The following is a 120,677-nucleotide window of genomic DNA, read 5'->3' on the forward strand; positions in this document are numbered from 1 at the left end:
GACAAATATGAAAATTCTCAAAACGTCCTTTTTGTTTCTAGACCTTTCATCCTTCGTTACAACTCGAATCGAGCGTGCCGCATGTCTATGAACTCGCTTTCGACTCTACTCAACAGTATAACAAATCCCAAAATCCATTCCCGATAAAAAAGTCAACTTTTAAACCATTAAAATATTCTAGGGGTATAATGGTCTTTTATTGAAATCAATTAATAATTAAATATTAATTAAGGACCCGGTTGTTACACCATGGGCTAGCCATGGTCGTGAGTGGCTCTCGTAGCCGTCCTCGGGAGTTACACATGGTAGATAAGGTAAGGAAAAACCACGTTTGTAGAGCTGTTTGTTGATGATGGTGTATCACCAGATGAAGCCGCAATCGACGGGCCGTGTCGGTGTCGGATGATAGGGTTCACGGCAAGGTATCCATAGATAGGTGTCATCCATTGGTGCCACCCTACGATGTGGTCTCGTCGGTCGCTAATTGTAGGTTTGACGAGGTATTCTATAGGGATGGACCATTTGATCCCGCCGTCGAGGGCCGAGCCTAGTTTGGCGAAGGTGTCGGCTCGGTTGTTCTAGCTCCATGGAATTTGGGAGATGGCGAAGTGCGTGAAGAGTGAGGCCAGGTCGTTGTGCTTTCTTACGTCGCTCATGTGCTTGCCCTGACTTGGTAGGTATCATTGATTTGGTTGACGATAAGCAATGAGTCGCTATGAGTGTGATGTCCTGGGCACTGAGGTGTTGGGCGAGGCGGAGTCCGGCGAATAGGGCCTTGTATTCTGCTTCATTATTCGTAGTTTTCAATTGGAAGCGGAGGGCGATTCCACCTCTCGTCCCGTCGGCAGAGAGCACGATCTGGCCCACTCCCATGTATGTTGGAGGCGTCGTCGATGTGTAGTGTCCAACCCGGGCCCCGTGACGCCCATTATTGTCCGACGGTTGTGTCGGTATGGGCGGGTGACCTGTCCATGGATAAGATACTTGGTGTAAGTTCTGAGATGGAATCGGCTACGCTTGTTCTTTGATGGCCGGTCGGGGTCTATAGTCGATATGGAATTCGTTGAGCTCTATGGACCATTTTATGAGTCGACCCGATACCTTGAGGCGATGCGAAGGACCCGTCGAGTAGCTAGTTGGTGAGGATCGAGATAGATAGGCTCGGAAGTAAGGCCGTAGGCGCCGGGCCGTTACTACCAAGGCTAACACGAAGTTTCTCGATGAAGGGTAATGTGTTTTGGCTTCTGTAAGTGCTTGGCTTACGTACTATACGCTCGCTGGACACCGCCCACCTCTTTGGTGAGGATCGAACGATGGCACAAGTGGAGACGGAGAGGTATAGGCATAGGGTCTCGCCATCCTGGGCTTAGACAAGATGGGGCATTCCCATGTGTGTTTTTAGTTTTCAAATGCCTCATCGCATTCTTCGTCCAGTTGATATGGCGATGCACTCCTCGACGGTTTTGAAGAAAGGCGGCAATGGTCGATAGATTATGAGATGAAACGGTTATGGCGGCCACTCGCTCGGTGAGGCTTTGCATTTCCTTTTTATTCGCTTGGCGGGACAATTTTGACCAGGGCTCGATCTTTCGTGGTTTGCTTCGATCCTTCGTTGGTGACCATGAAGGAGGAACTTGCCGGATTTGACGAACACACATTTGGTCGGATTCGCTCATCTTGTATCGGCGGAGGATTGTGAATACTTTGATCGTGCAATTAACGTGCTGACTGGTTGTGCGGCTTTTGACAAGCATATCATCCACATATACCTCAATGGATAGGCCTAGGAGCGATCGAACATTCGGTTTATCACCACGATATGTGGCGCTCGCGTTTTGAGTTCGAAGGGCATGACCCAGCGAGAGCCCTCGGTTAGTAATGAAGGCGGTGTCCTTGACGTCGGCGGGATCCATCAGATTTGGTTGTATCCGAGTAGGCGTCTAGGAAGTCGAGGAGTGCAAACTGACGGTGGCGTCGATGAGTTGGTCGATCCGGGAGTAGGAAACTGTCGTTGGGGCAAGCTTTATTGAGGTTCGTGAAGTCGACGCACATTCTCCATTTCTCGGGGGTTTCTTCACCATGACCACGTTGGACACCTATCTCGGGTAGTCTACCTCGCAGATGAAGCCGACTTGTTTTAGCCGATGCACCTCTTCTTTCATGGCCGAGTACCGAGTGTTGTCATAGGGTCGGTGTTTCGCGGATTGGGGGCCCGGATGATGCCTGCGCGTGGGTGATAACTTGGGGCCGATCCGCACGCCGGCGCGCGGCAATCCGAATTGTCCCGTAAGAAGCCAAGGAGCCCGGCACGGTCGGTGGTGCCTAGGTTGGTTCCTATCCGACGGGTTTGTCGTGGTGGCTGCAGATATGACCATGGTCTCCAGATCCTCGCGCTTGGAGTCGGGTATTCCTCTCGTGGATCGCCCACGGCTCGGGTGGCTGGCCCTCGCCGAGAGGGTGTGGACAATGTGGCCGACGCTGGTCGGTCGGTAAATATCGTCGCCGCCCGGAACTTAGGGAGGCGTAGAGTCCGCGTACAGCACAACGCCACTCGCAGGTTTGCGGGAGAGGGCTCCCAAAGATCGCTAGGTCGGGGCTCGGATGGTCGACTATCAAGAAGTGTGCCACCGTTCCGACATGTGCTAGAAAAAGTCTTACGAGGCCGGGAGGTTGAGGTAGCCGAGGACGCGGACTGTGTTCCGCCGAAAGCATGCACTTGCGATGGTAAGTAAAGAGTACTCGGATCCCACCAAGCCCTAGTAGCGCCGAGGAGAATGTAATGCTAATGGGGCTTTGCTTTTAGTAAGACATTGGGGCGTCCTATCGTGCTATGCCGCTGTGATTGTCATGGGTCTATCGCTGTGGTGTGGTTAGTAATCGATGAGCTGGACGTGCTCGGGAATGCCACGATCCGTGCTTGTGACGAAGGTCTCCTCTTGAGTGCTTTTGCTTCTTAGGGCGGAGACATAATAGCCTGGCCCCGAGGCTTGGTCACCTTGGATAGCCCCGACCCCATGAGGGGTTCTAAATTTTGCGTGAGAGTACGGTAGGCTGATAGTGAGGCCGAGCTCGGTAAGTGCCGGTCGTCCCAAGATCACGTTATACGTGGTCGGATAATCGACAACTACGAGTTGGCTATAGTGGTCGCTTGTCGGGGCACTCCCCATGGTTAAGGAGAGATGGATGTTACCAGGGGTTGTACTCGGGCCTCCAAGGCATAAAGAGGTGGTGTCATTTTGTCTAGCGGGCTCGATCTATCCCAAGTTGGTGAACATTAGCGCGAAGATGATGTTCGAGGAGCTACCTGTCAATGAAGACCGGTTTATGTCTCGGCCATTTGATCCCCACCGTAATGACCAAAGGGTCGCTATGTGGTTGAGACGCGGTTGTCGTCCCGAGGTGAAGATGATAGGTTCCAGCTTGTTCTCCCTAGCGCGTTTGAAGGGTTGGGCCGTGCTACCCATGGAGAAGGCATGGCTGGTCTCTTGGCCGAGTGACCGGACGTCTTGCTTTCGACCGATTGGTGTCTCCTCCAGGATGGGCCTCCGATGGTGGATATCAGCCTGGGCTGATGCCCGAACGCTTCTCCGAGGGTCGATTGTTTCCGACCTCGCCGTACTCTTGGAACTTTCCTCACCGACCAAAGGCCTTGATTTCCTCCTTGCTTGATAGCGATCCTTTGTCGAATGGTCGTATGATCGGTGGTACTTGCACTACGGGCCTCGCCTCGTTCCTTGGTATTCATATCGCCCTGCCGTGGAGTTGGCGACTCTTTCCGGTGATGGCCAAGATGGCTTCTTTGTTAATTTTCGTGGCATATAGCCCAATAACACTCGGGGCATGGTTTCGTCGATCGGTGGCCTGTTTTGTTGGTTTTCCTTCCTTTGGGATTCCCGCCGCTTCTGGGGTGTCGAAGGGCTCCGTAGGTGGCGCTTGCAGTGGTCTTTGGTATAGGCCGAGTTGAGTTGCTCGGCCGATTGTAACATGCTGCTTCTCGGATGAGGTCTTTGTATGTCTCTGGTGGGTTGTGAGTGAGGTTGAAGAAGAAATCACCTCCCTGGAGGCCTCCCATGAACACGTTGTGGGTCGTGGCCTCATCGCATCCTTCGCACCAAGTATACTCGTTGAATCGGTGAGTAATCCTGAAGAGATTCGTCCGTTTTCTACCTAACAGCCGAGAGATCGTTGGCCTTGTACATTCGGCTCGATATGATCATATATCTATCTAAGAAGGCCCGGCGTAACTCGGAGGACGAGTCGATGGACTCGAGGCTCATCCGCTTGAACCAGCTTTAACGTCGCGCCTTCGGGTTGTCGGAAGAGTCGGCACTCGTGGCCTCATTCGCCTCTACCTCCATGGCGAGCGAAAATTGTCGAGGTGGTCGTAGGGGTCGGTAAGTCCCTCGTAGAAGGCGATCTGGGTGCTTTCTTGTCGCTACCACCACCGAGTCGAGGAGCTCATTTGTGTAGGGAAGGGGATCTCGTCCTTCAGAGAAAGAGGGGACAAGTGGATGGTGGGTTTTCTCGACCTTACCGAAGTCGGTCCCAGACGCTCCCCATTTCCCCCTTGATCATGGCCCTCATGGCTTCTCTTAGGTTGGGCTCGGCTTTGGCGATGATCGTGAGTCGGTTCCGCCTCGGGCTCACCTCCCTTCGTGGGGTAGGTCCTCCATGGGCGTGGTCCCTTGGCCAACCCCTCGGGGTGTGGTCGAGGCCGACGCTGTCGACCCAAGGCGTGCATGTGGACGCCGTTTCTGGCTGAACAGCGATGTTCCACCCGCCTTGTGCGGCAGGAGTCCCTAGTGGCTTTTTCTCGGGCTCACCGCAGTTCGCCTGGAGGCCAATCTGCTGCTCCTCGAGGCTTTCGTTTTGGTTTTGAAGGACCTTGTTTTGGTCCTGAATGGCATCGGTCTCATTCAGAGTAGTTCTATCTTGGCTTCGAGGGCGCTCAACGGTGATTTTTCTGCCTTTCGCCGTTTCATGCTTTTCTCGGTTTGGGGTTCCGGGTGGAGGTTCCCCTCATTTTCCAGCTCAACATGTTGGTAGTGAAGTTGCTAACGCGTAACCTTGAGTGTGTCTTCCCACAGACGGTGCCAAATATTGAATCCAAGGATGAGTTTAAATGGATAACACGATATGAATTTAATTGTGCGTCTAAGTATTCTTTGGGAGCCTGTCCCTTATTACAAGAGTCCTCTCTCTATTTATAGGGCGGGGGATTTGATAGTGGAAAGTATTACAAGTCGACCACCTTGGCTCCGAGCCGAGCCAGATATCGTCCCATCCTGTCTGTCAAGGCGGTTTAAGCGGCCCCTATATCTCTCGGTTCGTGATGGCTGTGCACTGTCCCTGACACGAAGAGGGAGGGGGTACCGCTAGCAAGGTGGCTTTCTAGTCCAGTATGGAGGTGGTCATGTCTTGATGGGATGGGGTCTTATCGTGGGCGGCATAGGTGGTCCCGTATATGGTGGCTTTTGGTATGGCAGTCTTTGGGAGCCCGGATCGAGCTCAAAGGTGATTTTTACCATTGCTTTAATTGGGCAGCTTGGCTCGGTAATTACCGAGCGTCAACAAATACTATCCAATAGAAATTAATCAATATAGTTTAACGTACCAAACAAGCCCTACATGAATACTTACAGGTTATGTTGTATAATGTAATTGGTCTCTCTGTGCCTTGTTTGCGATCACATTCCATCAACGTGGCTTTGGTTTAAGTTTGCTTTAAGTGATAACTATGGAATTTATGGATTTAATTGATCTCGTTTGCTGACTTACTTTGTGAAGTTTAATTGGGTGGACCCGAAATGAACAATCAATTCAAAATTTACTGCCTTAGAATTCATTGTTCTTATTTTATTTGCATGAATTTCTTGTTTTCTCAGTTACCCTTTGTTAACTCTGCTTGATTTTTATTATGTTTATATTACGTAATGCTACATGATTGTGTTTATGTCGTGGCCCCAAGTAAAAGTTTATCAATTTTGTTTCACGTACTTATGTATATGTAGACATCAATATCTACATTTACAAAGTATGCATTTTGTTTTTGTTTTTTTGCATTTCACAATATCTAGATCGTCCAAATAATTCAATGCTTATAGATTGACTACATAAGCGAAGATAAATTTTTAATGTTTATTCCAAATTGTTTATTTTTATTGCTTATAGCAATTTCACTAGGTAGGGGGTAGATTGGTGATTGTCATGGTCCATATGCCCTCACATCCACCACTTGGATTGTTTTAAGGGAAAGATGCTCATGCTTTTGGAGCAGAATAAGTATACTTATTGTTGTATATTTATTATTTATTATTTGTTTTTTTAAATTAATGAGAGGTTGGGAATTCCAATTTGAGAACGTCTTTTAACATTAAAAAGAAAAGTATCATTAAAAAAATAGATAGTTGGTTTCTATTCCAACATGATTATATGAATTGTTAGTGTTTGGTTGCTTCTGAAAGCAAATTTCCACCATAACTTAATTCTCCCACATCGGAAGAGTACATAAATAAAAGGGTCACGTGTGTGTATAAAATGCATCCAAAACACAATGGGAAGGCTATCTTTGCGCTTGGGGCAATGACGCAGCTAATGAGGTTCTAACCGAGGCGCGTCTATTGCTGGTTGAAAACTATTTCCAAACCCCCTCTTAGGCCTTGGCTCAGCCTTGTGCCTTCGAGAATTTCTGCAAGGGCTCCCTTCGGGGTAAAGCCCTACAAATTCCAGTTTTAAGTGTTTGTAGCCCTAATTTACCCTCTAATTCCACTTGTGTGCCTCTTATTACTTTTAACAATTGTGATATTGAACTTAGAAATCAAATGCAATATGGTAATTGTATTAACATGGTAGGAGGAATTTTGAACTTCGAATTTTGTCAATAACAAGAATAATAAAAAGAAAAATATCAGTAAATAAAGAGCTAATTGGTTACTCTATCACGTTGCGAGAACTATCTAGATAATATGATTTCACTAGATCAATTTTAGCCATATTTAAGGCCGAAAGGCCTACAAATTTAGCATTCATGGGGACCATGTAGCAAGGTTCATTTGTATAAAGGCCTACAAATTTAGCATTAAGGGGGACCATGTAGCAAGGTTCTAAGTTATACAAATGGTTGTTAAAATATCCAAATCAATATTTATGTTTTTATATTTTATGAATATCCTAGTTAATATTACACGTGCCACTAACCATTACTAGTTCTAAAAGGAACCTAGTTAAAATTACATTCTCCAGAAACGAAAATTTGTCAAACTTTCAGCTTCAAAATTCCAAGTACTTGAAATGAACCATATTTTGCACTGGTGTTTTCACTAGACTAAAATATTCATTGCTGTCCCTTCGGTCCTTGTCCCAAAAATAAAAAATTCATTGCTATCCCACATCGGTGAAGTCCAAGTTACTCTTTCTACATCAAAGGGTTTTGTTGAACCAAACAAAATATCAAGGGGGTTTCACTACTAAAGCATTTACGATGAGCTTTCTAAATTATATTTTTAGACAAATTTTAGAGCGGATTTGGAAAAATATAACTCCAGGAGCTCCTAAATTTAATGAAAGAGAAAAGAATCCTAGTGGCTCCCTATAATTTAATATTGCTTTATCTTATGAGTATTTTAAACATTTAATTAATGTTAACTATTACATATATATATATATATATTATAGAGGTGGACTATTTAAAAAGAGTTATAGCTTTCATAACTATCTAAACTCGAGAATATGATTGGATTTAAATTTTTATAGAAAGCTCTTAAAATAGCTTTTATTTATTCTCAGCTAAATTTTTACTTAAAAATAAAGAGCATAATTGCAATATCTCCCAAAGCACACAATCATTTCAATAATTTCCTTTTTTCTTTTTTAAATTTTTAATTTTTCGGTTACAACAATCATTTTGAGTTTTCACAGCTCATTTCCAATGACGTCAAGCTGTCCCTGCCAAAAGTCGCCACTTAAAGCCGCGCCTTCTACGCAAAATTGTCGCCCACTTCCCACGTGTCTCTTCCAAGTGCCCAGCGTCCTATCTGTCAATCCAAGTCAGCACCTAAATCGCGCCCCTGATTGGTCAGTCCGTACGCACCAAAGCCCGAGGTGTTTTCACGCGCTTAGTCTCTCCTCGTCTTACTTGTCCAGTTCTCACAGCTCACGTGTTCAACGTGTGTCTAGTCGCCGCGTGAGGCCAGCTGGCTGACCTTATCCAATTTCTTATAAAGCGCTGATAAATTCACCAGCGGAGTACACCATACCGTCACCGGCGTCTTGTTTTATTGGCTCAGCTCAACGCTCTCACGTGCCAGTCTCCACTGTCATTGGCTCTTGGCGTGGGGTGCCTGGTGCTCCTATAATTTCTCTTGGATTTGTTCCACGTTTACATGGAAGGCAAGTTAATCTTTTCATTAAGTTTTTGCCTAATTAATCTCTAACACACCATTCCCTGAATAATGATAGCCCTAATTTGCCCAATTCGGGAAAGAAATTGTAGATGTCAAACAAGGATATATGTAAATACATTGAAACCCTAGACTTCCAACATCAAACTGCACCAAAATAAAGCGTTATTTCTTATTGCTTTTTAACACACAGGTCAGTTTCAATCTTCTTCTATAATCATGATCTCTTTATCATTTCTCAAGATTAGGGTTTTTGAAGAATTGGGTTATTGTTTTTGTGCCCTTGCAGTATCTGTGTATGGTTTATATTTCATATTTTTCGTGGTTGAGTGTCAATAGATAGCATTTTGGTTTTGATTTTGGGGGGGTGCTCTGTTTTTTGTGTTCATGAGAATTTTGTACAATGTGGCTCTGGTTGCCACAGATCTGAATGTGGTATCTAAGTGTACCTGTTTTTGGTTGCTCTGTTACATTTTGTGGAAAAGCTGGGTTCTTGAGAACTTTCTGTGGTATAAGTTAACCCACTTAGAGGGAAAAAGAATCTTGGGCTTTTTGCATCTGTAAGATTAGAATATGTGTTGGATATGTCAGTAGTTTCTGTTGTTTTCAGAATGAGAATCTTTGTTCTTTCGGTTTCTTTAGTTCTGTGTTTGATTTTCACTGCATTGAACCATGTATGGCTCTGGCCGATTCTTCTTGTTATATTATGTTTTTTTATGGAACGTTTTACCTTTCGTTTTTCTATGTGTTATGTACTTTTGGAATTTATAGTATGTAGGATTGGATTAGGATTTTTGTTTTTTTGTTACTGATGTGAAATTGATGGGCTATATGCAGATTGTGTGATTTTGCTATTTTGAGTGGAAAAGAGTCTTGTGAGATTATCCATTTATAAAGGTTGTGAAAGAATGTCGAAGTCATACGTAAATCTTTTAGATTTGGCATCAGGAAACTTCCCTACAATGGAGGGGAAAAGGAGACGGTTTCCGAGGGTGAATACAGCTCCGGGCAATTTGTCAGATCTTGATGATGATCAGGCACGTAGTGTGTCATCTGATCAGCCATCATCAATTGCTTCAGATCGGATGATTATTGTAGCAAACCAACTTCCCGTGAAAGCTAAGAGGAGAGAGGATAATAAAGGTTGGAGTTTCAGTTGGAATGAGGATGCTTTGCTATTGCACCTTAAGGATGGGCTACCAGAAGACATGGAGGTTCTTTATGTAGGATCATTGAAGGTCTCTGTTGATCCTAAAGAGCAGGATGATGTGTCCCAGGTCTTATTGGATAAATTTAGATGTGTTCCTACTTTTCTACCCCCTGATATTCTGTCAAAATTCTATGATGGTTTCTGCAAGAGGCATTTGTGGCCACTGTTTCATTACATGTTGCCATTTTCAGCCGATCAAGGAGGCCGATTTGATCGATCTTTGTGGGAAGCTTATATTTCAGCTAATAAGTTGTTTTTTCAAAAGGTAGTTGAGCTTATAAACCCCGATGAAGATTATGTCTGGATTCATGATTACCATTTGATGGTGCTGCCAACCTTTTTAAGGAGGCGTTTTAATCGGGTTAGGATGGGATTTTTCCTTCACAGCCCTTTTCCCTCATCTGAGATCTATAGCACTCTTACTGTAAGAGAAGAAATACTTAAGGCTTTACTCAACTCCGATGTTATTGGATTCCATACCTTTGACTATGCTCGTCATTTCCTCACTTGTTGCAGTCGGATGTTGGGCTTGGCATATCAGTCAAAGAGAGGTTACTTAGGATTGGAATTTTATGGAAGGACCATTAGGATCAAGATTATGCCAGTTGGGATTCATATGGATTGGATAGAGTCGGTGATGAAAGTGGCGGATGAGGAGAGTAAAATGAGGGAGCTTAAACAAAAATTTCAAGGGAAAACAATGTTGCTTGGTGTAGATGATACTGACATTTTTAAAGGTATTAATTTGAAACTTCTAGCAATGGAACAAATGCTGAAGCAGCATCCCACTTGGCAGGGAAAGGCTGTGCTGGTCCAGATTCTAAACCCTGCTAGAGGTAAAGGGATAGATTTTGAGGAAATACTTGCAGAAATACAAGAAAGCTGCCGGAGGATCAATGAACAATTTGGGAGACCAGGCTATGGCTATGAGCCAATAATTCTTATTGACAGGGCAGTTTCCATTAATGAGAGGATTTGCTATTACAACATTGCTGAGTGTGTTGTTGTGACAGCTGTTAGAGATGGAATGAACCTTACTCCGTATGAATATGTTGTCTGTAGACAGGGAATAACTGGTTCTAAATCTTGTTCAAATTTCGATGGCCCAAAGAAGAGCATGTTAGTGGTGTCAGAATTTATTGGATGTTCTCCATCACTTAGTGGGGCAATCCGTATCAACCCATGGAATGTTGAAACAACTGGGGAGGCAATGAATGTCGCCATTTCAATGCTTGACTCAGAGAAAGAATTAAGACACGAGAAGCATTATCGGTATGTAAGTACACATGATGTGGCTTATTGGTCCCGCAGTTTCTTGCAAGACATGCAGAGAGCTTGTGCAGACCATTTTAAGAGAAGATGCTGGGGAATTGGTTTTGGCTTTGGATTCAGAGTTGTGGCCCTTGATCCTAATTTCAGAAAGCTGTCACTTGATGCTATTACATCGGCTTATAGGGGAGCACAAACTAGGGCCATTCTGTTGGACTACGATGGTACTGTAATGCCCCAGAACTCAACTGACAAGGCCCCTAGTCAGAAGGTAATCTCAATTATGAACACACTTTGTATGGACCCAAAAAATACAGTTTTCATTGTCACTGGCAGAGGGAGGGAGAGCTTAAGCAAGTGGTTTTCTCCCTGTCAAAGGCTTGGAATTGCGGCAGAACATGGGTACTTCTTGAGGTGTGCCTCTCTCTCTCTCTCTCTCTCTCTCTCTCTCAGGTCACTTGTATTTCAAATGTCAGAATTTATGGTACAATTTTCTTGAAAGTTTAGCTTGTGCTTTTGCCAAAGGATGGGAAAATATGAAAGCAAAGATGTGGGAGCTATAGTAAACTTATTGTTTGCAGTTGATTGATCTTAATTTTATTTTCAAGAAGTGATGAATAAGTTTTGCTAGGAGAGTGCTTAAAAAAGAACTTTTACTTCCACGAAATTTTAACACCAATTTATGAAACTTCTCAGATGGTCGCAAAATCAGGAGTGGGAAATCTGTCGTCAGGGTTTTGAGTTTGGCTGGATGAAAATCGTTGAACCAGTGATGCAATTGTATACGGAGTCTACTGATGGTTCTTCTATTGAAACTAAGGAAAGTGCTTTGGTTTGGCAATATCGTGATGCAGACCCAGGTTTTGGGTCCTCCCAGGCAAAGGAGATGTTAGACCATCTAGAGAGTGTCTTAGCAAATGAACCTGTTGCTGTCAAGAGGGGTCAGTTCATTGTAGAAGTAAAGCCTCAGGTATATATCCATGAATCACAACTTCTGCAATTCCAATAAACTTCTTCTACGCTTCCCCTCTTTTTTTTTCTTGTGTGGTAGTTCAGAGATTCTCAATTCTTTTTGACATAATACATTTTTCCCCTATATGGTCCTCGTTACTTCCTCGTTTTTCTTTTCTTGTTTCAATTCAAATATACATTTGGGACATGTATTGGTTGTTACTCTGACCATTAACTGCCAGGTAAGGGTCTCATTATTGATAGAAAACTTTGTTTTGATCTGCTACCCTGCTGTTGTTTCCATTGCTGGCACGGGCCATCATTAGTGTGTCTCAGAATTTTTTCTTTATGGACTTTGTTTTTTCACTTCTATTTGTTTGTTTATGATTCTAGGAAGTTAGTAAAGGGCACGTAGCAGAGAAGATTTTCTCATCAATGGCTGAGAATGGAAAACATGCAGACTTTGTGCTCTGTATTGGTGATGACAGATCTGATGAGGACATGTTTGAGATATTTGATAATGCTATGCTGAGAAGTATTCTCTCTCCCAATCCTTCAGTTTTCGCTTGCACGGTTGGACAAAAGCCTAGCAAGGCTACTTATTATTTGGACGATACAACGGAAGTGATAAACATGCTTGAATGTCTTTCTGAAGCCTTTGATTCTTTGCCACCCGTTGAAGAAGGATATGAAAGCTCTCCATGAAAAACTGAGTCAAATTTTGTTGTTTTTTCAATAACAGAGTTAGTATTTTTGAGACAGAAGTATAGATTAGGCAGGAGGCATCTTTACCATATTTAGGGTATGGATAGTGTATAAAGTTGGTAGTTTTTCCTATATTGCTTCCCCCCTTTTGTTTGTATATAGTTTCTCAGCAGACGGATAACAGCAAATGATTGTTTGATCATTAAGTTGGAATGAAAATGGAAGCAAGAGGTAGCAATCTTGGGGGATTCTACTATTCAGAGTCTCATCATGGTAATCATCTTCATAAAACTATAACATTAAGCTTTGCAATCTTGAAGAAGAATCCAATCCTTACTTTTTTATTTGTGCACTCTGGCAACTGGAAAGTTTAGATTTTTTACGTGTTATACTACAGAGTATGCTTAGACTTGGCAGGAACTTAGAACATGCATCAAATTGTTGAAATGGTGACTGGTGCGCCAGCTTGGTAGTTTCCACCGCATGTCCAGGGTTGAGCCCTCGGATTTTACGGCAGGCGTACTTAGAAAACCACCTACAGATGCTTCACGCCCAATCATATGATGGCGGTGGGTTGAACATTAACAATGGAATTTTTTACAGAGGTTAACTTGTAAGTTTCAGTAGCGGCTATAATCTGCACCTGAAGATAATGCCACCCCAAAGCTCCTAGCATAATTTCCCCAATTTAATAACTATACGTCAAAATGAATTAAATTTGGAGGGTATAACAGAACAAAGTTAGTTATTCTAAACGAAAACGTTTTAGTAAATATAAGTATGGTCACAACGACTCAGTAAACAAATAATATCCTTCCACAAAAAATATCCCTGTTCTCAAACAATAGAATAAAGGAGCAAATAAGCTTTTTTTAGAGAACAGTTTCTCTTATCCGGATGCTCGGATTGTATTAAAGTCTGGTTCTCTAGAATGAAACCATTTATATATTCTAGGGAATTAAAGGTTACGAACAAATATATAAATAAAAACACCAAATCCAAAAAAATTTGATCTTCTAATTCTATTATGGGTAACAGAATTCTGTTATGGTATCAGAGCCAGGTTATCCATATGAGCAACACATACGTGGTGGCAACATGCAAATAACATGAGTCTGATACCACGATAGAATTGAAGGATCCAAGCCACAATTAGTTGACCATAGGCTAAAAAGTTATATCTTTTAAACTCTTATGCAAACCATCAATTTTTCCAATGTGGGACAAAAACATCACAACTACAAATCCTCAAGAGGCCCACACAGGTATAAGACGGTGGATGATATGGAAATTAAAACAATAATAAAAAACCATCAGAACCTAATTTGTTTAGAAGTTTGAGGTTTCGATCTTTTGGGCATTAGCTAATGGTTTGATCAGAGGTTCTAGTCATTTTCAAGAAAAAAATTCATGAGCTATTGCTGCCATGTTTAGAGCAACACATTGTTGTTTTACAAAGTGTATTTTCAGATTGCAGTCAAATTCCAATTGCTGGGCAGGCTCATCAACCTTCTAAATTCAACTAAAGCTCGGTCCATATAATAACTGAAATGGAAGAGAAAAAAAATTTCCTCTTAACTTCTTGCACGTCAAGATTATTGCCTTCCTCTTCCTCCAATTGGTATTTTTTCAACCCCACAAAATATATAATATATAATTTCAAAAGTAATATAAAAAACATTATGAAGTTTCATATCCCACATCGGCTGTTGGAGTGAAGTGCGTTGGTGAAGTGGTGTATAAAAGCAGAAACCAAACTAGAGAAAAATCATACCTTTCTCGGCCTTTTGGCTAAGATCAAGTGTAGTATCTGTTCTTATCAGTTTAATATCTGATACGTGGGCCAATGGCCCACACGATATTAAATTAATTTCTTTAGAGGGAGGACCAACTACGGTAGCTTGCTACTGGGGCTCTCGGGCGTCGCCCAAGTGTTGCACTACTGCATGGGCCTGGCGCACCCTACCAAATCTAATTCCAACCTTTTATGATCTTTAAACTCAAGTTAGTGTTGTATTAGCATTTCCAGTTGGATAAGATTTTCAGTTTTCATATGTCAATATTTATTATAAAATTTATATTTCATATTTCGGATAAAATTTTTGGTTGCTAGGTGTCCATATTTATTATAAAATTAATATCTCAAATTTCATATAGATTTTCAGTTGCCACGTGTCGATATTTATTATAAAATTCAAATTTCATATTTCATATAAGATTGTTATCTTCTAAAATTGTGCCACGTGTCATATCTATCATCTAAATCACTCTATAAAACCACAATCTCAACTCAGACCTCTCACTATCCTTTCATTTCTCATATTTTAGAAAACACATTTTACTCTCAATGTCTTTACACGAGAAGGTTGTTGGAGAGGCAAGAATGAGAAAATGAAGAAAGAATGCTCAAATGAGCTGAAGAAGAAAGGGAGTGGGAAAAAGATGATAATCAAGTTGCCATGGCAGTGGGTATGGTCCATCAATCAAGCCAACACCACTGTGGTTCACAACCCGACCATGGCTCGAACGTGGACAGACGTAGGCACTCTCAGGGTAAGAATCTCTTGGAAGATTCCTTTATCCCAAATTCATTGTACTCTAGTTTTGATTTTCGAGGGCAATATAGAATACAACCTCATTTGTTCAATAAAATCATGCATGATGTTTGCAATTACGACGCATACTTCATTCATAAATACAATGCTACTGGGGATTTGGGTCTTCTTTCAGACAAAAACTTACAGCTTCTTTAAGGATGCTGGCGTTTGGCACATCTACACACAAAGTGGATGAGATTGCTAGGATGGGGAAATCCACTATCATGGAGAGCTTGGTTAGATTCTGTGATGCAATCGAAACTCTCTACATGAGGGATTACCTCCGTAAATCTATGCTTAGGGACCTCCAAAAGCTTTTATAAAAAGCCAAGGCTCGAGGTTTCCCAAGCATGATTGGAAGCATCGACTGCATGCATTGGCAGTGGAAGAATTTCTCAACTGCCTGGTAAAGAGATTATGGGAATAGGAAGGGCCAAAAAAGTATCATTCTAGAAGCTATTGCATCATTCGATACTTGAGTTTGGCATTCCTTTTTCGGAGTTGAGGAATTTCAAAATTACCTTAACGTGCTCGGTCAATTCCCGGTGTTCAAAGATATGTTGAGAGGTCAAGCTTTTCAGATCACGTATGAAATCAACAATACCGTCTACTAGGATGGGTACTACCTAGCAGACGGAATTTATTAAGGTGGACGACATTCGTCAAAACAATTCTACATCCCCAATTGGAAAAGGAAAAATACTTTGCTGCCTATCAAGAGGGTTATAGGAAAGATATGAAAAAGTATGTTTGTATTCTCCAAGCTCGGTGGGCAATCATTAGGGGGATGCTCATATGTTTGATGAAGAGGTGTTTTAGAGTATTATGATGACGTGCATCATTCTCCATAACATGATTGTGGATGATGAGTATGATTATGATGAACTAGAGATGTTCGAACTTCATCCCATGAACACGGCATTAAGAAGAATTTATGAACGGCTTGTGGGACCAAATAGACAACCACTGGAGCATGAACCGTTGATTAGGGAAAGTCGTTACAACAACCATATGATTGATCGTTATACAAAAATGCAATTCTCTTATGTTCACGAAAAATGTCAAGTTGACTTGATTGGCGTTGAAAGACAATCATGGTCAATGAAGTCAAGTTTAATGCTTAGTTTTGAATAATGCTTTAGTTTGTGTTTCGTTTTGAATTATGCTTTGTTTGTATTTTGTTTTGAATCATGCTTTGTTTGTATTTTGTAATGAATTATGCTTTCTTTGTGTTTTGTAATGAATTATGTTTTTTATATTTATTTATGTGTGCAATGTTTTAAATAAATAGCTATATTATTGAATGCTTTCTTTATTCAATAAAAGACGAGCAATACAACTAATTAAGAAATACAAATAATTAAATAAAAGACAAGCAATACAACTAATTAATAAATGGCAACTCTGTTAATACAACCTAATGGTTTTTATCATTTAACTAATCCATGTTGCCAGGTCCATCATCACGGAAAATCCTTCTTCTCATAACATCCCCTCGTTCTAGCATCCAAAACGACTTTGTGTGCATACTCCATTTCTCTTGCAAATGCTTCATCTCTTATCTTGTCAGCCGCATCTCTTTTCATGTCTCTCTCAATTCGCAGTGTGTTGTTGATAGCAATTTGCTCCAAAATTTTTGCACAATCATTGGTCGAATTGCTCCATCTCTTAGCCTTTGCTGCCTATCTCCCAATAGGCCTCAGCTCCCTTTGGGTTGGTGAGTTTTGATTCATCGGGGACTCCAACATCGAATCCGATGTCAATGAATTGTGGAACGGCGTCTCATTCAACACAACGGTCGGACTTGTGGGAATAATTTTAAATCTCGAACAATTTTTCACAACCTCCCAACATTGGTGACCGTTGAAAGATTTTTTGCCTTCGCAAATAGCACCGAACCACATTTGTGCTTGCATAATCTATAATTAAAAAAAAATGAAAATGCAAATAATTTACCTCGTTGCCAAGATTTTCACCGCATCGAATGTTGTCCCTCGCTTTTGCCAACGCATATCTCTATTTCCCTAACTATTTATTCAAAAAATTTCACTTACTAGCCAAGGTCATTTCCGTATGAGCCGAACCTGATCTTTCAAAAAATTCGACCTGAATTTTTCTCCACATATGAGAGAACTTCATCTCATTGCCCATAGTTGAGCAATGATCAAATTGGACCCAACACTCACAGAACAAAACATCTTCCATGGTTGTCCATGACCTTCCGGCTTTGATGGAAGATGCCATTTGTAATTTTACACAAATGAAATTAATAGAAAATTTGGTGTAGAAAGTGAATAATATTGGAAGGAGAAGAATTTGTGTGAAGATTTGGTATTGAAAATGAAGAATATTAGTAGGTATTTATAGAAAAAAAAAATCAGAATTTTTTGGTATTTTTTTTATAAAAACAAATTCGATTTTTTTTTAGGGAGTTTTACTAAAACACCCAAAATGGGAGCTGAAATTATAAAAAAACCCAACACCCAAAACACTTTATAAACACACCCAAAATCCATCATTACACACACTCAAAACCCATTTATAAACACACTCAAAAAATATACAATTGTTGACTTTGGGATTGATTTTGGATGTGTTTATATGTTTAAATAGTGTTTGTGTTTTTTTTTATAAATACATGTCTAGAATTGGGTTTATTTATAAATTTGTATTTTTTTTTCAATTGTTTTTCCACAAAAAATTGGCAACCGTTGGATTGGAGTAAAAAGACTAGATCGTACCCGTCAGGAAGTGCCATGTGGCTTCTATCAGTTGGGGAAAAGCAAGGTTGGCATCAACGCACAATTTTGAATTTATTTTACCGATGGTAAAATAAATTCAAAATCTTGCGTTCACAGCAGCCTGACGTCACCAGTCCTCATGTAATAGAGCGAGCTAGATTTGCCTTTGAACGTGCCTGGATTGGTGGCCCCCACCGATTGCTTGGTTTGCATTTGCGTGCTGGAAGTGCTTCGAGGGCCTAGGCCCTGTCCTGCCTGGACCAGCCTATTATGGTGGAAGTGCTCTAATTGCTTCACTGCCTAAGAAATTTGGAAGCCATGTTTTCCAAGGGAGAATGAATACAAGGATGAAAAGCATGAAAGAGACCATCTGTATTCGTTTTACATACAAAAGCAACTTGAGTTTCTTTCAAGAGGATTTGACCTTGCACCTCTAAGTCTAAGCGGAAAGAGTATTCGAATTTAAGTGCAACTATGGTCAGAGCTTCATTGGAAAATAAAGTATTTAATATATTAAAGATAATGATGTATTTAATACCGTCTCAATTCATCCTAACCGGCCTACATTATGAAAACATTTGTCAACTGATTACATTACTTTGTGACCTTTTTACGGTAAAAATTATAACCAACTTTAAAAGAGTTCACAATATTTTTCCTAGTTTAGTTCAACTGAAACTACATATATTCTCTCATCCTTTGCAAGAGAGAACAGCAATAAGCTTCATTGATTCGGTGAAACTATACTTTTCCAACTGCTTCCTCTATATATCACATGACAAACAGAAAATTAAAACTCACAACTGTTAAGAAAAGAAGAAAAGCACGTCTGTTTTCCTGGCCAACAACATAAATGATTCAAAATCAAATAAATAAGGCTGCAAGGCAAGCTATCTAAAGGCCTTAAGGACATCAAGTCAGTGGCACAAAGTTGCATCTGCAGTGTCTGGTATGGATCCGTTACAGAAGCAGAAACATAACGAACAATAGCGTTCACCCTTCATCTTCTTCCTCAACCCATCCTCCAGTCGAGTTCAGATACATCACAATGTTAGTAAAAGTACATTCTTAGGAGTTGAAGGTAGTATGGTCATCCGTCTATCACAAAGTTTATAGTTTTCACAAAGTTTATAGCACACTCAAAAACTTTAAATGCTAGAACTTGTCTTTATAAGACTATGAATTAGATTACTGAATCTAAACAAAACAAAGCCACAAATAGGAGAATACGAAACTCAGTGATGGTTTACAACAGTGGAAGAATGAAAACAATTGAAATTTAAGCACAATCATTTTGCGGAACTATAAGAAATTAATTATGTAAAAAAAAGAAGATGAAGCAAGGAGTAGATGTCAACGTAAAACAAAATTTTACACAATAAATGTTATTTTCTTAGCAACTATGGTAAATAAAATTCTGCAAAAATTTGAAAGCTGTACAAAAGTAATTACATATGCAGGACACGCCCAAGCACACGACTGCTGCATTTCAATAGAAGTGAACAATCCACAAAACCCAAATTTCAACATATTTCATCAGAGATATGTAGAAAGCAACATAGTCTAGAGGATATGGAGTTTCTTTAGAGATATCTGAAAACTGCATCAAAGGGGAACAAATTCAAACACAAAAAAGTAGCATACAAATCTGAGTTAATTCTACTTTAACATCCAGAGAAAAGTAACAAAAAAAAAATAACTTAGACAGAAGCCAATTAAGAAGTACGTATTGAAACTGAAAATACGGTAACAGAATAGAGCTAGAGCATATTTCCAAACCCATTAGCTTAGGTATTCAAATATACATAACTGCTTTATGTGCGTAAGGAATAGAAGAAAACCATACAGATCCGAACAAAGAAACAACTATTAGGCATATCACCTTGATTAATAAACGAAGATCATAGAAAGTTTAGAAACCAACGATGACAGCTAAAGAACCAATTTGTGATATCTTACTTAGAGTTAGGGTATTCATAACTTTCATTCAAGTCTTTAAGCTCTCCGATTAAGTTCGTACTTTCTACTATCTTGCCCTCCTTACAGAAACGTTGGATTACAGTGTTGTATGTTATCAAATCACGAACAAAACCCTTCGGGTGCATTCTTGGACCAATTTATATGCCACATCGGTTCATCCATGTAAACACAGCCCTGTCGGTCATCATTGCGTTGTAACTGACTGGTTTCTTTATGACCTTTATGTATTGTATGTGTAATCATTTGGATGATATCCCTTCTCAATCATCTCAAACCACAGCTTCATAGCTTCCCCAATCCAACTCATTGTACAACCTATATCCTTAAGATCATTAAAAACCCGTAAACCCTCGAACCTCTTTCCTTTCTTACACAGCCAATTGATTATACCTCATGATACGTATAATTATCTGGGACACAGTTCTTTGCAATCAGGGTGGGAGGAGTTTGGATACTCTAGTATACTGCTTCTCTTTACAAAACCCAGAAATCAATTTATTGAATGCAGCACTTTCAGGGACCAAACCATCTATCAAAACCTGTCGAAGAAGTTCGTAACCCTCCAAAACCCTGTTATCAGCACAAAAAGCTTGAATGAGATATCCAACAGTCTCAACTCAACATCAGCTACAACACCACACTCTATCATTTCTTGATACAATTTCCAAATAATATCAGTCCTCCCAACCTTAAGGCAACCCGACAAAGCCGCCTTCCAAGTCATTATAGCCAGGCACGCTCCAGCCTCTTTCAACCTATAAATCACATGAATGGCATCCTGAATATATCTACCCACACAAAGACACCGAATATAACTTTCTAAATGAGGCAAGCTCAGGGCTAAAACTGGTATGTTCAAGAAAAGATTTTGCAGGATTGCAGACCTTAGTCAACACGAAGGCACTGACAAGTGCTTTACATGAAATGGGGTCAGGTGAAAACCCATTATGAGAGCTCAACCAGAAGAAACATCTCAGCGATAAAAACACATTCTTTTAGAGCTTCAGAAGCTCAGTGAAAAACTGAGGATCAGAGAAATTGAAGAAGGGTACTCAGAGGGCAGAGTCTGCTCCCATGGGTTTTGTTCAAATGATCTCACAAATGCATTGGGCAACTTCAGTAAAGTCACATTCTTTGGTTTCTGTTGTATGGTATCATTTTTTTTTTCAGAGGTATTCAAATATACATAGCCGCCTTATGTGCCCAGGGAAAAGAAGAAAACTATACAGATCTGAACAAAGAAACATCTATTAGGCTTACCAACTTGATTAATAAACGAAGATCATGGAAAGTTTAGAAACCAGCGACGACAGCTAAAGAATTTAGAAAGAGCAAGAAAGCATTTGACAATGGCTGGTGAGAGGGGAGTGGAGTAGAGTGGAGTCCAGTTTGATAACCGCATCAGGAATAAACTGCATTCGGCTTACCATCTATTCAGCTTAAATTGGTTAAAAAAAAATAAAAAAAAGCCTTTAATCCCTATCAGCATAGTTAATATTAACTCAACAAACATGCAACATTGCATATCAGAGACAGACCATACCATCATGTACTAAATAATCCAACACCAAAAGCCTCACTTTCAAACAGATATTTGCAATCAGAATCCAATGCATGCATACATAATTGCATACATACATACATATATATATATATATATATGTATTAATAAAACTATGCATTTAAATAAAAAATTTCAGTGCATACCACATGCTTCCACAGTATTTAAGCGTATCGGGATCACCGTGGAGCCTCTTCAGAAAATGGCTACACCCTGTGCCATTGTTTCTCTCTCTGATCCGAAAACAAAGCCCTAATGTCCATGCCCTCCCTCGCCAGAGCTATGAAGAAAGACACGGATGGGGCATTGGCCTCGACGCTCTTGCCATCTGGGTAGAAATATGTAGCCTGTGTATAGCCACCGGCCACAAATGAATAGGGCCCAATGTACTTGACGATTCCCATACCCTTGACGAGTGAGTACCCACTGATCTTAAACTCGTGGCACCCACTTGTGATATCTTACTCAGACTTAGGGTTTTTGTAACTTTCATTCAAGTCTTTGGAAAAAAAAAAAAAAAAAAGGGCCTCTTACTCATTAACAAATTTCATAACACAATAAATAATCATACAAAGCACACTGCAAAATGATTACTAGCTGTAAAATAATTGAAAGGAAGCGAAAAATCATTTATGCATTTCTAATTATTAGTAACTTACACAAGTTACAAGGAACATCTCAAAAACAGTTGAAACATCACTTTCCTCCTAAGATCTCCCCTAGGCATGTTTCAACAAAATGGTTATCCTCCCAGCAAAGCTTATTGACCAGGGAATGACATATGCCTTTTTCCAGGGCATAACCTGTCCTAAACATAAATTCTAAAACAAGTAAAGAATCATCCAACCTATCTCTTTGTGTGAGACATTCAACCAGTCTTCCCAATGTTTCCTGCTTTGGTTTAAGTTTACTATTTAACATTTCTATGAACCATTCCATTCCCTCTGCAGCATCTCCTTGATCACACAACCCAATGATGATATAATCATGAGTACCGACAATTGGTTCCAAACCTATATTCTTCATATCATTCCACAAACCTTTTGCTTCTTGTACTGCTCCAACCTGACAAAGCTTTTGAATAAGTGGGGTGTATGAGTAAGTTGATGGCTGTAAACCTTGAGCCAGGAGCTCTCGGAATAAGTTCATACTTTCTACTATCTTGCCCTCCTTACAGAAACCTTGGATTACAGTATTGTATGTTATCAAATCACGAACAATACCCTTCTGGTGCATTTCTTGGAACAATCTATATGCCTCGTCGGTTCTTCCATGTAAACACAGCCCTGTCATCATTGCATTGTAACTGACTGTGGTTTCTTTATGACCTTTATTACGCATCTCCTTGTACAAGATCCTGGCCTTTTCAAAATTATCAATCTTACAATACCCATGAATCATCGTATTGTATGTGTACTCATTTGGATGATATCCCTTCTCAATCATCTCAAACCACAGCTTCCTAGCTTCCCCAAGCCAACCCATTGTACAAAGACCATGAATCATGGTCGTATACATGACAATATCTGGAGCATAGCCTCTATCCTTAAGATCATTAAAAACACGTAAACCCTCAAGCCCCTTTCCTTTCTTACACAGCCAATTGATTACCTCCTGATATGTATAATTATCTGGGACACGGTTCTTTGCAATCATGGTATGGAGGAGTTCAGATACTCTAGTATATTGCTTCTCCTTACAAAACCCAGATATCAATTTATTGAAAACAGCATTTTCAGGGACTAGTCCGTTTACCAAAACCTGTCGAAGAAGTTCATAACCTTCTGAAACCCTGTTATCAGCACAAAAAGCTTGAATGAGATACCCAACAGTCTCAACATCAACATCTGCTACAACACCACATTCTATCATTTCTTGATACAATTTCCAAACAAAAGCAGTCCTCCCAACCTTAAGGCAACCCGACAAAGCCGCATTCCAAGTCATTATAGCAGGGCACACTCCAGCCTCTTTCAACCTATAAAACACATCAATCGCGTCCTGAATACATCCACCCTCACAAAGACACTGAATATAACTTTCTAATGAGGCAGGCTCAGGGCTAAAACTGGTATGTTCAAGAAAAGATTTTGCAGCATTGCAGGCCTTAGCCTCCACGAGGGCACTGAAAAGCGCTTTACACGAAATGGGGTCGGGTGAAAACCCATTATGAGAGCTCAACCAGAAGAAAAATCGAAGCGATAAAAGCACATTCTTTTGGAGCTTCAAAAGCTCGGTGAAAAACTGGGGATCAGAGAAATTGAAAGAAGGGTACTCAGAGGGCAGAGTCTGCTCCCATCTGGGTTTTGTTCTAATAATCTTACAAATATGTTGGGCAACTTCTGTAAAGTCACATTCTTTGGTTTCTGTTGTATGGTATCTGATTTGGGTATTTGGGTTTTGGCGGGCACGAGGGTTTTGGCGGAGGAAGATTAAGATTGAAGATGGAGCTCTGGCCATGAACCTTTTGCTCTTTCTAGCTATGAATTGAATACTCTGAGTCGATGTTGAAAATGATGCTCAAAATCACTGAACAAATGTTGGGGAAAAAAAGGTTCGAGTGGGAACTTTTACATACAATTAGATGGGCTTTGCTTTGAAGCAGAGCTGTGCAGGCTGTGGAGGGAATCCACGGCGTCAATAAGCGAACCAACCGGTTGGAGCAGGGTTTTCCCGAATCTATCGTCTCTGTCTACTACCCAGGACAGCGGCAGGCAGACGGCAGTACACGCCAACCCCTTTTGGCAAAAACAACACGTAGTGTATCAAGAGATTGAGCGTTGGAGGATGACAGGACCCAATTATTATCATTTTCAATGGTTCAAGTTTCAATTTTCGGATTAAGGAAAAAAGTTCATGGCAATTTTGACAAGAGAAATGCTAGTAACTTTCTCTCTAACCTTTCATTTCGACTTTCATCTGCTTTGACATGTGTTTCTTACATTAAAACAACGTCATTAATATATTATATAAGCTAACTTTTGTTTTCCAAGTTTACCCTTATTAAATGTATTCAATTTATCTAAAAAAAATTCACAACTTTCTTACCATCTTATTAATTTTTTTTTTAACTTCAATTTTTTTTATTTAAGAAAATGTATGCATTTAAAAAAAAGAGAAAATATCCCTTTTTTTAACGTCAAGTTTAGACTTTTTTTTATTAATAAAAAAAGGACATTTCCTCTTTTTTTTAAAAGTAAATATTTTCTTTAAAAAAAAATAATTGACGTTAAAAAAAATTTAATAAGATAGTAAGAAAGTTTTAAAATTTTTTTGGATAAATTGAATACATTTAATAAAGGTAAACTTGGAAAGCAAAAGTTAGCTTATATAATATATTAATGACATTGTTTTAAGTGTAAGGAGAATAACACATGTCAAGCAAAAAAGGAGAAGGTCCAAAAGAGACGGTTAGAGAGAATGTTGCTAGCATTCTTAGGGTCGATTGGCATTCTGTGTTGTAAAATAATCGCTATCGAAATCAGCTATGAGACAAAACAGTTTGGCGTTTGGTAAACTTATTCCCGCATAATCATTAAACTCAATACTGCTTGAAATCGATTCCAGCATAATCAGAAAATAAAAGCACCTCATTAGTTGTTTTTCCTTATAACTTTCTCTTACAACAATTTTTAACAATAAGTGATTCTCATTGTTTACCAAACGGGATGGGCTTCCCAAAATTTTTTAAAAAATCACTTATCATTCCAAATAAGCAATGTCAATCGGGCACTTAGCATTAATGATATAGATACATCTTACACCATTTAATTTCTATAAACAAACCCAAAAAATGACAACTGGTCTTATTGAATTAATTTTGATTATTAAATTACTTTAATGCATTATTGAGTGTTTTGGTTTTTTATTTATTTATGAGATTTTGGGGTTGTACTTGTTTTAAGAAATCGATGGCAGTTTTGTAATTTATAAGAAGTTAAAAGCCTCGTTGTTATATTGTAAATGGGCTTTGAGTGTATTTCTAAAGTCCATTTCATATATGATTTTTTTAATTAAAAATAATAATTTAGGGCCCTATATTGGGTATAATAGTGAATCTCCTTATTTTTAGTTAAATTCAAATGAGGGGTACTTCCTTATTTACATTGTAAACTTAAGTAAATGGAGTAATATAAAAATAAATTAAAGTAAAAAGACAAGACATTTACTTAAATGTTTGGGATGAAAAAAAGATAATGGAAGACCCTACTCGGGCCGAACTAATCGGGCCATGGGTGGGCCTTCTCGGGCTGGCTAGGCCATAGGTGGGCCTACTCAGGGAGGACAATGGGCCGCAAAGGTTTCAAATCCTAAACCCAAGCCCTAGCTAATCTTAGAACAAGCTGAACCGAGGGGGACTAACCATCAGGCTGGGCTTTAGCCCATCAGGCCTCAGACTACCATTTTCAGCCCACGAGCCAAATAATGATCCTTAAAGCACTTCCATCCATTGCTTGTGCCATAGCAAAAAGGGACCTAGGTTGAAAAAGACCCTCACACCAACAAAACTAGCCATGGCAACTTATGGGCTCCATCAAAATCAGGCAAGACCAGCCCCTATGTGCTATTGAAGGAGCTGACGTTAGCAAATAAATTATTCTCGAGCACGCGTCTCATCCAGCAAAGAAATCTCCAACAGTCATGTGCGCCATGTGGCGGCTCCTACGGCATCCAATTCAATTTTTTTTTCTCCATCCAATGGCTACCAATTTTTATGTAATAAAAATTGAAAAAAAAAAATTTGAAAGAACTTTGAAATAAAATACATTGTTTACCTAGGAATGTTCTTATCAAATTGTTTTTTTTTATGAATACTGTTGGGGTCTTTTTCGTCGGAGGGCTCATCCGAGCTTATTGATTCTTGGACCGCCATAGAGTGATGAATCAAGCCTTCAATGCCCCTTTTTCTGAGTTAGCAAGAACTAGGCCCAAAGTACCCCGAGGGAGAAGCAAGTCCTAGGGGAGTACTTTGTTCTTCTTCCAAAGCAACTGCGTATTTTGTGTTAATGTTTCCGGCAGCTCGACGAAGAGTTGAAGATGACTTGCTGATGTTGATATGAGATTATATGAGCTTGGCATGAGAGCTTGGAGTGTGGGAGCTAAAGACCCACAAGTTTAGCAAATGAGAATGCATGTGCTCGGCTTGGTGTTTGATATATTTCAGTTTGGTGTTGATAATTTGTTGTGTGTGGCTATAGCTATGGGAATTTAAGAGTTTCAAGAGAAGGATGATGTAAGGAAAAGCTTGAGGTTTGAAGGCTATGGTGTTTAAAGCACAGAAGGAAAGAAAAGCTTGGAGTTATGCTTGGTGAGGCTTTATGGAGAAGATGATGGATTTCAAGGGTGAGAAAGTAGAAGACATGGTTGTGATGGCTGAGGAATGACTGTGAAGGCTACTGGAATACTAGCAACAACTAAGGAAAGGTGAGTTCTCATGGTTGCTGAGAAACTTGCAACAACTAAAAGGGGTTGATGGCTACTGGGATGCTTGCATGAGTAAGAAGTGTTGGCCGAAGAAAAATTGGTTCCTTTTGCTTAAGCCATGAATGCCAATTTATAGAGGGTGAGAGTTTTCCTTTATTTCTGATAGGTAAATGGAGGTGTTAGAACCATCATATTTCCAGTGGTTAAAAGGGAGCACTGGGGCATACTATTTTCCAGCATGTAAATCTAGGTACCACAAACTGATTATTTCCTATGGGTAAAGGAAGCACAAAACTGCTTGTTTCCAGTGGGTAATAGGAAGTACTGGAAAAAGCTTGTTTCCAATGGATAAAGCTAGGTATTTGGAAAATGACTATTTCCTATAGGTAAAAGGAAGTGCTTGAAAAATATCTCATTTGCTCACCCACATTGGAGAACTCTAAGTAATGGGCTTGGACTTTGGTGCTCCCAAGTAGCTAGCCCAAAGTCTCTATTATCCAAGAGCTTCCGTGGGCCTTGTGGACCTCCATAACCGTCCACACTACAATCCGTCATGCAAGTCCCGTAAACCACATGACTTGGGTTCATGTGAGCTTGATCGGTGATTGGCATGAGAAAAATATATTATTAGTTTGGCATGGCATGTACGTTATTTCTATATTTATTTAATGAATTAAATCCCAAAATACAGCTTGAATTAACGCATGACTGACAATATATGTTATATTGGGCTTTAAATGTCTTTGGGCTTCCCGTAACTTTTTTGGGCCTCAACAAATACCTATCCTCATATCATAAGTATAAATAAAATTAATCTCATGTGAATAGTGATTGTCTTTGGGTTGCCGTGACAATGGGTGGGAAAGTAAATACAAAATTGTTAAGGTAGACACTACTCATGTGAACTGTACTTACTTACTTTTGCCCTTTGCCATGACAAATGGGTGGAACTGCTCTGTGGGCATAGACAAACTTTTGAGGTAAATTATACTCTCTTTTTTTGTTGGAAGAGGTAAACTATACTTTGATAACTGAAACAATGTTTAAAAAGTTGCCAATAGCCTTTAAAAAAACAAAGAAGAGAGTTTCATTTGTTGTAAAACTAGTGGATGCAATGCTTGACCCATAAAGAAATAATGGTGCATAGGTCGAAAGGCAAAAACCAAAGTGAACACAATTGTTGATGTTCAAAACTGAAGTAAACTTAAAAGGGGAATGAATTCTTCAAGTGCTGCTTCAGTGTTCCTTTGGCAACTTAGAGCGTATCTACAAGACAAGAAGATCTGTAAGGACCTTGGCACCAATATGGTACTGACCGAAGTATCTCTTATGCTTAAGTCAATGAAGTCTGAAGTGTCAATTTTGCAGAGTAACACCATGGTTAAAAGATTGATTACCTGGTGCTTTGGGAGCAGTGAAAGCAATTTCAACCTTCATAGATAGGTTGTCTGCATTTGATAAGTTTTATTGAAAGAGTAAGCATGAAAAAGAAGAAATAAATAACCTACTCTCGTATTTTGTTATTTCACATCACCACCTTTATGATTTTCTAATTTTGTTTGCCAACAAGGATAAAACTTGGCTCTCATCGCTTGCAAAATAGCCTGGACAACCCAAGATCAGAAACTTTTTGGCATTTTTTATTTATCAGAATGTATTATTTTCTGCCAACAATCTTCGTGGAGATAAGCCAATACTTGGGCTATATATGTCTAAGTTTAATCTTCTTTCGAGTTTCCCAATCCAATTCTATACCATTTGTCTGCTCTGATCTCTTGAAAATACAACTGCTCTTAATTCATATAGTGTAGGCTCCCAACTCTTCCAAAACCTCGAGTTCCAAGTTTTTCCCTTGAAATTCTCTGTGGCAACTTGCAATTTCATCATGTGATCAAAACCTCCTGATTATTGCCATTCCAAGAACTTGCTCAACAAAATTATTGCCTTCCTCTTCCTCCAATTTGGTCCTTCTCAACATCACAAAGTATATAATATATAATTTCAAAAGTAATATAAAAAACATTATGAAGTTTCATATCCCACATCGGCTGCTGGAGAGAAGTGCGTTGGTGAAGTGGTGTATAAAAGCAGAAACCAAACTAGAGAAAAAGCATACCTTTCTCGGCCTTTTGGCTAAGATCAAGTGTAGTATCTGTTCTTATCAGTTTAATATCTGATACGTGGGCCAATGGCCCACACGATATTAAATTAATTTCTTTAGGGGGAGGACCCACTACGGTAGCTTGCTACCGGGGCTCTCGAGCGTCGCCCAAGTGTTGCACTACTGCATGGGCCTGGCGCACCCCACCAAATCTAGTACAAAGTTGGCATAAAATGAAATCTGTTGTGAGGTACTCCTGAGCTCTTATCTGCAACATTTGAAGTAAATAGGCTTGACCTTGAGCGATACCCATTTCTTACCTCTTGTGACTATCTCAATAAGAACAATTCCAAAGCTTTAACAGTTGACTATTAGCAGGGGCAAGGCACCCTGGAGTTCCTACCAATTGATTCCCATCTCTTACAATTAGCTTCTACAGCCCAAAATCTGGAACTTTGGCATTGAAATTTCATCCAAGAGAATATCATGCGGATAAGCCCCTTTGGCTATGTCTTCTTTCAAGTTTCCAAATCTAATTCTAGACCATTTGCTGCTCCAATATCTTGAAAATCCAATTTTCTAAAGACCCCTCAAGTGATATATTCATATAGTGGATGAAATTTATGCACAAAATCTAATCAACCTTACGAGGTTAAAATGGTGAAGTCTCCCAATTGTATCAATTTCAACTAGGAACGCCCTCATCCCCTGGCCCCTGTTATCCAACCGTTTTACTGCAATCATTGTGCTATCTGCCATAACTCCTTTGATCACAGAACCAAAGCCTCCACTTCCAAGTTCTTCCTTGAAATCCTCTGTTGCAACTTGCAAGTTCTTCCTTACCGTTATGCTGCATACAAAAGATAAGAAAAAAGAATGGCACCGGCTATGGCAAGAATTGTAACAGTATCCATAAAATACCCAATGACAAAGAACGTTACAGCCTAACCATATATTATCTATTTTCATCATCCTGAAAATCCCACAGCATACTACTTGGAAACCAAGTTTAAATGAAACGAGTGTCACGTTACTGTTAATGTTGACAGAAGTTTCTCATTTATTTGTATAAAATAGAGTTCTCCCCAATTCGGGAATGATGTGGTTACAGGCATAAAAAATGAAAGTAATCTCAAAACATTTCTAAATCAGATGAAGAACACCTACCAGTATGACCTCCCTTACCAGTAATCTCCACAAGAACACTTCCCATTTTTAAAGTGATGAAATCTACTAGCATCACGTACAATAATTTCTCGGTTTTTTATTAGAGATATGTACTTAATAGCAACATGACAATCAATGCAAACACGCAAATTCTTCATCACCCTTACCGGTACACCCTCAGGTGTGTTCATTAACGCAAAAGCAATTGCCAACTTCTCACTATGGTGAGCCAAGTTGTATTCTTTCTCCTCGTTATCCATGTCATGCAAAACAGAGCCAGTATCAGGCACATAACCATGCAACTTCAACTCGGATGTTAGTTCTTGAAGATACATATCAAGCTCCTTAGATTGTGGATGTGATTTATCACCAATACAGAACTGGTGAACTTGATTTTTAATTTCCAGCCAGCTTATGCCTGGCTCCTTCTTGACCTTTCTATCTCTCATGGCTTTTCTCACTTCAGAAACATCCTGCCACCTTCTAGCTGAAGCATGAATGTTTGAAAGTAGCACGTAAGAAGCCGAGTCCTGTGGATCTTGCCTAATAACTTCTTCAGAAATCCTTTTTGCTATATTTGCGTTCCTGTGGATTTTACATGCAGATAACAAAGTTTTCCATATGATAGCATCTGCTTTAACAGGCATTGATCTTATCATTGACTCAGCTTCCTCCAAACGGCCAGACCGGCCAAGCAGGTCAACCACACATGTATAGTGTTCTAGTCTAGGCTTCAACCCATACTTTTCTACCATTGAGTTGAAGAATTCAATCCCTTTCTCCTTCAATCCACAATGACTGCAGGCATAAAGCAAACTTAAGAAAGTAACATCATTTGCCTCTAATTCTTCCTGCTCCATCTCCTCAAACAGCTGAATGGCTTCCTCTACTCGTCCATGAAACCCATAAGCAGAAATCATAGAACTCCGTAGTACAACATCTCCACCTACACTTTCCTTGAAAGCTTTTAGAGAATCTTCAAGACACCCACATCTTGAATACATGCTAATTAAGGAACTAATGACTGCATCAACTGTGCTAGCCCCAGCTTTAATTGCTTCAGCATGAATCTGCTGACCCTGTCCGAGTGTTGCCAATTCCGAACATGAACTAATAACACTCACAAATGTGACCTTATCAGGTCGAAAACCTGCGATTTTCATTATATTATACTGATCCAACACTGCCTCAGAGTGCCCATTTTGAGCTTTTCCCGCAATAAGAGTATTCCAAGCAACCACATTTCGAATTGGCAGTGATTTAATTACTCTTTCCCCTTCTTCCAAGCTACCAGACTTCATATACATATGAGCCAAAGAGCTCCCAACAACCAAATTGAACTCAAACCTGCATTTCATCACATAAGCGTGAACCTGTCGCCCAGCATGTAATGCTCTCAAACCTGCACATCCCCTAAGAACACTACCCAAAGTGAACTCATCAGGCAAAAACCCCAACTCGTGCATTTCCGAAAACAAACCCAACCCCTCCTCATTAAATTGAAACTGGGACAAACCCGTGACCATGGCATTCCACGTAGCCACATTTCTCTCAGGCATTTTGTTGAACACCTTCTGGGCACTTTCCAAATCACCATTCTGCACATACCCATTGATCAAAATGTTGCAAGACATAATATTTCTCCTTGGCAGATGACCAAACAGAGTTAACGCTGCTCCCAAGTCTCCAACTTTGGAGTAAAAGTTGAGGAGGTGATTGGATACGAACTTGTCCGCGGAACATCCAGATGTGATAATCAAAGAATGGAGCTGCTTTCCTAATGAAAGTGACTTTCTGGGTATGCATGCTTGGAGGAGGTGTGAGAAGAGAGATGGATTTGACCATATCTCAGATTTAAAGCTCTCAAAGGCTTCTTTGATTTGTCCTTTGGAGCAGAGGCTGCTCAACTGTTCTGCGGCGGAGTCTCCAAGCTTAGATACAACTCTGGAGGTGTTTGTGGACAGAAAGCGTGGCGTGGGAATGCGTATAGTGTTGAATACGGAATTGCAAGACTTGTCCCCATACATCTGGCTGGCGAGTTGTATTCAAAACATGCAAGGACTGGAACTTTATCAAGGTGGTGCTGTGGCGGGAAGTTCCTTTTTCTTTTTTACTCGATCTTGAGATTTTACAGGGTTTTGTGTACAATAAAATTTATGAATGGAGCTCCCTTTTTTATTTTATTAAAAAGACAGAAGTACTAAAGAATTTATGCAATATGTCAATCCTTTTGGATTTTATTTTGCAAATGAAGTATAATATATAGATACTAACTTTTTTCATAGTAAAAAGAGAGTGTTGTTAAACGAACCTCAAAATTAACTTACTACGCGTTACTATCAAACTATTTATTGTATTACTAATTTACCTTAATATAAAGTGACAAAAAATGATATATTAAATTGCAAAATAAATGTAATTGTAATAAATACACCCTACTCACCATATTCAACCGTGAGTAGGAAAGTAACCCCAAAAGGCATTTGTTTTTGTTGTGACAAGTCCAATGAATCTCTTATCCATGCTTATGGGAGTGCAAACTAAGCAAGAAAGTATGGAGGCTTTCTATGTTGGGATTTGCTGTTGAGTAGTGGCATATGTTAAGCTTCATTGATTTCTTTGAGAAAGCTAAAACAGTTTTGACTTCTATTGAGTTGGACCAATTTGCTTACATTTGTTGGATGTTGTGGAAAGCTAGAAATGATAATCTTCATGGTCAAGGTGTGCATAATCCGATCCATCTTCTTGAGAGGAGTTTTGAGCTATGAAGAATCTCTTAAATCTCAAGAAGAACCACGTGCTTGTAGGGCTAATCAGAATGAGATTTGGAGTTGTCCCACTTGAAGGTTTCTATAAGCTCAATGTTGATGGAGCTACTGACAATGCAACATGCTTGCATAGTATAGGTACAGTTGTTCGTAATGATTCTGGAGTTTTTATGGGTGCCCTAGCCATACAAAGCCCTCGCAGGGTTTCCATTCTAGCTACAGAATTTCAAGTGATATGTAGAGGAGTTTTATTTGCTGCAGGTGGTGGTTTTTTCCCTTTCATAATAGAAACTGACTTTTTTGAAGATGTTATGATGATTAATTCAAAGGAGACTATTTGGGCTACTATCGGCAACATTATAGATGATGTGAGAGACTTGCTCATGCAGTTCCCCTTCTTTATAGAAAAGTTGATAGAGGTCCAAAAATCCAACCAATAATTGGATGTAGTCCTCGAATTATTGTTTATTGATACAAGTCCCTTGACTAGTTTGCCACTTAGATTACATTCCATCTTTGACATGTTGATTCAAATTTTTGTATTAAACTGATTTGTATTTAAATTTTTTTGTTCCTATTATATCCCTATTGTCTAAAATGAGTAAGATGAGAATTTATATGCCATTATTTTTATTTTTGTTCACCCTATGGTAGAGTAATAGTATATACTCTTGTAGATAAATTATTATATGGTGTAGGTATATTGTCATATTGCCTATTGCATAGGTATATATATATATATATATATATATATATATTTGTTTTTTCATATTTTAGACAATGAATAATAGTATTTTATGTACATTTTTTTGTAGGTAACATACAAGTTTATTTGTCTATTTTTGTATCTGACTTATAGGTAGTCTTCTAATTTATGTTCCTAACTTATAAGTAGTATTCTAATTTATGTTCATGACTTATAGGTAACACGATTTATCACTAAGTTTTTTTCGTTGCTAATAAGAACATTATTTACCTGTATATTAGGTACATAACTTAATGTGGGTGCTTGCCTAATTGATTAGTATAATATGTGGGCCTTTACTTCAATTGATTAATTTGTATTTTACCCATATATTAGGTAAATATTATCAATGAAAGAATTCCAAATTTAAATTCTGAAATTTAATTACAAGTAAATAATTCATTAAATTTAGATTTTCAATGTTTTCCTTATGTACCTTAAAGGGTAAAATCGACATAATAAAAAGAGTAATAAAAGTCAAAGAACCCACATCTAAAACCAAAAATGCATGGACTAAACTCAATGACAGCTAATCGTTTTGGACCTACATCTAAGAACCTCTTTTCTTTAAAGGAAGTCCAATTTCGACCTAGCGAGTGTAACAAAGTGGCTCATGTTATTTCCCGTTTTGCTTTACATGAACAAGGTCCTTATTATTGGTTAGAAGAAGGCCTTGTGTGGCTTCTTGATGACCTTATTGTAACCAATGTTTCCGTTTAATGAAATTTACTTTTCTTTTTCTGTTTTTATAAAAAAAGGCCTAATCAAACGTACCAATTCTTTTGCTACTACTACCCTTTATTTTCAATACTAATTTACTATGAACTGCGAATTTGTTCTTCTATGATCGGGCCTTTTGTTTTGATTTTTTATTTCTTGGGTAATGATCATTTTCAGTCTGTTAGAGCTTCAAGCTATAAAGATTTAAGTTAGTTGCTGCTTAATCTGAATATGGTTGGTCCAAATTTTGAAGTTGAAGGAACGAATTTAATTTATCTTTGTTGGATCTTTGTGTTTTGCACTTTTTTATTGAATTGGGTATTTCTTTTTTTCTTTTTCTTTTTTCGTAAATACTGAATTGGGTATTTCTTGATCGTTAACGAAGGTTTAAAGACTGAATCTTTATATTTTCGTTATAAAAATTTTATTTTTAGGAAGTATCTTGCTCAAGAGTGAGAGTCAGTTTAGAATTGGAAAATGTATGCGTCTCTGATAATTTACTGAAAGAGACCATTTTGACTAGAGGATCTTTTTCACAAAATCTAATGTATTTCGTAATTACTTGCATTTTTCACTTTTCTTTTTTTATAATATTTCTCCATCATTGTCAAGGATTCACGCATCAATGGGGTAAAAGTCCATGGCCAAAACATAATGTCACTGGAGGATTAACATTGGTAGAAGGAAAGAGAAGTACCAATATACCCAGAGCCAGAGCTATCTGTTCAAGCATAGCTTCAACATCGAATCGAAACGAATGATAGTTTGGTAAATTGCAGGAGGGCTAGTACATTCATCCAGATCCTAAATTACCAATTTACCACCTATAATTCTCAAGAGAGAAACCATTCAATGCAACTTATGATGTAGTGCAAAACTAGAACTTACTGATTTGACCTAAATGGACAGTGAAACCATGGCTACTAATCAGCTCATTATAGCTTGAGCATCGTGTGCGCAGAGAGCGAACAAAAACCTACCAGTTTAAGTCTGCAGTCACAAGGATTTTCAAACAGACCAAAGGCCCAAGTATATTTGGTCATTCCAACTTACAGTACTTTACATATGATCAAAAAATTACAGCTTTATACATTTAATCAATTACAGACGTTTAGCTAAGTGTCGATGACAGTATGAGTTCACTACCTAAACAGCGACTGGTGATGGAACTGAAGCAGGGACCCGGTTTTCAACTGGGATTTCAACGAATTCAGCAAGAAGTGCCCGGAATTCATCCCCAGTCATTGTTTCCTTCTCAAGGAGGACCTCCACGATCTTGTCAATTGCTTCACGGTTGTTTCTTATGTGGGTCAATGCTATCTCATATGCTTCATCGGATAATCTCTTGATAGCAGAATCAATGTCTTCAGCAAGTTTTTCTGACATTGAGTTCCTTGCCATCATTCTCATTATGACGTCACCACTCTGGGATGCGTCCATCAACGACCACGGTCCAATGTCAGACATTCCAAAGGTTGTGACCATCTGCAACAACGCCAATTAAGTCTCAGTACAGTTGATTTAATATGGTAAAGAGCTAACGAGAGGGTGCTCTTAAAGCAGTTAACTTTGGAGCCACACTAGGAATTCAACAAATAGGACTGGAAACCACTATTTAAACTGGCAATTTCAAATGTCTGCCTTAACCGGTCTATGGGGAAGCTAACATGAGTAACAATATAATAAAGCTCTTATGCTTCTAAAGTACGAAAGAACTAAGAGTTTCAAGCCACATTTCATAAGACCAAGGATCACTGAAATTCGACAGTTATTTATAACCAGATAATGAATATCTTCAGTTACCTGTTTGGCCAAACCAGTGATCTGCTGCAAATCACCAGCTGCACCTGTTGTCACCTCAGGCTCACCAAAGATCACTTCCTCTGCAGCTCGACCACCAAGCCCACCAACAATTCTTGCAAATAGTTGCTGCTTGGAGATCAAGGTAGGATCATCCGCAGGAATAAACCAGGTAAGACCCCGTGCCTGACCTCGAGGGACCAGGGTCACTTTTTGGACAGCATCATGCCCTGGAGTCAATGTCCTGCATTGAAGAAAAAATGAAAACATTGTGTGGGTTACTTAAGTTCCATTTTTCTACAATTTTCCTTACAAGGTATTTGAGCTTCATAAGCACAAGTAATAACAAGCTAAGTAAGATATCTTTGGATATATCAAATGATATATGGGTGCAAGGGAGTAGAAATGAGAGTGAGAGAAAAGCATACAGCAAAAAGGTGAGCATTGGTGCAAACCTATAACATTCAAAGCTATACCATCAGAAGTTAAAACGCATTTTTATAAAATTTAGATGATGAACTTGGATCATGAATGAAGTAATGAATGCTCTTGTAGAAAACCTAAACAAGTTTCTATGGTCTTAAGATATTGGATGGGTTCCTTTGCCGCTGATGATATTAATATACTACAAATTCAAACATTCAAACCTAATTTTATATCTATAAAATAACATAACTTAAAACAAATAAGTAAGATTCATATCGCAGAATATTCATGGGTGTAATGCAAAGAGGAAACCAGTGTAAAGAATGAACCTTGGCCTGATGAAAACTATCATAAAGAGAATTTGTAGACAACAAGAACCAGAGACTAAATTATCACTTACCCACAGATGGCGTGACCAACTTCGTGATATGCCACCAGACTTTTACTCTTTCCATCTGTCATTACTGTTCCTTCCATTCCAGCCACTATTCTATCAATTGAATCATCAATCTCTTTCGGTGAAATTGCCGTCTTCCCGCGCCGACCAGCCAATATAGCTGCTTCATTTAGAAGGTTTGCAAGATCTGCTCCACTAAAACCAGGTGTCCTCATGGCTACAACATCTAGGGAAACATTTCCATCGAACTTCTTATTGCTAGCATGAACCTTTAAGATCTCTGTTCTGCCCCGTATGTCGGGGACATCAACAGACACCTGCCTGTCAAATCGGCCAGGCCTCAATAAGGCAGAGTCAAGAATGTCTGCCCTGTTAGTCGCTGCAACCACAATGATACCAGTGTTGCCCTCAAAACCATCCATTTCTGTCAAAAGCTGATTAAGGGTTTGTTCTCTTTCATCATTTCCCCCACCAATTCCAGTTCCTCTTTGCCGTCCAACAGCATCAATTTCATCAACAAATACAATGCAAGGTGCATTCTCTTTGGCCTTCTTAAAAAGATCACGAACTCGGGAAGCACCAACACCAACAAACATTTCAACAAACTCAGAACCTGAGATGGAGAAAAATGGAACACCAGCTTCACCAGCAATTGCCTTTGCTAACAGAGTCTTTCCAGTTCCTGGAGGACCAACAAGAAGAACCCCTTTAGGAATTCGAGCCCCAACAGCAGTGAACCTCTCGGGCTTCTTCAAGAATTCCACAACCTCCACAAAATCCTGCTTGGCTTCATCTACCCCAGCAACATCATCAAATGTCACTCCAGTGTTCGGTTCCATTTGGAACTTGGCTTTAGATTGACCAAATTGTAGAGGAAATCCAGGCCCACCAGGACCACCCATGCCTCCAGATGAACGCCTTGAGAGCAGGAACAAACCCCCAATTAAGATTAGTGGGAAAGCCAGATTTCCAATCAGGTTAAATAAAAGAGAGCCTGAATCTTCTTGGGCATTATGTGCTGCAAAGTCAATGTTCTTTTCCCTGAACTTCTGGAGGAGCTCTTGGCTTAGTCCAGGAAGTTGAACGCGAACTCGCTGCAATCGGTTCCCTAACTCAGGAGAAACAGCCTCAACAATAGCTATGGTTCCATTCTCAAATAAATCAACTTTTGTCACCCTGCCCTTGTCCAGATACTCCAAGAATCTAGAATAAGACATCCTTGAAGAAGAGACCCCTTGATCATCGGCTGCCATAGCATTCCCTGCCCCAAGTAAAGCAGGAGCTCCTACTCCCACATTTCCAAGCAACAACTTCAGAAAGCCTCTTCTTCCCTCATGCTGCTTTTGGTCCAGCGATGCCCTTGTGATAGATGTTTTGGTCACCTTACCCAATGATGGCAGAGCTGAAGGGTGCAAGAGATGTCTACCAGAAAAGTCCTTGCTCAAAGTTTGTTTAGTACTATGGGTAGATAACCCATTCCCCACGAGGCATGCTGACGATGCTGCCATCTGTGAGTACAACAAGAAAGTTGCTTGTAAGTTAATGAATTAATGAAAAATCCAAAAACATATGCATAAGTATTGCAATGTCAAGAATGACTGTCAGATTATGGAAATTAAATCAAGTAGTTCAACAGCCATGCAAGACAAAAAATATCACAGTAAGGGGCAGATGAAATCAGCTTTATTTCAAGACATAGCATTATAATAATGACCTTAAGACAAAAGGTGACATGAATAAACATTACTGGAGTAGAAATTAGAGCAATTCAACATTTTATAGAACAACATGAATGAATTCCAAGATCTTCACCCATATCACAATATTTAAGAAATTTCTCATAAATGGAAAGAGGGAATAGCCACAAGATAAACTTTTAAAACGGATAACCAAATAGCAACACATTCCAGTTCAACTAACCCCTTAATGTAGTTTTTACCTAACACATGATTTTTTTTAGTTACTTTTTTTTTTCCTTCAGAAGAAAATGAATTTAATCAAAAGCAAACACAATAGCATAAATTTTATGTGGACGAGGAGAAAATGAAAGAAGCCGTCACGAGACAAATTGAAGGACTGGTAACAAAGATGGTCTTTCTGATTCAATAAACCCACAAAAACATGCAAAATAAAGCTGAATTATAAATAATATTTAGCTACCTCAAGAAAGAAGCATCCCATCCCATTGACAGCAACAAAAAATTTAAAAAGTTCACATTCAGGCCAAGCCCACCAAACCCCTCTCCAGATTTTTTGTTTCCAAAGTACCAATATCAAGACATAGGCATAGAAACACACAAACCCATATGGGTACAAGGCAAGTTATGGACTAAAATGCACTGAAACTGAACAATTGAAAACAAACCCATCACAGATACAAGCTAATTCAAGCTAAGTAACAGTCGAAGAAGTTTGTACCTTGCAAAAGGGAGGATTTTTTAGAGGGAAAGAATGTAGATTTAAGAAGGGCGAGCGAGATAAATAGTTCTGGACCCTTAGGTGCAGAGACAGAGAGAGCTGAGAGGGGAGGAACGGATGAAGAAGCAAAATGGTATTTAGATGGAGTGGATGTGGTTTCAGAACAGCGTACGTGGCTTGATGCTAGTGGCTAGTTCCTGTCTTTTTCACCTGTTCGGATTTTTATCGGACGTTTTTGAAGAAATTCATTTTCGGTCAGAGGACTTGGAAATCGTTTAAGATTTTTGTTTTTAATTTTTAATTTTTCTGTTCTTATGCTGGGGATCTTAAAAGGGCACGTCACATATTTAAGCCAGGAATTGGGAAAAAAAGAGTACACGTCACACACTTTGCACCATGTGGACGCAATCAAAACTTTTAAAAAACATTGTTTTTTTCTCTTTTCAATCAGCTAAAACAGTCGGTAAACATTTCGTCAGGGCACTGGCACCTAATTTTCATCTTGTCGAAGAGAATTTTGAGTTGAAATCTCATAAACGATTATTTTATAATTACAGAATTCTTAGGAATATAATATATTTGAAGGAATTTTGATTATTTTACAACTTTAAAGTTCGAGTTAACTAAGACGATCTTTATGCACGTGACACAAAGAACCTTAAATTTTGTTTGAATTACAAAATTATTTGTTGTAATAGAGGCATAGATTATAATTTGATTTTTCTCATCATATTAAACAGGAGTCAATGCAAGTGTACTGTCACTGAATATTTAGTTTTGCTTGTGAAGATGAAGATAGTTGAAAGGCATGTACCAATACCGACCTCTAATGAGATATAATTCTATGATATTTTTTCTCAATTTGGTTTCTTTTGGGGATCAATAGGGTTACGTGTACGTTTTTGCTACCACAACATGAAAGTGAAACGTTGAAAATACAGGTATACATTCATCAACAGGGTAATCTGATGTAAATATAGAGGGCAGGGCCCCACATATCAGGAACTATCTCCATTCGGGGAGTACTTTCAAAAGGGTTAAAAGCGCTTTGTGGCAAACGAAAATACTTTTGACTGGGCTTGACAGAAAAATTTAAAAATAATTATGAGCAATAAAAGCGTTTTCTGAAGAAGCGGATGGTAGGAGATAGTTCATTATATGTGGAGTATTAGCAAGCATTTTAGCATTCTAATTAAAGGCACAAACATTTCGGCATTTTTTAAGTACAAGCTTCATTTGATATCTAACTTTGAGTGATAGTCTCAACAAAAGCATTGGCCTCAACATAAGATATTTTGATTGTTTTTGTTGTTAAGGATGCAGAGCAGCGTCCCTTGCTTTACTCACATATTGCAAACCTACAGACGGGGCAGTGGCCGTTGCTCTTCACCCATGGCACAATGCATTCCTCATGAAACATGTGTTTACAAGGTGTGAGCATAACCTCTTGTCTGGGCTCGAAGTCTTCCAAGCAAACGGCGCACCTCTTGCTATTTTCATCCTTCTCCATTTCATTCGCATTCACAACCGTGTCTCTGTAATACAAGTTGACCGTCTGTGATAATCTCCTAAAAGGTTTGTATATTTCTTTTTTGAGCTTCTGCAATGCCCGCTTTTGCTCAGTGTTGCTCAATCTTGAGCCCAGTTCCAGCCTAGACGGGGCGGCTGCGTTCCATTGGTTGCCGGTGATCTGTCTCCAGGGGTTTGCCTGTCCTGCCATTTCGTCGCCAAGGACCAGAATATGAATTCGGGAACCTGGCGGTGCTGCTGATCTGCAATTTCATATATATATATAGATGGTGATCCCAAATTAATAAGAGATGGATAGAAAATAAATAACAATGCGCAAGTCATGGATGCTACGGTTGAGATGAGATGCACTTCACTTTTCGCCCATTTTAAGTCTCATTCACCTATGTTTAATCCAATGACTGATATATAATTTGTCAAGTTACGTCCGTATTAGTAACAGAAAGTAAGTATATAGTATGGTTAAAGGATTAGAGCTTTACTAATTCTTGCATACTTACAGCATCAAATAAGCAAACATTTGGCAGAAAAGGAGGTCACCTCAGAAGACTTGGGAATGAAGTTATTCCAAAAATTAGTAACTTTAGTTTACTGTAGTTGATTAAAATTTTCCGTATGGAACTAGAAACTTTGCAGCTTTTCTATGCACATAAGTTGAAAATTATTGATTTTAAACCTCATACATGTGTATACTAATCATCTAATTGATTGTATTACCCGGCTAAGCCAAGAGGTTGTGCTCGTGCTCGTGCTTGCGTTCCCTCAAATGGTCGCCTTGAATCCGATGCACCTGTTCTGGTAGCCTGTTGATGCAACCAAAACAATTCATGTCACAATCTCATGATCTTTGAATAGCACGATAAAGAAACAGAGGATGAGACTATACTTACTTGGGTGGCTTGAAAATTATCATACAGGGGACTAATAGATTGTCCGAAAGGCCATTCACCAATATCGTCATTGATTCCAAAGAAGTAGTCATACGGATCATGATAGGTAAGAAGAGGAGGAGAATAGGCTGTAGTGTTATTGTTGGTGCTTCTGCTCATGGTGTAAGGTTAGATGCAATGTTGATGGTTTTGGGATTTTATGAGCTTTTATTCCTTCCTCTGCTTGAAGGTCTTTCAGGCACTAGGGAATACTTATATCTTCTCAATGTTTTCATCTTTTGCTTTTATGCTCCTCACTTTCGTATTGTAATGTCAAGTGGCGAAGTATGCGATGGTTTCTTCATTCTATAGATGCCCTTTTTTCTGGTGGCTTACGTGAAAAAGCTACAACAGATTCGACGGAAAGTAAGGTAGGAATCGATTCTTACCCCATCTCGCATGGGATCTTTTTCCTGTTTCTGTGATTATGTGATTGAGGTGACAATGTATTCTACGGTAGAGATTTCCCAGCATCAGCACGCATGCGTTTTCACACACGCTTAAGCAATCGTTAATGCATACAGTCGCTCATGCGCATATGGACGATTTTGTTTGATTGGTGAAGTTCTTGATTTCTTTAGAAAACATTAATCCTTTCTCCGGTGAAGGGTGACGATCGTCTCTGTTCAGAAATGACAGAATTTTCTATACGTTGATATTGCAGTTCTGAAATTCTCTAATGACAAGTGAACTCTGCATTTGCCTGCTCTTAAAAGTTTATTCCTCTGAGCTTTCAGTTGTCACCTTTTGGCCCCATTAAATTTGTCAATGCATCAATGCATGTAAAAAAGCAATTTAAAATTTAATTTAGTCTAATGATATCTAAATTTCCACGCTAGCGGAAGAATCATTCGTCTTTAAATTTGAAGCATATGAATTTCAATAAAAAAAGGTGCTTCTGGTCCTCATTGTCTTCTCGAATGTACCAGATGCTGGACCTGCAAATTAACCTGGAACAAGCGAGAAATAACATAAACCGGAAAAAAATTAAGAAGCTCAAAACCACGTAAGAGATTGGATATGCAAAAGATACCTCGTGCTCACAAGTCTGCTTGCTGATATAAAATAACGTAAAATACGCAGATTTTACTTGCTCATAGTTGAAGACAAACAGAAGTTCCAGAATATCGAGCCCACAGACATGAAAGCTACACGGGCTTGAAGAGGTATCACCCTGTATAGAGAGGCATTGAGGTTAAACTATCACACAAAAGTACTACTTAATTTTGACATTAAAAATTGAAATCTATGCTAATGTATGATGCTCTTGGAAAAGATTTGCCACATTTAGGGGGTCATACAGAAACTAACGTTTACAAACAGTTTTCAATGCTGTGTCTAACAAAATGTATAAACAGAAGCTCTGGATTACCCATACCAATGAGGGGAAAAAGGAGAAAAAAAGAGGATAAGAGAAAAAGGTGTACCAAAAATTCAATAAACTGACAGGTATCCAGAACCTAAATCCTGCACAAATAATAATAATCAAAATGAAAAGTTATCAGTTATTGAAATCTGGAGTATCAAGTGATCACAAATATCAATCAGAAGAGGTTTTTACCATAAAGTAAAGTAGGAAAAGCATCTCTCTGGTACTTGTCCGGGAGCTGTGAGAGTTTCCTTTGCCATAAATTGTTCCATGCAAAAACAACAGCAATCACAGTTGGACCAAGCACAATTTGGTTTAATAAAACCTGTAAGAAATGAAAGCTATGAGGTACATTTTAAAGGCTTGCGTTGCTTTTTAATTTTTTTTTTTTGGGGTTTCCAAGTTCCATAAGGTGATACTACCTCAATATTTATAATAAAAAACAAGGTCGTACCTTCAATAGTAGGTTCCCTACTGTTTTCGCAGGTAAAGTATGATCAAGAAACTGGTACCAAGCATAGGAACCGGGGCCGTATAAAAGAAACCCATAGGAAGTCATCCGAAGTGCACGAAGCCAATCATGATCTGAGAGGAGAGCATATTTTCCATCCTAAGAAAGAGGCTTTGGTCAAACACTAAACTCAAAGGACCACAATGTAACAAGGCATCCTCACAAGAAATAAACTATAACAAAGTGATTTGAAGTGCCTTAAGTTAAGATTGGACATGACAAGGCCAATTGACTGAGCTACAAAAGAGTCAACAAGCCTGGAGGATGGACCACCAAAATCAACTAGGATGCACGCCATGAAAGCTCTAATATGTCTCCAACCTAGAACTGAATTTTCTGCAAGCAAAACAACTAGGAGAGCCAAATTTTTCAAAGAACAAAGTCTTGATCCATCATTCCACCCTCCACAACCTTAGAATCACAATCTTTTGACTGAGCATTGGCTTAGAAGACAACAACCTATAGCTGGAAGGTCTAACAACGCCATCCAACATGATATAGACTCCATTTATTCTGGCATACTCAGCACTTATTCTACTAATATTAATAAAAACAAGCTCCAATAGTTTCCTAAAATTCACAGTATATACAACCAAAAAGAGCATACGTATGAGCATTTGCACTAACTTTGAGGCACTGAAGAAAAACAGCATCCGCCTGCAAATTTATATGCCAGTGCTCCCCTCAGAATTACAGAAAAAATACTCTCAAGTCTCAAGTGCCTGGTACTTGAAAACTATGAACAACCAAACAGAAAACTGAAACTTCATTTTCCTAATACCCAAACCATAGAAACCAAAAATGTCTACTTCTTCCAGTCCAGCTATAAAAAATTATTAGAAGTGTCAAACTTGCATTTCCCACATTTTCTGAGCACCCAAACAGGGAAAAATGAGAAATTCTCCTCACCCCATCCCAACAATGAAACCATTCAAGTTCTTCTTTCCCACATTTTCTCAGCAACCAACCATGGCATATAATCCCAAAAATTATCTTCACAAGGAATATGTACCAAAAGAAACCGACCGAACAACTTTTATATTCTCACCTTAACCCTTTCCTACATTTTCTCAGCAACCAAACAAAACCCAATAAACAAAAATGAGAAAAAGTTCACCAAACCTGTTGGTTAAGAGCCTTGGCTTTTGTCCACCGCTGGCTGAGCTGAGCAATTGTGTCTCCTGTTAGAGCCAGTGCGCCAGCTGTGGCAGCTTGCTTTAAGGGGAACCAGTGACCGGCTCCTCCGGTTGCCTCCACAGAATTGGAGGACTGGGATTTGGAATCAAATCGCCCTTTTCTTTGTTGTTTCGGTTTTCTCGGTGAAGGGTTCCAACCCCAAAGCCCGCCATGGCCTCCACCGCCAAGAGCATTCATATTCTCAAAGCAAGGAAGACAGAAGCACAATTACTTTTTTATTATTTTTCTCTTGAGAATAGTTTCGATTTTGTATTGAGAGCGAAATGGTGTGTTGGGTTACTGACAGTGGAGACGGGTAGGGTTCGGGCCGGGTTTGGGTCGAACCCGAAGATCAAAACAAATTTACAAAATCAATTTTCTTTTACTTTTACTTCATAACATATTAATTTAATTTAAACAAAAAATAAAAAAGTCTCACAGTAAAACACCCTAAAAAAAAACCTTAACTGCATTAAGAAATCATAATTGAAAAAGAAAACACTTAGAAAGCCTAATTGACCAAGAAAATGTAAAATTATTAAATTATTGTAAATAATACGAACTACAAGAAAGTAATAAAAACATGAAAATTGTCCCTGTTAAATTGGGGGGCATCGTGTGTCCGCCAGGACAAGTTGTGAGACTGCCATGTCTGTGTTTAAGTCAAGCTTGAAAGATCTTTGAGAATACTTCCAAGCACCTTCTTACCTTTCTAGCAACATACACAATAGAAGAAGAAGAAAAAAGAAAAAAGAAAAAAAAAGGGCAAGAAAGATGTCTCCAATTCACCTCAAATTCCTTCCTTTACTGATAACAGACTTGCGATACAAGTTATCTCTAGCTCTTACACAAATTAAAACAACATTAGAGTCCCACATCGGAAACTTATTGAAATATAGGAAGACTTATAAGGCCTTACACTGAGGTTTATAATTGCCGAGCTTAGTAGTGTGTGCTTGTAACTAAACAGAGCATTAAAGTGATTGGTTGTATGTGGATCTTGAGTAAGCCCTAGGCCAACAGGGCACTCCCTACCCACCATGGGTAGTTAGCAATTAACAAATGCTTGAAATAATGGATGCTAGGAGCTAAAGGCCCTATGCCCTGAGGGTGGGAAGGTCTTGGTGGCTTGCTCAACCCCACATCACGCACAATCATCTTTTTGTTCTTTTTTTGTAAATTCTGAAATGCTTCAAATCATTTAGGGCCCAAGCCCTTTAATTCAAATTTTTTATTTCCGACCTGTTTAAGTAGTTGATTGATGAAGTAACGTCTGAGTTGCAGAGGGGGTAAGTAGTAGTTGCTTCAATTCAAATTTTTTATTTCCGACCTGTTTATGTTTAAGTAATAGTTGCTTCAATTAATGGATGCTTCTGAACATATACTTTGCCCATAATCCCATAAATTATCTCCAGAAAACAAATATAGTATTTGTTTTTGCCATGAGCGTTATTGTTTTAATTTTTTCTTGATGTTTTAGTTTTGATCTTGTTGATGAAGTAATAGTTTACCAAATGAGTTGAAAGAGAGGAGTGGGTCTTCGTGGTTGGTATGGTGGTGGGGTAGAAGGGGTGGCAGCTGGTCGTCGGGGATGGGGTAGGAGGGGGCTGGTTAGGTTTTTTTCAATGCTTTTTAATTGATGTTTTGGTAATTGAGAGAGAGGGGATGAGAGAGGTTTTTTTTGTTTTTTTTTTGTTTTTGTTTTTTTGTTTTTCAATTTTAATTTTTAAAAATAAATATTTACCATGTTTTATAAATGTATTTATTATTTTTAAATAATTTGTGGGTCTCTCTGTTGCCACGCCATTTACTACGTAATGAGTTAACATATTTTTTGACGGCTGATTGACGGTGGGTATGAAAATGGAAGGAAATTGAACTTTATGTACAAAGTTTATACGAGAAAAACTTTAGGTAGCAAAGTCAAAATTTTGGTAAACTTCTGGGTAGTAAAGTGAAATTTACCATATCTTGATTGATAACTTATTCTAAAAATATAACATAAAACATTAAAGTAAATATAATCTTGACAAAATTCTTAATTGCCTCATACTCCTTAATCAATCTGAAAACAATGCTACACTTACCAATTTCAAAGTATAAGTTTTGGGTTATGTGCATGTGTATAATTAGATGACATATATTAAAGAGTGTTGTTATTTCCATCCCTCTGTCCTATTTCCCTAACCACTTTATCTTCAAAATTTTAAAGACAAATTTACCCTTTTGTAAAATGACTTCTAAGAACTTAGAGAAAAAACCCCACCTTCCCAAATTTGGTCTATTTAGTTGATACCTGTCCATTTACTTAAGATCCAATTGCTTTCTAGATCTATCACAATAGAGGAGTCATTCTATAGTGAGGGCCTTATATATGGCTCTTAGGTGCGATCCTATCTCTTAACTATTGGATAAAGCTAACCAATTTCATCTAACGACTAACCAATTTGATCCAATAATTAAGAGATAAGGCCTTACCTAAGGGCCATGTATCATGCCCCTCACTATATAATTCTCGCACAAGAGAGATATTAATCCCAAGTAAAGTATTCACTGTCATTCCCAAACAATAGTATGTCATCCACATACAAAACAAGAAATACGATAAAATTATAATAGTTTATCCTTAGTTGACAAATCTTCGGCCTGATTAGAGTTTTTATCTTAAAAAATGCTTAGATCTAATGGGTTTTTTTTTGGTGTTCACATGTAAGCCCATAAATAGGGTCCAAAATATAGAAAAACCTACAATACTTAAACCTAAAGCTTAAGCCCATTTTGACTTTTTCAAGGGACCAAATATACTGCATAAGCCTTAAAAAAACCTAAAAATTACAACACTACTATTAGAGTATTTTTTTTTTCTTTCTGAAAATCATAATGCAAGGGTAATAGTGGTACTTTACACATCAGTTGGTCATTTTTTGTGTGGTTTTTTCTTCAATTTATAGGTTTTAGTGTTTATATATATAATCAATGCAAGAAATGAGTTATATTATAAATTTATCTATTTTTTAAAATAAAAAAACCAGTTCTTTAAATAAAGTTCAAGAATACAAACTAAGATATCGAAATGACGCTAACAGAGTCTAGCACAGTGAAAAGGACTTGCAAATTAGTGGTCTCAAGTTGAACCCTTATGGCACTGTGGTAGTGCGTATGTGTGACAAACCTCCCTTCTCCCTCTAGTTTATACTATTGTACCATCTAAAGAACCAAGCCCAAGAGGACAAGAAAACTAACACGCTAAAAACCAAAAATAAAGCGGACAAAAGGTGTATGAACAATTACTAGCCCACATCACTACAATTAAGCCAAATCTCAATGATACCCCACAAAACCCAAGATAACCGAAACACTAAACCAACGCAAGAGTCGCAATCCCACCCACTAGGGCATATAGTCTTTAGGTTAACACAAAACATGTGATAAATCTGGAGAAAAATTGGTTTCCAGTGATCTAAGCGCGAATAACAGCGAACAAATATATTAATTATGGCAAAAACCAATTGGGTAGCAAACTCTTCAAATACGAGGTAGAACTAAATTTAGAGAAGATGAGAGTGTTAGATAAAGAGTTTTGGGAGTAGGATTTGATTGAGTACATAGCCCAATAGAAGTCATGGTGAACTTCGATATGAGCATGCCTCATAAGAAATCACAACAAAAGGCTTCTGATCCAAAATCAAAACGCTTAATGAACTTATTCACTAACCCAAAAGAAAACAGAAGAGGAGATGAGAATTGAGAAGGGGTTGCTCTCCTCCTATATGGAGGCTTTTCCTTGGGACCTTTCCAATTCATAGTCCAGTTAAGTGTCAATGAGCGTCTACTGATTGTGGGTTCGTCGTGCAACGGATCTGTCCTCCTCTCATATGTTTTCCTTACAGACACAAATCTCACGATTTCATTCATATGTGATCATGGAGAGAAGTTGGAAAGACTTGTTGCTTGATTGTGGCTTCACTTCCCCAACTTCAAGGTTCTTTTGTTTGTTGAGAGAGACAATTTCATTTCATCTGATTGCTCAGCTGCAAATCCTCTGTGGTGGCCACAGTTAAGTTAACAAGTCACGACTTTTACATTTTCAGTTACAACAAGTTCTAGCTTTTGACAATAAAACAAACCTCAGCCTCATCAACCTTCAGTCCATCAAGAGAACCAAAGCTCATGGGTAAAAACACCATAAGGAGTTGTAAGTGCGTCAATAATTATTTTTGCGTACTGAAGACATACTTCATTCACCAAATCAACCAAAGATGATATAAGCAAAGCCTTTAACATCACCATTAGCCTTTAACATCACTGTACTTCCATAAACATAACAAGAAATTTAACTTCTAATCCAAAAATATTTGAAGTATCATCAAACAAAACATTAGCTGGTCACTAAGTTAGAGGCCAATTAAGGTTCTGGTGTCCAACTATATAATATTAGTCAAGGGCGCTCACAGCCCTCTTTAACAAAATGGTGTTTTAGCTCATTGTTAGACTGCATCACCTCTATCAGCGTGCTGTGTGGGTGCTTGTTTCAATCTTCACAATCTTCGCAATCTTCGCAACTGTCAGTCGAATAAAAATCTGATCCCAACTCCGCAATATCTTCCTCCAGAAAAAGAGCTTTGGTCTCTCCTAGCACTTCAACCCCGCACACTGTATCAGATTGTGACATCAAAAAGTAAAATACTTGAACAGATACCGGTCATTTCCAAGGAATTTTAAAAAATACTTGAACAAATGTGTTAGGTTAATGTTCTCTTAATGCCTTAATGAGCACCATTTTAAAACAGATATGCAAACAGAATAAATAGAAGTTGTCAATTGCTTTGCCCCAGTCCCTCAAAAAAGGTATGACTAATGGAAGGTTTGAAAAAGTGGCTTTTACATAAGGCTATTCCAAAATGAGAAATGCATTTATTGTTTTCAACATTAGAAATTCAAATAAGCTCTTCATCTACCCAAAAGATAAAACTCAACCATGTACAATCGAAGACTGAATCAAAACATAGACGACAGTTCAAACTGATTGGGAACCAATTCATGAACATGTTGAGTTATTTATGGATCTTTAGATGACAATCATGCATAAATGTTGGTCCATACACAAAGCCTTCTGAGGTAGAGGCACATTTTAGACAGCAACTCCACACACGAGTTAACTTCCCAACAGCAAAACAAAAAAGAAGCAAACCAACCTCCCAAAAGCATGCTAACAAGAATCTTCTATATTAACATCCTAGAAATGCAATCTTCTATATTAACATCCTAGAAAAGCATGACTACAACAACCAATTCATATTAAGTCTTAGAAGGTAAAAGAATAATGCAAAAAGGTTAAATCTTTACCTGAATTTATATTCAGTACTTCTACATCCTTCCCCACCAGAATATCCTTCAGTGAAATAAAGCTCGGAACATGACTAAATACCTCAAAATCTGACTTGAACCCATCAACAGACACCCATTCTGCAAGTATTTCATGGGTTTGAATGATCCGTACGGCCACCTTCCAGCATCTTGGGTATCAATCGAAATATTCTTCCTCCAAAGATTTTGTGCACCAGAATCATTCAGTGTCCAAAATTTGATTTTAAGACCATCAGTATGACACACACAAATACAATCTCCCAAAACTCCCAAGACCACATTATGACATTCCTCCCGTCCAAAAGGCGGGGATGGAACTGATTGCAACTTTTCAGTATCCAAGTCAAAAGAAATTATGGTAAAACTTGACCACTCATCGCAAAACCAATAAAGCACTCCTTTCACATAGGTGGGGAATGCTAGCTTACTAGCTAAGTAGGGAGCACTACCAACAGATTTCCATGAACCTGCTCCAAGTGTGTGTATCTCAGCCACCCTATTAGGACGAGGGGTCCCTTGCTTAAACATTCTTATCACCTTATATTCGTTAGTCCTTGGACTGAATCCGAATCCACAATCGATTGAAATCTTTTCATTCTCAGGTTTAGAACCTTCGGGAAGGTTTATAAATTCTCCGGTTATTGGATTGCACACAACAGCAGGGTCATTGGAGAATGGCTCAGACAGGCAAAGCAAGCCGTTACACGAGTTCACCACATTGTACTTGTGATCATTTCGCCTTACCTTGATGCAAGGCTTTCTTGTAGTGCCATGTTTCCTATCAAGCATCACATTGGCATTACTGTGGTCACTGACTACTTGCTCAGCATTGCGCAATGGGATTTTACATTTGGAAAGAGTCATGTGGAAATCAGATTGCTTACGATAACGGTCATATGCACCAGAGTCCTTCAAAAAGGAACCAGAGCTATCTTCAGGCTCAACAAAGTAAAGGGTTCTCGACACGCGTGCTGGACCCAAGGGCCGGGCCATAGGAAAGACCTCTGCTGGTGCAAAATGCAGCTGAGCAAATTCAGGGTCCGAAATTAGACCATGCCAAGTCTTGCATACACACTTGCACACGAGAATGCTCCTTGTTGGGATCTTTAGTAGAACCATGTGAATGATAGACTTTGGAAGATCTGTTATAAAAGGACCCATTTCTTGAATGTGGTCATCCTTGTTCCCTATATGGGTGGCACAAGATGTAGACTTTCTTTTCCTCTTCATGAATCTATTGAAAAAAAAAAACACTACAATAATATAAATAAAGGGTTAAGCCAGTTGTGGTTAAGTGCCACAGAGAAAAGAACACCAAAATCACCACATTAGCACAACATCCACAACTGACCCACCCAATGAAAAACAGACTGAAGTGGAAAAAGAATCACTTATATGCTTTTCCTATTACTGAATAAAAATCATAGCAAATCAGTGATGGAATTCCCAAGTGAAGGAAAAATGGGAATTTTAGGGTAACATATGATCAAAATGAAAAGCTAAATTACAAAATTAGTAACAAAAATAGGGTTTAAAACACTAAAATGGTAAGAACTGAAAGTATTACCTGGATAAAATGGTAAGAAGTCAGAAAGATGGAAGTCTTTTTGCTTTTTTGGGTCAAAAAGACGGAAGTGTTTTACCTAATGGCAGAAGGCGGAAAGGCAATTGCTAATTTGTATGGGAGGATTCAACATGGCGGGAAGAGGGTTCAGCTCGGCGGGAAAAGATGACGCACTGACTGGCCCAATGGGCCTTTCAACTTTTGGACTAAACACTAAGGACCCGCTTTATGTTTTCTTAAAATATTTTTAATGAATGAAAACAAGCAAACGAATTTGCATTTTCAGGAAATGAAAATGCGTATGGTAGATTAATTAGAAAACATCTTCAGAAAATAAAAACAATGAAAATGTGTCTGATAGTACAATTTGAAATAATAATATGTGAGTTATTTTTATGAAAACATTTCCCATGAGAATGAAAACAACTTTTTTCCGTTTTCTACAAGTACACATGAACTTGTTTTCATTTTATAAAAACATTCTCAATGTTTTATGTTTTTGGTCCACCGAACATGTTTTTTCCTCATTTTTGTTCTCTAAATGAGGCAAAAACATTTTTGAACCCAGTACTCCTATTGATAGAGTGATTGAAAGAAATTATGCTTGGCTCAACTTTTGATCCCATGACTTCAAATTATCTCCCACCAAGCTTCTTAGTAAATTTCCAAGGGACCAATTAACAACTTCAGTCTGCCCATCAGTTTGAAGATGGTAGCCGAATTGAACTTGTAACTTGCATCATACACAACTTCAAGACAATTCAAGATCACAAACCACCTTGCAATACGCTTTCGATCTCAATACAAGAATTGAAAACATATCTAAAACACTAAACCAAACACTCTCACCTCAACGACCTACAGAATGGACATCGTTTTTTGTCTTCTCATAATTGGCGCCAAGGACTCTGAAGCTCTTCAGTCCTCTGGTGATAACGGCAAAGCTTCTACAAGCTATAGCGGAGCAAGTGAGCTCGAAAAGTTTCATGTCAACGATGTAGGCGTCGCCGCCATCTCCCCTAGCTTGAATATGGAGATTTTCCACCTGGTCAAGTGCAGAAATGTAAGGTTAATTTCAGTCGCGCCCAACACTATACTGAAGCTTACACATTAACAAACACAACACTGAACACTCTGAGCTTCTTCGTCGTTGTAGCCAAGAGGTGCCCAACCTTCATGAATTGGTGCTCATCATCGGGAATCCAGCAAAAGCGAGTTTGGAGACATGTTCATAGCTCGCATATAATAAAGCTCGTGTAAAAGAGAGCACTGAGCTCAAAACACAGGAAAAACAATTAAAAGGGCATAAATGTAATTTTGGCAACACACTAAACCTGATATAAGGGTTTGAAAATCATGGAATTTTGAGGGTTTTTTTTTTTTTTGGTAGGAAGAAGAATTTCAAGGTGCTAGTTGGTAACAAACTGATTGGGATACATTGGACAACAAAACATGCAATGACTAGAATTCTTTAAAACAATAATATAAATTCTAAGTTAGACCATTATAATTTCAAAGATATTTCTTAAATTAATCAATAATTTGTAATCATAATTACTTAATTTCAGGAATAATTGCAAGCAACTAGTTCTGTGTTCGAATCACCCTTGCATATGCGGTTCTGTGTAACTGTGTTTGAATCTCACCTTTTCTGATCGCTTGTATCCAAAATAATTAAATAAATGTCCCAAATTCAAATGCCCTTAACAATTAATAAAAAGAATAAATTATACTTATATTCACAACCAAATCATCAAAGTTATTTATTCTCGAATTGCATTGATGGTTACCTACTATATGAGTAAAGTAGTAGCAACTTCTGTGCAACTCCACGTAGAAAAGTAGAAGGGTTGGAACATTCCACTTTGGGTCTTGGTTCCACACATTGGACTCCAACAACAAAGGCAAAAAGCATACAATTTGAGATGACCGACGTACGTTCTTGTCGGTGCATGCCTGGTCATGCATTGAATTGCATTGCATGTACCCTCTTCTGTCTTGTCCCCATGGTCAGTCGCCGCCGCGTCTAAGACTCTAGCAAGTCTTGCCTGTTGTTTTTCTTCTACTCCACCAGAGCTTTTATTTATAAGCTTGAATTCATATATCGTTTCCATATATTCTCATTATTCATCAGTGACCCATACAATACAATTTGGTAAATTAAGAGACAAGGCGAGAGAGAGAGAGAGAGAGAGAGAGAGAGAGAGAGAGCAAAATGGTGGTTTTTTTTGGTGTGTTTGTGCAATGTGTAGCAGCACAGACAGTGTATGTGGTGGGAGATAGCTTAGGTTGGACCATTCCACAATCTGGGTAACAATATGTCACTTGGGCATCTGCTAACAAGTTTGCTGTTGGTGATATTCTCAGTAAGATTTCTCAAGTCTTCTAATTTCCTTTTTTATTCTAATTTATAACTTCTCACCTCTTGTCTTTGCTAGTCAATTGGGGAACTAGTACTCATCATTATTTGACGTTGGGTCTTACCTAATTCTCATGTGATTACTTGATTTTTAAATTACCCTTTAGATTAATATAACTTAAGTATTAGTTGATTCTTTTTTCTTAAAAATTAATTACTTACCTCTCTTCTCACACTAGACGTTATTTCTTAATAATTTTTCAGTATTCAACTTCGCCACCTACGCACATGATGTACAACAAGTACCCAAAGCATCGTTCGACTCATGCAGCTCGGACAACGCAATTGGCCCGTCCATCACAACAGGCCCAGCTAATGTCACCTCACCTCAGCAGGTGACAACTACTTCATCTGCACTTATGGCACCCATCGCCACTCGTGCCGAAGCTAGCCATCACCATCTCAGCCACCCCTGAGCCTCGCCTCTGCACCAACTTCGTGCCGCCACCACCACCGCCACTACCCTCCTACCACACCATCACCGTCATCGAACGCTTGTGCTCCTGTCCCGTCACCGTCACCGTCACCGCCACCGTGAAGGCTACTCTTGGGTTTTCCCCACCCCTTGATAATTCCTCTTCACCAGCTGCTGTAGAGGGTTTTTCTTTGTCCTTCTTGTCCCTTGTCATCATGGATTTGTTCTTTTAGATATTTTCTGTGAAGACTCGGGAGATGGACATGTTTTTATGATTGTTAGTGATTGTATTTTGTGTAAGATTTGCATTCTAATACAAACCCTAAAGATGGTCTTCTAATCACTTAAGGATAACTAGTCCAATGTCAATTAGGATTACATGGATTGATTCAATTTTAAGGCTTGATATATATGACTTTTCAGATAAATACAAGTGCTTAAGATTTCCTATATTGAATGGATTGCGATACCTAATCCTTTTGGCTAAGGGAGTTTAAGTAATCCATGATGAGGAGGATTCTTAAACTATGCTTATAAAAGGGAGGTCCCTATGCTAATGGCAAATCACTCTCATATTATTCTACCTCATCAAGAAGAGATTCAAGAGCTGGATAGCATAGAGAAACTACCCTACTGCGATACTGCGAATCTGTCCAAGAACGAACCAGCCAAGAACCTACTACAGAATTCCAATTTCTTCCAGAGTAAGAAATCCAGTTCCTTGCTGCAGTAATCATCACCATGTCTGATCAAGGTATGTTATGTGTTTTGAGCATATAAACCAATTAAGTTTACATATGGTATCAGAGCCAGGTTATATGTTCTTAACCTAATTACAAGATAAAATTCGCCTTAAAAGGAATATGTTTTATACTGTCTTTATAAGCATGTAAGTTTGATTGCATATCTTAATTGTTAAGGTATGAGTTAAGCATAAAGTTCTCTGCTTAAATCATGCTTGAAAGACTGATATTGATCAAAGTTTGGGGAGGATCTTGAATCGATTAAGTGAGCCACATCAACTAAATCGATACAAGAAATTCTTCATTCAAAGTTCCTGATCAAGATTGCATTATATTCAATCTCTCTTGTACAAATCTCTGTCCACAGATGTGAATTGTGCAAGAAGGATTGATTATAATGGAACGGATTAGAAAAACAGATTGTATGAGCAAACAATGAGTGTTTCTCCATCCACAGATGTGGAATCATTCGTTGTTTCAAGCCTGCTTCTACTGATTTGTTGTTCTAAGACCATGGAACATGTTTGATTTGTGATCTACATATGCAAATCAATAATGTTTAATTAAAGTTATTGGGGATTAGTATTTATGTTTTTCTTGAAACTACAGTCAATACTACAAGCTACAACTCTATCGAAATCTTGACCGGTTCAAACTATCTAAAGTGGAAAGAAGAGCTGGAAATCTCACTAGGGCTAATGGACTATGACATAGCTCTAAAATGGGATGCACTTAAGGAACCTACTGCAGATGCAACTGCAGATGTCAAAAGGAAATATGAAAGATGGGAAAAACAGAATGGCTACACTGATTATGCTGAAAACCATGACACCTTCTTTAAGAGGAAGTATTCCAAGATCAGATTGTGCCAAAGATTTTCTTGTTTCAATTGGTTAGAAATTTAAAGAATCTGAGAAAGGAGAGAAAGGTATCCTGCTGAACAAATTGACTGAGATGAAGTATGATGGGCGTGGTTGTGTAAGAGCTCGCATAATGAATATGGCAGACATTGCGAACAAGCTAAAGGGATTAAACATGACTATAGATGATGATATGATGGTGCATTTTGCATTGAATTCACTGCCAAAAGAATTCAAAACTCTCAAGAGTTCTTATGTGGCTCAAAAGGAAAGTTGGACATTGAATGATCTCATAACAATAAGTGTTCAAGAAGAAAATAATATCATCATGGAAAGGGGTCAAAAGACTATGAATATGGTACAAGATTATCGTGTCAAACAATCCAAAGAAAAGAAGGGAAATTTTGCAGAAAAGAAAGATAAGGAAAATACCAAGATGAAATAGGGAAAGCCAACTGGATTGAAATGCTATTTCTGCAGAAAATTTGGACACATGAAAAGGAACTGCACAAGGTACCAGAGGTGGTTAGAAAAGCAGAAAAACAAAGGCAAAATGAAGGTAAGATTGAAAACGTTTTGGTCTGTTTTGAATCAAATTTGATTGATGTTTCAACTGATACTTGGTGGTTCGACAGTGGTGCTTCAATACATGTTGCTAATTCTTTGCAGGGGTTCATAACCAAGAGACCGCCAAACAAGGATGAGGTGAAGGTGTTCGTAGGAAATGGAGTCAAAGTACAAGTGGAGTTCATTGGAGCAGTTAGGATTCAATTAGATTCTAGTTTTGTTTTGGATTTGGTAGATGTAGTAAATGTTCCCTCTATGACAAGGAACCTTATTTCAGTTGCTAGACTTGTAAAATCAAAGCTCACTTTGAGTTTTGATGAATTTGGTATTTCAATTTACAATAATAAAGAGTTAGTTGGAAATGGAATTCTCATTTGCAATATGTTTCAGTTAAATTGCAAGGCTCCTCAAATGGTTATGAACATCACAAGCACAAAACGTAATAATCAAACTTCTGCAAAAATTTGGCACAAAAGACTCGGGCATATTTCAAAAGAAAGACTGAACACCCTATGCAAAGAATCTATGTTAGCACCACTTGACTTTAATGAGTTGGATGAAAACTGTGTTGAATGTATAAAAGGAAAACTAACCACCTTAAGGAAGAAAGGAGCAGTAAGAAGTGAAAATTTGTTGGAATTAATTCACACTGATATTTGTGGTCCTTTTCCAAATCCAACACATGAAGGATACAAGTATTTTATCACCTTCACAGAGGATCACTCAAGATATGGACATATCTATTTAATAAAAGAAAAATCAGAAGCCTTAGATATGTTCAAAATCTATAAAGCCGAGGTGGAAAAATAGTTGGAACTTAAAATTAAAGTGGTAAGGTCAGACCCAGGTGGAGAATATTATGGCAAATTTGATTAAGCCAGAAGAAATCTAGGTCCTTTTGCAAGATATCTCCAGGAAAAAGGTATAATAGCTCAGTATACCAATCCAAGTATACCTCAGCAGAATGGAGTTTCTGAGAGAAGGAATAGGACTTTAAAAGACATGGTAAGAAGCATGATGTGCTGTACCAATCTCCCTATTTTCCTGTGGGGAAAAGCCTTGAAGACTGCAAACTATATCTTGAATAGAGTTCCAACAAAAAGCGTTGACAAAATCCCTTTCGAAATATGGAATAAAAGGACACCAAGCTTAAACCACTTAAAGGTTTAGGGTTGCAAAGAAGAGGCAAAACTCTACAACCCTGTGAAAAAGAAACTAGACTCAAGAACTGTGAGCTGCTTTTTTATCGGCTATCCTGAAGTATCCAAAGGGTATATGTTCTACTGTCCAAAGAACACCACAAGATTTGTTGAAACTGAAAGAGCAGTTTTCATGGAAAATGAATATGATGAAATAGAGGATAGAGTTTTGGATTTTGATGAAGAATCAATGGAGATTCATAACAATGTTGGATCTGAGACAAGTAAAGGCATTGTTATAATACCTGCAATTGAGACAAACTGTGAAAACCTTGACAATATGGAAGAAGACACGGATCAGGCACAGTAGAAGCACAAATTATGAATCCACCTGTGCAAGACAACAACGACATTCTAGACACAGTTCAAGCAGAAATTTTGAATATGCCTGTACAAAATAATATTGATGTTCAAGGCACAAACCAAAATATAGAGGATATGGAGTTGAGAAGGTCAAAAAGAGCAAGAAGATCTGCATTGTCAGATTTCTATGTATATCTACAAGAATCTGAGCATGACATGCTTGGAAAAGATGATCCTGAGAATTTCAAGCAAGCCATAATGGGTGAAGACAATGAAAGGTGGTCGGCTGCAATGAAATCTGAGTTAGAGTCAAGGAGAAAGAATGGTGTTTGGGAATTAAAAGTTTTACCTCAAGGATGTAAACCTATAGGCTGCAAATGGGTTTATAAGACTAAAAGGGACTCGAAAGGGGCAATAGACAGGTACAAAGCTAGGCTGGTTGCAAAAGGGTACAGACAACAAGAGGGCATTGATTATACATAAACCTTCTCACCAGTATCCACTAAAGACTCATTCAGAGTGATCATGGCGTTGGTTGCACATTTTGACCTGCACCTTTACCAGATGGACATCAAAACTGCATTCCTAAATGGATATTTGAAGGAAGAAATTTACATGCAGCAGCCTGAGGGTTTTGTTCAAAGGGGACAGGAAAACATGGTCTTACCGAAAAGTGTCATTTGTGTGTACAAAAAAATTCTTTTTTTGAATCTTTGTTCCATTGTTTGAAAATAAGACGATAATATATAAGTAATATCTTTTATTTCTCTCACCACTCTTTATGTTTAGAGCTCCCACGTTGGAGAGTGGAAGCTTTGCAATAATCTTTAGAGGATGTTAGGCAATTGGTTGGATATTCACATTCTAACATGGTATTAGAGTCAGTTATCCATTTAGCAAGTCAACGTTCCCACATTCTCCCACTAAGGTGCAATAGACTCCACACGTGAGGGGCGTATTGAGATTGTCCACATTGGATTGGAGGATTGAAACTTTGCAAAAGCCCTTAGGCCCTCTCCACTAATTGCCAACGCATTCTAATACTCTTTCCTTACCTTCCTTTCACCTTTCACCTTTCACCCTTCGGTTTTACAACAATTCCAAAAACCAAATGTCTAAAATGATAGCTATGGATCTTAGCCTAAATGGAGAAAGAAGAGGCAATTTGTCTTGCTCAGCAAATATGCTACAAAAGTATATGAATAACTTAAATATTCCAGAACCAAAAAAATAAACTTAAATATAAGAAATTTAGCTGTGGAATGACAAAAAAGAAGAAGAGAGAATAGAGGGAGACACTAAGACATCAAGTAATGATGAAAGGGATAGATTAAGAACTAGGGGTTTAGAAAAAAGGGGCTAAAGGGTGGAGAGAGTATTCTTGTAATTGGAATTACTTCTTGCTCATACTAGTGAATTTTATGTAGGTGATGATGAAAGTCTAAAATATCAACGAAATATCGAGAATATTATCGTTTTTACGAGTCAATGATATTTTAGAACATATTCATATCGTATAAATATCGATAATATCGGAAAATATCGATATCGATAATTTCTCTCACACTTCAGCAATATTTGGCTAAAATATTGCTAAAATATCGATAATATCAAGATGATGAAGACAATGAAAATTTTGAAGCGTTATATACATTAACACCCCCTGAGGTTTCTTGTGTTTTCATAAAACCCTATCATGTCTCAAAAATTACATGAACACCCTAGAAGTTTTAGTTTGTTTTTACAAAACCTCTTTTTGTTGATTGTTTGTCCAAAAATTGATGATTTCATTGAAAAAATATTATGCAAATGATAAAATTAACCTCAATGAAGTATATGCAATCTAATCTCAAAGGCCAATGTTGTCATTTGGAGAATTTTCTTGTATAAAATCATCAATCTTTGGATTAAAAATCAATGAAAAGGAGTTTTATGAAAACAATTTAAAACCTCAGGTGGTGTTCTTGTAATTTCTAAAACCTCAAGGAGTTTTGTGAAAAAGCCGAAAACATCAGGAGGTGTTAGTGTAAATAACTCAAATTTGAACCTTATTGGAACTCTATGTAGTATTAAGTCACTCATGTATCTTACCATGCAGTGTATAAAGTGTAAAATATTGTAGTAAATCATTATAAATAAATGATTATGTGTGTTTAATATTCTTCATTAATTAATACATATTTTATACACTCGCAGTGTTTGTCAGCTTGCTATATGAGCAACTTAAATCAATTAAACCCATCATGCAATGCATTTTCTTCCAATTTTTTGTGATAAAGTAATAGATAATTGACTAAATAAACATCCCCCCAAGTTTCAAGAAAAATTTCCAAGTTTTTCTTACAATTTCCGTGGTTTTTATTCAATTTTATCGATATTGATAATATTCCGATATCTGAGTTGAAATTTTCGTGTTTTTGAACTACCGATATTTCCGAAATCATCGATATTTTAGACCTTGGTGATGACAAAGAATGTTGGCACATTGTTGAATATCGTTAAATTCTTGGTGTTGTGTGATTGTTTACTTTGTTCATGTTCTTTTATAAGGTATTTCCAAACGGTTTAAGGATTTAAAAGGTAAAACAATAGGAGAGCAAAGCTGGAATAAATAAATTCATAAGCTCCTATATTTTTAAATTTTCCAACACATTCAACCATCCTAGACCATCAGAATTCCAAAACAAACCGAATTCTATTTCAGTGTAGATGCAATGTAATGGCAAAACAATGCACTGCTTGATCAATTATAGTTACTTTTTACAATTTTGTTTTTACTAATACATATAATTTTATAGTACAAATTGTTCAATTAATGACACTATAGGTAAATAAATCCTCTGGTCTTTTAGTATTTTAACTAAGGATACATAAGGCCAACGGGGTCTAGTCCAGTAGAAAAAGGCCTTGACTTGCAGACTATAAATGTTAGATTCGAACCCCCATGACATATTGATTGTGTGTGTGAGAGAAACCCCCTCCCTTATAATTTAAAATTTAACTTGTGCTAAACCAAAAAACAAAACAAAAAATGATACATAAACAAAGCCAATTTTGTTGTCTACACTCTAATCAAAATCAAAGGTTATAATGAGATAATGCACATTATTAGCTCTCTATTAAGCCTTGCCAATCACAAATATACAGTAATGGAGTATTACAAAGTTCATAAAATGCAAATCAGTTTTAGTTCTAAACAATTAATCACCTGAGTTTCTAACCCATAAAAAAAAAAAGGTTAATTTCGGTTTAGTATCTTGATTTTTTCACCAAATAACATGGTAGCATGGTAATACCGGTCTTTTCAATTCAAACACTTTACTTTTCAAAATTGTGATAATGTAATTTTGTCATCATAAAAGTCCTACCAACTAATGAATATGAAACCTGATAATGGGAAGCATCAACTTGTCTGTGTGTGCAAGTGTGTATCTAATAGAAAGATTCCTGCATATGACTGATAACAGTGCAAACAAATTATGCAGAGAACCCATCACAGTACCATTCAACCAATTCACTCTTTCTCAATTTTCCCATTATCTCAACACCCTTTTGGCCAATGGCCTAGAACCAGCCCCCTCTTCTCTAGCAGTGATTTGGTTGAAACATGGAACAATAATCCATGCCTACAAACTACTTCAAAATAAAAAAAAACATAAGGGCAGAAGTGCAACCTAAATTGTTAAGCACAGGGGAATAGAGAAAGAAAAAAAGTTACAGATACTGCTTCCCTCCTTCCAGGGAAGGAGGCATTTCTACTTCCTGCAAATTACAGTTTGATACATTGCGAAAATAATTCATCAAAAATACAAAAATAAAAAAATCTCTACACATATGTCAAACTGTGATTGCCAAGAAAGTAGGAGTTCCTACTTCCAAAGAAGGAGGCAAGTATTTTCCAAAAGTTACATAGTTATGGCATTTTCAATTTGGTTAATTTCAATTTAGTATCCAAATTTTTGCTTGTTTTCAATCCCTTCCTCTATTATTCCCCTGCTACTGCAAGTGTTCTTTTTATGTTCTTAAAAGGCTTCATTGATTTCTAATCCAAAAATATTTAAAGTAACTTTGGATGAAGAAAGGTCTCTCCTTATGAGAGTACATTTAGGAATGTAAATTTGATTTACAAACGGATAAAAGGGTGAATTCAGTTGGTTTGGGTGATTTTGGTGTGCCAACAGAAATATGATATTTACTTTTGCTTGTTTTGCAGTCATAGTTCTGTGTTCAGGGCAGACATGTAGTTAAATCTTTCACTCACCAAATTAACCAAAGCAATGATGATAAGTAAAGCCTGTAATTAGCAATGTATTTTCACAAACATGACAGGTAGTTTAACCTCTAATCCAAAACTACTTAAAGTAACATCAACAAAAACACTTGACGGCCACTAAGTTAGATGCGAATTAAGGTTCTGGTGTCCAACTATAAAACTATTAATTAGGGTAACGAAATGGTCTTTTAGCTCAGTCTTAGACTGCATCCCATCCACCATTATGTGCTTGTTTCATTCTTCCCAACTATCAGAAGCATACCGAACTGGCATTTTCTTCCACCAGAGATAGGGCTTTGGTCTCTCCGGGCAGCTTCAGCACTGCACACCTGCATCAACAACAGTTGTGACATTAAAAACAAAACATCTTGCAAGTGAAACCAACTGAGAAAAATAAATTCAAATATGCTGTTCATCTACTCAAAGTATAAAACTCAACCATGTACAATCAAAGACTGAATCAAAACATAGACGACAGTTCAAATATCCTTACCTTGAATTGATATTCAGTATTTCTACATCCTTCCCCACCAGAATATCCTTGAGCGAAATAAAGCTCGGAACATGACTAATTGCCTCAGAAGATGAATAATTCATCTCTCGAAGCTTAAGATAAATGAATGGACTGTGGTTTCCTCGGTGATGGTAAAAGAAGGCATTGAGACGAGAATTAAACATCAACAGACCATCATTCTCAAAGTATTTCATGGGTATGTATACGCCACCTGGCCACCTTAGAGTGAAACCAGTACGAATCGATATCTTCTTCATCCAAAGTTTTTGTGGACCAGAATCATTCATTACCCACACATTGATCTCAAAACTCTCAGTTTTACACAGACAAAGGCTACCTCCCAAATCTCCCATGCTCACATCACGACCACCCTCCCGAAAAGGCAGTGATGGAACCGATTGGAACTCTTCACTATCCAAGTCAAATGAAATCACACTAACACATGTCCAATCACCGCAAAACCAATAAAACATTCCTTTCACACAAGTGGGGAATGATAGCTGAGAGTCTGAGCAGGGAGCAGTGCCAACAGATTTCCATGAACCTGTTCCCAGGGTGTGTATCTCAGCCACCTTATTGGGATCAGGTGTCCGGTCCTTAAGAATTCTCACCACCTTATATTCGTTAGTCCTCGGACTGAAACCTAATCCACTACCAATTAAAGTCATTGCCTTCTCATGTCGACCACGGGGAAGGTTTATAAATTCGCCGGTTATTGGATTGCACACAGCAGCAGGGTAATTCACGAAAAAATCAGACAGGCAAAGCAAACCGTTACAAGAATTTACCAAGTTGTAGTTGTTGTGATCATATTGCATCATGAAAGCGATACCTTCACCCCAATCCACCTCGTTGTTGTTGTCATCAATTTTCGTTATCTTCATGTGAACCTCTCTTTCAGTTTCATGACTAGGCATCACATTGCCATTCCTATGGTGATTGAGTAACTCCTCAGCATGACACAATGGGAATTTATATTTGGAAAGATTCATGTGGACAGGAGACCGGTTACAATCATCGTCCTTCAAATCAAAACCAGAGCTATCTTCAGGCTCAACCAAGAAAAGGTTTCTTGACACGCTTCTTCGATCCACGGGCCGGACCATAGGATAGGCCTCTGCTTGTGCGAAATGCAGCCTAGCAAATGCAGGGTCCGAAATTAGAGAACACCAAGTCTTGCAGACGCTTTTGCACATGATAATGCTCTTTGTTGGCAGCTTTATTATAACATCTTGAAGGACAGACTTTGGAACATCTGTTATAAAAGGACCCATTTCTGTGTTTCGTATTTGGGTGGCTGAAGCTGTGGATTTTGACGTAGGATAGGGTTTAGGTAGTTCAGTGGTATAGATGGGTAAAGATGCAATGGCTTCACACCAAGAATTCTCCAATCTCTGCAAAAATATACTTTACTCAATAACTCAAATCTCCAATCTCTATTACATAGGAGGAAGGGGGGGTGTATTTATAACAATCTAACCCTAGAGTGAAAAGAAAATTGAACTTATTCTAGGAAAGAAATCCTAAGCCAAATAGAAAAGGTAATCAAATAAGAAATCCAGAAAGTAAAGCAAATTGAGGAAACAAGTTAGAAACGCAGGAATCATCTACTTTGCAGGAAACAAGTTTGACAAAGATGTCCTCATCAGATTTTCTTTTCCTCCTCGTGAATAGAAATAAACAATAAAATAAATAAAGGGTTAGAATCCAAAATCACTACATTGGCCTAATTAAAAACAGATTGAAGTGGAAAAAGAACCATTTACATGTTTTTCCTATTACTAACAAGTTTCTGCGTAAATCAGTGATATAATATATATATATAGAGAGAGAGAGAGAGAGAGAGCCCTACTTGCAGAGAGAGAGAGAGAGATCAAGTCTGGCACCTAATGTACGCGAGGGTTCAACTTGGGCGGAAAAGAGGGCTCTGCTTGCTTGGCATGGGTCATGAAACGGTGAGCATGGGTGAGAGAGGGTGTCGTTTTGGTTATTTTTGAAGGTACCCAACGCCCCCTTTGTTCTTAATTTCCTTCCCACCACATCCTAAAACCAATTAAAAAAAATTAAAAATTAAAAAGGCCAATTTCCTTTCTTCTTTTTTTACCTGAAGATAGCGAAAATATATTTTTTGGTTTTCCTATCAACGCTAGACATAATAAAGATGAATTGATTATATTATCGCCTCTTTCATTAGGAAAGGTACTAAAAAAAAGTGTTGATGGAAAAAAAGGAAACAAAACTTTCCCATTGTGCCAAGGAATGATTTTAAATTTCTACAGTTGACAATTCCCTTAACAAACAGGTCTCTATCTATTTATATATATAGGAGGACCAAAACCTTACAACATACAAAATACAACAAATTGACACAGATAATGAGAGAAGCAATGTCTGGGATGATGATGCTTTCACTTCTTGTTCTCCTGGTTTTTCATGTTTCTGCTTCATGGGCAGCCTCAGCTTCTGTCTATGACAACTTTCTTCAATGCCTAAACACCAACACAAACCCATCATCAACCCAATTGTCCAACATAATCTATGCCGAAAACAACCCTTCATACTCGTCTGTTCTAAGAGCCTACATCAGAAACTCAAGGTTCAACACCACTTCAACCCCAAAACCAGTCCTCATCGTCACACCCTCAGCTTCATCTCATGTTCAAGCCTCTGTTGTCTGTGCCAAACAGCTTGCCATACAGCTGAGAATCCGAAGCGGTGGGCACGATTATGAGGGCCTTTCTTACTGGTCTGATCAGACCTTTATTGTCCTTGATATGTTCAACCTCAGGACTGTGACTGTAGACATTGAGGACAGCTCGGTTTGGGTTCAGGCTGGAGCCACTCTTGGAGAATTGTACTATAGGATTTCAGAGAAGAGCAAAGTTCATGGCTTTCCTGCTGGTGTTTGTCCCACAGTTGGTATTGGTGGGCACATAAGTGGTGGTGGCTATGGAAACATGTTGAGGAAGTTTGGCCTTGCTGTTGACAATGTCCTTGATGCTCAGATTGTTGATCCTAAGGGGAGACTTCTTGACAGACAAGACAAGCCATGGGAGAAGACCTGTTTTTGGCCATTTAAGGAGGGGGTGGAGGAAGCTTTGGTGTCATTGTTGCATACAAATTGAAGCTGGTTTCTGTCCCAGAAACTGTCACAGTTTTCCAGGCTGAGAGAACGTTGGAAGAGAATGCAACCGACGTTGTTTCGAGGTGGCAAGAGGTGGCGCCAACCACAGATGATGGTCTGTTTATGAGGCTGCTGTTGCAGCCAGGGAGCGACACTGTTAAGGCTACAATTATGGCTGAGTTTCTAGGCAATTTGTGTCATTGTTGGGGAAGCAGTTTCCTGAGTTAGGTTTGAAGAAAGATGACTGTAAGGAGATGAGCTGGATTGAGTCTGTGCTTTGGTGGGCTAACTATGATAATGGGACTTCCCCTGATGTGTTGCTTGATAGAAATCCTGATCATGCAAATTTTCTGAAAAGAAAGTCTGATTATGTTCAAACCCCAATTTCCAAAAGTAGGTTGGAGTTAGTGTGGAAGAAGATGATTGAAATAGGCAAAATAGGTTTGGTTTTCAATCCATATGGTGGGATGATGAGCGGATTCCGGCCTCTGCCACCCCTTTTCCGCACCGTGCCAGGAACTTGTTCAAAGTTCAGTACTCAGTGAGCTGGGGGAAGCAGGGGCTGAAGCAGAGAAGAATTATACCACAGACACCAGAAGGCTTTTCAGGTTCATGACCCCATTTGTGTCCAAGAACCCAAGGAGTGCATTCTTGAATTACAGGGACCTTGACATCGGTGTCAATAAATTTGGTAATAGAAGCTTTGAACAGGGGCAGGTGTATGGCTTGAAGTACTTCAATGGCAATTTTGAAAGGTGGGTGAAGGTGAAGACTGCTGTCGATCCAGCAAATATCTTCAGGAACGAGCAGAGTATCCCCCCTCTTCCAACTCTCAACTCAGACCCTCCTCATCCGATCTTGCACTTAGATGGCTCGAGTTCCAAGCTATCAATGGGGAAGGTGAAGGTAGTACTGGCTCTGCTGGTTTACTTGTTTATTTCTTTTTAATTTTGTATTATGTAGGTTTTTTTTTCCGCTCGAGTCGAGACATTAGTTAGTTCTTAGCAGATTTGCAACCCCTCAATTTTGTACTGTGGTAATTGGTAGAAAGAATTTTTGTTCGAGCTTTTATTATTTGGAAATTTAATTTATTTTTTTACATGCATCTTCATCTTACTTCTCCAAGATACAAATAAAAAGATACTTGAGAAACAAGAGAGTGAATATCTGTACCGGTCCCTTGGAGAGAAGATAAGAGAGTATAATTCACAGAGGAAGTTTCAACGTCTAACAACAAAGCTCACTTTGCCTCCGACCAAGACTTCTTCACCTTGAACCATCAGCACCAATTAATACGATGACAATCCGAATTGCCAAAAATGACTTGTGAACAAACAAGAAGCACGGGGCACAGCTTAACCTTCAGTGACTCCACCCCACTCTCTTACAAAGAATGTCTCCCTATTTCTTCTGTTTTTCATAAAACAATTTGAAAGGAACAGGAATATATAAAACCAGGGAGACCATGATTATAGATTCCAGTGAAGCTATCTGCATGTGTTTTGTGATATTTTCAAAACATTGGTAGGTAGCCTTTGTGATATTACAATGACAACGGTTCGTCCTTTCTTTCTGATGAAATCCTATCATGGACCAACAATGCCAAAGGCCCAAGGAACAAGAAGTGGTGCAGATGGATGGGAGTTTCTGTATGATTCAGGATACTTGTACTTAAAATTGAGTTTCAGCGTTTCTGCCTGCATTTTGATAATTGAAAGCAAGAAATATTAGACTGGATTGGATCCACATAATTGAGACTCATCTGGACGAAACTGAGATTAAAGGAAAAAGTAATGAATGTGTCAATCGTAGTAAAGAGGTTTAATTCTTACGTATTTCAGCCAGCACTGTCCAAGTCTATGCCCATAGATATCTGGAGAATGGCAACAGGTTTCAAACGGGCAGTATACCCATATATTACATATCTTTTCATTAGGCTTGACACGTTTAGCTTGATCCAAGCAAACCCTAACCGGTGAAAAGCTAAAGCGAAGGCCACCTCCACCGCAGCCCATTTTGCCATGGCAAGAGGCCCCCAAAGTGGGGTTTGGACCTCCAGTGCAGGAGAAGCAGCCCGAGCAAGCCCAAGAGCAGACCTTGCCTGGGCTTCAGCCCAAAGGCAAGGCCAATGAGCAAAAAATTCAAAAAAATTGAAAAAAAATCGAAAAAAATTCAATTTGCTTTTAAAAAAAATACCAAAGAATTATGGATATTTTCCTTATAAATAAATAACAATTTTATTCACTTTCCACACCAAATCCTCACACAAACTCTTCTCCTTCCAATATTTGTAAATTGTAATAATTTTATTTCTTGCATTTGTAAATTGTTTATATTTTCTTCCATATTTATTTTTTTCTTCCATAATCATTTTATTTCTTGCATTTCTAAATTGTTTATATTTTGTTGCGTAATTTTTTTTTTCTTGCCCTTGCCCTAGCCTTTTGAGGTGGAACCAAAAAAGGCAAGGCTACCACTATTCACGTGAATAATAGCAGCCTTTGCCTTGCCTTTGCCTTAGCCTTAGTCTTTTGGGGTGGACATGCTCTAAGGCTTGTATCTTAATTTAGAGATTCATCATAATCTGTATGAACTTCCGCATGGCATTCAGGTGGAGGCGGTCCACTAGGCAAAATTTGATCTTCTGGAGAGAAAAAAGGAATATATACATCAACATATGGAAAAAGTCTCTAACAGAACAATAATAATAATAATAATAATAATAAATCTCTCAACACTAGCAGATAAGTATCATGACATTTGGAGTTTTGTAAAGGAAAATAAAATGTGAATTTGGGGGTTTACTGCATCATGAACAAATGAGATTATTTTAACCAAAAAAGAAACATACATAGTTCACAAATAATGACCACACCTACTTCCTCATGATGAACTGTGGAATTTGACATAGAGTATATGACACAAGTTTACTAGATTTCGAGAATATGACATAGAGTATTGAATTAGAGAATGATCGAATTGCATTGTAATCATAAACTGACTAGGTTCTTTAAATGAATTTTTTTTTAGCTTAGGTAGCCATGACATACTGCTTGGTGTCACTCATGGCTTGTGAAGGCCTTGTAAGGACTAATTATAATTAGTCTTCGCCAATATGGAGAATTGTATGGAGGGATACAATACACTAGGGTTTGGGGCATTTTTTTCAGTCTTGTGACATTTTTGATCCTATAAGTGTGTAGCTATGGAATCCTATCATCCGAGAGGTTTCAAGTTGGTGAAATTGGAAGAGAGAAAACATCAAGCTCTCTCTCCCTAACCCCTTCAATCTATCACATCAAGTAATGGTGCTAGCACCACTCTTCACTTGTTGTCTACTCATTCTCTCATCTCATTCAATCCTTGGTGAAGACCTTTGAGGAGGTGCATATCTTTGTACTTATTTGGAGAGCTACAAGGTGGAGAATCAACATCAAAGGGAGAGTCAACAACAAAGGGACCACTCCCTCTACTTGAACACCATTCTTGGTTTCAAGATTCACTCCAAGGGTATGAACATCTTATCTTTCTTTTTAATAGGATTTAGAGAGTCTTTGGTGCACACTTTCATAGACTTATAAAGATTGAGACCAAATGAGACTTGCATGAATCCCTAGTTTATTTAATGCTTCCGCTCTTACTTTGATTTCATATTAGATATGGCTTGCTAGGTGATTTATACTCTCAAAGTTTGGTTGTATAATTTTTAGAAATCTCTATACAACACAATTCCCACAATATTCCCTTCAAGGCCCTCTCCACTAATTGCCAACGCACATTCAGGGACAGATCTATGCTATGTACAACCTAGGGCTATAGCCCATGTTAGGTTGGTGGTATTGTTAGTGTAAAATAGGCCTTTTAAACAAATTAAATAAAAATTAAATGTTCTCAAATTAAATTTATATATATTTATGATTAATTTCATAAGCCTCCCTTAAGAGTTTAGTCAAGCTTAAAATCTAACAATCCAGTAAGGTAAATCTAGCCCGCCTCATTTTGAAATGCTAGGTCCGTCCCTGCGCACGTTCTAATACTCTTTCCTTACCCTTCCTTTCACCTTTCACCTTTCAGTTTTACAACAATTCCAAAAGCCAAATGTCTAAAATGATAGCTGTGGATCTTAGCCTAAATGGAGAAAGAAGAGACAATTTGACAGCGCTAAGCAAATACGCTACAAAAGTATATGAATAACTTAAATATTCCAGAACCAAAAAAAAAAAAAAACTTAAATATAAGAAATTTATTCACGGTAATAACAAGTGCTAAAGTAAAGGAATAAAATAAAGGTGGCTTTTCTATGGGCTTTCGGCCAGCCTTGGATTAATTTTGTTGGGCTATTGTTTTAGCACTCTCTTGTGTTTCTTAATGAAACATGTTTCTGACAAAAATAAATAAAAATCAATGGGTCATTTGGTTCAAGGTTTAAAAGCACGAGAATGAGTGCACTTTTTAGAATGTAATAACTAATCCATAGGAATGATAGGGGAAATTTCACAATATTTAGGTGTGGAATGACAACAAAAATAAGAGAGAATAGAGGGAGAAACTAAGACATCAAGTAATGATGAAAGGGATAGATTAAGAACTAGGGGTTTAGAAAATGGGGCTAAAGGGTGGAGAGAGTATTCTTGTAATTGAAATTGCTTCTTGCTCATACTAGTGAATTTTATGTAGGTGATGACCATAGTCTAAAATATCAATAATATCGACGAAATATTGAGGATACTATCGTTTTTTTTTTTCTTTTTCGAGTTGATGATATTTTAAAACATATTCGTACACATATCGTATAAATATCGATAATATCAGAAAATATTGATATCGATAATATCAGAAAATATCGATATCGATAATTTCTCTCATTCTTCAGCAATATTCGGCCAAAATATCGCTATAATATCGATAATATCAAGATGATGAAGACAATGAAAAATTTGAAGAGTTATTTACACTAACACCCCTGAGGTTTCTTGTGTTTTCATAAAACCCCATCATGTCTCAAAAATTACACGAACACCCCCTGAGGTTTCAGTTTGTTTTCACAAAACCCCTTTTCGTTGGTTGTTTATCCAAACTCATCAATCTTTGGATGAAAAAATATTACACAAATGACAAAATTAACCTCAATGAAGTATATGCAATCTAATCTCAAAGGCCAACTTTGTCATTTGGAGGATTTTCTTGTATAAAATCATCAATCTTTGGATGAAAAATCAATGAAAATGAGTTTTGTGAAAATAATTTAAAACCTGAGGTGGTTTTCTTGTAATTTCTAAAAGCTCAAGGAGTTTTGTGAAACATCCAATAACCTGAAGAGGTGTTAGTGTAAATAACTCAAACTTGAATCTTGTAGGAACTTTATGTGGTACTAAGTCACTCATGTATCTTCCCATGCAATGTATAAAGTGTAAACTATTGTAGTAAATCATTATAAATAAATGATTATGATGTGTTTAATATTCTTCATTAATTACTACATATTTTCTACACTTGTGTTTGTCAGCTCCCTATATAATCAAGTTAAATCAATTAAACCCATCATGCAATGCATTTCCTTCCAATTTTTTTTTTTTGGTGATAAAGTAATAGATAATTGACTAAATAAACATCCTCCAAAGTTTCAAGAAAAATTTCCAAGTTTTTCTTACAATTTCCGTGGTTTTTATTCAATTTTTATCGATATTGATAATATCTTGATATTTCCAACGAAATTTTTATGTTTTTGAACTACCGATATTTCCGAAATCATCGATATTTTAGACCTTGGTGATGACTAAGAATGTCGGCACATTGTTGAATATCGTTAAATTCTTGGTGTGTGATTGTTTACTTTGTTCATGTTCTTTTATAAGGTATTTCCAAATGGCTTAAGGATTTAAAGGTAAAACAATAGCAGAGCAAAGCTGGAATAAATAAATTCATAAGCTCCTTGTTGAGGCCCAAAAAATCCAAGGTAAGGCACAAACATATTTCTAGTTTAAATCCGGAAAAAGGCCTAACCAGGGTATGTGAGAATTTGTCGGATGCACTTATACAAGTTGTGAGCCACACGCCATGCCAAGCAAACACACAAACCCGCCACGTATAAGGGTTAAAACGAGCTAGTAAAACGTACCGGCCCTATAAACCCACACGTACTGACCTGTTAGGTGCAATTTGGCCCGGTCATAGCCTATTATAGCATAATAGAACTCAAGCATGAACATGCCAAATAAGCACGCAATGCCAAACCAAAAGACCGCCATTCTAACTCCAAGCCACGCTACAAGCTCAAGTGGGCCCAAGCCACGTAAAAACCTAGGGTTTGCTCAGAAGGTTGTGGTATGGATGGGTACAAGCCTTCGCGAAGCTCATTGAGGGTTCAAGGGATGAAAGTTTTGGGCTACTTGGAAGCACCAAAAACTCAAGCCCATTTCTTGGGCCCAAGCACATGGGCAAGCAATGAAGAGAGAGAAAGAGAGAAGGTGGTTCAAAGCCTTAAGAGAATATATAAAGATCCATAACACTTAGGAAAGCCCCACATCAGTTAAGGTACCTAGCGCCTTGTCAAAAAGCCACTTCCAGTAGTTTGATGAAACCATAAAAGACTTAGCTGACTGTTATAAACAAGAAGCCAATGACCCAATGCCTGAGGAAAAAGCCTAGCCTAGGGGCTTATAAAAAATCTAGCATAGTATCTAGCTATTAGAACCAAGTCAAACAGGAACCATTGCAAAGATCAAAGGAAATTCACAAGACAGAAGGAATACCCATTGGATTAAGGTTCATACCCTTGTTTCTTTCTTCTTCAAGCTTTAATAGGAAAACCAAAGGAAAAAAGTAGGTGGTGCCTCACCCACATGAAGAGGTCCAGCTGCGTGAGAGCTTTGGAACCCCAAAAACTTCAGGCCTATGGGTTTAGGCTGAGGAAGTTTTCACCAAATAGAATCAATTGGAAGAAAGTCAAGAAAAAAAGGGAGGGAGGTTTGATAAAATAGAAGGCTGAAGTACCTATAAAAGGAGACTTCTTCTACCCAGTAGAGACAATCATCCAGAGCACGACCAAGCTTTTGTCGATCAACTAGAAATTTACTCAAGCCACCCCATTCTATGCTCCTACCTCCCTTCCTTAGTCAAATTCTTCCCAATCTCTCTCTCTCTCTCTCTCTCTCTCTCTCTCTCTCTCTCTCTCTCTCTCTCCCTTTACTTTAAGCCTTTGTTTCACTTAGAAATTCATGCTCTTTCTCTCTACTGCTAAACTTGTGAAGGATTAGCTCCCATGCCACAAGCTTTTCAAGCCAAGCCATATTATTAATCTTTCATGCTTATCTAGTTATTGGTGAAAGGAACTCAAGGCATTTTCTAAGGTTTCACAGACTTTTCAAAACTCTCCTGGAGTCTGGTTCTTGAACTCAAGCACTTCCTTACGGCAGCCCAAGCCCATTCGTCAGGCTGCTGGAACAAAAAGACCCCTACACTCTTATATTTTTAAATTTTCCAACACATTCAACCATCCTAGACCATCAAAATTCCAAAACAAACCAAATTCTATTTCAATGTAGATGCAATGTAATGGCAAAACAATGCACTGCTTGATCAATTACAGTTACTTTTTACAATTTTGTTTTTACTAATACATATTATTTTACAGTACAAATTGTTCAATTAATGACACTTTAGGTAAATAAATCCTTTAGTCTTTTAGTAGGGTTTAGTCTAGCAGAAAAAGACCTTGACTTGCAGACTATAAATCTTAGATTTGAACCCCCATGGCATCTTGATTGTGTGTGTGAGAGAACCCCCCCTCCCTTATAATTTAGAATTTAACTTGTACTAAAACAAAAAACAAAAACAAAAAAGTATACATAAACAAAGCCTTTGTTGTCTACATGCCTCTAATCAAATCAAAGGTTATAGTGAGATAATGCACATTATTAGCTCTCTATTAAGCCTTGGCAATCACAAATATATAGTAATGAAGTATTACAAAGTTCATAAAATACAACTCAGTTTTAGTTCTAAACAATTAATCACAACTGAGTTTCTAACCCATTAAAAAAATTGGTTAATTTTAGTTTAGTATCCTGAATTTTTCACTAAATAACATAGTAGCATGGTAATACCGGTCTTTTCAATTTGTTCACCAGTTGATAGTAGGGTAAAATTCCCTATTAGCTTGAAAACCATTGGTGGTCAACAAGTCAACTTTCTTTAGTGTGCGAGCGGGCCACTGTTAGCAATCAAGACCTTAACAGACTTATGAAAAATAGATAACTTACATCCCAAGTTATTGACTTTAAACAAATGATTGTGAATTTGGGTGAGGAATACCTCCAAATTAAGTTCTTTTCTTGTCTCAGACTAGTGAGGACTTCACAATTTCTCACAGTAAAAGCTAGTAGTTCTAGCTAAAATGAATATTGAAAATAAATCAAACTGTTTTAAAGAGAACTACCTATTACACAATTTAAAACAAAAGGGAACTACCACGTCGGAAAGGACAGCAGAACATTGGGCTTCAATTTCGCTTGGATAGTTGCATGTGATTCAGGATGGACGGGATGTACCTATGTTGGATTCAAACGTCAGCACCTTCAACTGATGAGGTTAAGCTAGAAATCAATACCAATGTTGAGATTGGTAGAGCTTTAATCTATTTTAGCCATGGAAAGGTTTGTTGGATGGGCATAACCGGGATTTCTCCAGTCTGCATTGGATTGGAAGTGGCTGGATTGACGATTTCGATCCAGAATCGCACTTCAGCACCTATTCTGCTTAATTATGGATCACCTGCAATCTGTTCTGATAATTCTCATACATCAAGACATCTTTGTAAATTTGTTGAGGTTTTCATATTATGAAAAACCTGAATTTTGCTTGATTGGCCTATGCTGAACCAAATTTGTAACGAGAGAAATCTCATTTCCTTTTTGAATTGCCTCCCTGGGTTGAATTAAAGTCAGAAATCTGAGTTCTGCCTATTCTGTCAGAGACTAGATGTCTTTTGTAAATCAAAGAGCTTGATTGCTTCAGAGTCTGAAGGCTTTTGAGATCGTACGATCTTGTTTTGAATTTCTTAGTATGACTTGAGAGTTTTTGTTTTGATTGAATTTTTTGGCTGTCTTCAACCTTATTCACCTCCTCTCATATTTATAGAGAATCTGAATGAGGGTTTATTCCTTAATATCTAGAGGATAGATCTGTTGAGAGGATTCCTTGTTCTAGCGCGAAAAAGGGATAGTGGTTTAGTCTGACAAAAGAAAACCCCCATCAAAAGTCAGTTTTTAAGATGATCAGTTTTGATCTTTTGTCCACCACCTCACTTATCTCTTGTCTCTCTCATAAACCCCACTTGATGCAAAGCCCTCATGAGCATAGGAAATAAACTTGGCTCTATTTTCTGGCATTAAATGGGTATGGGGAGTGGTTTTCCGATTAAACCTTCTACCAACTCCCCATCACGCCCTCTGCCCTGTTGAAATCTTGACTTTAGAGTCATGTGAGCTTTTGTAGAGAGAGAGAGATCTTCCTAGGAATCTACTAACTTGATTTCTGAAATTGTGATCAACGGTGATGATCAAGTTTTGAGCCTTTGGAGAGATTAGAAGTCGGACTTAGTTTTAAACCAATTTTGCAACTGGTTTATCCATATTAAATCACCATAAATGGCAATTAATCACTAATCTGTAAATTTATTCCTTGCAAATTGGTTCACAAATGTCTGGGCCTCTAAACCCATCTAGGCTAACTTCTGACCTTAAGAAAATAAAGCCCAAACTCCTATTTTGACATGGGCCAAAAATCAATTGGGCTGACGCGTGAAATTTAGGCCCAAACACAATTCAAACACTTATACTTTTCAAAATTGTGATAATGCAGTTTTGTCACCATAAAAGTCCAATCAAGTCAGACCCCAGAAAAAAAAGTCCAACTAACTAATGAATATGAAGCCTGATACACTACGGGAAGCATCAATTTATGTTTGTGTGTGCAAGTGTGTATCTAAGAGAGAGATTCCTGTATATGACTGATAACAGTGCAAACAAATTATGCAGAGAACCCATCACATTACCATTCAACCAATTCACTCTTTCTCAATTTTCCCATTATCTTAACACCCTTTTGGCCAATGGCCTAGAACTAGCCCCGCCGCCCCCCCTCCTTTTCTAGCAGTAATTTGGTTGAAACATGGAACAATAAACCATGCCTACAAACTACTTAAGAAAAATAACAAAAGGGCAGAAATGCAGCCTAAATTGTTAAGCGCAGGGGATTTGAGAAAAAAGAAAAAGAAAAGAAGAAGTTATGGATACACTTATTTAGGGGTGGTTGTTGTTCGGTAAAAGAGAATTTTTCCTCGAACCACAAATCGATCGACTATTTGCGGTAAGATAATTTTTGAAATTGCAATCGCAAAAATCGGTCGGTTACCGTGAATTAACGGTTTAAACCGATTTGAATATTTTGGGCCTAAATTAGACAATTTTAGATCTTTAAGTGTGGTATTTTTGTGTCATAAAAATTCAATCTTCCACACTTTTAAGCCTAGGTTTGATGCTTCTTTTGAAACTTTTTGAGTTCAAGCATACTTTAACCCAAAAATATAAATTCACAACCTCAACTTCTCAAGCATATATAAATTCACAACCTCAACCTCAACTTGTCAAGCATTCACAACATAAAGAAAAATCCAATTCAATGTTAATTAAAGTTACAAACCAAAAGAAGAACTCAAGTGTAGGTGGTGGTGAGTGGATTTTATTATAAGAAGAAGCCCTTCTTTATGAGTTGGAGTGGAGGTTGTGTTTCGGGTGTATCGGTTTGTGTTTGGGGGATTAGAGGCATTATGTGTGTTAGAGTGGCTAGACTCCATCTATAACACAACACAACACAAAAGCAACAACATAAAAGCATATTAATAATAGATTAAACTCAACCAAACTAAAACACAACATCTAACTACTAAAATGCAATTTAAAAAAAATTATATTTGCAGTTTGCGGTAACCGCGAGTGGCCAAAATCACATACCGCAATTGCGGTTTAGTTTCTAAAACCGCAATTTTCGGTCAGTTTTTAGCTATTGCAGTTCGAATGTGGTATAATGTCGGTTGGTTTTTGCAGTTTTTTTATTTTTTCTGTCCAAAATGCCACCCCTAAACTTATTAGTAGGCATTCCTACTTCCTGCAAATTACAGTTTGACACATTGTGAAAATTATTCATCAAAAACACAAAAAATCTCTACACACATGTCAAACTGTGATTGGCAGGAAAGTAGGAATTTCAATTTAGTATCCAAATTGTTGCTTGTTTTCAATCCCTTCCTCTATTATTCCCCCGCTACTGCAAGTGTTCTTTTTATGTTCTTAAACTTGGGCTTCATTGATTTCTGATCCAAAAATATTTAAAGTAACTTCGGATGAAGAAAGGTCTCTCCTCATGAGAGTGTACATTTGGGAATGTAAATTTGATTTACAAATGGATAAGTGCCAACAGAAACTATGATATTTACTTTTGCTTATTAGTAATTGCTGCTGTATGACAGAATCAAATTGAGTTTTGCAGTCATAGTTCTGTGTTCAGGGCAGACATTTAGTTAAATCTTTCACTCACCAAATTAACCAAAGCAATGATGATAAGTAAAGACTGTAATTAGCAATGTACTTCCACAAACATGACAAGTAATTTAACCTCTAATCCAAAACTATTTAAAGTAACATCAACAAAACACTTCACGGCCACTAAGTGAGAAGCGAATTAAGGTTCCGGTGTCCAACTATAAAACTATTAATTAGGGTAAAGAAATTGTCTTTTAGCTCAGTCTTAGACTGCATCCCATCCATCATTATGTGCTTGTTTCATTCTTCCCAACTATCAGAAGCGTACCGAACTGGCATTTTCTTCCACCAGAGATAGGGCTTCGGTCTCTCCGGGTAGCTTCAGCACTGCACACCTGCATCAACAACAGTTGTGACATTAAAAACAAAACATCTAGCAAGTGAAACCAACTGAGAAAAATAAATTCAAATATGCTGTTCATCTACTCAAAGTATAAAACTCAACCATGTACAATCAAAGACTGAATCAAAACATAGACGACAGTTCAAATATCCTTACCTTGGATTGATATTCAGTATTTCTACATCCTTCCCCACCAGAATATCCTTGAGCGAAATAAAGCTCGGAACATGACTAATTGCCTCAGAAGATGAATACTTCTTCATCCCTCGAAGCTTAAGATAAATGAATGGACTGTGGTTTCCTGGGTGATAGTAAAAGAAGGCATTGAGACGAGAATTAAACATCAACAGACCATCATTCTCAAAGTATTTCATGGGTATGTATACGCCATCTGGCCGCCTTCCAGAAAAACCAGTACGAATCGATATCTTCTTCATCCAAAGTTTTTGTGGACCGGAATCATTCATTACCCACACATTGATTTCAAAACTCTCAGTTTTACACAGACAAAGTCTACCTCCCAAATCTCCGATGCTCACATCACAACCACCCTCCTGAAAAGGCAGTGATGGAACCGATTGGAACTCTTCAGTATCCAAGTCAAATGAAATCACACTAACACATGTCCAGTCATTGCAAAACCAATAAAGCATTCCTTTCACCCAAGTGGGGAATGATAGCTGAGAGTCTGAGCAGGGAGCAGTCTCAACAGATTTCCATGAACCCATTCCCAGGGTGTGTATCTCAACCACCTTATAGGGATCAGGTGCCTGTTCCTTAAGAATTCTCACCACCTTATATTCGTTAGTCCTCGGACTGAAACCTAATCCACTACCAATTAAAGTCATTGCCTTCTCATGTTTAGGACCATGGGGAAGGTTTATAAATTCGCCGGTTATTGGATTGCACACAGCAGCAGGGTAATTCGCGAAAAAATCAAACAGGCAAAGCAAACCGTTACAAGAATTCACCAAGTTGTATTTGTTGTGATCATATGGCAACATGTAAGCAATAGCGTCACCGAAATCCACCTCGTTGTTGTTGTCATCAATTTGCGTTATCTTCATGTGAACCTCTCTTTCAGTTTCATGACTAGGCATCACATTGCCATTCCTATGGTAATCGAGTAACTCCTCAGCATGACACAATGGGAATTTATATTTGGAAAGATTCATGTGGACACAAGACCGGTTACAATCATGGTCATTCAAATCAAAACCAGAGCTATCTTCAGGCTCAACCAAGTAAAAGTTTCTTGACACGCTTCTTCGATCCACGGGCCGGACCATAGGATAGGCCTCTGCTTGTGCGAAATGTAGCTTAGCAAATGCAGGGTCCGAAATTAGAGAATGCCAAGTCTTGCAGACGCTTTTGCACATGATAATGCTCTTTGTTGGCAGCTTTAATATAACATCTTGAAGGACAGACTTCGGAACATCTGTTATAAAAGGACCCATTTCTGTGATTCGTATTTGGGTGGCTGAAGCTGTGGCTTCACACCAAGAATTCTCCAATCTCTGCAAAATAAACTCAATAACTCAAATCTCCAATCTCTATTACATAGGAGCAGGGGGGGGTGTATTTATAACAAGTGAAAAGAAAATTAAACTTATTCTAGGAAAGAAACCCTAATCCAAATAGAAAAGGTAATCAAATAAGAAAACCAGAAAATACAGAAAATTTAGGAAACAAGTTAGAAACGCAGGAATCATCTACTGCTCCAAATTTGCAGGATTTAAAAAAGGAATTAAGTAATTCCCTCATCACATTTTCTTTTCCTCTTCGTGAATAGAAATAAAAAATAAAATAAATAAAGGGTCAGAATCCAAAATCACCACATTGGCACAGAACCCAGAACTGACCGACCTAATTATAAACGGATTGAAGTGACCTAATTACATGTTCTTCCTATTACTACCAAGTTTCAGCGTAAATCAGTGATATAATATACGAGCATGGTAGAGAGAGAGAGAGAGAGAGAGTCTCGCACCTAATGTACGCGAGGGAGAGAGAGAGATCAAGTCTGGCACCTAGGGTTCAACTTGGGCGGAAAAGAGGGCTCTGCTTGCTTGGCATGGGCCATGAAACGGTGAGTATGGGTGAGAGAAGGGTTTTTTTTATACACGGAGTCGCTTTGGTTATTTTTGAAGGTCCCCAACGCCCCCCTGTGTTCTTAATTTCCTTCCCACCATATCCTAAAAACAAAATGTACCAAAAAAAAAAAGATAGGCCAATTTTCTTTCTTCGTTTTTTCCCTGAAGATAGGGAAAATATATTTTTTGGGTTTCCTATCAACACTAGACATAATAAAGATGGATTGATTCTGTTATCGCCCATTTCATTAGGAAAGGTACTAAAAAAAAGTGTTCATGGACAAAAAGGAAACAAAACTTTCCCATTGTGCCAAGGAATGATTTTAAATTTCTACAGTTGACAATTCCCTTAACAAACAGGTGTCTATATATATATATATATATATATATATATATATATATATATCTATTGAGGATCCTCAAATAATTTTATTTGAGGACACCCTTTAGGGTACCCTATAATTTTTTTTCCAATGATCCAAACCATCTATCTTTTAGGTCTTCATTCATAGATTATCCTTACAAAAAATTAGACAAATCGGAAACCGTTTCGACATCCAATTGTGTCATACAAAATCAATGAACACGGTACTTCAAGAAAGTACTAAAATTTCAATAACTCAATTGAATGGTCAAATGATATCGGATTCAAGTGATTTTTTGTAGAGATGATCTTTGAATGTGTATCTACAAAATAGACGGTTTGGATTAGTGAAATACAATCCGGAGTGGGCCCTATAAGGGGTGTCCCTCAAATAAACTTATTTGAGGATCCCTCAACGGAAGCTCTATATATATATATATATATATATATATATATATATAGGAGGACCAAAACCTTACAACATACAAAATACAACAAATTGACAAAGATAATGAGAGAAGCAATGCCTAGGATGATGATGCTTTCACTTGTTCTTCTCCTGGTTTTTCATGTTCCTACTTCATGGGCAGCCTCAGCTTTTGTCTATGACAACTTTCTTCAATGCCTAAATACCAACACAAACCCATCATCAACCCAATTGTCCAACATAATCTACGCCGAAAACAACCCTTCATACTCATCTGTTCTAAGAGCCTACATCAGAAACTCAAGGTTCAACACCACTTCAACCCCAAAAGCAGTCCTAATCGTCACACCTCGGCTTCATCTCATGTTCAAGCCTCTGTTGCATGCCAAACAACTTGGCATATAGCTGAGAATCCGGCGGGCACGATTATGAGGGCCTTTCTTACTGCTCTGATCAGACCTTTATTGTCCTTGACATGTTCAACCTCAGGACTGTGAAGGTAGACATTGAGGACAGCTCGGTATGGGTTCAGGCTGGAGCCACACTTGGAGAATTGTACTATAGGATTTCAGAGAAGAGCAAAGTTCATGGCTTTCTTGCTGGTGTTTGTCCCATAGTTGGTATTGGTGGGCACATAAGTGGTGGTGGCTGCTAAAATATGAAAACTATGAGAGAATATTTGTTTGTGGGAATTTTTTGTGTATTCTTCTCCTTGTAGGAGGTCATATTTATAATATAACAAAACCTAAATGGGCAAGTAAATAATAAATTCCTAAATCTATTTATAGTAGAAAATCAGGAATTAAAGTAAATCAATTACAATTATAATAGGAATCCTTGGTGTGTAAGGAAAGTAAGTCAATATCCACAAGTCACGCCAACATTCCCCGTCAAGTTGGTGCATAGATATCGCCAATGCCCAACTGATCCAGTGAATTGTAGAATGCTTTACTGGAAATCACCTTTGTCAAAATATCCGCCAATTGATCCTCGGATTTCACCAATGGAAACTGAAACACTTTAGCCTCAAGCTTCTGTTTGATGAAGTGTCGATCCATCTCAACATGTTTAGTACGATCATGTTGAACCGGATTCTGTGCAATGGCTATAGCAGCCTTGTTGTCACAAAAGAGATTCATTGTGGATGTAGGTTTATACCCAAGTTCAGTAAGCAACTTTCTTAACCAAAGAAGTTCACAAATCCCTTTAGTCATGCCTCTGAACTCGGCTTCTGCACTGGATAAAGCTACTACATTCTGTTTCTTGCTCCTCCATGTCACCAAATTACCTCCCACGAATGTGAAGTAACCCGATGTGGATTTTCTATCTGTTACATTACCTGCCCAATCTGCATCTGAATAACCATCAATATTTAGATGACCATGTTTTGAGAACATAAGTCCTTTTCCAGGTGCAGACTTCAAATATCTAAGTATCCGAAGAACTGCTTTCATGTGGTCTTCACTTGGAGAGTGCATAAATTGACTGACAATGCTCATTGCATAAGCAATGTCTGGTCGAGTATGTGACAAATAGTATAGTAAGCAAGCAAGGGTCATTCCCACAGAGATTGTAATCTAGAGAGATTGTAATCTAGAGAGATGTATTTCTTTGATAGTATAGTAAGCAAGCAAGGGTCATTCCCACAGAGATTGTAATCTAGAGAGATGTTTATCAATGTCACACAACGAAAATTAAAACACAAGGACTTCCACACACACGCCAACACCAAGGGGGGTTTTGATTTGATTTTGTGAATATAAAAAACAAGGAAAACAAAACAAAACAGAATTTAAATTAGAGTCTAAGAGAAATTGATTTAAAATCAGTCAGGAACAATAGCTAGGACTTACTATCCACCTCCAAACAAACAATCAATCCATAAACAACAATAGATAATCAATTTCTAGCAAGCATATGATGACGACATTCACAACAAGATCATGGCATTTGACTCGCGTTGTATGATTCTCTCTTAAGTGCATGTAAAGTGTATGGCATTTACATCAATATGTGTATTCTTAATTGAAATCTAGTATGGCATTTACTCAAATTAACAATCAAGAATCTATTAAGATAAAAGAGAATATGAGTGTCACAAAAACCCTAAAACATGGCATTTGTTATTAGGAATTCAAGAATCGATTTCTCATAACTAGTTCTTAACCCAATTATTCGTTGCAAACAAGAACACATTCAATATGGCAATTGACCTGTGTTCTACAACAATTCAATTCCAATACATGCTTCAAAGTTAGCTACTCAAAGAAACAAAATATCAGAATTCACATAACATAGAGAAACCGAAATCATCACGCATGTAGAAACTGAAAATCCATTCAAACTTGTTTATAAAATTGAAATCATGTTTAGGGCTTCAAGATTAAGCCCTAACTAACAAGAAATTAGTTACTCATGTTATTGGATGAACTCAAAAATAAATACATAAGAACTGAAACTTAAAAGAAGAAAGGAAAAGAAAGAACTCGTTGGCAGCTTTCTCCTCTTGTGCGGTTGATCTCCTTAGGACGTGAATGACTTGTATCCGGGGCCTTGGCTAGCCTTTTATATCACTTATATCAGAGTTCTAACTAAAATTGACTGACAAGTCGTCCAAGAAGTCTTGGTAAACAAGGAATCCAAATAGGAAAGTAAAATTCACAATTCCTAACTCCACAGGGAAATACAGCTCAGCCCAATTATCACACGATTTGGGGATCTTCGGCCTTGTAGAAAAATCATTAAAAATATATTTTAGAAAGATAAATGTCTTATCTTTCCAACCATATATAGCACGTAACTTGGAAAATTCGGGAAGGCTTCCGTTTCTTCACATTCACGTAATATGTATGAAACTGTCCTGTCTGCACGTGGGCTAACTTTACTTGTAATACTGTACCAATTGGCTTGGTAAAAAATTCTAGAAAAATCATTGATTGAACTTCAAGATGTTAGCTTTCATCTCCAATTGGCCTTGCGCTAAAATTCCTCCGAAAAGTTGATTTTTCCTTAAAAACCTTCTAAGAGTGCAGAAAAACTGAAAATCAGCAAAGTAAAGTAATAAGCCCTTTTTAAATCTAATTCCCCTACAAAACCTAAGTAAAAAGAGTACATAAATGAGTATATTTATGGACTTATCACATACCATAAGTCTGTGTGTACCCTTTTGCCACAAGTCTATGTGTACCCTTTTGCCACAAGTCTTGCCTTGTATCGCTCGATAGATCCATCTGCATTGTGTTTTATAGTAAACACTCATCTACATCCTATAGTCCTTTTTCCTTGTGGTATAGTCTCCAAAGTCCAAGTACGATTTTTCTCAAGAGCTTTCATCTCCTTTTTTATAGCTTGGACCCACTTAAGATCTTTCAATGCTTCAGAGACCTTGGTTGGAATATGAATAGCAGACAACTGATGCACAAAAGCCTTGAGCGGTTCAGACAGCTTCTCAGTGGATACATGATTTGCAATTGGATACTTAGATATCTTGCCAATATCAGGTGAATAACGGTTTGGTGGCTTCCCACGATTTTGCCTGAAAGGTAATTGATATCCAATAGTTTTATCCTCTAAATGCACAAGTCTAGTAGGAGTAGTTACCTCAAAGATATTCTCAGGAGATTGGTCTGTTGGTACTGTTGAGTTAGAGGGGGGTTCTTCATCTTGTTGTTCTGTATGGTCTGTAGGTGTGAGACCCGGATCAGAAATATCTTCGCATGGATCAAGTGGGTCAGGCAATTGATCGCTATGAATGGGCGATTGATTGCTTGTCAGCAAAGAGTAATCTCGTGCTCCAGACTTGGGAAGGTCAATCAATTTTGTACTGCCGGCAGAGAGATATTAGTTAGTTCTTAGCAGATTTGCAACCCCTCAATTTTGTACTGTGGTAATTGGTAGAAAGAATTTTTGTTCGAGCTTTTTGTATTTGGAAATTTAATTTATTTTTTCACATGCATCTTCATCTTCTCCAAGATACAAATCAATAGATACTTGAGAAACAAGAAAGTGAATATCTGTACCAATCCCCTAGAGAAAAGATAAGAGAGTATAATTCACAGGGAAAGTTTCGATGTCCAACAACCAAGCTCACTTTGCCTCCAACCAAGACTTCTTCACCTTGAATCATCAGCACCAATACAATGACAATCCGTATTACAAAAAATGACCTTCAGTGACTCCACCCCACTCTCTCTTACAAAGAATTTTTCCCTATTTCTTCTATTTTCCACAAAACAATTTGAAAGGAACAAAAGTATATAAACCCAGGGAGACCATGATTATAGATTCCAGTGAAGCTATCTGCATGTGTTTTGTGATATTTTTAAAACATTGGTAGCCTTTATAGGTCACATTACAATGACAAGGATTTGTCCTTTTTTTCTGGTGAAATCCTATCATGGACCAACAATGCCCAAGGCCCAAGGAACAATAAGTGGTGCAGATGGATGGGAGTTTCTGTATGATTCAGGATACTTGTCCTTAAAATTGAGTTTCAGCGTTTCTGCCTGCATTTTGATAATTGAAAGCAAGAAATATTAGACTGGATTAGATCCACATAATTGAGACTCATTTGGACGAAACTCAGATTAAAGGAAAAAGTAATGAATGTGTCAATCATAGTAAAGAAGTTTAATTCTTACGTATTTCAGCCAGCACTGTCCAAGTCTATGCCCATAGATATCTGGAGAATGGCAACAGGTTTCAAACGGGCAGTATATACCCATATATTACATCTCTTTTCATTAGGCTTGGCACGTTATCTAGCTAAACGCTAACCGGTGAAAAGCCAAAGCTAAGGCTAGTATCTTAATTTAGAGATTCATCATAATTTGTATGAACTTCCGCATGGCATTCAGATGGAGAAATTATAGAATAGTACGGATGTACCACGTCAACGTATAATACTTTCATTCAAATTTTAACATGTGTCCATTTTTGAAAAGAAATTAATTACTTTATTACAACTGGACTTACTCTCCCTTGCTATTCCTGTCAAATTCCTAGGGTGGCGTTTGTAGCACGTTTCAGAGTATGCTTCAACTCAATCCACATCGGCTGTGCATTCCATTGATTTTTTGTTGCAAAGTGAGAGTGTACTAGACAGTGTTTGTAGCAAATTCAATGGTGCAAGTGAACAAAGATGTGTTGTGTTTGGGATTTGTGGATGCTAGGTTGTGCCCAAGTAACCCAAGGTGCTGCCATTGTGATCAGAGCGCATCAATTGGAGGACAATCTTCTGCAATTTGATTTGGCTAATAAAAGACATGGGTTCAAAATAGATTCTAAGGTGAATTGTATGCTGAGCATCCGATTTTGAAGAGGAAGAGCAAGGAGATGGGTGGCACAGGTTGGGGGTTATGGGTGTTTGGGTTAGGGACGAAGGGTTGTTGGAAAATTCTTTCTTCTTTTTTTTTCCTAATTTTATTTTAAAAGATAAAGGTTAAGTAAGTCTAACTGTAATAAAGTAATTAATTTCTTTTCAAAAATGGACACATGGTGAAATTTGAATGGGAGTATCATACGCTGACATGGTACATTCGTACTATTCTATAATTTCTCCTCTAGCAGAAACAATAATAATAATAAATATCTCTCAACATGACATTTGGAGTTTTGTAAGGGAAAATAGAATGTGAATTTGGGGGGTTACTGCATCATGGACAAATAAGATTATTTTGACCAAAAAAGAAACATACACAGTTCACAAATAATGACCACACTTGCTTCCTCATGACGAACTATGGAATTTGACATAGAGTATATGACACAAGTTTACCATATCTCGAGAATATGACATAGAGTATTGTATTAAAGAAGGATCGAATTGCATTGTATTCACAAACTGACTAGGTTCTCTAAATGAATTCTTTTTAGCTTAGGTAGCCATGACATACTGCTAGGTGTCACTCATGGCTTGTGGAAGTCATGTAAGAACTAATTATAATTAGCCTTTGCCAATAGGGATAATTGTATAGAGGGATACAATACACACTTGATTTAGAGTGAATCATTCATACCCACTGCCTCGCTAATTAGAACCTATAAGATCGCACAAGAAAAGGAATCGATTGGAAAATTTTGAAGAGAATGAATGATTTTTTGACTTGGTCAAAGTCAATATGAAAGTCAAAGATCAAAGGTCAAAATTCAAACGGTTGACCCGACACTTGACACAGTCAACTAAGGATGATCGGAACTAACACTCATTAGACAAGTGAGTGATTGAATTAGTCAAGTCACTAGAGTAATTAGATTGATTAAATTAATATAGTTATTCAATTAAAAGTCATAAAACTTTAATTAAAGGTCTCATATGACTTGGAAATTCAAAAGGGATTTTACCATATGGACTTAGGCACATATGTGACACATTATAGGATTAATATGTTGGACCAAGATAGCAAAAGACGACACACAAAAGGGGGGGTGTGGCACTAGGGTTTGGGGGCATTTTTGTCACTCTTGTGATATTTTTAATCCTATAAGTGTAGCTATAGAATCCTATCATCCTATGATTTTCAAGTTGGTGAAATTGGAAGAGAGAACATCAAGCTCTCTCTCCCTAACCCCTTCAATCTATCATATGAAGTAATGGTGATAGCATAACTCTTCACTTGTTGTCTACTAATTCTCTCATCCCATTCAATCCTTGGTGAAGAGTTTTGGGAAGATGCATATTTTTATACCTATTTGGAGAGCCACAAGGTGGATAATCAATATCAAAGGGAGAGTCAACAACAAAGGGACCACTCCCTCTACTTGAACATCTTATCTTTCTCTCAAATAGGATTTAGAGAGTCTTTGGTGCACACTTTCATAGACTTATAAAGATTGGGACCAAATGAGACTTGCATGAATGCCTAGTTCATTTAATGCTTCCTCTCTTACTTTGATTTCACATTAGATATGCCTTGCTAAGTGATTTGTACTCTCAAAGTTTGATTGTAGAGTTTTTAAAAATCTCTACACGACACAATTCTCACAATATATATTCCCTTCAAGACCCTCTCCATTAATTACCAACACACATTCTAATACTCTTTCCTTACCCTTCCTTTCACCTTTCACCTTTTACCTTTCACCTTTCACCTTTCAGTTTTACAACAATTCCAAAAGCCAAATGTCTAAAATGATAGCTATGGATCTGAGCCTAAATGGAGAAAGAAGAGGCAATTTGACTTGCTAAGCAAATACGTTGCAAAAGTATATGAATAACTTAAATATTCCATGACAAAAATATAAAAAAAAAACTTAAATATAAGAAATTTGTTCACGGTAATAACAAGTACTAAAGTAAAGGAATAAAATAAAGGGGGCTTTTCTTTGGGCTTTCGGCCAACCTTGTATTAATTTTGTTGGGCTATTGTTTTAGCTCTCTCTTGTGTTTCTTAATGAAACATGTTTCCGACAACAATAAATAAAAATCAACAGGCCATTTGGTTCAAGGTTTAAAAGCATGAGAATGAGTGCAATCTTTAGAATGTAATAACTGATCCATAGGAATGAACTGCTTACATAGGGGAAATTTCACAATATTTAGGTGTGGAATGACAACAAAAATAAGAGAGAATAGAGGGAGACACTAAGACATCAAGTAATGATGAAAGGGATAGGTTAAGAACTAGGGGTTTAGAAAAAGGGGCTAAAGGGTGGAGAGAGTATTCTTGTAATTGAAATTGCTTCTTGCTCATCCTAGTGAATTTTATGTAGGTGATGACTATGGTCTAAAATATCGATAATATCGATGAAATATTGGGGATATTATCGTTTTTTTGAGTCAATGATATTTTAGAACATATCCATACACATATCGTATAAATATCGATAATATCGGAAAATATCGATATCAATTATTTCTCTCATTTCAGCAATATTTGGCCAAAATATTGCTATAATATCGATAATATCAAGATGATGAAGACAATGAAAATTTTGAAAAGTTATTTACACTAACACCCCCTGTGGTTTCTTGTGTTTTCATAAAACCCCATCATGTCTCAAAAATTACACGAACAACCCCTGATGTTTCAATTTGTTTTCACAAAACCCATTTTCGTTGATTATTTGTCTAAAAATTGATGATTTCATTGAAAAAAAATATTACGCAATTGAAAAAATTAACCTCAATGAAGTATATACAATCTAATATCAACGGCCGACTTTGTCATTTGGATATTTTTTTTTTTTTTTGTAAAATCATCAATCTTTGGATGAAAAATCAATGAAAATGAGTTTTGTAAAAACAATTTAAAACCTGAGGGGGTGTTCTTGTAATTTCTAAAATCTCAAGGAATTTTGTGAAAAAGTTGAAAACCTCAGGAGGTGTTAGTGTAAATAACTCAAATTTAAACCTTATAGGAACTCCATGTGGTACTAAGTCACTCATATATCTTATCACGCAATGCATAAAGTGTAAAATATTGTAGTAAATCATTATAAATTAATGATTATGGTATGTTTAATATTCTTCATTAATTACTACAAATTTTCTACACTCGCAGTGTTTGTCAGCTCCATATATAATCAACTTAAATCAATTAAACCCATCATGCAATGCATTTCCTTCCAATTTTTTGTGATAAAGTAATAGATAATTGACTAAATAAACATCCTCCAAAGTTTCAAGAAAAATTTCCAAGTTTTTCTTACAATTTCCATGGTTTGTATTTAATTTTTATCGATATTGATAACATCTCGATATTTCCATCGAAATTTTCGTGTTTTTGAACTACCGTCATTTCCAAAATCATTGATATTATAGACCTTGGTGATGACTGAGAATGTCGGCACATTGTTGAATATCGTTAAATTCTTGGTGTTGTGTGATTGTTTACTTTGTTCATGTTCTTTTATAAGGTATTTCCAAATGGCTTAAGGATTTAAAAGGTGAAACAATAGCAGAGCAAAGCTGGAATAAATAAATTCATAAGCTCCTATATTTTTAAATTTTCCAACACATTCAACCATCCTAGACCATCAAAATTCCAAAACAAACCAAATTCTATTTCAGTGTAGATGCAATGTAATGGCAAAACAATGCACTGCTTAATCAATTGTAGTTACTTTTTACAATTTTGTTTTTACTAATACATATTATTTTACAATACAAATTGTTCAATTAATGGCACTGTATGTAAATAAATCCTCTGGTCTTTTAGTATTTTAACTAAAGATACATAAATCCAACGGGGTCTAGTACAGTGGAAAAATGAGTTGACTTGCATACTATAAATCTTAGATTCTAACCCCCATGACATCTTAATTGTGTATGTGAGAGAAACCCCCTCCCTTGTGATTTAGAATTTAACTTGTACTAAAACAAAAAACAAAATGAAAAAGTATACATAAACAAAGCCAAAATTGTTGTCTACATGCCTCTAATCAAATCAAAGGTTATAATGAGATAATGCACATTATTAGCTCTCTATTAAGCCTTGCCAATCACAAATATACAGTAATGAAGTATTGCAAAGTTCATAAAATACAACTCAGTTTCAGTTCTAAACAATAATCACAATTGAGTTTCTAACCGATAAAAAAAAATTGGTTAATTTCAGTTTAGTATCCTGAATTTTTTACTAAATAACATAGTAGCATGGTAATACCGGTCTTTTCAATTTGTTCACTTGTTTTGATTTAGTTCCTGTGATAGTAGGGTAAAATTCCTCATTGGCTTGAAAACCATTGGTGGTCAACAAGTCAACTTTCTTTGGTGTGCGAGCGTGCTACTGTTAGCCATCAAGACCCTACCAGGCTTATGAAAAATAGATAACTTACGCCCCAAGTTACTAACTTTAAACAAGTGATTATGAATTTTGGTGAGGAATATCTCCCAAGTAAGTTCTTTTCTTGCCTTAGACTGGTGAAGACTTCACAATTTCTCATAGTAAAAACTAGTAGTTCTAGCCAAAATGAATATTGAAAATAAATCAAACTGTTTTAAAGAGAGACTACATATTGCACAATTTAAAACAAAAGGGAACTGCCACGTCTGAAAGGACAACAGAACATTGGGCTTCAATTTCTGCTTGGATTGTTGCTGTGATTCAGTGACTGGATGTACCTGTATTGGATTCAAACGTCAGCACCTTCAACTGATGAGGTTAAGCTGGAAATTGATACCAATATTGAAATTGGTAGAGCTTTAATCTATTTTAGCCATGGAGAGGCTTGTTGGATGGGCAGAACTGGGATTTCTCCAGTCTGCATTGGATTGGAAGTGGTGGATTGACGATTTTTGGTCTCAGAATCGCACTTCAGACTGTTCTGCTTAATTGTGGATCACCTGCAATCTGTTCTAATAATTCTTAGACATCAAGGCATCTCTATAAATTTGTTGAGGTTTTCATATTATGAAAAACTTGAATTTTGCTTGATTGGCCTATGCTGAACCAAATTTGTAACGAGAGAAATCTCTTTTCCTTTGTGAATTGCCTCCCTGGGTTGAATTGAAGTCAAAAGTCTGAGTTCTACCTGTTCTGTCATAGACTGGATGTCTTTTGTAAATCAAAGAGCTTGATTGCTTCATAGTTTGAAGGCTTTTGAAATCGTATAATCTTGTTTTGAATTTGTCAGTATGACTTGAGAGTTTTTGTTTTGATTGAATTTTTTGGCAGTCTCCAACCATGTTCACCTCCTCTCATATTTATAGAGAATCTGAATGAGGGTTTATTCCTTAATATCTGGAGGACAGATTTGTTGAAAGGATTCCTTGTTTTAGCGCAAAAAAGGGATAGTGGTTTAGTCTGACAAAACAAAAGCCCCATCAAAAGTCAGTTTTTAAGATGATCAGTTTTGATCTTCTGTCAACCAACTGTCTTATCTCTTGTCTATCTCTCATAAACCCTAGTTTATCCAAAGCCCTCATGAGCATAGGAAAGAAACTTGGCTCTCTTTTTTGGCATTAAATGGGTATGGGGAGTGGTTTTCCGATTAAACCTTCTACCAACTCCTCATCACGCCCTCTGCCCTGTTGAAATCTTGACTTTAGAGTCCCGTGAGCTTTTGTAGACTGAGAGAGAGATCTTCCTGGGAATCTGCTGACTTGATTTATAGAGAATTTGAATGAGGGTTTATTCCTTAATATCTGGAAGACAGATCTGTTAAAAGGATTCCTTGTTCTAACAAAAGAAAACCCCCATTAAAAGTTAGTTTTTAAGATGATCGGTTTTGATCTTCTGTTAACCAACTCTCTTATCTCTTGTCTATCTCTCATAAACCCCACTTGATGCAAAGCCCTCATGAGCATAGAAAAGAAACTTGGCCCTCTTTTCCGGCATTAAATGGGTATGGGGAGCGGTTTTCCTATTAAACCTTCTACCAACTCCCCATCACGCCCTCTGCCCTATTGAAATCTTGACTTTAGAGTCACGTGAGCTTTTGTAGAGAGAGAGATCTTCCTAGGAATCTGCTGACTTGATTTCTGAAATTGTGATCAAAGGTGATGATCAAGTTTTGAGCCTTTGGAGAGATTAAAAGTTGGGCTGAGTTTTAAACCAATTTAGAAACTGATTTATCCATATTAAATCACCATAAATGGCAATTAATCTTTAATATGTAAATTTATTTCTTGCAAATTGGTTCACAAAGGTCTGGGCCTCTAAACCCATCTGGGTTGACCTCTGACTTTAACAAAATAAAGCCCAAACTCCTATTTTTGACATAGGCTAAAAATCAATTGGGCTGACGCGTGAAATTTAAGCCCAAACACAATACAAACACTTATACTTTTCAAAATTGTGATATTGTAGTTTTGTCATCATAAAAGCCCAACCAAGTTCGACCCCCCCAAAAAAAAAAAGTCCAACTAATGAATATGAAGCCAGATACACTACGGGAAGCATCAACTTATGTCTGTGTGTGCAAGTGTGTATCTAATAGAGAGATTCCTGCATATGACTGATAACAGTGCAAACAAATTATGCAGAGAACCCATCGCATTACCATTCAACCAATTCACTCTTTCTCAAATTTCCCATTATCTCAACACCCTTTTGGCCAATGGCCTAGAACTAGCCCCCCCTCTCCTCTAGCAGTGATTTGGTTGAAACATGGAACAATAAACCATGCCTACAAACTACTTAAGAAAAATAACATAAGGGCAGAAGTGCAACCTAAATTGTTAAGCGCAGGGGATTTGAGAAAAAAAAAGAAAAAAAAAAAGAAAAAAGGGAAGAAGTTACGGATACACTTATTAGTAGGCATTCCTACTTCCTGCAGTCAACAGTTTGACACATTGTGAAAATAATTCATCAAAAACATACAAAAAATCTCTACATACATGTCAAATTGTGATTGGCAGAAAAGTAGGAGTTCTTACTTCCAGGGAAGGAAGGCAGGCATTTTCCAAAAGTTACATAGTTATGGCATTTTCAATTTGGTTAATTTCAATTTAGTATCCAAATTATTGCTTGTTTTCAATCCCTTCCTCTACTATTCCCCCGCTACTGCAAGTGTTCTTTTTATGTTCTTAAACTTGGGCTTCATTGATTTCTGATCCAAAAATATTTAAAGTAACTTCGGATGAAGAAAGGTCTCTCCTTATGAGAGCGTACATTTGGGAATGTAAATTTGATTTACAAACGGATAAAAGGGTGAATTCAGTTGGTTTGGGTGATTTTGGTGTGCCAACAAAAACTATGATATTTAGTTTTGCAGTCAGTTCTGTGTTCAGGGCAGACATGAAGTTAAATCTTTCACTCGCCAAATTAACCAAAGAAATGATGATAAGTAAAGCCTGTAATTAGCAATGTACTTCCACAAACATGACAAGTAGTTTAACCTCTAATCCAAAACTATTTAAAGTAACATCAACAAAACACTTCACGGCCTCTTAAGTTAGAAGCGAATTAAGGTAACGAAATGGTCTTTTAGCTCAGTCTTAGGCTGCATCCCATCCACCATTGTGTGCTTGTTTCATTGTTCTCAACTGTCAGAAGCGTATCGAACCGGCATTTTCTTCCACCAGAGATAGGGCTTCGGTCTCTCCGGGCAGCTTCAGCACTGCACACCTGCATCAACAACAGTTGTGACATTAAAACAAAATATCTATCTAGCAAGTGAAACCAACTTAGAAAAATAAATTCAAACATGCTGTTCATCTACTCAAAAGATAACAAGTCAACCATGTACAATCAAAGACTGAATCAAAACATAGACGACAGTTCAAATATCCATACCTTGAATTTATATTCAGTATTTCTACATCCTTCCCCACCAGAATATCCTTGAGCGAAATAAAGCTCGGAACATGACTAATTGCCTCAGAAGATGAATACTTCTTCATCTCTCGAAGCTTAAGATAAATGAATGGACTGTGGTTTCCTGGGTGATAGTAAAAGAAGGCATTGAGACGAGAATGAAACATCAACAGACCATCATTCTCAAAGTATTTCATGGGTATGTATACGCCATCTGGCCACCTTCGACGAAAACCAGTACGAATCGATATCTTCTTCATCCAAAGTTTTTGTGGACCAGAATCATTCACTACCCACACATTGATTTTAAAACTCTCAGTTTTACACAGACAAAGGCTACCTCCCAAATCTCCCATGCTCACATCACGACCGCCCTCCCGAAAAGGCAGTGATGGAACCGATTGGAACTCTTCAGTATCCAAGTCAAATGAAATCACACTACAACCTGTCCACACATCGCAAAACCAATAAAGCATTCCTTTCACACAAGTGGGGAATGATAGCTCAGAGTCTGAGCAGGGAGCAGTGCCAACAGATTTCCATGAACCCGTTCCCAGGGTGTGTATCTCAGCCACCTTATTGGGATCAGGTGTCCGTTCCTTAAGAATTCTCACCACCTTATATTCGTTAGTCCTCGGACTGAAACCTAATCCACTACCAATTAAAGTCATTGCCTTCTCATGTTTAGGACCATGGGGAAGGTTTATAAATTCGCCGGTTATTGGATTGCACACAGCAGCAGGGTAATTCACGAAAAAATCAGACAGGCAAAGCAAACCGTTACAAGAATTTACCAAGTTGTAGTTGTTGTGATCATATTGCATCATGAAAGCGATACCTTCACCCCAATCCACCTCGTTGTTGTTGTCATCAATTTTCGTTATCTTCATGTGAACCTCTCTTTCAGTTTCATGACTAGGCATCACATTGCCATTCCTATGGTAATCGAGTAACTCCTCAGCATGACACAATGGGAATTTATATTTGGAAAGATTCATGTCGACACGAGACCGGTTACAATCATGGTCCTTCAAATCAAAACCAGAGCTATCTTCAGGCTCAACCAAGAAAAGGTTTCTTGACACGCTGCTTCGATCCACAGGCCTGACCATAGGATAGGCCTCTGCTTGTGCGAAATGTAGCTTAGCAAATGCAGGGTCCGAAATTAGAGAATGCCAAGTCTTGCAGACGCTTTTGCACATGATAATGCTCTTTGTTGGCAGCTTTATTATAACATCTTGAAGGACAGACTTTGGAACATCTGTTATAAAAGGACCCATTGGGTGGCTGAAGCTGTGGATTTTGATGTAGGATAGGGTTTAGGTAGTTCAGTGGTATAGATGGGTAAAGATGCAATGGCTTCACACCAAGAATTCTCCAATCTCTGCAAAAATAAACTTTACTCAATAACTCAAATCTCCAATCTCTATTACATAGGAGGAGGGGGAGGGGGGGTGTATTTATAACCATCTAACCCTAGAGTGAAAAGAAAATTAAACTTACTCTAGGAAAGAAATAAGGTAATCAAATAAGAAATCCAGAAAGTAAAGAAAATTTAGGAAACAAGTTTGAAACGCAGTAATCATCTACTGCTCCAAATTTGCAGAATTGAAAGAAGGAATTAAGTAATTTCCTCTTCCATCTCTCTAATGGGTTTGACAAAGATTTCCTCATCAGATTTTCTTTTCCTCTTCGTGAATAGAAATAAAAAATAAAATAAATAAATAAAGGGTTCTTTTTCCACTTCAATTAAAAACGGATTGAAGTGGAAAATGAACCCTTTACTAACAAGTTTCAGAGTAAATATAGGAGTGAAGGAAAAAGAGGACTCTGCGACAGAGAGAGATCAGGTCTGGCACCTAATTGGGCGGAAAAGAGGGCTCTTCTTGCTTGGCATGGGTCATGAAACGGTGAGCATGGGTGAGAGAGGGTGTCGTTTTGGTTATTTTTGAAGGTACCCAACGCCCCCGTTTGTTCTTAATTTCCTTCCCACCATATCCTACAAAGAGAGGCCAATTTCCTTTCTTCTTTTTTTCCCTGAAGATAGGGAAAATATATTTTTTGGTTTCCTATCAACACTAGACATAATAAAGATGGATTGATTCTGTTATCGCCCCTTTCATTAGGAAAGGTACTAAAAAAAAGTGTTGATGGAAAAAAAGGAAACAAAACTTTCCCATTGTGCCAAGGAATGATTTTAAATTTCTACAGTTGACAATTCCCTTAACAAACAGGTCTCTATCTATTTATATATATAGGAGGACCAAAACCTTACAACATACAAAATACAACAAATTGACACAGATAATGAGAGAAGCAATGTCTGGGATGATGCTGCTTTCACTTCTTGTTCTCCTGGTTTTTCATGTTTCTGCTTCATGGGCAGCCTCAGCTTCTGTCTATGACAACTTTCTTCAATGCCTAAACACCAACACAAACCCATCATCAACCCAATTGTCCAACATAATCTATGCCGAAAACAACCCTTCATACTCGTCTGTTCTAAGAGCCTACATCAGAAACTCAAGGTTCAACACCACTTCAACCCCAAAACCAGTCCTCATCGTCACACCCTCAGCTTCATCTCATGTTCAAGCCTCTATTGTCTGTGCCAAACAGCTTGCCATACAGCTGAGAATCCGAAGCGGTGGGCACGATTATGAGGGCCTTTCTTACTGGTCTGATCAGACCTTTATTGTCCTTGATATGTTCAACCTCAGGACTGTGACTGTAGACATTGAGGACAGCTCGGTTTGGGTTCAGGCTGGAGCCACTCTTGGAGAATTGTACTACAGGATTTCAGAGAAGAGCAAAGTTCATGGCTTTCCTGCTGGTGTTTGTCCCACAGTTGGTATTGGTGGGCACATAAGTGGCGGTGGCTATGGAAACATGTTGAGGAAATTTGGCCTAGCTGTTGACAATGTCCTTGATGCTCAGATTGTTGATGCTAAGGGGAGACTTCTTGATAGAAAAGCCATGGGAGAAGACCTGTTTTGGGCCATTAAAGGAGGGGGTGGAGGAAGCTTTGGTGTCATTGTTGCATACAAATTGAAGCTGATTTCTGTCCCAAAAACTGTCACAGTTTTCCAGGCTGCGAGAACATTGGAAGAGAATGCAACCGACGTTGTTTCAAGGTGGCAAGAGGTGGCGCCAACCACAGATGATGGCCTGTTTATGAGGCTGCTGTTGCAGCCGGGGAGCAACACTGTTAAGGCCACAATTATGGCTGAGTTTCTAGGCAATGCTGACCAACTTGTGTCATTGTTGGGGAAGCAGTTTCCTGAGCTAGGTTTGAAGAAGGATGACTGTAAGGAGATGAGCTGGATTGAGTCTGTGCTTTGGTGGGCTAACTATGATAATGGGACCTCCCCTGATGTGTTGCTCGATAGAAATCCCGATCATGCAAATTTCCTCAAAAGAAAGTCTGATTATGTTCAAACCCCAATTTCCAAAAATAGGTTGGAGTTAGTGTGGAAGAAGATGATTGAAATAGGCAAAATAGGTTTGGTTTTCAATCCGTATGGTGGGATGATGAGTCGGATTCCGGCCTCTGCCACCCCTTTTCCACACCGTGCTGGGAGCTTGTTCAAAGTTCAGTACTCAGTGAGCTGGGGGGAAGCAGGGGCTGAAGCAGAGAAGAATTATACCAGAGACACCAGGAGACTTTTCAGGTTTATGACCCCATTTGTGTCCAAGAACCCAAGGAGTGCTTTCTTGAATTACAGGGACCTTGACATCGGTGTCAATAAATTTGGTAATAGAAGCTATGAACAGGGGAAGGTGTATGGCTTGAAGTACTTCAATGACAATTTTGAAAGGTTGGTGAAGGTAAAGACTGCTGTTGATCCAGCAAATTTCTTCAGGAACGAGCAGAGTATCCCCCCTCTTCCAACTCTCAACTCAGACCCTCCTCATCCGACATTGCACTTAGATGCCAAAGATGGCTCGAGCTCCAAGCTATCAATGGGGAAGGTGAAGCTAGTACTGGCTCTGCTGGTGTACTTGTTTATTTCTTTTTAATTTTGTATTACTTAAGGTTTTTTTTTTTCGGTCGAGTCGAGATATTAGTTAGTTCTTAGCAGATTTGCAACCCCTCAATTTTGTACTATGGTAATTGGTAGAAAGAATTTTTGTTCGAGATTTTAGGGCGTGTCTGGTAACGTTTTCAGAGAATGTTTTTAGAGAATATTTTCAAAGAATGAAAACGAGAAAACAAATTTGCATTTTCAGGATTCAAGAATGCGTCTGGTAGATTAATTAGAAAACATATTCAGAAAATAAAAATAGTGAAAACGTGTATGGTAGTACAATTTGAGAATAATAATATGTGAACTATTTTTCAAGTATATTTTTGATAATGTATGTTCTAAAAAGAATAATTACAAAATAATAAAATTCTAATGTTAGAAAAACATAGAATTATCTTTAATAATAAGTGAAAATGATAAATTTAAAAGTTGAATTTTGTTGGTTAATTGATAAACTGAACAAGTATGCATCTAAGAATAGTTTTTTATACATACAAAATTTTTTCCCCCAAAATAAATGCAGATTATTGAGTAAAGAACTTCTTCTAGTAGGATATGAGAATAAAATAAACAATGAAGTGTCATTTGTTTTCAACTTTTATTTTTTCATTAATATTTTTTAATGTTTATTATAACAAAAAAATCCTAAAATTATCTGAAACTATTGTTTAATTAAAACAAGATTATAAAATAAAATAAAAATGTTAGCACACTTTTCCTTCCTCCTTCTCGACTTTTCCAACTCAGAGACTCCCCACCACCCAACTCTCCTCTTTTTTCACTCTCACTCTCTCATATCTCTTCATACATCCTCTCCTCCCATGAGTGCTGGTGTTGCTTGGGTTTATATAACCCATGTGAAAACAGCAACAAAATCACACTGAAACACATAATTCAAACCACCACAATAACTATGACCCTCGATTTGTTCAATTGGGTCGCCGGTGGCTATTACGGTTCGAGTGATTGGGTGGTGATGGTGGAGGGAGGCTGTAGCGGAGGCTATGGCATTGACGAGTTTGATTCAAGCCAAGGATCTGATTGTGGTGAAGGCTGTGGCCTTGAAGTCGGAGTGGGTCTCACAAAAGAAGGCAAAGAGAGAAAGGAAGAGACATTGGGGTGTTTAATTTTTGGGTCTAGGATTTGAGAAAGGTGAGAATGGAATAGAGCACGATGATGTCTTGTTCCAGCCGAAACTATTTCCCTTGTTTTCACTTCCCTCTGAAAATGATGAAAACGTCTAAAAGTTGTTTTCTCGTTTTATGAAGAAAGTTGAGATCGTTTTCAATTCTTCGTTTTCCGTGTTTTCTAACTTAATTGCACCGAATGCATTTTTGGTTGTTTTTATTCTCGGAAAACAGAAAACGGGGTTAGAAAATGATAACGAACGAGCCCTTAGTATTTGGAAATTTATTTTATTTTTTTACATGCATCTTCATCTTACTTCTCCAAGATACAAATCAAAAGATACTTGAGAAACAAGAGAGTGAATATCTGTACCGGTCCCTTAGAGAAAAGATACGAGAGTATAATTCACAGGGTAAGTTTCAACGTCTAACAACAAAGCTCACTTTGCCTCCGACCAAGACTTCTTCACCTTGAACGGTCAGCACCAATACGATGACAATCCGTATTACAAAAAATGACTTGTGAACAAACAAGCATGGGGCGTAGCTTAACCTTCAGTAACTCCACCCCACTCTCTCTTACAAAGAATTGTTCCACATAATTGAGACTCATCTGGATGAAACACAGATTAAAGGAAAAAGTAATGAATGTGCCAATAGAGGTTTAATTCTTACGTATTTCAGCCAGCACTGTCCAAGTCTATGCCCATAAATATCCGGAGAATGGCAACCACTTTCAAACGGGCAGTATACCCATATATTACATCTCTTTTCATTAGGCTTGGCACGTTTAGCTTGATCCAAGCAAACCCTAACCGGTGAAAAGCTAAAGCTAAGGCTTGTATCTTAATTTAGAGATTCATCAGAATCTGTATGAACTTCCACATGGCATTCAGGCGGAGGCGGCCTGCCAGGCAAAATTTGATCTTCTAGAGAGAAAAAAGGAATATATACATCAACATATGGAATAAGTCTCTAACAGAACAATAATAATAATAAATCTATCAACACTAGCAGACAAGTATCATGACATTTGGAGTTTTGTAAAGGAAAATAGAATGTGAATTTGGGGGGCTACTGCATCATGGACAAATAAGATTATTTTGACCAAAAAAGAAAAACCCACAGTTCACAAATAATGACCACACCTGCTTCCCCATGACGAACTGTGGAATTTGACGCCTCCGTCTCAAGAGCCAACTGCTTAGCTTCTTTTTAGTTTTTCCTTGCAAGATCTTTCAACAAATTAATGGGAACAGCAGTTTATTAGGAGAATATTAGTGGGTTTACATGCAATTAAGTTCCAGAATGAGTAGAGTAAAGCTTTAGCAGCATTTCATTGTTAAGCAGAATATGTTATAAATTTGTAAGGTACAAGTGAAAGAAGCACTGAATATTAGAACAAAGTGCCAATCTTGCTGAAAAAGAAAATTAAAGGATGTAGAAGGAAATTTCTGTTGACTATATATAATGAAAAGAGGAGGAAGAAGTGGCATCAATTATGCTCTCAATATTGACCCCACTAAAGCCGCATGATACAATATTTCCTAAGCTTTCAGAGTTTGTCATCAATGTCGAGAAATTTAGTTTCAGATATCATACACTAAAACTCAATAGAGAAGAAAACATAAATTCATAATCTTATCAATTTCAAGTACAGATTTGTCAGTCCCTGTAAGATGCTCTGTGGTTTAAACGGGGGAGGCACAATTGCATGACAATTAACTATTCTAGTGCAAAACAAAAATTGCCTTGAAATACAGAAAACAAAAGACGATAAGCTAAAGAAATCAAATTGAGGCGCACTGACCTCTCTGCTCAGTAACATTTTCTTTGGGCCTCAAGGTTTTTAGCCTCTCAACTATTTCATTGGTTATCTTCAGTTTCAAAGGCTGTGGCAATTCAACCACTACCTCTCTGCAAAGCTCCTTCTTTAGTGCCTTTACCTTTTGGGCATAAGAAAGAGTCCTCCGTTAACTTAAAAAAGTTACAACAAATCGCTCTACCACTTCAATCCAACACATGTACCACCGAAACACTCAAAATGCATCTTACCAATCTAATGAGCTCAACCGGTTCAGCTGCTTTTCGAATCCAAACTGATTCCTCCATTTTCCCAATCTGATTAGGAGTGTACTCAAGTGAAAAACCAATATATTAACAGAACATTTCCTTAATTAACCAAGCATTCAACATTGAGAAACGTCATCATTTGCAACTGGGTTATCAGAAAAACACCTCCAAAAACTAGTGGGCCATTCAAAGCAACAAGATTTGAACAAAGCTTATAAAATCACAAGCTAGAGAGAGAGAGAGAGAGAGAGAGAGATATATATATATATAAAGAAAGAAAGAGACGTACTGGGACGTGAATCTCTATTGCAGTAGATGTCCAGAGAAGCGTATTGAGAACGAAGAACATATAGAGCAACAACAATGTTAATGGAGGAAACAATGAGAGTGGTCATTGTACGAACAGGCCCCATTTCGCTCTACATTTAAATCCCCATCCTCCTACCATGAAGAGCCATTCCTTCGTCTCTTCTCCTTCACCCCACCATATCCACCTTCCTCTTCACAGATCGATCATCACGAGAGACAAATCAAAACCCAAAAGCCCAAAGATGCTTTTGGGTGAACTGCATACAGAAAATTCCTTTAAGCTCCCAAGTGCTACATTTCACAGGTCAAAGCTAAATGGCAGCGGCTGCCACTGGAGCTGTAAAAATCAATGCGGATGGGGTTGTTCACGCTGCATCACGTCTTGGTGGGATTGGGTTTATGGCTCGAAACCATGCAGGCTCTTTTCTTGCTTGCAAGTTGGTAGTGCTCAATGGTGTCTCAAATTCCATGCATGCCAAGTTACTAGCAGTAAGAGAAGGCTTAATTGAAGACTGTAAAAAACACTATTGGTTAAGGCATGTGGGGAGGGCTGCTAATGGGCACCTTGTTAAGGCATCTGGATTTCCTTCAGGATGTTCTGCTAGTTGATACTTTGTAATTTGTTTTTGGATTTGTACTCCTTTGGCATGTATGGTACTCTTTCCTACCCCGGGGTTTTTCCCATGTGTTTTTCTCCAACAAGATTTTAACGAGGCCACGCAAAACACGCCCCATGTTTCCGCTTTCTATTGGAATGAAATCTACCTTATTCTCAAAATAAATAAATAAATCTAGCTGCAATAGGAAAATCTTAATTGAAAAAGAAAATGTATACCACCTGACTAAAATCAGGAATTATCCTAAATAATTTGAACCACCAAAATATAAGTCCAAATCAAATAACAGCTATAAACTTTTTCCAAAGCTGCAGTTATAACATTTTCAATGCAAAGAATAACCCTGACTAATTGAAGTAACTAATGAGTTGTAATATAACATTCCTATAAAGAGAATATCAACTTGTGGTGACAGTCAGTCATTTCTTTGTTTCCACAAAGGACTGATGATAAGAAGCATTATGAAAATATCAAGAAATACTGATCAAATCTAGTGTGAATACCAATTTAGCAGCTCAACTCAAAGTAAATATTTTTGGATGTGCCAACTTTGTAAGATTTGTTAACCCAGAAAACCCATCAAGGGGAAAACTGGGGGGCCATGCCAGCAAGAGAAAATCCACTATCAATATGAAGTAAGTTAAGACTTGGAACATTGTTTTCAAGCAGATATTTGTGATTAAAATTTGTTAACATTTGTACATTAAAAATTCTCTTTTAAAGTTGGCCAAGGTGTCACTCAATTTACAAACTTGAATAATGACATAACAAAACCGGCCTTGTACTGGTTCTCTCTCTTCTCCTCTACTTCTCGTCAAGTCCTTTCCACTGCTTCACTAACTTAACTGGTAATTTCTCACTCCCATCCAAACCCAGGCCTCTCATCATCCTCCATAAATGCACCCAGCTGCAGACAAATAAGATTTTTGCAATAGGGATCGCCAAATAAGACTTGCCCATGCTATCCTCACTATTCTATTATCAATGGACGACACTCTCTCCTAAAATTCTGCATCCTTCCCTCTATCAGTTCTACACATTGCCGCTATCGCTTCCATAAAAGAAATACAGATGGCTTCTCGGTTCCATTTAAAAAATTACCCCAATCTTTATTTTTTCCCCAAGGGCTAAAATCATACCACTACACCAAGTACCATATCATACTTGTACCAGTACGTCAGATTTTACACCAATATAATCTGAGGATCTGGATAATAAGGGTCAAAACTCCAAGAGACCTGCCCTCGGTTGCCTTTGATGAGGAGAGAATGCCATCAGGACAAATGCAACCATCTCTAAGTTTCCCTATGTCAATGTTTATAACTTGTAGAAGATTATATCTAGACGAAGACTATACAAGAAACATCCAGTTAGCTCCTCTAATTGAGTTTGACTAATTATTAGTGGGGGAGTGTATTTCAATTACGACTACAGGCAAAGCTATAATTTGAATATCTCCTGCCTGTTTACCCTTTATTAGTCTCTTCTTTGCATAAATGGAAAAGGAGGTATTGTTTGCTTTAAATTATTAAGTAAACAAACAAACATACCAGAGTCAGTAACACCTAATTTGATCCCTAAAATAGAAAGAAATAGGATCCTATGTTTATGTTTTGGGTACTTGTCTCATTGTTTTTATATCCAACCTATTTCGTGCTTTTAAGAGTTAAACATTCTGAGTTTAGGGTTTAGTATTTACAGTTTATGCTGGGAAAATGATTAAATACAAGTCTATCAGGACATAACTTTAGATACCCAAAACACGAGGCATAGCAATAAGGAAACAGAATCTTCCAGCAATTACTGTAATGAATATTGTGTCTGCCTGGAGTAATTTATTTCTGTTTGAGGGATATATGGCCTAGATAATTAATCTCTTTAAATTTCAAAATCAATGAAGCTATAGATGATAAGAACACCTAATAAGCCAAGTTTTATTTTGTGTCCTTCCATAGACATGACCACTAATATTCTGACCCAAAACTATTATAGAAAATAAAAATACATCAAAAATAAAAATGTAACTTACAACAATAATGCATTAGCTGGTAACTTTAGGTTAGAGGGGAAGCGAGGTTCAGGGTATTTGACTCAAACTCAAAAACTCAAACCCTCCAGATGTAGGTTGAAAGTTGCCACTCCATGAGAAGTTATTTAGCCCACTGTAAGGCTGCATTATTGCCACCGGTAGAATCCCTGTTTCATTCTAAATTCCTTAAAAGAACGATCATCTGATGCCACGTCTGCATCCAAATTCACCAAATCAAGACCTCTAGTCTCGCCGGGAAGCTTGCACTCTGCACACCTGCATCAACATTTCTGACATTTAAGGTACAATACTCAAATTTTATAAGGCCATTCAGGGAAAAACAAAACGGAAAGAAGCTATGGTTGCTATCATTATTCTCTTTTCAAGTTTACTCCTGTACAAACACCAGTATGTGCAATGTTGGCATTTTGTCATTGCAGCAACTCCTGTACAGAACTTTTCTTATATTGGCAAAATGCAAACAGAGTGGTAAGATAATATTGTCTCTTAATGGCTTAACTATGAAAAATTTGTGCAACATCTTGCCCTGCTTCTACAGCAACAAGGAGATATGTGAAAGCAATCTCAACACCATATATATGTATACGACACAGTGAACCCTACTTCCTCAAATGTAAGTTTCATGCATATAAGGACCAACGTTTTTAAAATGAAAAATGCAATGACCAACGTTTTAAATAAAAGATTTACGGTAAACTGTGTCATTAATTAAGAGACACACAGAGAGAGAGAGAGAGAGAGAGATGAAGTAATGAATTCCAACCAAACAGAAAAAAATAGGACCAACGCTTGAATAATTTGCTTGCATGTGCATGTGTGCAATTTACATGTGCCAATAAAGTAGAAACACTTGGCCATTCTCTAACCAACAAAGAATAAAATTCAATTCATGTACAATTGAAGACTGAATAAAAAACATTGACAACATAGTTCAAACAGCTCCGGAAACAAATCACAAATATGCTGAAATACTTATGAATCTTTGGATCATAACAGCAAACAAACTCATCCACATATAAATTCTTCTGATGTTAAGCAATATTTAAGATACAACTCTTCATAAGAGGTAACTAGGGCCTGCTGAACCAAAAAAGGAAAAGGAAAAACCAACTACCACAAATCCAGCAAATCTACATTAAGTTAACCATTCAAAGGTTAAAATATACTGAAAACCATAACAACCATACCTTGAATTTATATTCAGTACTTCTACATCATTGCCCATCAAAATGTCCTTGAGAGAAATGAAGCTTGGAACATGACTAATTGCTTCAAAATATGGACTAAACCCACGAAGCTTAAGATAAATTAACGATCTGTAGTTTCTTGGGTGATAGTAAATCAAAGTGACAGTAGAATGGTTAAACATCAACAAACCCCCATTTTTTAAGTATCTCATTGGTTCATATAAACCCTTTGGCCACCACACACCATCATCAGTCTTAATAGAAAATCTATTGGTCCAAGATTTTTGTGTACCGTAATCTTCCATTACCCACACATTGATACGATTCTCATGAGCATAGCATACACAAAGAGAACCTCCCAAAAGTCCCAAGCTCACATGCTGACATTCCTCCAGTTCAAAAGGAGGTGTTGGAACTGAGTGAAATTGCTCATTGTCAAAGTCAAAAGACGCTATCTCATATGAACTCTCATAGTAAAACCAATAAAGCTCTCCATTCAGATAGGTAGGCAATGTCAATAGCATATATGCTGCTGACGTGGGAGCAGTACCAAGAGATTTCCATGAACTCTGCCCAAGTGTGTACAACTCAACCATCCGAACTAGATTGGGTGTTCCTTGACTAAAGACTCTCAACACCTTATATTGGTTAGTCTTGGGACTGTAACCTAATGCACAGCGTATAGATAATCTCTCTCGACTCTCATCCTTGGAAGCTTCAGGAAGTTGTATAAATTCACCCGTTATTGGATTGCACACAACAAGAGGGTCGTTGTAGAATGTTTCAGCCAAGAAAAGCAAGCCATTACATGAATTCACATACATGTATTTGTGATCCAATGGCTCCAACTTAATGCAAGGTTTCCTTTTAGTTCTACCTTTCCTATTACGCATTGCATCGATGGCTTGGTCAGCATTCCGTAAAGGGATCTTGAATTTGGCAAAATTCATTCGGAGGTGAAAGTGGATACACTCCGATGTGCCAGCATCACCGACATAGTCCTTCAAGTCAAAATCAGACTTCTCTTCCAGCTCAAGCAAGTAAACGGTCCTTGACACGCGTGTTGGGGCAGAGGGTCGGACCAAAGGACAGGCCTCAGCTTGTGCAAGGTGCAGCTTAGCAAATTCATGGTCTGAAATCAGAGAATACCAAGCCTTGCAGACACGTTTGCACATGATAATGCTCCTTATCGGCAGCTTTATTAGAACATCTTGAAGGACGGACTTTGGAAGATCTGATATAAAAGGACCCATTTCTTGAATTTGTTTTCCTTCGTTTCCTATTTCGATGGCCTTAGCTGTTGATTTTCTTTTCCTTGTCATGGCTAATATATGAATCTATGGCAGAAATGCACAACCAAACAAAAACAACATTGTTTCAGAAGCCATAATTAACACACTTTGATTTGAATCCAATTGAAGAACGACATGATTAAATAATTTTTTTTTTAAAACACAAAGTAGAACAAAATATTAAGAAGGTAAATACAGAAACAAAGGTTTAAAAGGATTTGGAATGAGAGTATTTGTCACCTTGAAGATTGAAACCCTAGTTGCAGATGCAGAGAGAGAGATGAAAGCCCTAACCTCTAATTGGAGAGAGAAAGCCAATTACTTTCTACTACTTTGAGGTTTCTGCTTGGGTGAAGACTGGAGAAGATCGCTACCTCAAAAACGGGTGACGAAGACGATCACTACCAAGATTTCATTTCCATGACCAGAGCGTTGAGTTTGAATTGACACAAGGAAGGAAAAAGGAGAAGGGTTTCTCGCAGGAACTCAGGGCATCGGTTACAAGCTATGAGTTGAGTGAGTGCCTGATATCACAACCTGGCACAAGGCACGCCTGGCTCCTCTTCAAGTTTACAAGTGTCTTCTCTTTAATTATTTAAAAATCTTTATTTATTTATTTTTTTTTTTTGTATAGCTGATATATAAAATACAAATTTATAAATAAACCCAATCTTAGACATGTATTTATAAAAAAACTCAAGCACTATTTAAATATAGAAACACACCTAAAATCAACCCCAAAGTCAACTTTTTGAGTGTGTTTATAAATGGGTTTTGAGTAGGGGTGGTTGCGGTTCGGTAACCGCGAATTTTTACTCAAACCGCAAACCGATCGACTATTTGCGGTTTGATGATTTTTGAAACCGCAAACCGACCGCGTTTTGCGGTTTACCGCATTTCGGTAAACCGCAAAATGAGGTCGATTACAATTAGCGGTTTAAAACCGCGAGTTCTCAAGCATTCATAAAAATATAAATTCACAACCTAAATAAATAAATATACAATCTCAATTTCTCAAACATATATAAATTCACAATCTCTTCAACTTCTCAAGCATTCATAACCTAAGAAAATTAAAGTTACAATTCCAAGCATTCCAATTAAAGTTAAACTTCTCAAGCATTCCAATTCCAAATCCTTTAAAGTTATAAACCAAAAGTAAAATACAAAGTAAAATGAATTAAAGTTACAACAAAAAAGAAAAATTCAATTCAAAGTTAATTAAAGTTACAAACTAAAAGGAAAATGCAATGCACCAATGTTACAAACTCAAGTGTTGGTGGCGAGTGGATTTGAAGAACTCCGTTGTGTTGTTTGAGCACCAATGTTATCTACAAATAAAACAACATAGTTTAGTACATTTTATTATAAGAAGAAGCATAAATAACATTAGCATAAATAAACTAATTACTTACAAGTTGTCATATGTTCCATTTTCTTGTAAAATTCAATTTCATCATCCGTGTGGCTATACTTTGAGGTTTGCGGTAACCGCAAGTTTTGAAAATCAAATACCGCAACCGCAAATGCGGTTCGGTTCTTAATACCGCAAATGCGGTTCGGTTTACCGCGATTGCGGTTTCATTGCGGTAAATTGTCGGTTGGTTTTTGAGGTTTTTCGGTTTTTCGGTTTAAAATGACACCCCTAGTTTTGAGTGTGTGTAATGATGGGTTTTGGATGTGTTTATATATTTAAATAGTGCTTGGGTTTTTTTTTTTATTTCAACCCCATTTTGGGTGTTTTAGTAAAACTCCCATTTCGGTTCGATTTTGTGTTTACCATGAAAAATAAAATCAGGCCCAAACATTTTGAAGTAGACATAAATAATTATTCCAATTTTGTTCTTTGTTAAAAATTACTGCGTTATTGATGTCCATGGCCCTTTTTTTTATGTTTTATTTTTATTTTCTAGCTTAATCCAATGACAACTTTTGTGGTAAAGTTAGCCTAGTTTTAGAATGTTTGGAAGAAGAAGAGAAAAACCTTATCGTTTTAGAAGAAAATGAAAAAGATTAATAAAGCTTCATGGGCTTCTAATGAATCATATCAACCAAAATATGAATCTTCAAGTGATGCTAGAGTCTTTCTAAGTTTCTCTCACATGATTGTAATAGAAGAATCATGATTCTTTTACGGGGTAGTATAATGAGGATGACAAGAAAAACAAAAGTACGTAGTGAAATGGGACAGACATGGAAGAAGAACAACTGCAACGACCATGAAAGAGAATTTCGTCATGAGAGAGAGAGAGAGAGAGAGAGAGAGAGCCTACTTACTATGAAACCCTAGGTTAGAGATACTTGAGGCTTGAATGGATTTTTAAAAATTCAGGTGTCTTTAATTTGGATTTATACGAGCTTTAAAAGAGTTTCTATAAGTCTGGGTGTATTCAATTCGGACTTGTATTAACTTTTAAAAAGTCCATATAAAGATGGGTGTATTCAATCCCGATTATAAAAAAGTTCAATAAAATCTAGATGTATTCAAAAATTCATATATTTGGAAGTATTTCATTTAGTGATCAATTTTGGTAGGTTTTAAAGGGGAGAGCTATAAATAACAAAGACCATAATAAATCCAACCTCCCCTCCCCCCCCCCCAAAGATTTCATGAGACGCTAGTTTTTCTCTCTGCATATGCCCTAGCTTTCCTCTCTACAGAAGACGAACAATTTCCTCTATCTGTGAAGGTCCACTTCCTATCTGATTTTCATATTATTCTATTGACTATATTTAATTCATCAGTGTTATGTAATTGCCTTGAATGAAAACTGAACACAGCAACCTAATATTTTATATTATCCAAACAAGTTTACACAGCAGCTGCATATTTCATATTATCCAAACAACTTTACATAGCCCATGCTTGATATCGATATGATCCAAAAATCTTTACACAGCAGATGCATGTTTTGTACTATCATTTTTGTACACGCTTGGCCAATATGGACATATATATTTGGCCACTACTACTTATATTCAAAGGGTTGCTCTAACTCCCCATCATGAAGCACATCCCCTGTCTGTTATAATAAGGTGCCAAACTTCTCGTAGTAGATTTCCCACATTTTCCCTCATTGCCAACACACAAAACATGCACAGTTTAGAGAAGAAAAAGTATTCCAACCTCCATTTAGATTTCCAGGTGAGGCAAAGCATTAACAGATCCATTTACATTACCCACGTATCTCCATGACCACAGTAACTTGCACCTTTTCAGTGAAAGATGCATCTAGTTCAGCTTTGTGACGTGCTAAACTTGCTTCATGTTCCTCCCTAAGTTTTACTCGTTCCTCACCAAGCCTTTGCATTGCATTGCCATTTTAGGTTGCTCATTTGCCTTCCTCTACATTGCCATTTCTGATTGCTTATTTGGGTCAAATTTCTGCGTACCGGGCCATCTGACTATTGGGCTATATTGAAGACATAAGTTTGGGCTATATTCTACCAAAATTGGAAGTCAGCCCAGGACATTTCAAAAGCCCAGGTCATTTCTAAAGAAGGAAAATGGAATGAAACCAATTACATAAATAAATATTCACAAGATAAAGGTTAATTACCATTAAATGGTGATTTAATCTAAAAAATACCAGATTTAATTGGTTTAATTCCTACCCAGTTTCCAGATTATATTTCCAAGGGCTCAAGGTTTGATCATCACCGTTGATTACCAATTCAAAGCCAGATCAGCTGTTGTAAGAGCTAAAGAGAAGGAGTCTCTCTCCGCAATACCTGCGTGATTCCAATGACAAGACGTCAACTGGAAAAAGACAGAGGACATTTTGGGGAGTTGGTAGAAAGGTAAAATCAAAAACCACTCCCTATAACCATTAAATGCTAGAAAAGCAGGCTGAGTTTCCTTTCCATACTCATGAGGATCTCATCAGTACAATTTCATTTTACAAGGGACAAACAAGAAGCAGGAGAGTTAGTTGTCAGAAAGTCAAAACTGATAATCATAAACTGACCCTTGATGTGGGCTTTTCTTGTCATAATAAATACTACTCCCTTATTTGCTGCAAAAACCTCTCAGCAAACATCCTCTAGATATTAAGGAATCATCACTCATGCAGATTTCCTATAAATATAGGAGGATGTGAATTGGATCAAGGACAGCGAAAAATTCAATCTAGACAAAAACTCTCAGTCATACTGACAAAAACCAAACAAGATCAGACAATCTCAAAAGTCTTCAAACTCAGAAGCAATCAAGTTGTCTGGTTTGCAAAAGCCACCCAGCTTCCAACGAAATAGGCAAAACTCATATTTCTGACTTCAATTTGGTTCAAAAAAGCACTTCACAAAGAAAACAAGATTTCTCTCGTTATAAATTTGGTTCAGAATAGATGAATCAAGTGGAGTTCAGGTTTTTCATAATATGAAAACCTCAACAAATTTCCAGAGACATCTTGATGTCCCAGAATCACCAAAATAGCTCTAAGGTGATCCCCAGCCAAGCAGAATATGTAATGAAGTGAGATTCCAGGTCAACAATTGCTAATCCGGCCACTTCCAATCCAGTCCAGACCTAAGAGATCCCAGTTCTGCCCATTTGACAAGCTACACCATGGCTCAATTTAATTATAGCTATGCCAATCTCAATATTGGTATCGATTTCCAGTTGATCCCCATTAGTTAAAGGTGCTAACATGCAATTCCAGTATAAATGCATTCAGTCCAGCCTTAATCACAGAAAACAATCAAAGCAGAAGTCAAACCCCAATGTTTTGATGACCTTCTGGACATGGTAGTCTCTTTTGTTTGATTGTGTAATAAATAGTTCTCTTTGAACTAATTTGTTTATTTTCAAACACTTATTTTGGTTAGACTTACTAGTTTTACTGTTAGACCTACTAGTTTCACAATCACTTTATCAAAAGTCAATAGCTTGGGGCGCAAGTTATTACATTTAATAGTGGCACTGTAACACCCTGAGCCAACAAATTATTTTTATTTAATTATTTAATTGTGTAATTATATTTTTACCCTTTGGAGTAGAGGTACTTTAGTCACTTTTTGTTTGGAAAGGAATTTGGGGAATTGAGTAGCACCGTTGCGTATAGCTCATGAATACGAGTTCGTAGACATGGGTTGGCTCAATTTGGAGTTAAAACGAAGAAATTATGATCTACGGAAGTACAGTGGCACAACCGTAAATATCGCAAAGTTCCAATTTAAGTAACAGATCATATTCTTTTTTTTTTTTTTTGAATCTCTCTCTCTCTCTCTCTCTCCTTCGGCGCGACTTTATCTCTATAAGCGGGCGGCAGCAAATTTCAGACAGCGATTTCATCTACATTCGATGTCCGATTCGAGCGAAATTAATTGCAAAAGTTTCATATTGATGCCCTTTATCAAATCCACCCATTTTCCCAGCTCGAAAACCCAAGGAAATTAAACTGGAACGACTAGAAGTTCGGGTAATTTTCAAAGTTTTCGACGCCGTTTCAGCGATTCCAGCTTCTGTTTTCGTCGATCTAGGTACCCATGCGCAATGTATCGCTAAGGATGAACTTGCTCACAGTTGAGCTAGCTTTGGACTTGTTGTGAGTGGACATTTTTTTTTAAATGAGCATTGTTTTTCAAACATAGAATTGCTTGCATAAATATGGTTTGATTTGATTGGAAAATTGGTTATTTTGGGTTGATAAGATTATGAGATTTTATTTTCGGGCTAGTCTTGGCTTTTACAGTGTGATATGTGATTTCCTGGGAATATTATTTTATTATTATTATTATTAAAGTATTTAAATTTGGGTTTCGGACTATGGTGATGTTGGATTTGGGATTTTGGTTTTTATGAAATTGAATATATTTTGGGATATGAGATTTATGTGGTTACACACCATTTGTTATACTTTCCCCGGGTTCATTATGGAAATGATGATGAAATTATGGAAAAGAATTAAAGTTGGTCTTTGGGACCTATCGGGGCCCCCATATACTTTTTGGGAGGTGTGTTAAGATGTTAGTCTACGTGTATGACTGGATTCGGCCACAAGTGCCATGCAGGTCCTGACGTACATGTTAAGGAGCAATAGTCCCCCTGTTGGACTGCTTATCCCTAGCCACATGTAAGATGCAGGATCCCCACATGTGGTTGAGAACAAACAGTCCCTGAGATGGATTATTTTCCCTGGTACATATCTTGTTGTGGTATACAGGTATATGTGGATTTATTTCCAGGTTGAGGTTTTTTGGGAATGTGCATTGAGAGTACTCTGCACATGTGTGAACATTTGAAATGAATTTCGGAATTGAGATGAGACATTTGGAAATTACTTGGCTTATTGTATTTTTACAAGGGTATGGTTGCGGGAAAAAGGATTTTGGGTTTTGATGATTATATTTCATATTAATGGGTTTACTTTGGTGGTGTTGAATTTACGGTTTTACAAAAAGGATTAAATTAATAAGTTTATATTATTTTCTAAAACGGAGGGGTTATTTATGTTGAATATAAATGGTGTTTAACACTTGTTTTCATCCACTCAGATTTTCTATTTTGTGCCCCCTAGGTTCTAGATAACTGAGGTCGAGACCATCACATCGAGGCATCATTGATATCCGTTTCGTAGGAGTGTGCTATTATCACTCTGTACATTTTATTTTTCTCTAGGTTGTAAACTTAATCTTTAGTTGCTTTGTTTGAGTTTGGGTAGAGGGCATGAAGCCCATTTGAATAGTCTTAACTGGTGTGTATGCCTTTACTTTGTGCATGCTGGAAGTTAGGTTTATTCTAGCACTTGTTTGCAGGTATTGTAAATTGGGAAATATCCCAGTTATAGGGGAGATTCTGCCGAAATTCCAGTAGAAGTTGAATAGTCTATCAGTTTAAGTTGGGGCTAGAAGGCTTTTTAGTAAATTGGGTCCGACATCTGCTGGATGTCGGACGGGAAGCAGGTTCGCCACGAATTCTGAGGGGGAATCGGCATGGTCCTATCAGGCACGCTCGCACATAAAAGAAAGTTGATTTGTTGACCATCAATGGTTTTCGGTTCAATGGGGAACTTTACCCTACCACCACATAAGCTACATCAAAACGGGTAAACAGTTCTGTCTTCAATTCGTTTATTGAACTCTACCTGCAAACAAATTGGAAAATTGTTTTTCTCAATATCATAGGTTGTTTTCCAAATGTAGAACAACATTGGTTGCACGTCACTTACAATTGTGAACCGTGAGGCCTCATCAACTGATATTTCATTCTCCCCATGAGTGTGGGTTAGTTTGAAGAATGTGAACCTATCTGGTTCCTTCCCATGCTTCTTCCTCTGTCACAAAATGAAGAAAGATTGAATACATATTATAGGCAGTATTTTACTCTGCACCATCATGTTATAAACTCCTCCCCTCACAAAAGATCCCTCATAAGTTTTCAATAAAACCTATATAAGCTATAATATAAAACTTATACCATTCAACTACTTCACTGGGATAATTACCATCCAACTTCCGTATCCAATTACCATATAAATTTATGTCAACCCTATATGAGATGCTTATAAAACATGACAACATTTATTATAATAGTTGCCATTATTTTGGTTCTTGTTTTTGGCCATTAACATAAATCCTAACATCATGCATATGCTATATATATGAAATAATAATCCATAACCAATGCTTCTGATCCACACAAGCGTAGTGATACTGGGCAAATGTTTGCGTCCCTGTTGTATGGCTCATCTACAGTTTCCTCCTATTAGCTCTATTCGTTGCTGACCATTTCTAAACATCCCATCATGTTTTACATAAATAAACATCAGTTTGCAATATTAGTAAACTCTTACATAATATAAATCATGATTGAACTTCTTACTTGACCTTGAGTCTCATCTCAATAGACCACCAATGCATTCCAATGATCCTTGTGGACATGGTCATCACCACAAACAAACCGTCGTTAAGTCCCAACATAGGGTGCATACCAATTCCTCCGCAAGGTGGCCTTAAAGTCCTTCGAATGATCATAAAGCTTTCTTTCAACAGTAAATTTAATCTTGTTCTCTAGTGCTTAAGTTTGGGGATCAGACCAATCAAGCGTTGCCTGAGACAGTGTTGGGTTCAATTTATTAATTTCAATTAACTAGAAAACTAAACTTGCAAATACATCAACCTCGAGAAGGCACAAACTAAAAAACTGAAAAAATGCATATAGTATGTAAAATGCATATATACATATATCGAACATCTCATTTTCTCATCTGCTCTGTTCCAACTATTTTGTTTAAGGTTGAGAAGGACAACGTTCTTTTTCCATTGAAAGTCAACTCACAATTTCAACTTTGACACCCCCCCCCCCCCAAAAAAAAGTGGGCACTTAGCAGATGTTTAGAGTTTTCCAATCACACAATTGCCTTTTAGCCATTAGTGCCATTAATACTACTTCAAACAATCGGCAGCATGACAATGTCAATTAAAATATTAAAAGCAATCTTTGTAGGCAAATTAATATTTCACCGGATGTTTAAGAGTCCGAAATAAAGTCCAAGTCAACTGAATTTACTTAGATACGTCACCTGACTTTGAATTTTCTATTGTAATTATAAACATATAGAATACCTTCGCATGTTTGAGCATAAAAAAAAAAGTGAATACCTTTACATGTTCCCAATCATCTGTTATTGCAGATTCGTTTTGAAAGTATGTTGAAATTTGTGACATTAACTGGAAATCTTGACTTCTTTTTCTCAACCATCCCGATAAACCTAGAAAATCTTGCACATGTCCTCCTTGGTGCTTTAACCTGTCCTTTTGAGTTGAATTGTACCTTCTCAAGGTTATTTACAACCCAATTGTGTTTGTTTCGTCCCCTTTCTTTCCTTAGCTGGCATTAAGACTGGGCACGGTATGGTTCGACCCAATTTTGAGCCCAAACTGGAACTAGAACCCGTACTGTGCATATAGTCCGGTCCAGTCCTGTTTTTATACAAAAGTGATAGTAGAACTGAACCAAACCAGATTAGTTATAATCCAGTTCGGTTCCCGATTCTCAACGGTTTGGGCCTACTGGAAGGCCCATTTGAGTTTTTTCGGGTTTTAAGCTTTAAAACAACCTGAATTTTTAAATTGTTAGGCTTACATCACAATTAGCCCAATTTTTACATCACAATTGGCCCAAATACTGAAACTTTTAACAAAACAAAGACATAAAATAACAAAGTTCAGCAGTTATCAAGTCACCAAATTAAATTAAAAGTTTAGCAGCAAATTAAATTACACAAAACAAATATATAATTAGCTCCATTATGTCATCCATTAGAGCATGTCCACCCCAAAAGACTAAGGCTAAGGCAAAGGCAAGGCAAGGGCTACCACTATTCACGTGAATAGTGGCAGCCTTGCCTTTTTTGGTTCCACCCCAAAAGGTTAGGGCAAGGGCAAATACTATTCACATGAGATATGAGGAGATGAATTTGTATAGAGTTTTTGGTGTGGGAAGTAAAGAATATGGTTAGGTATTTATAAATAAAAAATATATGGAATTGTTTGTATTTTTTTTCTATTTTTTTCCCTTTTTTTTAGTTGCTGACGTCCGTATGACGTCAACATTACATCATTCTGCCGAGGCAGTAGCTTGGGCTGCCTTTCGCCCAGGCTAGGCCTAAGCGCTGGACATGCTCTTATCAAGTTGCCAAAAATCTGAGCAACTTATCTCATATCACAAGGTTTACCAAGCTTTGCTCTAGTTGGATGAACTGCATTCATTCAAACAAAATCTTAAATTAACACAATTATTTTTTTGTTTTATAATACCATGGACAATAAAAAACATACCTCAAGACAGAAACCACACTCAAACAATCATGTAGTCTCATTGAAAAGTTGCATGAGCTTAATTGGTTGGTGTGCATGGCCTCTTAAGATCTAGAAAATATAAACATAAAACATAAATCATATATCCACCATTAAATCACAAAATAAAAAAGTATATATATATATATATATATCATTAAATCACAAAAAGAAAAAGAAAAACAATACCTGTCTCGATCAACTCATAAAACTTCATCTCTTAAATTCTTGGCTCATACTTTAAAGAAGAGATGTTATCGGACTTTAACCAATTTTGGACATAAATTAAGGCCTCTATAATGGTAGGAGTCAATGAAGCATGAAATGAATTAACTACTCGACTACCCGTGCTAAAGCATGATTCCGAAGCTACGGTTGACACCGAGATGGCAAGCACATCTTTTACAATAAGTGTCAAATCCAGATATTTAATCATATTCAATTTCCACCACCTCAAAACATTAAAGTCAGGAACCACATTTTTAATAGGATCGGTTATGTACCTAACAATCTCATGTGACAATATCACAGTATCACTTGTTTTGGCACATCCAACACCACAAGCTCTTTGCAATTATTTTGCTCCTTCTTGACATAAATCTTGAATTCCTCTAACCTTTGTAGAGAGGATCTTACATACTTAACTGCATTCCTAATATGCAATATGCTTTTGTCTAATCTTTTCAAGTCATCTATCACAATCAAGTTCATTATATGAGCACAACACCTAACATGCAAATACTTTCCCCTCAACACAACCTTACCATTTCTCTAATGAATCATCTTCGACTTTAAGTACTCTAAGGCCTTTGTGTTTGAAGAAGCATTATCGGCTATGATTGTTAGTATCCTTGTCAAACCAATCAAATAAAGAAGTCTCAAGAAGCTTACCAATTGAGTTACATTTGTGATTAGAAATCACGCAAAAGTTCAAACTCTCTTGTGCAAGTTCCACTCACTATCTATAAAATGTGTCGTAATCACCATATAGTTTATGTTTTGAACACTTGTTCAAGTGTCCATTGTGAGACATACCCTATGTGGTGCTAAATCGTCTTTTAATTTTTCTTTCATGGCATCATACATGGTCATAAAATGTCTCACAAGTGTCCTACGAGATGACACTTGGAAATAAGGGTTTAAGGAATCACAAAACTCCCTAAACCCCTTACCTTCAACCATGCTAAAAAATAACTTATCTATGACTACCCATTTCACACAACTTCTTAACCAATCCTCTTTAGTATGACCCGTTGATATAAGACCACCAAGTGTTTGGTCAAAAGACAACGTCTTTTGCCTTTTATCCTTACTAACCCTCTAGGGGTATTTCTTACATTGAAACTTAATATGCTTCCTCAAAGTTGAGGTCTCATTTAGTGAGAGGTCAGCAGCATAATTAATAAAGCAATACTTGCACCTATCTTTCTTTTTAGAGATTAAAGATTTGCTCTCATCTTCCTTGACAAGCTCTACTACATCCTCATACTTATCATAATGATCTCATACATCCGATTTTTGAGGAATTGGTTTTCTCACCAACGGAGGTAACCCAATCGGTTCAGGTGGTGTTTGGGCTTGAGGTTGATTTTAAGATGGTGTTTAGACTTGAGGTTGAGTTTCAGTTGGTATTTGGCATTGAGGTACGAGATTAGGTGATGTTGTTGACATAGTAGGTGACGGTAATGAAACGGATGTGGAAGAATAAGCTACTTCACCACAAGTCGGATGATCAACAAACGCGTCCATTTATCACTAAAAAATTGACATCAATAAACAAAAACAAAAACTAATTAATACAAATAGCCATAAGTAAATCATTCATATTAAAAACATAAATTAAAAATTAAAAAATAGTCCACTTAAAAACATAATCTAAAAAAATAAGGGAATAATAGACATTAAATGAATAATGTGACTGTCTTGAGGTTTGCCACATTCTTATATTACTAAATACGATTATTTTGTGGAATTAGAAAAAAAAAACAAAATATGCAAGGTTATGTATGCTAAATCTCACAAGATAATCAACAAGCAACGGAAGATACAAAAGAAGTGAACGATTCTAATGTGACAAACCATCCAATATATTTTTTAATTCATAACCATGGATCCTACCAAGTAAACAAATGAAAAAAATTTAAATGCATAGATAGAGATGCAGTGTTCATCTCAAAAAGCTTCAGTGTAGATATAGATAACCTGATAACCTAAAAAATTTCTCTCCATCTCATAATTTGGAGCTTTCTGGAAAAAAAGCTCTCTCTAAGCTCTATCGCTCTCTTTCTAAGCTCTGTTGCTCTCTCTCTAAGCTCTCTCGCTCTCTCTCTCTAACACTCTTGCGCCTCTAGTTTCTCACATTTTGTAAGTTTCTCTGATCTTTAATTTTGGATTGATTGCTTGGATTCAAGTTTTACATTAATGAACAAACTGAAACACGTAGAGAGATGTAGATAATTGTTGTCTATGATGATATATGTATGTAAATTATAATATGAATGGGATTTAGGAGTTCTTGATTTAGTATTTAATTATAGATTCCATCGTTCTTGGTTTATATTAAAGCTATCAGCAATGTATGTAAATTGTAATATGAATGTGATTTAGGATTTAATGTTGTTCGATTCTTTATTTATTTAGCTTATGGAGTTCTTGATTTAGTATTTAATTATAGATTCTATTGTTATTGGTTTATATTATGTGTTTTTGTTGAAGTTAAAGTTGTAAAAGGAAAACATCAATATTTTAGTAGCAAAAGGAATAATCTAAAGGAGAAATATTGGAAAGTTTGAGATTCCAAGAGATCAAGTGGTAGGCAACCCAAGAAATTGGCCAAACTGCAATATTTGTTGATTGGCTACTTTGTATACTGTGATGATTTAATATGAATGAGATTTAGGATTTAATGTATTGTATTTAGGATTTGTATACTTGATCTTGGATGCAAAGAGATATTTGTTAATTTGCGCTAGTTCTTAATTTAGGATTATAGTTCTTGAACCACGAGGATGCATTGTAATTAATGTGTAAGAATTTGAGCTAGATTGTATGAAAATATGTTTGACATGTTTGGTACTACTTCATATTGGTGCTAGAGTTTGATCAGAGATTATGTTGGCCATTGACATATTAGTAGTTAATTTGGGCCAGGATCAAATGGCAAAGATACGTTGCCCAGTCACTAGAGAAGTCATTCAAATGACTCAATATTTCAACAATAACAAATCAAGATTCTTAACGGAGTTTGAGGAGATTAAAGTCTTTGGTTAGTACATTATGTTATTTTATATATTTATTTATTGGTATCTGTTTTCTTTCTTTTTGGTGCCAAAATAATCAGTTTTGATCTTTGTAGGTGAAGGAGTATTTGGGGTGGTAGTTTAATCCAATAACCGTATAGACAAAAAAACATATGCAGTGAAGAAAATGAAAATTGGTCAATTTCCATATTTCGATTATAATTGGGTTATATGGTAAGTAATCGAACCTCTTTACTCTACTTTCCTCACTTTGTTTGCAAATGGCTGGTTTATCTAGATTTTATAAAACAAAGAACCGGCACACATCACAACCTAAGTTAGAAACCAAAACTCAAAATAGAAATTGAAAAACTTAGAGCCTAAATAATAAGAAATGCAATGAAGAGTTGACTTTGAGGAGGAAAGAGCAATTGGAGCAAAGAAAGTTTATGTAGGAGGACCTTATACAACCTAAGAATGAGGAAGATTTTCAATGATGTCTTTGTGAAAGTAAATGATGCAATAATAGAAACGTTGTTGAGGGTGTAGCCGTATGTTACCTATGGGTAAGGGGTTGAACATCCTTCTAGTTTGGTTCGTTTGTCCAATTCTTCGGTCCATATGCCAACCTCTAGTTGGCGTCCCCTCGAACTGATGCTTGCCTCATTTATCATACCTTCGACGTTGTT

The 120,677-nt window shown here is 37.6% G+C and overlaps 10 protein-coding genes, 3 non-coding genes and 6 pseudogenes across 24 annotated transcripts; 8 read left to right on the top strand and 11 right to left on the bottom strand.

The window, feature by feature from the left end:
- Positions 1-6,564: 6,564 nt before the first annotated feature.
- LOC148917812 (U4 spliceosomal RNA) lies at positions 6,565-6,716 on the top strand. The gene has a single exon (XR_016126540.1). It is a non-coding gene; the product is annotated as a U4 spliceosomal RNA (small nuclear RNA).
- A 1,570-nt stretch (positions 6,717-8,286) lies between these two features.
- Positions 8,287-12,799, top strand: LOC103328334 (putative alpha,alpha-trehalose-phosphate synthase [UDP-forming] 7). Of its 2 annotated transcripts, none has more exons than XM_089050641.1 (4): positions 8,287-8,388; positions 9,237-11,292; positions 11,575-11,848; positions 12,223-12,799. In XM_089050641.1, the coding sequence occupies exons 2-4, from the start codon at positions 9,308-9,310 to the stop codon at positions 12,532-12,534; spliced, it is 2,571 nt and encodes an 856-aa protein (XP_088906767.1). In that variant the 5' UTR covers positions 8,287-8,388; positions 9,237-9,307; the 3' UTR covers positions 12,535-12,799. The 2 variants fall into 2 exon arrangements, with proteins under 2 accessions (XP_088906767.1, XP_008228949.2); XM_008230727.3 differs by lacking the exon at positions 8,287-8,388 and adding an exon at positions 8,430-8,592.
- Positions 12,800-14,304: 1,505 nt separating this feature from the next.
- On the top strand, positions 14,305-14,500 carry LOC148917813 (U2 spliceosomal RNA). The gene has a single exon (XR_016126537.1). It is a non-coding gene; the product is annotated as a U2 spliceosomal RNA (small nuclear RNA).
- A 4,070-nt stretch (positions 14,501-18,570) lies between these two features.
- On the bottom strand, positions 18,571-20,997 carry LOC148917814 (pentatricopeptide repeat-containing protein At5g18950-like; annotated as a pseudogene).
- Positions 20,998-22,021: 1,024 nt separating this feature from the next.
- On the bottom strand, positions 22,022-24,197 carry LOC103328335 (uncharacterized). Its single transcript, XM_008230728.2, has one exon. The coding sequence runs from the start codon at positions 23,871-23,873 to the stop codon at positions 22,110-22,112; it is 1,764 nt and encodes a 587-aa protein (XP_008228950.2). The 5' UTR covers positions 23,874-24,197; the 3' UTR covers positions 22,022-22,109.
- A 4,752-nt stretch (positions 24,198-28,949) lies between these two features.
- LOC148917815 (U2 spliceosomal RNA) lies at positions 28,950-29,145 on the top strand. The gene has a single exon (XR_016126535.1). It is a non-coding gene; the product is annotated as a U2 spliceosomal RNA (small nuclear RNA).
- An 826-nt stretch (positions 29,146-29,971) lies between these two features.
- Positions 29,972-32,265, bottom strand: LOC103328366 (pentatricopeptide (PPR) repeat protein). The gene has a single exon (XM_008230759.3). It carries the CDS (start codon positions 32,130-32,132, stop codon positions 30,120-30,122), a length of 2,013 nt encoding a protein of 670 aa, XP_008228981.2. The 5' UTR covers positions 32,133-32,265; the 3' UTR covers positions 29,972-30,119.
- Positions 32,266-35,343: 3,078 nt separating this feature from the next.
- On the bottom strand, positions 35,344-39,698 carry LOC103328337 (ATP-dependent zinc metalloprotease FTSH 8, chloroplastic). Of its 2 annotated transcripts, none has more exons than XM_008230729.2 (4): positions 39,380-39,698; positions 36,965-38,469; positions 36,142-36,382; positions 35,344-35,823 (listed from the first exon to the last, which is right to left on the bottom strand). In XM_008230729.2, exons 2-4 carry the CDS (start codon positions 38,467-38,469, stop codon positions 35,485-35,487), a joined length of 2,085 nt encoding a protein of 694 aa, XP_008228951.2. In that variant the 5' UTR covers positions 39,380-39,698; the 3' UTR covers positions 35,344-35,484. The 2 variants fall into 2 exon arrangements, with proteins under 2 accessions (XP_008228951.2, XP_088907337.1); XM_089051211.1 differs by having other exon boundaries at positions 39,122-39,382.
- An 847-nt stretch (positions 39,699-40,545) lies between these two features.
- Positions 40,546-42,467, bottom strand: LOC103328338 (uncharacterized). The gene is made up of 3 exons (XM_008230730.3): positions 41,800-42,467; positions 41,627-41,712; positions 40,546-41,151 (listed from the first exon to the last, which is right to left on the bottom strand). The coding sequence occupies exons 1-3, from the start codon at positions 41,956-41,958 to the stop codon at positions 40,719-40,721; spliced, it is 678 nt and encodes a 225-aa protein (XP_008228952.2). The 5' UTR covers positions 41,959-42,467; the 3' UTR covers positions 40,546-40,718.
- A 154-nt stretch (positions 42,468-42,621) lies between these two features.
- LOC103328339 (Peroxisomal membrane 22 kDa (Mpv17/PMP22) family protein) lies at positions 42,622-45,163 on the bottom strand. 2 transcript variants are annotated; one of them, XM_089051044.1, is made up of 6 exons: positions 44,841-45,163; positions 43,662-43,817; positions 43,400-43,445; positions 43,266-43,305; positions 42,872-43,012; positions 42,622-42,788 (listed from the first exon to the last, which is right to left on the bottom strand). In XM_089051044.1, the coding sequence occupies exons 1-5, from the start codon at positions 45,090-45,092 to the stop codon at positions 42,925-42,927; spliced, it is 582 nt and encodes a 193-aa protein (XP_088907170.1). In that variant the 5' UTR covers positions 45,093-45,163; the 3' UTR covers positions 42,622-42,788; positions 42,872-42,924. The 2 variants fall into 2 exon arrangements, with proteins under 2 accessions (XP_088907170.1, XP_088907169.1); XM_089051043.1 differs by having other exon boundaries at positions 43,400-43,532.
- Positions 45,164-49,425: 4,262 nt separating this feature from the next.
- Positions 49,426-51,491, bottom strand: LOC103328368 (F-box/kelch-repeat protein At3g23880-like; annotated as a pseudogene).
- A 2,546-nt stretch (positions 51,492-54,037) lies between these two features.
- LOC103328370 (cucumber peeling cupredoxin-like) lies at positions 54,038-54,892 on the top strand (annotated as a pseudogene).
- A 1,464-nt stretch (positions 54,893-56,356) lies between these two features.
- LOC148917816 (uncharacterized) lies at positions 56,357-56,966 on the top strand (annotated as a pseudogene).
- Positions 56,967-62,609: 5,643 nt separating this feature from the next.
- On the bottom strand, positions 62,610-65,101 carry LOC103328340 (F-box/kelch-repeat protein At3g06240-like). Of its 2 annotated transcripts, none has more exons than XM_008230733.3 (3): positions 64,971-65,101; positions 63,098-64,512; positions 62,610-62,933 (listed from the first exon to the last, which is right to left on the bottom strand). In XM_008230733.3, the coding sequence occupies exons 2-3, from the start codon at positions 64,390-64,392 to the stop codon at positions 62,855-62,857; spliced, it is 1,374 nt and encodes a 457-aa protein (XP_008228955.3). In that variant the 5' UTR covers positions 64,393-64,512; positions 64,971-65,101; the 3' UTR covers positions 62,610-62,854. The 2 variants fall into 2 exon arrangements, with proteins under 2 accessions (XP_008228955.3, XP_088906344.1); XM_089050218.1 differs by having other exon boundaries at positions 65,014-65,067.
- A 390-nt stretch (positions 65,102-65,491) lies between these two features.
- LOC103329453 (berberine bridge enzyme-like 21 pseudogene) lies at positions 65,492-67,347 on the top strand (annotated as a pseudogene).
- A 10,494-nt stretch (positions 67,348-77,841) lies between these two features.
- LOC103328341 (F-box/kelch-repeat protein At3g23880-like) lies at positions 77,842-80,540 on the bottom strand. The gene is made up of 3 exons (XM_008230734.2): positions 80,176-80,540; positions 78,342-79,702; positions 77,842-78,177 (listed from the first exon to the last, which is right to left on the bottom strand). The coding sequence occupies exons 2-3, from the start codon at positions 79,640-79,642 to the stop codon at positions 78,099-78,101; spliced, it is 1,380 nt and encodes a 459-aa protein (XP_008228956.2). The 5' UTR covers positions 79,643-79,702; positions 80,176-80,540; the 3' UTR covers positions 77,842-78,098.
- Positions 80,541-93,776: 13,236 nt separating this feature from the next.
- Positions 93,777-97,125, bottom strand: LOC103328342 (F-box/kelch-repeat protein At3g06240-like). The gene is made up of 3 exons (XM_008230735.3): positions 96,128-97,125; positions 94,248-95,652; positions 93,777-94,079 (listed from the first exon to the last, which is right to left on the bottom strand). Exons 2-3 carry the CDS (start codon positions 95,546-95,548, stop codon positions 94,001-94,003), a joined length of 1,380 nt encoding a protein of 459 aa, XP_008228957.3. The 5' UTR covers positions 95,549-95,652; positions 96,128-97,125; the 3' UTR covers positions 93,777-94,000.
- Positions 96,576-98,290, top strand: LOC103328372 (berberine bridge enzyme-like 21 pseudogene; annotated as a pseudogene).
- A 1,513-nt stretch (positions 98,291-99,803) lies between these two features.
- LOC103329454 (F-box protein At3g07870-like) lies at positions 99,804-107,502 on the bottom strand. Of its 8 annotated transcripts, XM_089050220.1 has the most exons (8): positions 107,192-107,502; positions 105,660-106,996; positions 104,452-104,727; positions 101,786-102,062; positions 101,479-101,544; positions 101,234-101,369; positions 100,572-100,658; positions 99,804-100,352 (listed from the first exon to the last, which is right to left on the bottom strand). In XM_089050220.1, exons 2-3 carry the CDS (start codon positions 106,979-106,981, stop codon positions 104,598-104,600), a joined length of 1,452 nt encoding a protein of 483 aa, XP_088906346.1. In that variant the 5' UTR covers positions 106,982-106,996; positions 107,192-107,502; the 3' UTR covers positions 99,804-100,352; positions 100,572-100,658; positions 101,234-101,369; positions 101,479-101,544; positions 101,786-102,062; positions 104,452-104,597. The 8 variants fall into 8 exon arrangements, with proteins under 8 accessions (XP_088906346.1, XP_008228959.2, XP_088906347.1 ...); XM_008230737.3 differs by having other exon boundaries at positions 101,786-104,727; positions 107,246-107,502; XM_089050221.1 differs by lacking the exon at positions 101,786-102,062.
- Positions 107,503-120,677: the final 13,175 nt, after the last annotated feature.

The sequence above is a fragment of the Prunus mume genome, linkage group LG4 (assembly GCF_029339155.1).
Source record: "Prunus mume cultivar Tortuosa linkage group LG4, ASM2933915v1, whole genome shotgun sequence".
Lineage (NCBI taxonomy): Eukaryota > Viridiplantae > Streptophyta > Magnoliopsida > Rosales > Rosaceae > Prunus > Prunus mume.

Coding starts and splice junctions, on each gene's coding strand:
- LOC103328334 (XM_089050641.1), top strand. CDS start 9,308: ATGTCGAAGTCATACGTAAATCTTTTAGATTTGGCATCAGGAAACTTC. Junction 11,293..11,574: donor GAACATGGGTACTTCTTGAG/GTGTGCCTCTCT, acceptor GAAACTTCTCAG/ATGGTCGCAAAATCAGGAGT. Junction 11,849..12,222: donor TTGTAGAAGTAAAGCCTCAG/GTATATATCCAT, acceptor TTATGATTCTAG/GAAGTTAGTAAAGGGCACGT.
- LOC103328335 (XM_008230728.2), bottom strand. CDS start 23,873: ATGGCCAGAGCTCCATCTTCAATCTTAATCTTCCTCCGCCAAAACCCT.
- LOC103328366 (XM_008230759.3), bottom strand. CDS start 32,132: ATGTATGGGGACAAGTCTTGCAATTCCGTATTCAACACTATACGCATT.
- LOC103328337 (XM_089051211.1), bottom strand. CDS start 39,142: ATGGGATGCTTCTTTCTTGAG. Junction 38,470..39,121: donor TGGGATGCTTCTTTCTTGAG/GTAGCTAAATAT, acceptor TTGTACTCACAG/ATGGCAGCATCGTCAGCATG. Junction 35,824..36,141: donor TCACTGGTTTGGCCAAACAG/GTAACTGAAGAT, acceptor GCGTTGTTGCAG/ATGGTCACAACCTTTGGAAT.
- LOC103328338 (XM_008230730.3), bottom strand. CDS start 41,958: ATGAGCAGAAGCACCAACAATAACACTACAGCCTATTCTCCTCCTCTT. Junction 41,713..41,799: donor ATAATTTTCAAGCCACCCAA/GTAAGTATAGTC, acceptor TTGCATCAACAG/GCTACCAGAACAGGTGCATC. Junction 41,152..41,626: donor CAACCTCTTGGCTTAGCCGG/GTAATACAATCA, acceptor ATGAAATTGCAG/ATCAGCAGCACCGCCAGGTT.
- LOC103328339 (XM_089051043.1), bottom strand. CDS start 45,092: ATGAATGCTCTTGGCGGTGGAGGCCATGGCGGGCTTTGGGGTTGGAAC. Junction 43,818..44,840: donor CCAAGGCTCTTAACCAACAG/GTTTGGTGAACT, acceptor CCTCTTTCTTAG/GATGGAAAATATGCTCTCCT. Junction 43,533..43,661: donor TAGGGAACCTACTATTGAAG/GTACGACCTTGT, acceptor CATTTCTTACAG/GTTTTATTAAACCAAATTGT.
- LOC103328340 (XM_089050218.1), bottom strand. CDS start 65,067: ATGACCCATGCCAAGCAAGCAGAGCCCTCTTTTCCGCCCAAGTTGAAC. Junction 64,513..65,013: donor CGCCCAAGTTGAACCCTCGC/GTACATTAGGTG, acceptor ATATTTTTGCAG/AGATTGGAGAATTCTTGGTG. Junction 62,934..63,097: donor ATACTGAATATCAATTCAAG/GTAAGGATATTT, acceptor TTGTTGATGCAG/GTGTGCAGTGCTGAAGCTGC.
- LOC103328341 (XM_008230734.2), bottom strand. CDS start 79,642: ATGGGTCCTTTTATAACAGATGTTCCGAAGTCTGTCCTTCAAGATGTT. Junction 78,178..78,341: donor ATACTGAATATCAATCCAAG/GTAAGGATATTT, acceptor TTGTTGATGCAG/GTGTGCAGTGCTGAAGCTAC.
- LOC103328342 (XM_008230735.3), bottom strand. CDS start 95,548: ATGGGTCCTTTTATAACAGATGTTCCAAAGTCTGTCCTTCAAGATGTT. Junction 94,080..94,247: donor ATACTGAATATAAATTCAAG/GTATGGATATTT, acceptor TTGTTGATGCAG/GTGTGCAGTGCTGAAGCTGC.
- LOC103329454 (XM_008230737.3), bottom strand. CDS start 106,981: ATGACAAGGAAAAGAAAATCAACAGCTAAGGCCATCGAAATAGGAAAC. Junction 104,728..105,659: donor GTACTGAATATAAATTCAAG/GTATGGTTGTTA, acceptor ATGTTGATGCAG/GTGTGCAGAGTGCAAGCTTC.